Below are 108,617 nucleotides of genomic sequence, written 5' to 3'. Positions count from 1 at the left end.
TGGTGTTGATCTATGTTTAGTTTTTTTCAATTTACATTTGGTAAGTTGAAACCATCCATAATGCAAAAAACTTTTTTAGCAGTCCCCGAAAGGGGAAAAGACGCTATTATTACTGTACGAAATTTCAGTCCATCTGTCCGTTTAGATCTCATAAACTAGAAAAGATATTGAAAATCCGACATCACAATTTTTTAGACCATTCAAAGTTCTGATGCAACGGCTACTTTTTTTTTTCTTAAAGCCAAAATCTAATTTTTAAAATCAGTTATGCAAGCAGTTTTTTAAAGAGAAAAAGCTAATTAGTATGCATTATAAGTTAGACCTAATTTAAATCAAATAGTAATCTTATAAACTCCATTTTTTCTAAATATTTCATTTATAGCAAATATTTGTATTTTTTTTATTTTTTTTAGGATTCGAATAAAAGATTGAGCCTTTTCAAAACAATTAGATCTATTATAAGACATCAGTTAGGCCAGGGCGCCTCTGAGTCCACTCAGCTCTAATGGGTATCTGAGATTAGTTGGGGAAAAGTATAGGCGGTTGGTCGTTGTGCTGGCTACATGACACCCTCGCTAACCGTAGGCCACAAAAACAGATGAACTTTACATCATCTGCCCTATAGACCACAAGGTCTAAAAGGGGAACTAGTTAGGCCAGTTACATTAACTTACACCTATGCTTTGATCTGCGGGACCGTTGGGGCACTACACAAGATCTGTTAACCTTCTTTCTCAATTCTTATCTCTCATTTGTCTTTGATATAATTTTATTTGGATTTTCTTTCTGAAAATATTGAAGCCTGCCTAGGTGGACCACTTCGGGGGGGGGGGGGGGGGTGGAAGAGAACCGATCTTGAGCACAAACTGTCTTTTGTAACCTTGTTACTTTTTTCTTTAAGTGTAGTTAACTGATTGCATAGTTCTTGCATGTACTCAAAACTAGAATTTAGTGGTCTGTAAATACTGTCTATTATAAAGGATGTTGAGGTGGTGTTGATTTTACAAAATGTTGATTTTATTTTTGAATTTTTTGAGTAAGGTAAGGTAATTTCTGCTGCTATAAGATTGTTTTTTTTAATTGCTTAAAGAACTCCTTCATGATTATCTGCCCTATCTAACTCGATATAAATATTTTATATAGATATAGAATATCGTTTGTAATTTTAACAATATTGTTGTAACTCCAGTGTCGGACTGAATGGGTTAATGTGTATGTGTGACCTATGTGGCAAATCACACATGTCAACGGCTGTTGACCAAGGGACATTACTGCTTGTACACGCAAGTATAATTAGTGTAATAGTCATGTGATCGAAAGCCTTTACGAACGAGAGAAAATGTGTAAGAAAGGACAGTTGAGTCCAGGACAGCAAGGCCGTAAGAAGTAGTGTGCGAGCTTCAGTTTACAAAAGAAGTTGAACCTGTTGCTCATCATTTGTTTCACAAAACTGTTGAAAGATGAGCTTATTTCCGGCATGAGTTACATTTTTATTTACAATTTTTATAGTTAGATTAAAAAAAGGAATGTGATCGTGGTCTCAAATATTAACAAGATGTTGTTTTCCAAGTCCAGGGGCGGGCTGGATGTTTAAATTGGCCCAGGCATTCCTATACAGAACGGCTCATAAATCCTATATCATATGATGAACCTCCAATTATAGGCCTATCAGTTCTCAAAATCATTGTTATTTTTTTAATAATGTATTTATAACTGTAGGCATTCTCTATATTTTTATAAGATAAGAAATAAAGGCCTTATGTTACTTTTTAATTACTACTAGTCGACCGGCGGCGTAGCATATGCCGCTATTTTGCAGGGCCGGCCTTAGGCCACTATAGCCTATGCGACCGCTGGGGGCCCCGCACTTTCATAGGACCCGCGCTAATTCAAGGTGTACAAATTATTAAATAAAACCATTTAATAACTTAATAACTTATTTCCCCAGCCCTCCTGTCAATTCACCAGGAGCTCCTGGATATTTCCCGAAATCGCAAAAATATACGAAAAAGTCCTTAAAATATACGGAAATATATATATACCAATTTGTCATTTTGGGGTATCATTCAATATGGAAAACGCCAATCCTACGCGCGATAAATAAAAACAGCATTATGCATTATCTGTAATTGTGTAATCTGGTAAAACAAGCTTTTCGCGCCTCAAACTAATGAAGAATTATTTGAGGTCAACAATTCCTAAAGATAGATTGAAACATTTGGTAATTTTTGCTATTGAGTAAAGAATGAATAAAATGAATAGGAAGTCGTCACACCGGTAACACCCAAATTCTACGCACCTTGTGTGATTACAATACATTATGTAATCCTACGAATGCATCCATCCAGTTTTCAATGCGTCATCAAACTTTATATATTTTGTAGAAAATTAGGCCCATATAGCCAGTCCGCCCCTGCCTGAGACTATCGATAAATCCCAAGGACAGTCCAGCGCGCAATCCGCACGACCAGGCAGCCATCCGTGGTGAAGGGTGAATACTACTTGTTTCCTACCCCTCTTGTTTTTTCGTGAGGTAACTCTATTCGCAGAAATAAAAGAGTGATCTTCCCTTCATTTCTTCTTCTTCTCGACCAAACTCTTGAGCCATGAAGAGAATTATATATAGAGAGAGATAAAGGCCTTATGTTACTTTTTAATCGCTATGTTTGTAGACCCTAAAAAGATGAAGCTGTCTGCAGATGTAAACTTTTACATTATTTTTAAAAATGTGTTAGATTTATTTAGTATTACACTGTAGTCTGTAAAAGATGTTTTTAGAGAATTTAGAAAATTTAGGCACCGGATATTTAGGCACCGCATATTTACGGATATTTAGACACAGGATATTAAGGCACCCGGATATTTAGGCATTGGATAATTAGGCACTTTTTGACAAGGCGGAAAATTAGGCACCGGAAAATAAGGCACTCTTTAATTAGCGACCTTAATTTTGAAAATCATTTTAAAATGTTAACGTATATTTTATCCTTAGGCTATGGGCTATCGGTGACGTTATAATAAATAGCAACTATAACGATTCTAACTAAAGAAAAGCTAACAAAATGGAAAAAAATGACAATCATGACAATGTGTAGAAAAAAATGACTCCTTAGTCATTATATAATATAGACATCACAGGATTCAGGGGAGGGGAGGTAGAGATGATTCTCCGCTCAATGATTCCCTCCATCACCAACTCTTAAGGTTGACTGGCGAGTTTTTTTAAATTGATGATTATGCAATTTCTGTAAATATTTAGTTACTAATGTAAATACTTTAGATTAAAAAGTATTATAAACAATTTGTATTATGTCGGGGAATTTTTGGGATAAATATAATCGCAATCGCCCTCTGCTTGTGGGAAAGGGAGGGGTTGAACTTATAAAATGGGATGGGCGGGGGGCACACAAGCCCACTTAAAGGAGAGGATTTCTCGCAGGTAGCTGTAAACTTGGTCGTAAAAGTTAAGTAGTCAATCTTAAGCCTACACGCGGGCGTCAAGGGTTTAGAAATAAGATTAGCTTAGTACAAAGGTGTTTAAAAGGAAGTCTGGGGAGTATATTTTATAGGCCTTCCAAAAACTTTGGAAGACAAATTTCTGTTAAAACCATCATACTATTAATACAGTAATAAAAATTATAATACAAGGGAAATGCAGATAGTTTAATTTTATTGGGCAGTGTTGAAAGTTAGGGAAACCAGTTTTGGTTTTTGTTTGAATTATATGTGTTTGTGTTTAATAATTCATGTATGAGACACACACACAACATTTATATACTCACCCTACATCACCGCCATGGATCCGCAAGTGGTCTGTGTGTGTATTCAAGTATTCTAATAAATATTCTTTACCCCCCCCCCCCAAGTCGTCTGACATTCATGAATCTAGTCCTGGCCTCATCTTTCAAGAAAAAAAATACCAATACCATTCACACTAACATTGGTTGTTAAACTGACACCATTACCCACTCTTTACGACTTAAATATTCCTGGGCTTTGCTGTTACTTGCACTTCAAAGTGTAGCATATAAATCAACAAATGACAAAAGACAAATGTGTCAAGGAAGTCTTTTACTAGTCAATAGTTTACAATGAGTTTTTTTTTAGCGTCCGTTGATGATTCTGTTGATCCAGTTCCTAAATTGGAAGACATCAGTGAACATACCTAGTCTGTCAGCCGAAAGGCAGTCGGGAATCCATGTGGCAATACCTAAAATATTGACACAAGTAATACATAATTGATTAGAAACATACGATAAACAAAGATCGATGATATGAGAGACAAAGAGAAAGTGAGAAATAGAGAGAGATCTGCGAAGGTTATTTCATTGCATGGCTATGAAATGCTTTTAGAGCTGAAATTTCTCGATAGGGCATAACATGCGATAAAGGTTTACAATTAGGAAAAAAGGTTTTAAAAAGTATAAACTTAAGCCCTGGTGTAGGCTACATCTTTAAGAGAATGATGGAATCTAGGGTTACTTTGATTTTTAGGGAGAAGCAGATAGAGGTATGAAAGACGTAGAGAAATAGAGAGATATGAGAGACAAAGAGAAATTAAGAAATAAAGAGAGATCTGAGAGACAAAGTGAAAGTGAAAAAATAGAGAGAGAGAGATATGAGAGACAAAGAGAAAGTGAGAAATAGAGATATGAGAGACAAAGAGAAAGTGAGAAATAGAGATATGAGAGACAAAGAGAAAGTGAGAAAAAGAGAGGTGTGAGAGACAAAGAGAAAGTGAGAAAAAGAGAGGTGTGAGAGACAAAGAGAAAGTGAGAAAAAGAGAGGTGTGAGAGACAAAGAGAAAGTGAGAAAAAGAGAGGTGTGAGAGACAAAGAGAAAGTGAGAAAAAGAGAGGTGTGAGAGACAAAGAGAAAGTGAGAAATAGAGATATGAGAGACAAAGAGAAGGTGAGAAATAGAGAGAGGTGGGAAAAAAAGAGAAAGGTAGAAATAAGAGTATATGTGGCTTCACACGTGTGTTGAAGAAATACTTTTTAGGTGGACCAATACCTCTTAAAATCCATGTGTTTTCTTTATATGTGTAGAGAGGGGCACCCAACTCATACTGTAATAAGACGTAAGGCATGGCTATTATGTAATAAATACTTCTAAAAAATAAATATATAATGAACAATCTTTTATCCCTGGTACCCTGGCTATTTATTGTATATTTTGGCCAGAATATCCCCGCTCTTTTTTGCACTTTCAATAAAACGGGCCACATTTTAACGATTCCCATAACAAACATCTTCGTCCGTAAATCTGGCTATATTGGTACGGCCCAATCTACTTCTCTATTCTTCTCTCTCTTTCCCTTCTCTTGTCTTATTCTCTCTCCCTTCTCCTCTTTCTCATTATCTCTTATTCTCAGTGTTTGAGAATACGACTTAATCTTTGACACTCTTGGTAGCTACATTTTAAAATAGAACATTACTTTACCTATCCTCAAGTTTGCAAGAGCTCCCAGAATATTATTTTGTTTCAGATACTTATTTGCGAAAAAAACATTCAATATAAAATCTAAAATTCAAGAAATTAAAATAAAACAATATTACAAAGACAGTTTGTGTGGAAACACAAACTCAAAATCGGCCCCCGAAGTGGTCCACTCAGTCAGGTAAAAAGACAGATATCAATATTTTCAGAAAGAACATCAGAATTAAATTCTATCAAAGACAAATGACTGAGAAGAATGGAGAATGAAAGATGATAGATCCAGCAGACCAAAGAATAGGTGAAAGTGAATGTGATGTTAAGAGTGAACCTGGCCTAACTGATGTCTTATAATGAATATCTAATTAATCTAATTGTTTTGGAAAAGGTCAATCTCTTGTTCAAATCCTAAAACATTTCTGTAAAAAAAAATATACAAAATTCTTTCGTTAACTGTTCTATGGCTATTGTGCAGCACTGCGGATCACGCAATAATATAAAAAAAACTACTTATTAATTGTTGTTTTTAATTATGTCCAACTTATATGTATACTAAATAGATTTTTCTCTTTAAAAAAAAGAAAACATTATTTTTTGGGTAAACGTAGTATTTGTCGTGCGCACCTTGCTTGATGATTTACTTTGTGCTCCATAAGGTATGGCGAATTATAGTTTCTAAGGTCGCGCTATATTGGTGTCATTGCACTGCTTGTTTTGCCTTGAGATTGAGTTCTCTGTTGTGTTTTTTTCCCCAGTATTGGGTAGGTTGTTATCTTAATGTATGCTTCGTGGTGCAGCTCTAAAGTCGTTGGTCCTATGATCTTGCGAATGGCAATTTCAAGAAATGATTATTTTTCTTGTGTCGGGACGAAGGTTTGGGACTCTTCTGAAGTCGAGTCTGAATTGTAGACTTAGTATTTGACTATCACCCATGGCGTTAGGGTGTGGGCGTTGCGAGCCCTGATCGACTGGGGCATTGAGATAAAGGTGTGCTATAGTTTCTTTGAATTTAACTTGTACTTGCCTTGTAAATGCACTATTGATATTTTTTCATTATTTATTTCTCATTATATTATTAATTCATTAAACCTTTGTTTGTCATATGAAATCTTTTTATCCACTAGTATACGTTGCTAGTTGTTGTATTCGTTCTTGATAAATCAAATCCTAAATTGATTGCTAGACTACTGGGGGTGCTTAGGCAGACGATCCACGGCTAAATTACAACCCTAGCAAAATGTTAATAACCATCAGTCAGGTGGGGACACGGCATACCATAGACTCATAACAGAAACAAGCCCACCTGACAGTATTTAGTAAGACAGAACTTACATAACTTAGTTTTCTAGTTTACGACATCTAAACGGGACGGACGTATAGACGGACAGACGGACGGAGAGACATTTCACACAAAACTAATAGCGTCTTTTCTCATTTTGGGGGCCGCTGAAAATGTTGGGTAAAGAGTGGCCTAGCTTGCTAATAGTATGTCTCTCTCAAATCTATTAAAATGATTTAGCGAGCACCAAATATGTAAAAGGAACCTGGTCAAAAATATTATGTTATTTCGTTCCACAGATCTCATGACATTTAAATAAATGAATGAGTGTTATTTCGCAAAGAACCTCTTTCAGACCTTGCAGTCTATTGGAAAAGGGTATCTGTTTGTTTTAGAGACGGTTAATGAGGGTGTCTTTTAAATAGTACAACGAACAACCGCTACTACATTTCCCAACTAATGTTGGGTGGGGTCAAGTACTTCTTAATCCCTGTCTTCACTGCTCACCCATATTCGACCAAACCCTAACCCTAAAACCCCCTATATATATATATATATATATATATATATATATATATATATATATATATATACATATATATATTGTTATATACCTGGTGGTGACACAGATGGGGGTAGTGGTATGTGTGTAGTCAGCCTACGCAAATCGCCCCAGGCCAGCGCTAGACGAGCGGTCAATCGTGACGAGCTACGACGGTCAGCCGAGACGAGTGTCAACATGACGGTTCGGGAAGGATCGGCGTCGTGAACAGAGCTCATGAGCGTCACGAGGGTTGTAGTCATGTGACGAAACTAGAAACGTAGAGCGATGTTCCGTCCGGTTCGAGAAGGCCAGCGAGGACCATATATAAAGAGCGGAGATCTCACAGTCAAGACGGTTCAGAAAAGGGTTCACTACAGTCCGGTCGACTACAGCACAGTTCAGTGAGGTTAAGCAGTGTGGTTTTGTACGGAGCATTACGACAGTTCAGTGCGGAGTACTGTCAAGTACAGTCAAGAGAAACGGCTTCTTGATCTTGGTCTGTGATTGAGTCCGACAAAACGAGCCCCGTGTGTGAAGACAGTTCTGAACTGTTCTGCTTGACCACCACTTTGTCAATAAAGAACTCATTAGTTTGAATGTATTCTTGTGTATTATTGTATTTGCAGTACATCTACTCAAAAGAAAGTAAAGCAAAGATAAAATCACATGCAAGCAGATATACCGCTTGGGCTTCGTCAATAGTGGATATACTTACAGAGCGATAAAAAAATAATTAATGGTACCAAATCTTACGTTAAAGGCCTTTTCTGAAAAGGAATGTTGACCACATCAATTAAGTAAATAATTTACAATTAAAAAACTTTTCAAAAAGCCTGCACTTCTCATAAGACTCCAGAAAGGTTAGTTTCATTGTCATATCGTAGGGTTGACACATTAAATCTAATTCAGCACTTTCCAGACATTTTAAGATACCAGAGCTGATCTTAACATTTTTGCCTTTAAAAACCGTATTAATTAATAACTTTAGACATCATATCAGTATGTGCTATGTCTGATCTGCTGTCAAAAAAAGATACTTAAATCCCGTAAAACCATTATATCTTGATAAGTATATCGATTACACGGTTTGCTTAACACTTATATTGATAAACGCATTCGGAGTTTTGTGTGCATCGCTGCTCTTCAAACGTATAGTTGTTCTTTCAACATTGGATCCTTTTTGGATATTTTCCACCATCACTACGGAATTTCTTTTATTCAATAAACACTCAAAGTCAATATGGTCACGAGAGACAAAATTCTGCTTTGCTAGAAACAAAGTGATATCAATCAACCTGTTCTAGACGTTTCTCTATGTGTGTTCTTCTTTACGTCAATGATAGTAATAATTTCCCAGTATTTTTTTAAAATCCTAATTGCAACTGTCAATGTGCTTTATTTTTCAAATATTAATGAATATTCTTCCCATTTCTCGTGATATTTTGGTACTACCCAATGTCTGTAGACTGTTGTTATTTGATACACAATGACTATCGGTTAGTTTCCTGACAGTGTTTTTAATAGCTTTGACAAAACCGTTTTTTTTTAAATCAAAGCAGTGTTCGTTTTCATGTAGCTGGCACATAGCTGAAAGGATGTCACACCATTTAGTGTGTGACTCAGTGCGGGCCGTATCCCCCGAACCCCATAGTGACGCCCCTGTGTATGGTGGAGCTACTTATTAAGAAATCTAATTGTTGTCTTAGCTTAAGCATTAGGTGAGGAGCGAGTTTCACCTTAATTCTAGTTATAGAAAAGTCCTGCGTGTAAATATTAGTTAAGCTGTAAGTTTGTTTACAATGAGAAAGATTGCGACTAAATAAAATTATGTCTTTTATATAGCGCGACTTTCATACTTATAGCATGCTCAGAGCGCTATTGTCCAATCTCAAATGTGGACCAGGTGGTATCTGGAAGTAGGTATTTCATGCTGCCTTTAGGCGCTCAGTAACATAACTCTGCTCGAGTCGTGTGTCCAAGCTCGAGCCTCTTAGTAGGTAGCTAAGCCAAGCCAAGTTTTAGCGTGCATGTCCTCTCGACCACGCTTCACATGATTATACTCAAACATTAAGCAGGCTGTTCTCTGAGAAAAAGCTGTGCGACTTCAAGTTTAGTAGTTCTAACGTTGTGCTGTGTTACATTCATGAAATGTTAAGGACAGAGCTAGCTCAAGACAGCCTCGGAATCGTCCAAGACTCTAAAACAACTGTCAATTCTTGTCACAAAAAATAAAAGCCTTGTGTTCTTAAAGAAAAAATATAATATGAATATTACAAGACAATAGATTAAAATAAAATCCATCAAAGAAAAAGTGAGAGTTCTAACATAGAGAAAATACATTTTTTTTTAATTTTTATTTATTTTCTACATTTTTTACCGATGTTTTGAGGGCCGGTCGGTACCACTTCACAGGCCGAATCTGACCTGCAGGCAGAAGTTTGGGCATCACTGATTTACATTGTTGCAATGAGATTGTCGGCTATATCATCGACTATAGTAAATGTATTTAAATTAAATGGCATTGTACATTTATGAAGTGTGAATATCGTTATAGTGATTCCGAATTTTAGAAGAAATGTTTTGTATTTATTTTAAAAGCATTTTTCGTTTATACTTAAAAGCAGTATCTCCGGAATTACAGTATCTTTTGAGTAATCGAACATGTTAAATAGGGGATATTATTCCAATAATAAAATCAGAGACGCATTGTCTCATCAACACAATCTCATAGTATTTTCAAGCCTTATATCGTGTCATCTAGCTCAAAACATTGTTGAAGATAAAAGTAAAACTGGATAGTCAAGATTTCCTCTCATCAGACTTACACCACATGGATTGAATCCACTTTCAGGTAAACTTGTACACAGCATTTTAGAGCGGAATTGATAGACGTATTTTTCTTCACATGTGGCCTTAGACCTTATTTGCGTTTGGAATTGGTGAAGTTGGTCAAGGGTTGCACTTTCTGAAGAAAAGAAAAAAATTCTTATGTACGTTTGGAATTGGTGAGCTTTTTGTAAAGGGAATCACTTCCTGAAGAAATGAAAAACAAAAACAAAATAATAATTTTAATTTAATTCTAATTGAAATTGCTAAATATACATAACATAAACTGGGCGACATTTGTTGGTTACATTTGAAAGAAGTTTGAAATTTTTTAAATGTAAGAATGGCATAGCAAACAACAATTATATGTCGAAAGAGAAACAGGTGCCTAACAACTTTCTAGAACTGAATGTCACAAAAACTTAAGATTTCAGAAAGAAAAAACAAACTATACGTGAACTGCAAATAAACACTACATCTATAGAACAAGTAAAGGCATATAAATATCTAGCCGTTATCAATAAAAACAAGCTTTCATGGGAAGACCATCTTGAAACTCAATAAAAACAGCCCAGTAACTTTTTTCCCAATCAAACTCAATAGCTTTAACCTAAATATGAAGATCCTAAATACTTTTTACAGCGCGACTATACGAAATCTGCTAACATACGAAATAACTTGTTGGCAAGGCAACGCTTCATCTAAACTGTTGTGCCGTTTAACAACCATCATAAAAAGGACTTCAAAAATTACACTCACAACATTACCACATTTAAAGGAACTTTCTGAACAAAAGTGTCTAGAAAATATGAAAAATATGTTGGAAGACAACGCCACCCGCTTCATCAGAACTACGTTAGGTCGTCGCGAAGTGGGCGAATGCTGTCAATCAAAACAAAAACAGAGGGGTACAAAAACTCGTTCATACCTCACTCGGTCAGACTATATTAACGCCATTCGTTGATCAGGAAACATGAAAAGGACCAAGATGCCTGTGTGTAGTCGCTGAATGAGCTTTTTATGTTGTATTTGTTGTATTCATGTTCTGTTTCTGTTGTGTTGTCTTTATATGAGAAAAAAGTCCTTGTAAGCGAAACAAATTTCCATAAGGATAAAAAGTCTTAAAACTTTGCCAAAGTAGCCCAAAAAAATGACAATAAGTACACAAGCAAAGAACACAATCACAGTACACAATCACAGTACTCTACTCAAGAGACAAAAAATACTGAGGTAGTTGTAGTATGAATTGTGAAGATGGAAATAAAAGCACATTGTACTCACCATAAGTCCCATTAAACCAGCCAGCAAAAATGCCAATTTCGCCCTCAAGCCAATCCTCGTTTGGAATGCAGGCGGCTGTAATGTAGCTGTTAGTTGGCAGTACAGTGGAAAGTTTGATAATTGCAATGTCGTTCTCATAGCTAAAATGAAAAATAGAAGTCGTAATATATTTATTTAAATTTCATCTTATTAGAGTTCGAATATTTCAGTTCAGCTACTAGTTCAAACACGCTTAAGAAAAAAAACAATACTTCACATTTTTTAATGTATTAAACCAGTTCAATAAAAGTTTCGAACATTATTCTATTTATAATTCAACCCGTTTAATGGCGGTAGGGCTTACGAGGTGGGGAGGGGGATACAAACTTTTTATTTCTCTTTACTTTCCATTACTTCTTTAACTCGTAATACTATAGTTGGATAGATTTTGTTTATTTCTATTGTTCGATTTGCCCGGCTTATTCAGTCCAAAAGGGAAATAGATTTGTGTGGACTATCTGTCCGTCCGTCACGTTTAAATCACAGAAACTAAAAAAGATATTGAGAATCCGAAATCCTACTATTTTAGACCTTTTAAAACTTTGATTCAACAGCTACTGCTTTTCTTTTCTGAAAGCGAATCATTTAATTTTTAAAGGTAATATACAAGCAGTTTTTTCAATAAAAATACACCATTTTTGCCACTATTAAATATTATTAATAAATGTTAAATACGAAAAGTTAACATACAGTACAGAGAAGCCAGAGGCGAACCAGTTGTAAACCCTCATGGATTAGGACTATTCAAACCATATGTTGGTCTTTTTTAATGGTGTAAATCAGTGATTTCAAAAGTTGTCTATATAGACCAAAGATTTCTAAGGGTTCTACGAAAATGAAAAAGTGAATTGCAGTCGATTAGATGTGCACTTGGGTTTACGATAACGAATCTAACTTAAGAAGGTCGTAACTTTAATTTTGGTATCCCTTGAATAAAATTATTTCATACACACTCTTATAATCTGTACCTTAGGAAATCATTTACATTTTTATCCTGCTGCTTGAATGAAAAAAGCAGGGCCGCTGCTGGGGTTGTGGCCGCCTGCGTGCAAAATTTAAAAAGGGTCCCCCCTTTTTTTTCTAGAAAATTTTTTTTTTTATGTTTGACGAGTGAGCTGCACTATGTACCTAAAGCGCCCGTTGATTTCAATCTATTATTGTAGATCCTTCTTTCCCCTTTCATAATCACACCGTTGTCGTATCCCCCATGCCCTCTCAGATGTTTTATTTCCAATTTGAACTTGAGATACATAAGAAACACAAAGCCATAATAAAAGTGATTGGCTAGGTATGAGACATATCTGATGTACAATCCAATGTTTGCTTCAAGTATTTGTGTGCTAAACTTATATCTACAATTTTAATTATTTTATTTTCTATTTCACTTACATTTTTAAATTACCTGTATTAATTGATACAAATACCCTTTATTGTGTGTGTGTCAAATATAATATTTGTGGATCCTTTAAAAGCGAGACATTGCCGATAATAATTCATTCTGTCAAGGATTGCTGAGGTTGCTTTTCAAAACCATGCATTCTCTAATTCCTTTAATCTATTGTTTTCCTTTCAACAGCAATTTTTTTTTAAATTTCTTTCTGCATTATATTCGTGTCTTTTAAGAATTAATAGAATTCGTTATGTACCTGTAATGTCGTCTTTATTTATTTATTTATAAAACAACCGACATGGACTATTAAATGCAGCGTAAAGTGACTCGAAACACAAATCCATTGACTGTTTTGTAAACTTTAATAATGATTATCACGATTGTATTTTGGAGAGATGTACATTGTGTCCACAATCATCATATAGAAAAAAAATGATTTGTGAGAGTCTTATTTATAAGAAAATATGGAAAACCTTAAACTCTAGGAAAACATTGATTTTACTAGCCATTGAAGAAGTTATGCAAACTCTTACATCAGATATCACTAAAATTAAAAGAATTAGTCGAATGGTGGCGTAGCATACGCCGCTATTTTGCAGGGCCAGCCTTAAGGCACCACAACCTATGCGACCGCAGTGGGCCCCGCACTGCTTATCACGATTGTATTTGTATTGTATAACCCCACGTTAATCCTAGGTGTAAATTATTAAAATTAACCATTTTATAACTTATAACGGATTTCCAGTGGCCTTCTTATTTATCAGGAGCTCCTGAAAATCTGATGAAATTGCAAAATATAAAAATAAGTCCTGGAAATCTCCGGAAATTATTAAAAATTTTGAAAACTCATACAAATCTCCTGATATATAGACAAAAATTATCATTTTGGGGTGTCATTCAGATTGAAAAACGCCAATCCTAGGCGCGATAAAAAAACGGCCTTATCACGTAATTGTGGGATCTGGTGAAAGAAGCTTCTCTCGCCTCAAAGTAATGAAGAATTACTTAAGGTCAATTCTCCAAGATAGATTAAAACATTTGGTAATTCTTGCTATTGAGCGTGATCTATGTAGGAAACAGAAATCTTATGATATACTGTATGACTTCTTTACACGCTATGCTCGTGTCGTAATTCTGTGCGTAGTAAAAAATAAATAAAATGCAAAGACGAATATATTTTCTAATACAAACTCTTAATTTTAACTTATTATCAGTATCCCTAGCTGCGTCACACATGTTCAGTGGGGCATGACCTGTTTCCTAACAGACAGCGGCAGAGGAGAATATAGAGTTCAGGGAGCAGGAGTGATTCATTGACTTTAATTACTTCCACTGGGATACCATCAATCATTATTATTATTATTATAGCTTTTATATAGCGCTACTTTCATGCTTATAGCATGCTCAGAGCGCTTTTGGTCCAATCTCATTTGTGGACCAGTGGGGGGAGGGGGTATCTAGGAGTTGGTTTTCCGTGCTGCCTTTAGGCGCTCAGTAAACACATCTCTGACAGAGTCGGGTGTCGAACCTCGAGCCCCCTTCTAGGTAGCCAAGCCAAGCCAAGTTCAAGCGCACTTGGCCTCTCGAGCACGCTTCCCACAATCAATCCCCGGAGATTTTCTATTTTTCATGCAATTAATTGCTTTTTTGAGGTCACTAAGGCTCGGAAGCTCATCTAGGCATTCCAATACTGAAAGATCTGGTAGAGAAGCCAGGGCGACATCGTTTTTTGTATTCTGTGTGGCATAGACATCGAGGTAGTTTTCTGTCCATCGTTCTAGCTGCTTGGTTTGATCTGTAATTTGGATAGGAGGGGGGCAGGCTTAGACAATGTTGGACCCAGGGCCGCTTTAATGCCATTAAACAGAGCTTTGCTATTTCCTGAGTAGAGACTGTCTTGGATTCTGTTGCATGTATCCCTCCAAAAGTTGTGAGCACATTGTCAAGCCATTTGTTTCGCCTCTTTATTAGCACTTTTGAAGGCCTCCAAAGATTTTGGACTAGGCTTTGTCTTGTGAGCGAGGTGTGCAGATAGCTTTTTCTAGATGCAAGGTTCCATTTGTGCTAGATTTGCCTCAAACCAGTCTACATTTGTGTGTTTTTGAGGCCCAAAAATTACATACCTGTCAGCAAGAAGGCATTGCCTACTGTCCTTGGCCATAGAATATTGTCCATGCTTACTGATTAGAGCAACCTTCACTGCAGAAGATAAACTGGTGTGAGTTAGCGCGGCTCTCTACGAGCTAGAGACCACAGCTGAGAGATCGTTCTACTACTAATTTAGTCTGCAGCACCAACCCTCTCAACTGCTAAACAGGCAGTGGCCTAACCCTAGAGCCAGCTTGCCTATAGCACAGAAGACATCCCGAGCCGACGTCCTAAGACAGAGCCGGATGACTCATCCTTCTGAGTGCCAGTCCTTCGACCGCCAGAAGACGACCCACGGGCTAGCAGCTAAGAATATAAGTAGTCAGACATAGAAAAACTCTTCCAATCACTCACCAATCAGCAATCCATGATGAGCAATTATTTTAGATATTAATACACCCATATTTCATTCTTGATTATATTTTTTATCAATTATCTTATGTAAACTCTTAGTCATTAAATCATTTAAATTTATAAACTTAATATACTGGTATGATCTTACTGTTAGTTGCGGTGTGCCTGTTCAAAATCTTGTATATGTGAGCGGGATAATTTAATAAAATTTCCCCTAGACTTTAATAAAAGAGCCAAACAGAACTATTTCAACATCTCGTCACAGCTATGTGTTGGAATTGAGGGATTGTCGTTTGCATTATTTTTTGTTTGTTTTGTTTTATAGAAAAGGTGGATTTAACAGCTAAACCCCCTGGTATAGGGTTTGAAACTCAAAACCCATTTGGTTTTGCTGGGGCAAGTGATGGTTTAGTATTAAAATCTCACCTTAAATTAACAAAATCAAAGCAAAATATCAGTCATAAAATTTCGACCCGCCCCGCCCCCCCCCCCAACAGATGTTTTTGACTGGTTACGACATTTATTCAACTGTTATTGCAAATTTTATAAAAGTGATTCAAAGCCATTGGACAAAGCCATTGCCACTAGCAAAATCGAATTATTAAAAGTTTCCTAAGTAAATGTATGTGGTTTAGCGAGAAAATTACATTAACCAGAATTTTTAAGCATGATTGATACATTTTTCATGAGATTCTCTGAAACTAAACTGGGTATCGAAAAAAATGGAAGCCAATGTTAAAAATAGTTTTCAGCACTATACCTTATTATTATAGCTTTTATATAGCGCTATTTTCATGCTTATAGCATGCTCAGAGCGCTTTTTGGTCAAATCTCATTTGTGACCAGTTGGGGGGTGGGGAGGGGGTATCTAGGAGTTGGTTTTCCGTGCTGCCTTAGGCGCTAAATAAACACAACTCTGCCCGGGTGTCGGGTGTCGAACCTCTAGCCAAGTAGGTAGCCAAGCAAAGTTCAAGCGCACTTGGCCTCTCGACCACGCTTCCCACTTTCTACCTTATACCAGTGGTCTTCAACCTTTTTTAGCCTAGCGCCCCCTTTTCGTATTTTTTCTTTTAAAAAAATCGCCGGCACCCCCCCCCTATTCTTCCTCTAAGAAAAACACTTATAAAGATAAACGTGTGAAGGCAAATTTGAACACAATGTCATTTTTTTTATTTTTCTTCGTCTTCCACGTTCTCATCTTTATGTTGGAGTGTTCAGATGACTAGACCAATATATGAGATGAACTGTTGGAGTGTTCAGATGACTAGACCAATATATGAGATAAACTGTTGGAGTGTTCAGATGACTAGACCAATATACGAGATGAACTGTTGGAGTGTTCAGATGACTAGACCAATACATGAGATGAACTGTTGGAGTGTTCAGATGACTAGACCAATACATGAGATGAACTGTTGGAGTGTTCAGATGACTAGACCAATACATGAGATGAACTGTTGGAGTGTTCAGATGACTAGACCAATACATGAGATGAACTGTTGGAGTGTTCAGATGACTAGACCAATACATGAGATAAACTGTTGGAGTGTTCAGATGACTAGACCAATATATGAGATGAACTGTTGGAGTGTTCAGATGACTAGGCCAATATATGAAATGAACTGTTGGAGTGTTCAGATGACTAGACCAATACATGAGATGAACTGTTGGAGTGTTCAGATGACTAGACCAATATATGAGATGAACTGTTGGAGTGTTCAGATGACTAGACCAATATATGAGATAAACTGCGCAGTCGTTTCCAAATCAGGGAGTTTTCATTAGTTTTCTTTCACTTGGAGTGTTTTGGGGCTAGTGTCTTGTAAGGGCCTCATGGTAAATTTGTATGCTTTCAATAACACACATCCCGCATGAGATACGACCGCATGCCAATGGCGATCTTTTTTGTCTAACTTAGAGGAGGCCGGCGTTAAAGAGGTGCCACCGTAAGAGCTATAAAGATCCACTCAGGCTCCGTTTTGCCCTTACTGGCATAGAGGAAAGTACCGGGCAGCATTCTTTGACAGCAGAAGGATCCTGAGACACAATCTTTTTACTATAGACATAATTTTATAAATGTATTTTTTCCTGCTTTTCAATTTGAACATCAGTAACATATTTTTAATAATTGTCATTTAAATATATTTTTTTATTTACATCAAAGAAGCAAATCGTTATTTCTTCATATAGCTTTGTTATGTCGATGACTGCGCCCTGCTAGCTCACAATGAACATGATCTCCAGAACGCGGTAAACGAATTTGCATACGCTGCCGTCTCTTTCGGTCTAACTATAAACCTCGGGAAAACAGAAGTCATGTTCCAGAAGTCACCCAATAAAACATACTCAGCCCCAAGGATCACAAAATGGACAGCCCCTTAACGTGGTAGACCACTTTACATATCTAGATAGAATAGTGTCAAATGACGCCTCACTTTCAAGGGAAGCTGATAACCGTCTGGCCAGGGCCAGTAGCGCTTTTAGACGCCTTCAGGCGAGAGTTTGGAAGAACAAATCGCTCCGCCTGACTACAAAAATCAATGTCTACCAGGCGGTGGTTCTCTTAACCCTTCTGTATGGCGCTGAGACATGGACACTATATAAAAACAACTAAGACTTCTTGAGCGCTTTCATCAAAGATGCTTGCGCTCCATTATGGACATACGGCGGAAGGACCGCACTATAAACAGCGATGTCCTTGCGAACGCCGGTATGGACAGTATAGAGGGATTTCTTATGGTCCGACAGCTACGCTGGACGGGGCACGTATCCCGTATGGGAGACGAAAGTATGTCAAAGGCTGTCTTTTTTTTTTTTGGTGAGCTAAAAGGTGGTCGATGTAACAGAGGCGCCCCAAGGAAACGCTTCAAAGACCAGCTTAGGCGTCAACTTTCCTTGGCTGACATAGAAGAGAGCACCTGGCTGCATGCGGCGTCAGAACGAGACAGCTGGAGGTCACTCACGAAGGCCGCGGGATACACATTTGAGACCAAAAGAAAATCTGCTGCCGATGTCAAACTCAGACGACGAAAAGAAAATCTAAATCGACCACCTGCGGACAATGGTTAAGCTTGCCCTCGGTGTGGCAAAATATGTAGGTTACAGCTGGGGCTGCGCAGCCACGGGAAATACTGTATTCATCACTTATCTTCGGACTCGAAGACAAGTCTTATTTTTTTATTTGTTATGTGAATTGCATAGATATCTTTGTCCTTAGGCAAAAATTCAATGTCAACAAATAAGTTAGGCCTATGTGAGATTGTAAAACCCATTAAAATAGATTTAATATCTCGATAAAAGAGAAAATAACATAATCAATGAAAGTAATTTCTTTTCTTACAATCGGAGGTAGTCTCCTTCATTTGCGTTAGATGCCAACTAAGAAAAACAATTCTTTAGCCTGCTTTAAGTAATCGCCAACCGTTGAATCTACATCTTTCTAAAAAAAAACAATTAATTTTTTTGTATTTAAGAGCATAAAAAAAACGAGCAACATCTAACCCCTTTCAAAATCCAGCGAACTTCAGTTTACAACAAGAGTCTATTATCTTTTTCATCATTTGTTTCACAAAACAGTTGAAAATGTGTTAGTTTTCGGCACGGTTTTGGATTTTATTTACAATTTTATAAATAGATTCAAATACAAAGTAAATTATTTAACTCACAAGGTGAATAGTGGATAGATCTGTTCTTTATTCTTTATTACTGATAAAGTCATTGTAGCGTCCAACCACTGATGGTTTCCTATATGTTATCATAAGCTACATAACTAGACAAATTTGAAATAATATTTCATCTCTAACAGAAAAAAAAGTCTTTTTGTTTAAAATATGTTTTGAAAAATTTTAATTTTAGTTTTAATCAATTTTCAAACAATATCATAAAAGCCATGCATTTTCCTAAGAGGCCGCTAAAAGATCATGCTTTGCTTTTTTTTTGTTTTTAATACTGTTTGAATAGTAGATTTGTATTATTGTGTTCTTGAATATTCTGAAGTTATTTTTGGATATTCGTGAAGCCGACTTGGTTTCATAACCTCATCTGAAAATGCTGTCATTTAAAATGGAACATTGGAATACTTTTTATCTATTGGCATCTTTATAAAACTCTCAACAATATTTTATTACATACCAGCGAGTAACAACACTTTGTCATAGCTTTTTGTTTTAAAAAAAGGTTAAATTATTCTATACGAATGTTAGCTTTAACGTTGTTTTTTTTCAATTCACATTTACATATCAATATATTAACACATTTAAATTTTAAAAAAATTAATGTGAAAGACGTATTACCTAGTTTGTTTATCAAAACACAAACGTTTTTGCGCGCAAGATCTAAGTACCATAGTTACCCTCCGATTACAGCAAAAGAGTAAGAATTTTAAAATAGAAAATGGGATTCCCGAACTCAATTTCTAACGTTGTTTCTGTTCTTAAATTAGAAACAAGCTAACTTTAATTTATCTATATTTAGTTTACCTGCTTTAATTTTGAAGAATTTAAAAAATTATTTTTTTTCAATGTACCTTTAGTTTTTTTTCATTTCTCCTTTATGTGCCAATAGTTAGCAAAAAGCCGAATAGCTGAGAATGTGGATAGGTCAACAACGCCATGAAGTTTACAAAACCCTAAATATTAATGATAGTGAAGAGGGAGATCCGCAATTGCTATTAAGGAAAATAGAAGACTACATAAGGCCAAGACAAAATAAAAGAGTGTCTAGATTTAGAGCACATAGAGAAAGCAGGTAGAAGGAGAAAGTTTTGATAATTTTGTTAAAGACCTAAAGCTTCTCATTATGGACTGTGAGTATGGCAACCCAGATACTAATTGATTTGATCATTAGTGAACTCATACACGAAAAGGTACAATTAAGACTACTTGATCAGGGACAGAAGTTGACCCTTAGCAAGGCTATAGAAATTAGACAATAAAATGAAATGACGCAAAGCCAAACGAAAATATTTAGGGGGCAATAAGCTCTACAAGATACAGTCACACAATGTACTTAAACAGAAGTCTGAAGATAACTCAGATAAATTAAGTAGCAAATGCGGCAAAATCCACGAAAAGGGAAAATGTCCGGCAATAGAAACCACATGCAATATCTGCAAAAAGAAAAAACCACTGGTTTCAAATGTGCAGAAATAGACGCAACGTTTAATCTGGTAGAAGATGACAGTCACAGTGATGAAAATATTGTACCTGTTAAGTCTGCAAGTAGCCAATATAAAAAGGGTAAAATTAAGAACGTTAATGTCGTTGAAGACAAGTGGATTGTAAAACTAGTAGTACATGTCAAGACATTAATTTACCGAATTGACACTGGTGCAAGATGTAACATTCTTGTCAAGACAGAGTTCAAAAAGCTCAAAGACAAAGTAAAACTTGCTTACTCAGCGAAGTCACTCAAGTTATACAGTAATCACGTCACTTAGACTTTAGGAGCAGTGATGCTACCTTTGAAGTATAATACACAAGAAGTGGAAGCAAGGTTTGAGGTAGTGGACATTGGTCAAGAGAACATTTTGAGTGGTGACACAGCAGAATGTTTAGGGGTACTACAAGGAAGACATTTAAATTTACAGATGATTCAGTGCATATGATATCTGCAAGTGATTAAAAATACAGTGAAATTCAAGACTGTACAAGCAAGGAACTTTCAATAATTCGGGAAGTAATTATGACTGGTTGGCCAGACACAAGAAGCGAGACTTCAATTGTAGTCAGGCCATATTGGGATTCAAGAGACCAGTTATCAACTTTGGAGGGTATTATATACAGATGTCTGAGAATAGTCATTCCACCAAGGTTAGGTAAATACATGCTAAATTTGATACACAAGTCTCACTTACGAATAGTCAAGTGTAAGCAGAGAGCCAGAGAAGTCATGTTTTAGCCAGGCATGAATGCAGACATTTAAGTGTAAGTTATGGATTGTAGCAGATGTGCTGAACATCAATCAAAATGTGTCAGAACCGCTAATGCCTACCAAGACACCAGACCTTCCCTACAGCATGGTTGGGTGTGATCTGTTTAACTTTTAGGGGGAAAAGTATGTGCTTCTAGTTGACTACTTTTCAAAGTTTTTTGATGTCAAAGAACTGTCAAAGGAAACTATATCAGATATCATCAAAGCAATAAAGAGTATATCTGCATGCCATGGAATACCTAGAAGACGTAGATCAGATAGTGGGCCACAAATCGATTCGAAAGAATTCCTAAATTTCTGTAAATCATTCGGAGTAGAGCATGAAATGTCGAGTCCTCATTTTCAGAGTTTCAATGGCGAGGCTGAAAGTGAAGTGAAGAAACTGTGGAAGAAAAGCAAAGACAAATTTCTGTCGCTATTAGACTACAGAACTACTCCCTGACAAACTACAGAACTACTCCACTGACTAGACTACAGAACTACTCCACTGACTAGACTACAGAACTACTCCACTGACTAGACTACAGAACTACTCCACTGACTAGACTACAGAACTACTCCACTGACTAGACTACAGAACTACTCCACTGACTAGACTACAGAACTACTCCACTGACTAGACTACAGAACTACTCCACTGACTAGACTACAGAACTACTCCTCTGACTAGACTACAGAACTACTCCTCTGACTAGACTACAGAACTACTACACTGACTACATTACAGAACTACTCCTCTGACTAGACTACAGAACTACTCCACTGACTAGACTACAGAACTACTACACTGACTAGACTACAGAACTACTCCACTGACTAGACTACAGAACTACTCCTCTGACTAGACTACAGAAATACTACACTGACTAGACTACAGAACTACTCCTCTGACTAGACTACAGAACTACTCCTCTGACTAGACTACAGAACTACTCCTCTGACTAGACTACAGAACTACTCCTCTGACTAGACTACAGAAATACTACACTGACTAGACTACAGAACTACTCCACTGACTAGACTACAGAACTACTCCACTGACTAGACTACAGAACTACTCCACTGACTAGACTACAGAACTACTCCTCTGACTAGACTACAGAACTACTCCACTGACTAGACTACAGAACTACTCCACTAACTAGACTACAGAACTACTCCTTTGACTAGACTACAGAACTACTCCACTGACTAGACTACAGAACTACTCCTCTGACTACACTACAGAACTACTCCACTGACTAGACTACAGAACTACTCCACTGACTAGACTACAGAACTACTCCACTGACTAGACTACAGAAATACTCCTCTGATTAGACTACAGAACTACTCCACTGACTAGACTACAGAACTACTCCACTGACTAGACTACAGAACTACTCCACTGACTAGACTACAGAACTACTCCAGTGACTAGACTACAGAACTACTCCACTGACTAGACTACAGAACTACTCCACTGACTAGACTACAGAACTACTCCTCTGACTAGACTACAGAACTACTCCACTGACTAGACTACAGAACTACTCCACTGACTAGACTACAGAACTACTCCTCTGACTAGACTACAGAACTACTCCTCTGACTAGACTACAGAACTACTACACTGACTACATTACAGAACTACTCCTCTGACTAGACTACAGAACTACTCCACTGACTAGACTACAGAACTACTCCTCTGACTAGACTACAGAACTACTCCACTGACTAGACTACAGAACTACTCCACTGACTAGACTACAGAACTACTCCTTTGACTAGACTACAGAACTACTCCACTGACTAGACTACAGAACTACTCCTCTGACTACACTACAGAACTAATCCACTGACTAGACTACAGAACTACTCCACTGACTAGACTACAGAACTACTCCACTGACTAGACTACAGAACTACTCCTCTGATTAGACTACAGAACTACTCCACTGACTAGACTACAGAACTACTCCACTGACTAGACTACAGAACTACTCCACTGACTAGACTACAGAACTACTCCACTGACTAGACTACAGAACTACTCCACTGACTAGACTACAGAACTACTCCTCTGACTAGACTACAGAACTACTCCACTGACTAGACTACAGAACTACTCCTCTGACTAGACTACAGAACTACTCCACTGACTAGACTACAGAACTACTCCACTGACTAGACTACAGAACTACTCCACTGACTAGACTACAGAACTACTCCTCTGACTAGACTACAGAACTACTCCACTGACTAGACTACAGAACTACTCCACTGACTAGACTACAGAACTACTACACTGACTAGACTACAGAACTACTCCACTGTCTAATATTAATTTGTCGGCAGCACAATTACTCATGGGACGCCGGCCCAGAATTCTGTTACCTTCGACCGAGGAAATGCTCACACCAGATCTTAAGGTGGTGAAGAAACACTTTGACTCCGAGAAACAGTCTCAGAAACATTATTATGACGAGGAAAGGAGTTAAGAGTCATAATCTATTACAAGACGGAGAGGCAGTCAGAAAGCAGCTTAATTCTAAGTGGTAACCAGGAACATTGGTTTCGAAACATTCTAAGCCTAGATCATAAACTGTCAAAAGTGGAAATCAGGTCTACAGAAGAAACAGGAACACATCAGAAAGTCTTCTAAGAAAACAATTAGTTTTGACAATAATTATGACTTTCCAGATGACATGTCACAACAACTAGAACCGCAATATCTAGAGAGTCCAAGATTACAAACTACTCTAGATATAGAGCCGCCACTACACACAGCTTCTTTTAACATCTCTAGACCACTTGAACCTTACGTAACACGCTCAGGCAGAATAGTTATCAAACCCAAGAGACTTGATTTGTAAATTGACGTTTTAGTTGACTTGTTTAGTTTGTTAGTTATTCTGATTGTTAGATTGTCTGAATTAAGATGTTTTCCTTTAAAATAGGAACATAATATTAACGTTCATTAGATTTTACAACGTTGAGCTAGAACATCAACGAAACTGTAATGTACGACAGAAGAGAGATGGTACAGAAATAAAGTTAGATAGTTTTTTTTTTTTATAAAAATCCGGAACAACCGATATTTGTAAATGAGATGAAGATTATTTGTTTTATTTATTAGAAGAGGGATTTCAAACTCAAATCCGGAAAATTCTTTAAAGATGACAAAAATCTCTGTTTTGTTTCAGCTAGAAAAATCAATGTAAAATAAGTCTAAAGAGTGTTTTTCAATAATCGTTTCTAGTAAATTTCTTCCTTATTTTAAAATCCTGGACAACTTTTGTCGATATTTTTGAAAAAAAAATCATTTGACATACATTTGTTTTAAGTTGAACAATTGTATATTGATAGTTAAAGTATAGTGACTTATTGTCCAAGAATATAAGGGTAATTTTAAAGTAATTCAAGTCAATAATAATCGTTTGACATATTTGTTTTTCATAGTTCTTCATAGTTCATAGTACGGAAATTACGTGTAATATAAGTTAGAAGAGCAAACAAACATTCGTTGGCATTGATTTGTTTTCACGAAAACATCTGCAACAATAGATACTTAAAACTTGCAATGTTTGGAAGGAACATTAAAGGTTAATTCACATTTTCAATCACGTTTAGTGTTGCTATTGGTTTTTTTTATAAACGTGACGGACAGACCGACCAACAGACAAAAAAAAAATTAAGCATGTCGCGGCGTTACGCTACTGCACAAAAGTCGCTGCATAAAAAGTCCATTTAAAAAAAAATGTGCGTGATATTTACATACAAAGTTCATTCTTAGCCTTTATAAACAAACATACATGTTTTCTTTTAATTTTAGCAGCTAGTTGACCACAAAAAGACCTTTAACTATTATTTATATTTGTTGTGAACATTCCTTGTATATTTTATAATTATATGTCACTTAGTGATACTGAAAATACAGGATAATTTGTCTGTCTTTGTTAACAAATTGTAACATTGCCTCCCTTATATTTACGTAACTGTTTTAGAATTGGTGTATTTTTATGAAACAAACGCTTGCATAATTAATTTTATAAACTAAACGGTTTGCTTTTAGAAAATCAAAATTATCCATTGCATCTAATTTTTTCAAGCCGCATCACAAGGTAAAATAATATTTTTCATTTCTCTTCTAGTTTTCGAGATCTGAGTGTGACTAAAAAGGACATTTTGCACAAACCTAATAGCGGCTTTTCCCCTTTCGGGGTCAGCTAAAAAAGGTTATTATACTCGACTAGCTTTAGAGCATAAAACTGTTGACCTTATTTCTCGGAAGCATGTGTAAAGTGGAGTCTCTATAAATGAAGAAATCATTGATATTGTTGTCTCTTATGATGGATTGTGGCTAACTAGAGGCCACACTTCACACATTTAAATAGGATGTGTTGTTGATGTCCTAACAGGATATGTTCTGGATTTTCACGTTGTTTCAACAACTGGCAGAAAGATGAAAGAAACATCCCCATCACAGTATCCAAAATGGTTTGAAACACACAAGCCTTTTTTGTGAAATCAACTAGACAGGTGAGGGTCTATTTAATATAATCAGCACTTCTATCAAGTCTTTATGTCTAGTTTTTAATTCTGCTCTCTAAAGTTATATTAGTTTTACTTTTTGTAGAGTTACTAAATAATATTAATATTACGTTTTTAAACTATTTTCTTTATATTTGCAGGTTCATCGGCTTTGATGGAAACACATGCCGCAGAGGTTTTATGACTGAGGTCAGCTACACATCAATGTTATCTGATGGAGAATCTAAATCAATTAAACGAATCACTGAGCCTAGACCTTATGGTGACATTCCCATAGTAAAAGAAGAATGTGTCAACCATGTTGGTAAAAGAATGGGCTCTGCACTTCGAAATTTAGTTGCTGATTGTAGCACAAAAGGTACTTCTCTTGGAGGCAAAGGGCATGGTAAACTAACTCAAAACACTATACAAAAGTAAACACTTTATTACTCTACAGCCATTAGAAAGCACACAAATGTTTCTGATATGCAGTAAGCTATAATGGCATCTCTTTATCATTGCTTGTCAACTGACCGAAACATCAATTGTGTCCAACTGGATCTGGTTCGTGGGTTAGGGTTGAAGAGGGTTAGGGCAGCTATTGCTAAAAATGAGACTCCTGGTCCACATAGAAATCTCTTATGCACTCCTATAAATTATAAGCTATTAGCTAACCACTTGAAACCAATATACAAGCGCCTTTTTGAGCCAGCCCTCTTACAACGTTGTTTGCTAGGTGTTATCCAAAACGCCAACAAGTCATTGCATTCCAAGATTTGGAGTACTTGCGATAAAAAGAAATTTTCTTCTTTAAAGAAAGTAACATTTTCAGTTATATCTTCTATTTTTTTATTTAACTTTGGATTTGCTGCTTCAAAGAGAATGAAAAGCATTCCGTTCTGCAAAAACACGTTTCATGCCGATCGATATGGTTTGAGTCGACAGAACCAGCGATTAGGTGGGTCTGCGTATAAAAAAGTAAAGTGGACATAAGACGACTCCAGATGAGGAAAGATGCAAAAACTCTAAGGGAACTTTAAGAAATGCAGACTTACTTATAAAGTAAGACAGTTTTAGCTGTTTTTTTTTCTTTCTGCTTTTTCTTCTTTTTTCAGAAATCAACAAATCTAAATTTCACATATGTCATTTAGCTGTACATAGGATTTCTCCTAAACTAATTGTTAGATTTTAATGAAATTAAAAACATTTGTTCTAGACATGATATATCGTACTTGTATGATGAATTTTTGTGAAACTTTTAAATACTTTTTCTAAAGTTTTAAATCTAAACTTTAAACTAATTTTGCTCAAAATGTTTTTGCATATGTCATTATGCCTTTCTAAGAATTCCTCCTAAACTTCTTGTTAGATTTTGATGAAATTCGAAACCCTTCTTCAGGGCATAAAATACTTTATCCTTACTAAGAGTTTTGTTCAAAATTTTATTTACTTTAAAAAAAAGATTTTGATTAGTATTTATCCTGTTTTTTTATGTCAAAATTATACTAAAAATAAAAAAAAATTAGTAAAAAGTTAAACATACTTCTATCTTTAACTCTGGTCATGTAACAATTTAGAGTATCTTTTTTTATGTTTTAATTAAATTTTATGTAGTTGTGATTAGTTTTTACAAAATTATGAGTTATGAATGGCAAAAAAAAAGCATGGGACAAAAACGAGCGTAGCCGGTGGGTAATAATACTATTCTAATAGAAACAATTGCATTCAAATGTGTAATGTCTACTTACTTGTAAAGGCTAAACTCTCTGAAGGTAACTCTCACACGTTGGGGTTCCCCGAGGTTAGTTATCTTGTGGACACCACAGTAAGCTTCGTAACGTTGAATATTGTAATATGTACTACAATAAACAAAAATGGGCGGCATTTGCAAATTAAAAATTGAAAATTTTGTCTGCGTATTCAGTTATTTATCTAGTGATGGGAACTAAACTAATTTTTTTTAGTTAAACTAAAACTAAGTTTGAACTAAAAAAAAGTAATTAAACTTTTAGTTAATCACAAATTGAAAAAATTAGTTAAACTAAACTAAGAAACTTTAGTTAAACTTTTACTAACTATTTTGACCTTTTTTAAGGACGAAACAGCCAAACATGAAAAATATAAAGCACAACCAATCCCTTTAGCAAAATGTAATAAACATTTATTTGTGCACATGAAAAAAGATTTAAATGTCTTTATGGGATAGATGTAGATCTTAATAGAATCACTAGAATGATACTATTATAGAAAGAAATTAGAAGTAATTGTCCAAGTTCTAATATAAGTTACCTATAGAAGTAATGATAAAACTGCATGTTGACTCTCTAACTAACTCTAGATTCTAGAACATTCTGGATCTAATATCTTCTACAAACGAAATGATCAGAAATATAATCTGGATCTAGAATTAGATCTAGCTACTAGACTTAACTAGACCTAGATCAAATAATTAATATTTTCATCTAAAAATAATTTAAGAAATACTAATTACTACTACTACTTACTACTAGATCTAAAATCTAGATAGAGTCTAGTAGATATCTTAGAACTCTAGATCTATCTAGAGATTTTAGATTATTATAATTATGATTATAACTAGATATGGGTATTTAGATATATATACTCTAGAAGATAATACTAGATCTAGATCTAATAGATCTAGATAGTAGATATAAGTATAATTATAATAGAAGTAGATGTAGATCTAGTCTAGATTTAGTTAATTTAGTATTAGATCTAGTATAGTGACGACTATTACTATTATTAGTAGGCCTATTGTAGTCATTAATATTATAGATCTATCATCTATGCGTCTTAGTATAGGCCTAATAAGTAATCTAGATATATCTAGATCTAATCTAGACTCTAATTCTAGAATAGTTGAATCTCTAAACTAATAGATCTAGTCTAATAAAGTAAATATATAATATAGATTTCAATTAACAGATCTATATTATTGACTTACAATTTTAAATTTACATTTAGATCTAAGACTAAGACTACTAGACTAAGAGTTAGACTCTACTTAAGACTAAGAGACTAAAATAATTAAATATAGACTATTATGTCTATAGAGCTAATAGTAGTAATAGACTAATACTAATAGACTAGACGTCACTAGACTCTAACTCTAGTAAAAAGTTTTAAAATAAAAAGAGTCGACATTTCTTTTATATCTATAGTAAAGCAAAATTCTTTGCCTGCAGCTATACAGAAACACACTGGTGTTTAATAAAAAGCAACAAAATGTAGATCTATAGAAGCAAGGAATTATCAGGATTTATCAAACAGCGAAACTTGCTAGAAATATAATGAACACGTTTATTTTTCTCGCCTTTCAAATACCTTGAATTGGCGGGAATAGCGGCCATTATAGGGTAAAGGTCAAAAGGCTTTCTAGTGACCTGTGCACCCTCTAGTTTATTCTCCTCTCTATTATTCATCATATATATTCTCCAAATTACATAGATCTAAATATTTATTGGTATGTATGTTAAAAAAGTTTGTAAAATTTGTAATTAAACTTTTTAGTTTGTAACTAAAAAAAATTAATTAAACTAAGATTTTTACTAAACTTTTTTTTTTTTAATTTAACTTTGGCCTTAACTAATTTTTTTTAGTTAAACTAAAAGTTAGCAACTATTTAGTTAACTTTTGCCCAATATAATATTAATATTTTATTAATATATTATATATTTATTAATATTAATATTTATCTATGTATAAGAAAGAAGTTGAAGCTGAATAGATGTTCGCTCTGGTAATTAGCACCTTAATTGTACTTTTTTAAAAAATATTATATAGAGATGTATATGTATCTTTTTATTATAAAAGGACATAAAAATATAAATTAACTTATTAGCCACAATATTAATGGCTGGTCTTTTTAAAAACTTTTTTTTTAACAGCCTACCCGACCTATGTCTATTAGTTATTTGGCCGGCCAGAACGATAGTTACTAGTCTTTCTGTAACATTATGTAATGTCTAGTAGTCTAAGGATTAGGTTGTTCAGGGATTGCTCATTTGTTACATTTCTAAAGTATGTTTTCAAGCGAGCTGTTTTTGTGGACATTTCTCAATCTCTCAGTAAGGGGAAAAGCCGATATTAGGTTTGAGCAAAATGTCCTTTTGTCACACTTACATCTCAAAACTAGAAGAGAAGTAAAATTATTTTTTTTTTCATCGCCTACTTTTTCTTTTCTAAAAGCTAACCATTTAGTTAATAAAATTAATTATTTAAGCGATTTTTTTTTATAAAAATACACCAATTCTAAAACAATGCATAAATGTAAAGGAGATTATGTTTACATTGTTATCAGAGAAAGATCATTTTTGTGTATTTCCATTATAACTTAGTCAACATGGCGCGGAAGGACCTAAGCCTAAGTCTAAGTAAGTGTTTTTTTTTTCTGGTAAAGTAGCAAATAAAATTGAAAGTAAACCTTCATGTTTGTTTTAAAGGCTAAGAATGAATTTTGTATGTAAATGTCACGCTCATTTTTAGCTGTCCTCGAAAGTAAAATAGACGCTATTAGTTGTGTGTGGTTTGTCTGTCCGTCCGTCCGTCCCGTTTAGATATCAGAAACTAAAAAGAAAACAAAAATCGGACATCATAATATTTTAGATCATTCAAAGTTCTGATGCAACGGCTATTTGTTTCTTTTTAGAAAGTTAACGCAGTGAGCCTTTTAATTTTTAAAATTACATATGGAAGTAGATTTTCAAAATAAAAAGTAATAAAAAATACACCACTTTTAAATGAAATACTTCGGCGGAGGTGGGTTTTTTAAAAAGGTCACAGACTTCATAAATAACCCAAGCTTCATTCATAGATTTCGCATTAGTATAAAAATTTGCTTTTAAGGTCACAATGGACAAAGTGTGAACGGATCTTTCTAAAATATATTTTTCATTTATTAACTTATTCATTGAATGGAATACTTATTGAAATGTTGTTTTTAAAAAATAATTTTGATACCAACTTTGTTTTAGTTAAAAAAGCGAACTACTTTTATAGCGCGCAGTTTTGACATATCCTTATTATAGGCCTTCAAATGTCAGTCTAAATAAGACTAAATAGAGCACAGATCTAGATATATTTATAATACTGTTACGATTTTCTCTATTAGGCCTTCTGTAAACACTGCTCAACAAAACAGCACATCTAACACAAGAACTTGACAACAAGAGTTTCGATAAACACTGTGGCGGTTTAATGACAAATACATCGACAGCCAATAAAACACTATTGGCTACACTAACTTCAATTGCTTTAAATAGAATGGAACTGACAACTTAACACTACAAGTCTTTTTCAGTCTACTTCTAGACTCGTACAGCTACATTTTTCCAAGGACTCATTTTGTACCACACAGTCCTTACTGCCTTGCTTTCCTGGACTCAACTGTCCTTTCTAACACACTGTCTTTGGTCTGTGAAGGCTTTCAATCACATGACCACAACACGGGTCATACTTGTGTGTACTAGCAGTACTGTCCCTTGTCTATCGACAGCCCTTGACCTGTGTGATTGGCCTGAGTCGTGTGTGTGCTGCATAAACATTAACCCTTTCAGTCCGCCACTGGAGTCCAGCTTCCATTTCTTGCAGACTTACTTCAAACCAGTCTTCATTTTTCTTTGTTTTGTCCCCAAAGACCCACTTATGAACGTCCAGCTTTTTTCTACCTCAGTCACTGAGAAGTTTTTAAAAGCTTCCTCTAATTTCTTTGTGAATTCGATGCAAAGATCAGGATTGTTTGTGTTTGCGGTATTCAGGCGTGATATTCTTTTTTCCTGTGGATATTATTAGGCAGCAGTCTAGCAGATCTAGATCATTCCTTTTTTGCGGAATATGAAAATAAGGCAGCATGTTTTATTTGTTAAAAATCTGTGGCAGTTTTTAAAGAACATTACATTAGAAGGCATTACAAAACCATGATGAAATCAAACACATAAACACATATGGTAGCATTCTTGGTTGGAGCTGCAAAGACAAGATTGTCATGATACGACTAGAAATTATGGGATGGAAGAGAATATTTAACAAAAAGAGACAAGAAAATGAGTCGGCGATAAGGGCCAGCTAGAGAGGCTCACATCTTAAGTAGAGCAATGAAGCCTTTTTCCGATGGTGAATGTGTAAAAAAAAAGTGCTTGCTAGCAGTGATGGAAGAAATGTGTCCTGAAAAGAAGAAAGCAGCAAAAGCTGTCAGCCACAATGCGAGTGGAAGATATTGGTGAAAATCTCCATTCAAATTTATAAGGACGGAGCGGTGACATTACTGAAACCGCGCGAGTCTTGGTATTTATTTGCGGTACAAACTGCAATTTTGATATAACAGAGGGGTTAGCAGCTATGAGGAGCATGCATTTGACAACAACTGGAGAAGACCTGTTGGGAGAGGTGTCAACCATCTCAGAGTATCTATCTCTTCCTTGGAATAAATTAGTTGGAGTGACTACTGATGGCGCCAGAAATATGGTAGGATATTACGGCGGACTAACAGCAAGAGTTATTTTAAAACGTTGTTGAGTCAAATGGAACTGAACCCCTGCGGCTTCACTGCATCATTCATCAACAAAATCTCCGTGGAAAGGTTTTGAGTCTGGATCATGTGTTAATAATTGTGCTCAGCACTGTACATTTCATCAAGTCACAAGCGCTGAAATGACAGAACTTTCAAAGATTTTGTGATAGACAGTTTTAACATGAAGACGTTCTAGTTCCCAGTGAAGTGCGGGGACGAGGAAAGGTAGGAAATCGTTTTTTTATTTGAGACATGAACTTGAAATATTTATGACAGAATAATCAAAGCAAGTGCCACAACGGAACTACCCCTCATGGCTGTGGGATTTGGCTATTTTATATTATGCGACATCACATCTTATTGAACTCAACACCAAACTACAAAGGAAAGACGAATTGATTTCGAATGTGTATGTTGACATAAGCGCTATCCAAAAAAACAAAACAATTTGCAACTCTTCGTTCAACAGGCGGAAAGGGTGCACCTTGTCCACTTTCCAACCTTTACCACTCTACAAAATGATAAGCAGCTAAATATATTTTTCCCAAAAGAAAGAATGATCCAACTTCTGAGGCTCTTAAAAGATAATTTCAGTAAAAGTTTTGTGGATTTTTATCAGTTGAAGGATAAAATATGTCTTTTTGAAACTCAGTTTGCTGTCAAGGGCCCCACATATCTGCATCTGGAACTGATTGACTTACAAAGCCAGACATCCCTGCTTGTGTCAAGTGCTCCTACAGATCTGCAACTGAAACTGATGGACTTACAAAGCCAGACATCCCTGCTTGTGTCAAGTGCTCCTACAGATCTGCAACTGGAACTGATGGACTAACAAAGCCAGACATCCCTGCTTGTGTCAAGTGCTCCTACAAATCTGCAACTGGAACTGATTGACTTACAAAGCCAGACATCCCTGCTTGTGTCAAGTGCTCCTACAGATCTGCAACTGGAACTGATTGACTTACAAAGCCAGACATCCCTGATTGACAAATTTCAAGTGATGCAAACTATTGACTACTACTCCGTGTTACCTGCAGAAACTTTCTGAATCTTCAACAACAAGCGCTAAGGATGATCACAATATTTACAAGCACGTATTTGTGTTAACAAAGTTTCTCAATGATGAAACGGGCGAAAACCATGTTACGTAATAGCCTCATGGATGAACATCTAGATTCAGTGCTCCTACTTGGTGTTTCATCTATGCGGCCAGATATTAAGAAAATGCTTTGGGATCAACTTCAAGCATCACATTAATTTATGTAAGTAGGTCCACAAATAAAACTATTTAAAATAATTTATTGTATATTTTTTTTTCGGGAATATGGCCAGCGAAACGAATGCCGAAAATAAAAATGGCCCGCAGACCAAATACGGCTGGGCATTACTGATCTAGCTTAATCTAGAGTTAAAAATTGGCTTTTATAGAGTTCATTCTGTGCTGCGTAAAGGCTTTGCTCTGCGAATACGTGACCTTTTTTCATGAATGAATATAGGCCTATGTCAACACGGCTTTGCAGCTTTAGCGAACAGCGAACGAATGTATTAAAAATGCTTTAGAAAAAATAAATTTCAAAGTTAATTTGATTAAAATATGAAATGAATGGACTATAATTAGTATGTTCATGTGTTAAAGCATAAAACTATCTTTGCGAAGAGAAGTTTTATCATCTTAGAGTTGAATTGGGAGTTTTAGATATAGAAATAGAGAGATGTGTTAATGTGTAAACATTAAGGTAATGTCTAATGAAATAATGTGCGACGGAATATCTAATTTTGCAGATATAAATAACGAATTTATGTAAAAATGCTTTTGAGACACAAATTTGAAGCTTCATTTTATTAAATAATAAAATCAAAAGACTATATTTTGTATTTTCATGTGTCAAAGTAAAAAACTATAAGTGCGAAGTGTAGTTCTTAAAATTAGATCTAAATCTAAATCCTTTTGATCTTTTCATATGTCAACATTGTAAACATGGCCTAGGTCCATAAAATACTATAGCTATAATAGAGTTGGTCTTTTTTTTTAGGGTCTTAAGTTTGTTTTAGGGCTACAATACATACACTACGGTCTAAGTTAATACCCAAGGAACATTTCTGCCAAGTTTTATCAAGATTGGTCAAACTATTTTGATTTCTATGGGGACATACATACATACATACGCCTTACTTTCTATTTTATAGTATAAGATATATATATATATAGGTCTGTAAATCGATCAATCCTGGATAAGACATTATTTCCGGTTTCTAGTCTAGTATAATATATAAGTCTATGGTGCTAACCTATTACTGTCGATATTTTATCTTTTTATATTAATGTAAGTAAAATTAAAATTTCATTGACCAAAATAATAACCACACTAGTGATACTCTGGGGATTTTATAGAACTAATAAGAGATGATGCACAATCATAGACACACATAAATATAGACTGGCCGATAAAAGAGTTTTATGAAACGAAAATTTGTGACTTGCAATTTTGTGTACTTTATTATACAGCAGAGCATGGAACTATACTAATGGAACACCAGCTTCGAGTTTTTTACAAAGCCAAAGAGAGTCGAAGTGCCGTCGCGCATCATTTTTGCGCATGGTGCAATGTGGAGAAATCCATGATGATGCCAAAGAAGAGATTTACTCCGTCAGTCCCTTGCAATGGGTGTAAAACTTTCGTACGCTCTATTTGATTAGATGTGTAAAAACTTCATCCATTTTCTGACTATCTGATATAATAGATAAAATTTTCCCGAATAAGAGATCGTCACAAAAGTTATTTTTTTCGACCACCCTATAAAATGCCACATTTTTCAAAAAAATAGAATCTAAATTCCGAAAATACAATCTTTCAGTGTTTATGTGTTTGGTTTATTTACACTAAATCTGGATGAGGACCTGTCTACCGTTCCTCTAAATGCGTATTTGTTACGATATACTAAATTGCACGAAATAAAAATAAAAATAGGAGGCCTAATACAGTTTTGACACTCCAAGCTACGCATTTCTAATGGGTTTTTTAAAATTATTATTATCGAAAGGACTAGGCTATAGATATACACGTCTCGTGGGAAACAAAGAAAAAGTTCATCTCGGTAATATTGTAGCCTAAATAAAATGACCAAAAAAAAAAAAAACAAACTATAGCCTAATCTAAAATGAAATAGATCTAGAGCTAGATTTTCTTGGACGAATGATACAAAATAAGTATAAATAATAAGTCATAGTCATATGAATCTGATAGATCTAAAACAAATACTGATAGTCATTCATTAATTAATTATTAGAATTACTTGACTACCAACTGGGTATTTTTATTGCCAAAATACAATGTATTTTATGTGCATTTATTAAAAACAACAACCACAAATTAAGCGTTCGACGCAATTAGATCTAATATTAATAATATAGATTCTGGTTCTAGATCCAGAAAGCTACTTCTCTAATTCAGTTTTCTAGTTTAATTCTAGTTAGATCTAGATGTCTAGACCAGTAGATCTAAATCTAGCCAGGGTCTTTGTTATGGAATAGATCTATAAACCTGCAGCCGCCTACTGATCACGATATGGCAGATACTATTGATGAGATACTCTCTCTACTTCTATATAATATATATAGATCTACATCTAGATCTAGTAATCTAGTAGATCACAGTAAAACTCAATGTGTACTCCAAAGTATACTAGTAAAGTCACAAAGTGTAAAGGATCATTATATATTCAAATAAAAAATTTATAGGCCTAAATGAATCGAATAATCAGTAACTAATTTGACTAATCTAAATTGTTATTTTTTAAATGGCAAGTGTTATTGATGACTTCTGACTTGTACACGAGTTGCAGAGATTCTAGCTTTTATTTTGATGACATGTTACGATATATCAATGATATTTAGATAAACGCAAGTACCTACAGAAACAGAGAGAAGGACCATTTAATATAAGGCAAAGAAGTAAGGTGTTTATAATCCATCAAACTCACAGAGGACTTGTGTCGGCATTTCATGCATTTACAGAAGCTACAAACTATGCTACAAAAATGATAGGCTTGTCTTTGATTCCTAAGACTTATGAGGAATGCTATGTTTCCAGAGGCTACTCAGCCCCAGCTGTGACCTACATATTATGCCACACTGAGCACAGGCATAACCATTGTCCACCTGTGGTAGAATCAGTTTTTTTTTTTTTTTTTTTTGCCATCTACCCTCGGCAATTAATTTTCATTGGTGTATACCACACCTTTGTAAGTGACCTCCAGCTGTCTCGTTCTGAAGCTGTATGCAACCAGGTGCTCTCTTATTCTATTTCAGTTAAAGTAAGTTGGCGCCTAAGCATTTCTCTGGTACCTCTTTATGTGCATATGACATGTTAGGCAAATAGGTTTAGCCTATCGGAATGCCATTTCGGAAAGTATAGGTGCTTAAAATGAAACTCCAAATATCTGGACTTCCAGTTACCAAGAAAATGAGCTTAGGTTTCAAAGAGACGACACTGGCACTTCAGCTAAGACGATCAGTAAAATTAATAGCAACTTTAATTGCAGTCCACCAAACAAGATAAAAAAAAAAAAAACAAGTGTGGCTTCAATAGCATTGATGATATTTAGTTTACTTTTATCTCATTTACTAGTATTACTATTTCATTGACTATGGTTTTACTAGTTCCTGCAATTTGATGAAAAATAATAATTAAATTGTGTATAGTCTATATACAAATGTTTATAAGAGATCACAGCTTAGCTTAATTTACTTAATATTTTTAAACTATGATTTTGTGTTCTGACTCTACTTTAAATAAATTATATTTTATTTTAAGAATGCAAAGTTGGAAATTCTGTTCTGATGAAAAAAAATTATTAAACTAAAGTAGATGTTTATGGTTCTTTTGTATTTATTTTTAAATTATTTATTCATTAAAAATGAATTGCTCATTAACATTTACTTGAAGTAAAGATCAAAAACACAAATTCAATACATTATCAGCTCTCAATTCACGCAGATCACAGCCCATCACTTAAATGTATTTACTGTCAATTCTACAGACTATTCATTTCAAAATGTTGCTTTAAATTGTTATATGACACAATCAAAGTACTGGTACCTCACATTGATGTAGGACTAAAGCAGCTGAAATAATGACAAATTTTCATTCACTAACTTGTACTGTCATTTATTATCAGACGTGTTAAAACTAATGACCTGTATATATAATTGATTTAGCAGGAGCATCAACAAATCTTGAACAATAATTGTCTACAGAAAAACTTTATTCTTATCCAAACAATATACATTTACAATGTATTTAAACAAGTTAATTTATACAAATCTGTATGGCCTAAAGATTATGGTGTATTTTGAGCATTGTGTGAATACCAAGTTACATTATTACATGAAAATAGTGTACTCATTTTTTAAATATTCTGAAGTACAGGCATTATTCTGGGTAATAAAAATTAACAACTAATATGATACAATAAAATTGAAGCATTAGTCAAATAAAAAAAAAATTCACTCAAGATCTATGTGAACTCTATGCTTGAAAAATATCATTTTGAAATTAATTAAAAAAAAAAAAAATTATGGTTCTTTAGTCAATGGAATGATAGCAGCAATTATTTAACAATTTCATGATTATCCATTAATCTCAATATACTTATGACTGAAAAATAATTCATAAAAGGTTTAGATACAACCATTTGAAATAATGATTATAATTTTTTTCTTAATTCAAATCTAATATAAACAAGATTTCCTCTGTCAAGAAACTTATGAGGGAACAACATGCATATTCTTCTCAGTAAGTTTTGCAAAGGGAATTAAGAATATATGATGTTGCTTTTTTTTGCCAACATTTTAAACCTTCGCACCAGGTTTTAGTTTTAAGGAGAATGCACCATATTTTATGTTTACTTTTGATAGATTCTTATTTTAATTTTAAAAAAGTAAAATTTCCCTTACATATCTTGCAATCTATGGGGCAGATGATATAAAGTTTATCAGTTTCTGTGCCCCATGGTTAGCGAGGGTGTCATGTACCCAGCACAACAACCAACCACCTTTTGAAAAAAAAATCCCATTTCAGACGTCACAATCTATAGGGTCATTTGATTCTTTGGCCAGTGCATCATGTGGCCAGCACAACAACCAACCATCTTTACTTTCCAAAATGAAAGTCAGCTACCCATTAGAGTTAGGTGGACTCAGGGGCACCCAAAAATCTAAAAAAATTTTTAATCTGAGTCTTAACAGAGATTCAAACCCATGACTTAACCATTCAGCCATGGATCCCCAAACTGCCTTTACTTATTCCTTACTATTGCCATGTATCCCTAGCCTTTTGAATTCTGAAATTGAAAATCCCAGTCTTAATCGAACCCAGGAACCCTCAGTTCAGAAGCCAAGTGCTTTACCACTCATTCACTGCACTCCCTATTGTTTTAATGGGGCTCAGATTAATAGTTTTCAAGTACAATATCAAACAGATTTAAAGAAATACTAAATCCAAACCTGTTGGCTGAATGACAGGATACACATAAATATGTATAGAGCTTACAGTATAATATATATATCTTAAATTAAAATTGGTCCAAGACTTTTATTTTGCAACATGATGGGATTATCCTTTCTGGTGGTGCTATGCAGGAGTCCAAGAATCTCATCTTTTCTCATAACAGAAAGTTATCTAGTTATAAAAATAAATAAAAGGATTTAAAAAAAATAAAAATATGTGTGACATATGTGTTGACCATGCTAAACGTATACATATGTTATTAAGTATAATTATATAATTTTGCCATTCTAAAAATAGTCTGTACCTAAAAGGAGCTACTGCGTTAAAGTGTAGACATGGCCCTGACCTTAATAGTTATGAATTATTACTAAAGGTGAAGGCAGATATTCAGTTAATTTGATGGACATTGCACTCATCTAATAGCAACTGTAACATATATTATGATTTACATTTTCATGGAAAACTAGTTTTTCAAAAATACAAGTACTTCATCTTATGAGAAAAGTGCATAGGGAAAAATTGCAATGCCTTACCTTTAGAGGTGCAACCAATCATTGACTTGTCAGGAATGCATGCCTTTTTCTTCCATTTCCAAACATAACTGTAATTATACAATTAGGCATATTGGCTAATTTCTTTTGAAAACATTAAAATTAAAAAATAATATTAAATTGAATACATTGTAGTATCAAACATACAAATTATCAGACATAACTTTGCCTAATTTCATCTAACAGTTTATTGTAAAGGAATGGCCTGCACAACAGCCAAGTTATATTAGGCATTCTTGAAAGATGAATTTGCTTAAGAGTGTTATAAAAAAAAAACTAGAGAAAAATGTTAAATTCCATCCCAGATATTTGCATGTTGCTTGACCATGAAAATCACACTTCATAAAATATCTTTTAGATAACTAAAATAAAAATTGTATAGTAGTACTTACAATAAATATTGAATGGATGCCAATATTATTAATGTCTGCCCAGAGAGTAGAAATAGTATAAGTATGATCCTTGAGCCATTCTGGTACATCATCAGAACTGGTTGGCATGGTTCTACTTGTTAATAACTGAAACATTACAAACATTTTTTTAAATTTATAATTTATTACAGACTAGAAAAGAAATGTTGCGAGGAAAAATACCAATGGTTAGAATACACCTGATGATACTTTTGTAGCCTTAAAATGCACCAAAACTTCATTCATTAAATCTGATAAGAAACATATATGTATCACACAAGTCAAAGTTGATCAGAATGTCATAGCAAATAATGAACTAGATATGTGAGTTTTATATTAAAGTCCTAAATTTCAGGGGATAGATCCATAATTGACACCACATCATTTATTATTTCATGAACTCATGGGTCTGGGCATGGCATGGAAACTATTATTTAATGTATGGGGTGTAGGCGAGGCATGGATTATAAATTGTCTTGTATAGATTAGATTGGGTAAAACTTCCCGTCGAAGGTAACTTTTACTGATAGATCTGGATCAATTATAAATTTATGGGATCTAGGCCTGCATAAATTTTATCTTTTATTTATATATTTTATGTACATATATAACTAGTCTAGAATCTATAATTATATCTTAATAATATTTTGTTGTAGATGTCATATAATATCTAAAATATTAAGTATAGATCAGTAGATTTAGAATTTTAGCTAGTATATATTTTTATATTCCAAATCTAAACTGGATCTATATATTGTATATCTATCTAGAATTTAGATCTGTAGATTTAGTACTTTAGCTAGTAAAATACTTTTATATTCTAAATCTAAACTGGATCTAGATCTAATTATTCTAGAAGCTTAGATCTAGAAGACTAGTTGTCAAGATTTGACTACACTATGGCTAAGGCTAATGCACTAGCTAAGTAGGCCTACTAGATAGATCAAGAGACAGAGTACTAATAGACACTTGCCTCGTTGGGCCTCTCAAATCAGATACAGACTTTAGAGACAATTTAGGAAGGTGAATTTCAATCCAATTCCAACATCTACAAACTACAAGTTAGAGTCTAGCTAGAGATGCTAGATCTAGTCTAGAAGGCTGATCAATTAAAAATAAAATCAATCATTTCTAAAGTTTGTAAAATTATATTTTATAGATCTAATCTATCTATTTATAATATAGAAATCTATGTCTACTATAGGCCTAATATTTTAATATTTAAAAAGATATGGCTGATGATATTAATTATTTTAATTGAGACATTGACATACAAAGTAACAAAATAATTAGATCTTATACTAACTCATAGCTTATACTGTATTGTATTAAACCTTCGAGTTTACGTTCCACTATCTTGACTTGACTACATTGACTAAAAAGGGCACTATCACGGTGACTATGATTATTTATAGATCTAGAATACTAGTCTAGATTATTATCTATGATGATGATGATTATCAACTGGTAGATCTATAAGTATAATCAGTATAAACTATAATCACTGAGTATTCACTGCATTCGTTTCATTCACTGTCTGTATCAATAATAGTGTGATGTGAAAGTGAAGTCTAGATTTAGATCTAGATTAGATTAGATAGAATTGATACATTATAAATCTACTTTCTACTATAAAAAAGTATTATTATTATACTATAGATCTACAATCTACATCTACTAATATTAGTAATTAGTACAGGTACTAGCTAGATCTACAGGCCAGGCAATACAGCTATAGCCTATACTCCTATAGACTGTATAGATGATCGATAGATCTAGACGTAGACTAGATCTATAAACATTCATATTGATCTCATGTATGGTTTAGATCTAGAGAAAATAGAGTAAAAATCATGACTTTATTAGATCTATTGAGTTATTTTTTTTTAAATATCTTTAAATAGATCTGGAACCATAGTCTAAGACTGGGTGTTGTAGATCTAGATCTATATTATTCTAAATATAAGACTAATAAGAGATCTATAGATAAGTTCGGTTTTTAAAAAATGCGCATTCGAAATTTAAAATACCCAGATTTAAGTATTAATATACCCATATTGGTAGGTCCGCGTTAATCATTTATTAGATCTATTAAAGCATGTCTATATAAAAGATATTATTATTTAAAAATATATTATTATATAAAAGATATAGTTGTGAATATTTACTAAAAATAATTAAAATAATGAATTTTTTTACTTTTGCCAATTAACACTCTGGCTGGCAAAAAGGATGACTCCTCAATACTGTGAAAAGACAATAACTGCATGAGTTGGTTTGGAATTGTATTTTGTAAGACTAACTTTAAAAAAAATATCCTTCAAGAGAATAAACGAAAAAAGGTTTGTCAGAAGAAAAGCTGGCTTGACTACGCAAATAATGGACCAGCCTCTCTCTCTTGGTATCTTGTTAAGAACATTGGTGACCGGGAAAAGTGGAGGATTTGGTTACGCGGGACAGATGATAATGATTTCATGTACATAAAAAAAATCCAGATTTTGTGTAAAATACCCAAATGTGAAAGTACTGAAAACAGCTATTTTAATGGGGTGGCCTTAAAAAAATAACTTTTGTGACGATCCCTTATTCAGGAAAATTTTATAAATCACAAAACATTGTGAGAAAATGGATGAAGTTTTTAGAGATCTAATAAAATAAAGCGTAGGAAAGTTTTACTCTCATTGAAGGTCAGTCCAAGTGACTGGAGGAGTAAATTTCTTCTTTTGCATCCTCCTGAATTTCTCCATATTGCACCTTGCGCGAAAAAAGATGCGCGACGGCACTCCCCTAGTAAAAACTAGGAGCTGTTGTTCCATTAGTATAGTTCCATGAGCAGAGTAGTTTTGTTTAATCTCTAAGACTGAAGATCATGCAACTTTTCAGAATACGAAAATCCGACAACAATAGATATATATGTTTTCAAGTTACATGACTATTTTAACTGTGAATAGACCTTGTTTTTAATGATTTAACTGTATAAAATTTAGTCCTTGTTATATAAAGGGAGAGTGATCCTTAAAGGATTACGGGCACGACATGGCCTAAATTGTGCCGATGTGCCTAAACTCAAAACTCATCTCAAACTCAAGTTACATGAAGTTATTTCCTTTTTCCAGTCTATATTTATTTATGTCTATGTGCACAATCTATTCACAAGCAAAAGAAAAAAAATTAAAAAGGACGCATTTTTTAATTAAATATAAAAAAGAATTACCTGTACCAAATACACATGTAAGATGTCAAGATGTGGTATTCTCCAGCCATATTCTTAACCAATACACCGCTGCAGGCGTGATGATTTGGACTATGGCTCCTTCGAATACTGCACTGAAGAGGTTAAAATAAATAACTTCATCTCATTTGCAAAAGTTCCCCTTTCAGACCTTGCGTTCTAAAGGGAGGATGATCTGTTTATGACAACTTGTTAACGAGGATGTCATGTGACCATCACAACGACCAACCGCCTATACTTTACCCCAACTAATATAAGGTACCCATTAGAGCTGGTGGACTACGAGGCGCCCAAAGATCGCATAAATAAATCCAGGTCTTCACCAGGATTCGATCCCGGGACCTCGGTTCGGAAGCCAATCGCTACCACTGTTGAAGTGATGAGCTGGTTCTATGGTGTAACTGAAGCTTTGAAGAGATAATTTATTTCATTCTAAAGTCAAATGCATGTTTTGTACTCCAATGTGCTGATTTCGTTAAAACTAGAAATATATAAAAAAAAAAAACGTTACTGCATTCATTTGTTAGCGGCCCCCGAAAGGGGAAAAGACGCTATTAGTTTTGTGCGAAATGTCTGTCCGTCTGTCCGTCCGTCCCGTTTAGATCTCGTAAACTAGAAAAGATATTGAAAATTTGACATCACAATATTTTAGACCATTCAAAGTTCTGATGCAATGGCTACTTTTTTTTTCCTGAAAGCGAAAAATCTAATTTTTAAAAGCAGTTATGCAAGCAGTTGTTTAAAGAGAAAAAGCTAATTAGTATGCATTAAAAATTAAACCTAATTTAGAACGAATAGTAATCTTATAAACTCCATTTTCTCGAACCATTTTAGTTAACACTATAATTTAAAAATTCAAGTTAAAGATGTTGCATTTTCAAAACAATACATTTAAGTGAAGACCAGGAGAGGCTCGGTAAAGCGCTTAGCTTCCGAACCGAGGGTCCCGGATTCGAATCCTGGTGAAGACTGAGATTTTCAACTTCGGAATCCTTGAGCGACTCTGAGTCTACCCAGATGTAATGGGTAGTTGACATTAGTTGGGGAAAAGTAAAGGCGGTTGGTCGTTGTGCTGGCTACATGACACCCTCGTTAACCGTATTAGCGGCCCCCGAAAGGGGAAAAGACGCTCCGCCGTCCCGTTTAGATCTCGTAAACTAGAAAAGATATTGAAAATCCGACATCACAATATTTTAGACCATTCAAAGTTCTGATGCAACGGTTACTTTTTTTTTCCTGAAAGCGAAAAATCTAATTTTTATAATCAGTTATGCAAGCAGTTTTTTAAAGCGAAAAAGCTAATTAGTATGCATTATAAGTTAGACCTAATTTAAAACGAATAGTAATCTTATAAACTACATTTCCATAAACAGTTTACTTATGTACAGGCACCTACAATTCGAATAAAAGATTCAGCATTTTCAAAACAATTACATTCAGTGAAGACCAGGAGAGGCTCGGTAAAGCGCTTAGCTTCCGAACCGAGGGGCCCGGGTTCGAATCCTGGTGAAGACTGGGATTTAACTTCGGAATCCTTGGGCGCCCCTGAGTCTACCCAGCCCTAATGGGTACCTGACATTAGTTGGGGAAAAGTAAAGGCGGTTGGTCGTTGTGCTGGCTACATGACATCCTCGTTAACCGTAGGCCACAAAAACAGATGAACTTTACATCATCTGCCCTATAGACCACAAGCTCTGAAGGGGGAACTAATTCGGCCAGGTTCACATCTAACTTTGCATTCACTTGCACCTATCCCTTGATCTGCAGCACCATTGGGGCACTACACAAGGTCTGTCAACCTTCTTTCTCCATTCTTATCTCTCATTTGTTTTTGATATAATTTCATTTGGATGTTCTTTCTGAAAATATTGAAGCCTGCCTGGGTGGACCACTTCGGGGGCAGATTTTAAGTTTCTGTTTCCACACAAACTGTCTTTGTAACCTTGTTTTTTTTTTATCGAGAGAGAGAGAGATAGAGAGAGAGAGATGGTTCAAATTGATGAAATTGATATTTCTTTTAATTTAGAGAACAAAATACCAAAATAAATGTAGAAAGGTGAAAGTGAATGTAGCATTCAATTGGGGCCTTCGGAAAATGCATATATAAATGTATGCGGTGTCCTCTACCGTAAATCGCTTGCTTTAGGATTAAAGATTTCAAAAAATAAAAACAATTAAGTAACCATAGGAAAACCCGGGGGGGGGGGGCGGGTCACGGTCGAAATATGATATACACTGAATTAAGAAGCCGAAGAAAAGTCATAAAGTGCACTGAAGGACTAACTTTTTGTTGTTGGAGGAAAGTGATTTTAGATTTAACGGGACCAAAATATGAGTACAAGTATGTGTCGGGGGACACATTATGAAGCAAGCCTTCGCCCCGAAACCCACTGATAAACAATGAGCTGTAGATGTTAGGAGAATGCGTTTCTGCAGTGAAAAATGCAGGAAAACGCTTTTGGCGTCGGGGCTTCGACCCAAATCCCACTAATAAATAATGAGCTGTAGATGTCAGCAGAATGCGTTTCTGCAGTGAAAAATGCAAGAAAAAACTTTTGGGTGTCGGGGCTTAGCCCCGAACCCCACTGAAGAAGCTTACAGCGCTCTCCCAAACCCCCAAGCTTGCAAGAGAAAGGCCTCAACATGACTGTTTTTTTTTCTGTTTTTTTTCACCGAAGATTATTTTATTCTAATATATCGAATATATATATATATTTATGCATAGGGTTAGGGTTTACTGGGCGTTAGGGTTAGGGTTTGGAAAAAAATCGCCCCCCCCTGAAAAGTTCTTGATCCGCCAGTGCCTAGAACTCACAATAGATGGGTGAGAGTGAGGAATAGCTTCTTGTACATCGTCGGTTATATGAAATGTATATAGACTTAAGACACTGTAATGTGTATAGACTTAAGCCAATGAAATGTGTTTAGGAATTACACAATTAAATGTGTATAGGTATTAAACTATGGGTAGCTGCCTGGTCGGATGGTATGCGCTACGTAATGTCGATTTAATGGCCCAAGGTTCAAACTCTTCTCGTTTCCATCTTATAAGTCCTTCAGGAAGCTCTGTCAGGAACGAAATAATTATCTTTTCTGAACTAATGTATACAATTTGTCAAAGTGTCATGTCAAAGTGGAAGAAATAAAGAAATTTGATTGGTATTAGCTATAATACAATTTCTTTAGATATTACACATTATAGTTTGTGTTTAATTTCTTTCTTTTTAGCCTGGCACGTCGTATAGCTAAAAGAATGAGAAGGCGTATCTTGACTAGGGAACTGCTGTTCGCCGACGATGCGGCACTCAAAGCTCATTTACATGAAGGACTACAAAAGCTATTGAATGATTTGGCAGCTGCTTGTCATGAATTAAGCCTAGCAACAAGCCTCCCCAAGGCCTAAATCCTGGCACAAGATGTTCCAACCGCGATACATAGTGGAATATGTATAATTGCTACTTTACTTTTAAGTCTGCTAACCTAAAGGCTTTCTAAATTTACTGATTTTACTAAAGGTGTTACTCTAGTCAAATGTGAATATTCGTTTGTTATGAATCTCACTGCTCTTTTTTGTGTCTGTTCCAGTTTCTTAATATTTTCTTGAGTTGAGGGGTCCCAAACAGACGATGCATATTCTATTATTGGCCTAACCAAGGTTAAATAACATTTTAGTTTTATGTTCTTATTTGATTTATAGAAATTTCTTTTAATAAACCCTAATGCTTTGTTGGATTAATATTTTATTTGCAAAAACAATTTATATGCTACATTTTGAGAACTTTTTAAAAATGAAAACTTTTTCTTGATGACCTGACACACACACACACACGAGTTCCCCTTATGGCTTTTTGGTTGGGAAACTCCGCGACAAAAAAAAAAACAACCTTTGTCACATATCTAAATTTTTTCGTGACCCTAGCATGATACTCGCCCAGGGCCTCTCAAACTGCTAAGGCCGCCTTTGCATGACACATATTATGCAATATGCACCAAAATTAGATTGTTTAGTTACACTAAGTATTTTGTAGACAAATCAATGTGCATGTTTTCTGGACAAAAAGAATAATATAATAATTTAAAGAAGTACTTTCTGGTTAGACGAGCCAAATTCAACTTTCTTGCCGAAGGTTTGGCATAGGCTGCAAGCAAAATAATACAAGGTAATAAAAAATTTTTCAAGATATGTAAATAACACTGCATATACATAGATGCTTATTTACTAACATATTTACCAAAACAATGTCATCAATACGATATGTGTAACGTAAGATGTTATATTAAATAATATGCACCGAATATATGTATTTAATTGTGTAAATGACTAATTTCTTCCTCCAGAATTTTTTTTTGGTCTAATAATTATTATTGAACTCACAACACCGTGACGATCAGCACTCTCACACAACTTACAAAAGTTTCTTTTACTTGTAATAAATAATTACCATTTATCTTATCTTTTCTTATGAAATATATGTAATACAATACGGAGCTATTGTCTCAGATGAGGGAACAAAACTCAAACTATTGACCCGAATAGCACAGTCCACAGCAGCCCTTTCAAAACTTAAAATAATATGGAAAGACAAGGGCTTAGCCCTCGGCACCAAAATCAGACTGATGCACTCCCTGGTCAAGGCCACATTTTTATATGCTTGCGAGTCGTGGACGTTGAATGCAGAGCTAAAGAGGAGAATCCTAGCAATGGAACTGAGATGCTACAGAAGGATCCTAGGCATCACATTCAAAGACCGCATCACAAACCATGAGATCAGAGATAGGGTTACTGTAGCGATCGGAGCCCATGATGACCTGCTAACTATTGTAAAAAGACGAAAGCTTAAAACCTATGGCCCATTACAAGATCTACGGGGCTCGCAAAGACCTTCCTTCAGGGAACAGTACCAGGAAAAAGAAGAATAGGCAGACAGAAAAGCTACGGGAGGACAACATAAAAGATTGAACGGGTCTGAGATTGAGAGAGATTCTAAACAAGGCAAAAAAATAAAGAGGAATGAAGAAAGACGGTCGACAAGTCTTGCCTGGTGCCCAACGCGTCATGCATTCAGTCATGCATATAACCAATGACTTAAATTCTGCCAAGTCAGTGGTTTTCCTGTCTAGCTCATGCAACCCATTCAATGCTCTAATGGCACTAGGGAAGAAGGAGTATTTGTACAAATTTGTCCTAGCATATGGGACGAGGAATGTGCCTTTATCTTTGTGTCTTTCAGAGTATTTTATTAAATTCTGTTTTTGTATTTGAAGATTATGGTTCAGTGTTTTATGTATTATTGCTACTTTACTTTTGAGTCTCCTATCCTGTAGGCTTTCTAAATTTAGTGATTTTACTAAGAGTGTAACTCTAGTCTAATGTGAATATTCGTTTGTTATGAATCTCACTGCTCTATTTTGTGTCTGTTCCAGTTTCTTAATGTTTTCTTGAGTTGAGGGGTACCAAACGGAGGATGCATTTTCTATTATTGGCCTAACCAAGGTTAAATAACATTTTAGTTTTATGTTCTTATTTAATTAATAGAAATTTCTTTTAATAAATTCTTATGCTTTGTTTGATTTTTTTTTTTGTAGTTTCATCAATATTTGGATTCCATGACAGTTTTTCATTTATTATAACACCTAGGTATTTTGCGTTTTTAGTCTGTGTTACTGCTTTGCCATGAATAAGATAAGTGGAATTAATTTGTTTTAGTTTTTTTGTTACTCTTAACAACTGACATTTTTCTGGGTGGAAAGACATGCTCCAATTTGATTCCCATTTCTGTAATTCATCTAATTCTCTATGTATGGCTATGCACATGAAACTAGGTCTAGATGAAGAATTTAGAATTGGTCTAGACCTAGAATATAAACATTTTTTTTTATTAATCTCACTGCTCAATTTTAGTCTGTTCCAGTTTCTTGAATGTTTTCTTGAGTTGAAGGGTCCAAAACAGAGAATGCATATTCTATTATTTACCTCACCAAGGTTAAATAACATTTTAGTTTTATGTTCTTATTTGATTTATAGAAATTTCTTTTAATAAACCCTAATGCTTTGTTGGATTTTTTTATAGTTTCATCAAAGTGGAGATTCCATGAGAGTTTTTCATTTATTATAACACCTAGGTATTTTGAGTATTTTAGTCTGTGTTACTGGTTTACCATGAATAAGATAAAAGGAATTAATTTGTTTTAGTTTTTTGTTACTCTTAATAACTGACATTTTTCTGGGTGGAAAGACATGCTCCAATTTGATTCCCATTTCTGTAATTCATCTAATTCTCTTTGTAAAATTTCTGTAGCTTGTGTTGTTTTTATTGTTCTATTTCTTATGCAATTGTCTGCGAATAATCTGACTTTTGTTCCTAAAATAATACAAATTGGTAAATCTTTTATGTAAATTAAAAATAGTAATGAGCCTAAGACTGTTCCTTGAGGTACACCTGAGTTTACTGTTATTGGTGTTGATTTAGAGCCATTTATTATTACAGTTTGTACTCTCCCTAACAAAATCTTTAATCCAGTGATGCAACGGACCATTAATTCCAAAATATTTTAATTTTTTAAGAGAACTATGGTGGTGAACTTTGTCAAAAGCCTTGGAAAAATCTAGTAAGATAGCATCTATTTGTTCATTGTTATTTAATTTTTTGGAATAATCATCTATTTTTCTTATTAGTTGTGTTTCACATTATCTATATTTCCTAATGCTATGTTGATATGGGGTAAGGACATTATGTTTGTCTAAGTGGTATATGATGTTGCTACATATTATGTGTTTTAGGATTTTACATCTGATGCTGGTAAGTGATACTGTTCAGTAGTTTCCTGGGTCAGATTTTTCTCCTTTTTTTAATTTAGGGGTGTCATTATCTTCTGTCAACTCCCTTGGTTCTCTGCCCTGGTTTAGACATGCCTGAAATAGTACGTTGAACACTGGTGCTAGCTCATTGCTTAGTTCTTTAAGTAATCTAGCTGGAATACCATCAGGTCCAGATGCTTTGTTTGGTTTGATGCTGGCTAATATTTTTTGGACTCACTTTTCTTGTACTTCTATATCTCCTATGTTGTCTACTTGGTTCCGATTATGTAATATTTTTTGTCACCTGGGGCTGAGATTGCTTATGCAAAGTATATATATAGGATGTTAGCTTTAGTTTCATTATCATTATGTGTTAAGTTGTCTTCTGCTTTTAATGGCGCTTTGCCTGTTGTTTCCCTTTTTTAGACTTAATGTATGGCCATAGGTTTTTGTTGTTATCTTTAGATATTACATTGTTTATGTATTCACTATGCAGCTGTCTGCTTTTTTTTTTTGGTTTGGTGTTTAATTTTTATGTACTTTTTTATAAAAATCTTTCTGTATTAGTTTCTTTAAATTTTCTATATAGGCTTTCTTCTGTTTACAAAGCTTCTTTAATCTATTATTAATCAAGCAATTATTTATTTGTTTGTTATGTATTTAGTTGGTATATGATTTTTTATAATGCTTTTAAGATAGTTTTAAGTAATATTTCTTTGTCTCTTGGGGCTGAGAATGCTTATAGAAAGTATTTAATTAGGATGTTAGCTTTAGTCTTATTATCATTATGTGTTAAGTTGTCTTCTCCTTTTAATGGCGCTATGCCTGTTGTTTCCATTTTTTTTTAGACTTAATGTATGAACATAGGTTTTTGTTGTTATCTTTAGATATTACATTGTTTATGTATTCACTCTGCAGCTGTTTGCTTTCTTTTTGGGTTAGGTGTTTAATTTTTATTTTCTTTGTAAAAACTCTTTCTGCCTTAGCTTCTTTAAATTTTCTTTATAGTTTTACCTACGTGTTTAACAAAGCTTTTTTAATCTTTTATTAAGCCAGCATTTTTTTATGTGTATTTAGTTGGTACATGATTTTCTATAATGTTTTTAAGATTGTTTTTTTAATGAAATTCCAGAGGTCATCGACTAGTTGGTTAATGTCGTTTTCTAATAAGAATGTTTATTGAAAGTTTAATGTAGTTTGGTGTAGATGTGTTAGGTTACATTTGTTCCAGAGTAAGATTTTTCTGTTGGGTTTCATATTGGCTAGTGCTTTTATCTGACCGTATTTTAATGATCTTATGGTCTAATAGACCAGGGATAATATCACAATCTACTACTAATCCAGGTCTGTTGCTTAAGAAGAGAACTAATGTGTTGTTTAATCTAGTTAGTCTTTCAATGATTTAATGTAAACTTAGGTTGTGTAAAGTTTATCTGAAAAGTTCATTTATGTCCTTAGGTTTGTTGTTTATCTATGGTTAGTGTTTTCCAATTTATATCAGGTAGGTTGAAATCACCCATTATCCAAAAAAAAAAAACGTATTTTTATTTATCTATTTAAGTGTAGTAAACTCATTACATAGTTCTTGCATGTATTCTAAACTAGAATTTGGTGGTCTGTAAATGCTGCCTATTATTAGGGATGTTGAGGTGGTATTAATTTTACAAAATGTTGATTGTATATTTTTTGAGTTAGGTAACGTTATTTCTTGTGCTATAGGATTTGTGTTATAGCTAAAATAACTCCTTGATTATCAGCCCTATCTTTTCTAAAAATTTAATTACTTAATTATTTATGTTGGTTTGTTTAATGAGGGTGTTGTATTAGTTTGAGCAGATTTAACAGGAGTGATTTTGGCTAGTGGTTGGTGAGTTTGGTTTGGGATGGTGTTTAAGATGTTGTATGGGTTAGAAGTGTCTGCATCAAATGGCATTTCACTTAAGTCTGTTGTTTGTATTGGAGCTTGCATATATGTTCCCTTTGCTCCATGTATTTGGCAAATATGGCAATATTTTATATAGGCCTTGACTTCTTGGGTAATTCTAGGCCAAAATATTTATTTAATTCTATTTATTGTTCTGTTTACTCCCATATGTCCGTCAAAGGGGTGTCATGTGCACGCTTTAAAATTGTTGCTCTATATTTCTTTGGAATTTGCAATTGTTCTGTCTCAATTGCTTTCTCTCACATAGACCCCATCTTCGCCTATCTTGATTAACCCTCGTCTTGGTAGAGCTTCTTTTTCTATGAGTTTTATTAGATCTGGATCATTTTTCTGTTCACTGACAAATTTTTCTGTTTTAATCTTTGACTTTCTGTGGAGATTTCATTCGGGTTGTTTACTTGATTATGGCTTCTCATATCGCTATTGTCTATTTCCGTATTTTCATTTTCATTGTTATAAGGAACTTGTATCTTATCGTTTGTATTTAGCTTTTCTTCTGCTTTCTTCTGAACTCTTGTAGTAACCATGGAACATTTCTGTGTGTATTTTTCTTTCCACTCAATTCTTCTAATGTGCAAGGTTTAGAGCCTTTGATACAACCAATGATAAGGCCAATGTTGTCAGGCTTATTATTTAGTACTAAAGCCTCATCCCAACCACTGATGAACGATGTGTGTATGTTGATACGTGCTAGCAGATGTGTAGTTACTTCTCCTGTGTAAACAACACAGTCTGGTCTGTTGTTCCAATCTCTATTGCGTCGGTTGTAGAAGCAAGTGTCTGTAGTGTGGTTTCTTGTATCACAAATTTGACATTGGAAACGAACTTTTTGCTGGTTACGTCGGTATTCTCGTTCCTTGTAGGTATATGTTGGGCCATGGAACTATACTAATGGAACACCAGCTTCGAGTTTTTTACAAAGACAAAGAGAGTCGAAGTGCCGTCGCGCATCTTTTTCGCGCACCATACCATTTTGAAAAATCGATGAGGATGCCAAAGAAGAAATTTACTCCGAGAGCCACTTGGATTGACCTTCATTGAGAGTAAAACTTCCCCACACTATATTTTATTAGATCTGTAAAAACTTTATCCATTTTCTGACTATCTGATAAAATAGATACAATTTCCCTGAATAAGAGATCGTCACAAAAGTTTTTTTTTTCGATCACCCTATAAAATGCCACTTATTTTCCAAAAAATAGAATCTAAATTCCGAAAATACAATCTTTCAGTGTTTCTGTGTTTGGTTTATTTACACTAAATCTGGATGAAGACCTGTCTACCGTTCCGCCAAATGCGTATTTGTTACGATATACTAAATTGCACGAAATAAAAATAGGAGGCATAATACAGTTTTGACACTCCAAGCTACGCATTTCTAATCGTTTTTTTTTATTATCGAAAGGACTAGGCTATAGGCATACACGTCTCGTGGGAAACAAAGAAAAAGTTAATCTTGATAATATTGTAGCCTAAATAAAATGACAAAAAAAACAACAACAAAACAACTATAGCCTAATCTAAAATGAAATAGATCTAGAGCTAGATTTTCTTGGACGAATGATATAAAATAAGTATAAATAATAAGTCATATGAATCTGATAGATCTAAAACAAATACTGATAGAGTCATTCATTAATTGATTATTAGAATTACTTGACTACCAACTGGGTATTTTTATTGCCAAAATACAATGTATTTTATGTGCATTTATTAAAAACAACAACCAAAAATTAAGCGTTTGACGCAACTAGATCTAATATTAGTAATTATATAGATTCTAGTTCTAGATCCAGAAAGCTACTTCTCTAATTCAGTTTTCTAGTTTAATTCTAGTTAGATCTAGATGTCTAGACCACAAGATCTAAATCTAGCCAGGGTTTTTGTCATGGAATAGATTTTTAAAACTTCAGCCACCTACTGATCACGATATGACTGATAGGAGTTAGATCTAGTACTAGTAGATCACTACATTTGACTAGATGATTACTAGATCACAGTAAAATTCAATGTGTACTTCCGACTTTAGCTCAACAAACAAGTCTACTCCAAAGTATAGATCTACTAGTAAAGTCACAAAGTGTAAAGGATCATTATATATTCACATAAAAAAAAATTATAGGCCTAAAATGAATCGAATAATCAGTCACTAATTTGACTAATCAGTAATCTAAATTGTTTTGTTTTTTTAAAATGGCAAGTGTTATTGATGACTTCTGACTTGTAAACCAGTTGCAGAGATTCTAGTTTTTATTTTGATGACATGTTACGATATATCAATGATATTTAGATAAACCTATAATAGTGGAACAGACAGAAGGACCATTTAATATAAGGCAAAGAAGTAAGATGTTTATAATCCATCAAACTATGATCAAACTCACAGAGGACTTGTGTCATTTGTGACGGCATTTCATGCATTTACAGAAGCTACAAACTATTCTACAAAAATGATAGGCTTGTCTTTGATTCCGAAGACTTATGAGGAATGCTATGTTTCCAGTGGCTACTCAGCCCCAGCTGTGACCTAAATATTATGCCACACTGAGCACAGGCATAACCATTGTCCACCTGTGGTAGAATCAGTTTTTTTTTTCTTTTTGCCGTCTACCCTCGGCAATTAATTTTCATTGGTGTATACCACACCTTTGTAAGTGACCTCCAGCTGTCTCGCTTTGAAGCTGTATGCAACCAGGTGCTCTCTTATTCTATGTCAGTTAAAGCAAGTTGGCGCCTAAGCTTGTCTTTAAAGCATTTCTGTGGTACCTCTTTATGTGCATATGACATGTTAGGCAAATAGGTTTTACCTATCGGAAGGCCATTTCGGAATATATAGGTGTTTAAAATGAAACTCCAAACATCTGGACTTCCAGTAACACAGAAAATAAGCTTAGGATTCAAAGAGACGACACTGGCATTTCAGCTAAGACAATCAGTAAAATTAATAGCAACTTTAATTGCAGTCCACCAAACAAGATAAAAAGAAACAAGTGTGGCTTCAATAGCATTGATGATATTTAGTTTACTTTTATCTCATTTACTAGTATTACTATTTCATTGACTAAGGTTTTTTATTGTCAAATATGCATAAGTACATGTACTAGTTCCTGCAATTTGATGAAAAATAATAATTAAATTGTGTGTAGTCTATATACAAATGTTTATAAGAGATCACAGCTTAGCTTAATTTACTTAATTTCAAAACTATGATTTTGTGTTCTGACTCTACTCTAAATAAATTATATTTTATTTTAAGAATGCAAAGTTGGAAATTCTGTTCTGATGAAAAAAAAATATTAAAATAAAGTAGATGTTTATGGTTTCTTTGTATTTATTTTTAAATTATTTATTCATTAAAAATTAATGGTTCATTAACATTTACTTGAAGTAAAGATCAAAAACACAAATTCAATTCATGCAGATCACAGCCCATCACTTAAATGTATTTACTGTCAATTCTACACACTATTCATTTCAAAATGTTGCTTTAAATTGTTATATGACACAATCAAAGTACTGGTACCTCACATTGATGTAGGCCTAAAGCACCTGAAATAATGACAAATTTTCATTCAATAACTTGTACTGTCATTTATTATCAGACGTGTTAAAACTAATGACCTGTATCATCATCATTGGCCTTCTTCAGTCGTAGAAATAGAAAGACTAAGGTTTCATCTCAGAGCACACTTCCTCATGTGGCTGTGGAGCCCTATTTCGGAGAGACACTCCCATCCACAGATAGCACAGGTTAAGGTGGTTTTTGCTTCGGTGGTAGAGGAGCTGGCCGATTTTCGGATTGTACGTTTTTCTTCCTGAGCTGAGACCTATGTATTTTCACTGTCCATAGCTTTCTTGCTCACTGTCTCTCCATCTGTTGCAGTCTAAAGCTATGTCTTCCCAATTGTCAGTATTGATGTTCACTGATTTGAGGTCACGTTTTATTACATCTATGTAATGGAAGTTGGGGCGACCAGTTTTTCTTGTGTCAGTAGTGTGTTAAAACTAATGACCTGTGTATATAATGTATTAAGCAGGAGCATCAACAAATCTTGAACAATAATTGTCTACAGAAAAACTTTATTCTTATCCAAACAATATACATTTACAATGTATTTATGCAAGTTAATTTATATTTATACAAATCTATATGGCCTAAAGATTATAGCGTATTTTGATGTGTGAATACCAAGTTACATTATTACATGAAAATAGTGTACTCATTTTTAAAATATTCTGGGTAATAAAAATAAAAAACTAATGATACAATAAAATTGAAGCATTAGTCAAAAAAAGAAAAATTTCACTCAAGATCTATGTGAACTCTGCTTGAAAATTAATTAATTAATTAATTTTGAAATTAATTTAAAAAAAATTATGGTTCTTTAGTCAATGGAATGATAGCAGCAATTATTTAACAATTTCATGATTATCCATTCATTTCAATATACTTATAACTGAAAAATAATTCATAAGGTTTAGATACAACCATTTGAAATAATGATTATAATTTTTTTCTTAATTTGCTTACTTCAAATCTAATATAAACAAGATTTCCTCTGTCAAGAAACTTATGAGGGAACAACATGCATGTTCTTCTCAGTAAGTTTTGCAAAGGGAATTAAGAATATTTAATTGATGTTGCTTTTTTTTTTGCCAACATTTTAAACCTTTGCACCAGGTTTTAGTTTTAAGGAGAATGCACCATATTTTATATGTTTACTTTTGTTAGATTCTTATTTTAATTTTAAAAAGTAAAATTTCCCTTACCACTCATCCACTGCACTCCCTCTTGTTTTAATGGGGCTCAGATTAATAGTTTTCAAGTACAATATCAAACAGATTTAAAGAAATACTAAATCCAAACCTGTTGGCTGAATGACAGGATATACATAAATATGTATACAGCTTACAGTATAATATATATATCTTAAATTAAAATTGGTCCAAGACTTTTATTTTGCAACATGATGGGATTTTCCTTTCTGGTGGTGCTATGCAGGAGTCCAAGAATCTCATCTTTTCTCATAACAGAAAGTTATCTAGTTATAAAAATAAATAAAAGGATTTTTTAAAAAATTAAAAAATATGTGTGAAATATGTGTTGACCATGCTAAAAGTATATATGTTATTAATTATAGTTATATAATTTTGCCATTCTAAAAATAGTCTGTACCTAAAAGGAGCTACTGCGTTAATGTGTAGACATGGCCCTGACCTTAATAGTTATGAATTATTACTATAGGTGAAGGCAGATGTTCAGTTAATTTGATGCACATTGAACTAATCTAAAAGCAACTATAACATATATTATGATTTACATTTTCATGGAAAACTAGTTTTTCAAAAATACAAGTACTTCAGCTTATGAGAAAAGTACATGGGAAAAATTGCAGTACCTTACCTTTAAGAGGTGCAACCAATCATTGACTTTTCAGGAATGCATGCCTTTTTCTTGCATTTCCAAACATAACTGTAATTATACAATTAGGCATATTGGTTAATTTCTTTTGAAAACATTACAATAAAAAAATAATATTATTAAATTGAAAACGTTGTATCAAACATACAAATTATCAGACAATTTTGCCTAATTTCATCTAACAGTTTATTGTAAAGGAATGGCCTGCACAACAGCCAAGGTATATTAGGCATTCATGAAAGATGAATGTGCTAAAGAGTGTTATAAATAAAAAATAAAAAAACTTAGAGAAAAATGTTAAATTCCATCCCAGATATTTGGATGTTGCTTGACCATGAAAATCACACAATTCATAAAACATCTATTAGATAACTAAAATAAAAATTGTATAGTAGTACTTACATTAAATATTGAATGGATGCCCAGAGAGTAGAAATAGTATAAGTATGATCCTTGAGCCATTCTGGTACATCATCAGAACTGGTTGCCATGGTTCTACTTGTTAATAACTGAAACATTACAAACATTTTTTTTTATTTATAATTTATCACAGACTAGAATAGAAATGTTGCCAGGAAAAATACCAATGGTTAGAATACACCTGATGCTACTTTTGTAGCCTTATTACTGGTTAAAATGCACCAAAACTTCATTAATTAAATCTGATAAGAAACATATATGTATCACACAAGTCCAAGTTTATCAGAGTGTCAGCAAATAATTAACTAGATATGTGAGTTTTATATTAAAGTACTGAATTTCAGGGGATAGATCCAACTTGACACCACATCATTTATTATTTCATGAACTCATGGGTATGGCATGGAATTGAATGGAAACTAATATATATGGGGTGTAGGCAAGGCATGGATTATAAATTGTCTTGTATAGATTAGATTGGGTAAAACTGCCAATCGAAGGTAACTTTTACTGATAGATCTGGATCAATTATAAATTTATGGGACCTAGGCCTGCATAAATTTTATCTTTTTTATTTATAGATTTTATGTACATATATAATTAGTCTAGAATCTATAATTATATCTTAATAATAATTTTTGTAGATAGATGTCATATAATATCTAACATATTAAGTATAGATCAGTAGATTTAGAATTTTAGCTAGTGGAATATTTTTATATCCTAATCTGAACTGGATCTATATATCTAGAATTTAGATCAGTAGATTTAGTATTTTAGGTAGTAAAAACTTTTATACTCTAAATCTAAACTGGATCTAGATCTAATTATTCTAGAAGCTCAGATCTAGAAGACTAGTTGTCAAGATTTGACTACACTATGGCTAATGCACTAGCTTAGTAGGCCTACTAGATAGATCAAGAGACAGAGTACTAATAGACTCGTCTTGCCTTGTTGGGCCTCTCAAATCAGCTATAGACTTTAGAGACAATTTAGGAAGGTGAATATCGATCCAATTCAAAGATCTACAATCTACATGTTAGAGTCTAGCTAGAGATGCTAGATCTAGTCTAGCAGGCTTATCAATAAAAAATAAAATCAATCATTTCTAAAGTTTGTAAAATTATATTTAGATCTAATCTATCTATTTATAATATAATAAAAATCTATGTCTACTTTTTAAATATTTAAAATGATATGGCTGGTGATATTAATTATTTTAATTGAGACATTGACATACTGTCACAATCACATACAAAGTAACAAAATAATTAGATCTTATACTAACTCATAGACTCATACCATATTGTATTAAACCTTCGAGTTTACGTTCCACTACCTTGACTTGACTATATTGACTAAATAAATGGCACTATGATTATAGATGTAGATTATTATCTATGATGATGATGTTTATCAACTGGTAGATCTATAAGTAGTATCGTCACTTTAAGTATAATCAGTATAACCACTGCATTCGTTTCATTCACTGTCTGTATCAATAATCGTGTGAATGACTGAATGTGATGTGAAAGTGAAGTCTAGATTTAGAATAATTTATTTTAGATAGAATTGATAGATTATAGATCTACTATTAAAAAGTATTAACTATACTAACTATAGTGTCTATACTATAGTATAGCCAGTATGACTCGTATGAGTATTACTCATATACTGTAAAAGTGTAGGCCTATAATAGTAAGTATAGCTATAGACAGACTAGATCATAGATGATCGATAGATCTAGAATCTTCAATCTAGATTCTAGACTCTGGACCTGGACTAGAGTCACTAGATTTGACTAGGACTTAGTAGGACTAGATCTATAAATTTTAAATATTCATATTGTCATTTATTGATCTCATGTATGGTCTAGATCTAGATAAAATAGAGTGGATCTCATGACTGTCTAGATCTATTGATTTTTTTTTAAAACGTTAAATAAATCTAGACCTTAGTCTTTAACTTTAGTCTAGGCCTAGGTGTTGTAGATCTATATTATTCTAGATATTATACAAGAGATCTAGATCAATATAAGTCCGGTTTTTTAAAAATTCGCATTCGAAATTTTAAATACCCAGATTTAAGTATTTATATACCCATATTGGTAGATCCGAGTTAATCATTTATTAGATCTATTAAAGCATGTCTATATAAAAGATTATTATTTTAAAAATATATTATTATATAAAAGATATAGTTATGAATATTTACTTTAAAAAATTAAAGAAAATGAATTTTTCACTTTTGCCAATTAACACTCTGGCTAGCAAAAAGGATGACTCCTCAATACTGTGAAAAGACGATAACTGCATGAGTTGGTTTGGAATAGTATTTTGTAAGACTAATTTTCAAAACATATCCTTCATGAGAGAGAACGAAAAAAGGTTGTCAAAAAAAAAAAAAGCTGGCTGGACTACGCAAATAATGGACCAGCCTTTCTCTCTTGATATCTTGTTAAGAACATTGGTGACCGGGAATAGTGGATGGTTTGGTTGCGCGGGACAGATGATAAAAATGACATGTACATAAAAAAAAATCCAGATTTCGTGTAAAATACCCAAATGAGGAAGTACTGGAAACACCTATTTTAATGAAGTGGCCTTAAAAAAAATCTTTTGTGACGATCCATTATTCAGGGAAATTGCATCTATTTTATCAGATAGTCAGAAAATGGATAAAGTTTTTACAGATCTAATAAAATATAGTGTGGGGAAGTTTTACTCTCAATGAAGGTCAATCCAAGTGGCTCTCGGAGTAAATTTCTTCTTTGGCATCCTCATCGATTTTTCAAATTGGTATGGTGCGCGAAAAAAGATGCGCGACGGCACTCTGATCATAAAATCTCGAAGCTGGTGTTCCATTAGTATAGTTCCATGGTTGGGCTCTTTTCTTCATCTTTTCCTCTTCTAAATGTATATGTTTGGCTCGTAGCTGTGTCTTTCTGATATGTATATGTTTAGCTCTTATCTGCGTTCTCTCTTCGATAGCTATATGTTGGGCTTATTTCTTCATCTTTCTCTCTTCGATATCTATATCTTGGACTTATTTCTTCATGTTTCTCTTTTCGAGATCTATATGTCGGATACATTTCTTCATCTTTCTCTCTTCAATATCTATATGTTGGACTCATTTCTTCGTCTTTCTTTCTTCGAGGTCTATATGTTTGTCTCATTTCTTCATCTTTCTCTCTTCGAGATCTATATGTTGGGCTCATTTCTTTATCTTTCTCTCTTCTTCCTATATATGTTGGGCTCTTGTTAGCGTTCTCTCTTCTATATAGAGGGCTTGGAGTCCGCATTCTTGCAGCGTTGTTTTCCATATAAGCTGATGCCGCAGTTGGGTTCTCTCTAGCTAACACTTCCCTTGGGTGTGCGGCCTTATACTGCCTTAGTTGTGCTATCAGGCTGCTGATGGTCTTTGGCTCTCGCTCCTTGACGTATGTTTTCACATTATTATTGTAAGCTTCCATCTCAGCGTCCATTATGATGTGTTCTCTGAGGGTCTCATATTTCTGATCCACTTTTCACAGATCTACCCATCGATCGAAGTACATCGACATGTTGGTGACGAATATTTGTGGATCGTTGTTCGCCAGAGGTGTCGACTCTTTTAAAAATCTGTATTCGTAACTTATGGAGCCAAATTGTCTTAGCAAAGCCTCCTTCATGGCCACGTAATCTTTTCTTTCCTCTTATCTCATTTGAATGCAGATATTTATTGCTCTCCCTTTCAAGCGCCCCATGAGGCTTCTTGCCCAATCTGACTGTGGGAGGTTGCATGCTGTTGCTTTAACCTCAAATCTCAGAAGATATGAGTCAATGCACTCATTCTGGCTCTCGTGAAATGAAGACATTCTGTCTTACTGTTTGTATTTGTTAAAGTTTTCCTCCTTTTCATTTTGCTGTTCTTTGTCTTTCTTTTCTTTAAGTTTTAATTCTAGTTGTAATATTTCTTCCTTCTACTATCTTCTTTTTTCTTTTTGGATTCTTCTAGTTGTAAGATTTCTTTTTCTACTATCTTCTTCTTCTTTTTGGCTTCTTCCCTATAAAATCTCCTTTCTTCTCTTTCTTCCTCCTGTGTTATTTTTAGTGTAATGAATTTTTCTAGCTATTTGCCTTGCAGGCCATTTTCCTTGCCCGCTTCTCTAAATATTTTGTACATCGACATTTTCACTTACTTGTGCCTCGTCGTATCTCGTCGGGGTAGGCCAGTTGTGAAGAAACAAGTCCCATTAAGTATAAAGTGCCTTTTAATTGTGAAACATTCCAACATAACATATATACAAGGCTATCATTATATACAGAACAACTCCACTAGATGACCTCCTTCTTCTGGTTTTTAACACACTCGTCACTTCCCGCAAGTCCCCTAACTCCCAGGTCTCCAACACTTGACGGTCAGTGTCATGGTTGACCATACATAGTAGCCGTGTCATAACACATAGTTTAATTTTGATTACGTTTTCAAAAGCTTTACGAACCCACCGATGGAGCCAATAGGCGCTCTTTTAGATCATATCATGGTTGGGGGGTGGGGAGGACTACAAAATGTGTCGTATTTTCTATTTCATATTTTTATTTTAATCAAGTAATAAGACATGTTTAAGAAATTAATCTATTAATTTAAGTGACGTCGTTTCATCTTTACAAGTTAGCAGCACAATTGGTTCCAAGGTTGTTGTTTTTTTTTAAGTAGACATTTCAACACTATCATTGATTCTACAGCCTTCTATTGGTCAAGTGGACAAATTTTGTCCCGAGTAAATAGAAAAAGGCGCTCTAGAAGACGCCTTGCTAAACACCAGGTTGACATTAACGAGGATCAAGCCCATTACAAACTTATCTGCTCTACAGACGCGAATGTTTCCCACACTTCAGTTTTGACCGGTCCCAACCCTTCCTAATTTAATATACTAAATAGGAGAAATAGTATAGACGCAAGTAGAATGTATTTTCTAAACGCTCTCCAAGGACGCCAAGCTATGGGGGCAGTGAATGTAATTTGTTTTGGTCTTGTTGAGTTCGTAATAAAATAGCATTGTGTGAAACCCTTGACTTTGAAGATTAATAAATAAAACATGCTCAATTGATGTTAAGTCTGTTTCAAGTTTTAATAATCTTTCAATATATATTATGGCTAGTTAGAATATCTCATAAACAACAAAATTTAAACTTAAGAACCAGCACTCAAAACATTTTTTGTAACAATCAAAGAATGAAAAGTTAAGCAGCTCAAGCGTCAATTCAAAATAAAAAACTAGTAATAAATATAAATATTTGGAGGAAAAATGATAGTGAGCGTGGGGGAAGGGGGGGGGGGGAGGCGGGACACTCTGAGCTAATTTCACCAGGTGACACCGACTGACTATTCAATTGCCACTGACTATTCAGATCATTCAGTGATCGCAGACCTCATTTTTTTTTTGTGCCGATTAGCGTTGTTTTTCTGCAGAGTACTTTCACATAGCCTAAATGATGATTAATGTTTTTCAGTTAGATTTACAAAAAAAAAAAAAATAAGTGTTCAATATTAACACGTAACAACTTCTTAACGGCGCAAAGATTAAGCGTTCTAAAGATGAGGTCGATGTCACAACGGATTCTCTTCTATCAACAAGCAGTCTCATCGAAAGGATTCCTAATATGTAGGGCGATACACACTATGACGCTATGGAAAACTTGCCTACAAAAGTTTATTGGAGTTCACCTAGCGGTCCAGAGCAAAACAAAAATTTGTTTCGATCTATTCCCTTCCCCTTCCAGCCTCAAATTCTGCCGGCTCTCATGGGTAAAACTTAGCATATCACAATAACTGACATTCCCTAATGTCAAGTTTTAATTGCCAATAGGACTTTTGGGGAACACACTAGAAACTGTACTACGTCTAAACAGGCCGTTGAATCTCACACGCACGCACGTATCTATCTATACATATATATCTATACTATAAAGTAGAATGTAAGGCGTATGTATGTATGTTAGGAATATACAATAAAAACCGCTTGACCAATCTTGATAAAAACTTGCAGAAATGTTCCTTGGGTACTAACTTAGATCGTAGTGTATGTATTGTTGCCCTAAAACAAACTTAAAACCTTCAAAAAGATCAACTCTATTACAGCTATAGTATTTTATGGATCTAGGCTTTGTTTACAATGTTGACATGAGACAAGATCTAAAGGATTTAGATCTAGATCTAATTTTAAGAACTACACTTTGCACATATAGTTTTTTACTTTGACACATGAAAATACAAAATATAGTCTATTGAGTTAATTATTTAATAAATTGAAGCTTCGAATTTGTGTTTCAAAAGAATTTTTTTTCATAAATTCCTTCCATATATCTGTGAATTCAAAACGTCCTGACTTACTTATAATACCATTCATTTAACCAATCGGGTAAACCCGTTTTAATTGTACTTTATATCCTATTCATCTATCGCTACTTTCGTTTTTAATAGATATGATATGGGCAGATATGGGTAAACACATTTTCGCAAAACTAATTTTATTTTTCGTAGCGAAAGAGAAAAACTTGAAAGGATCATTAGATAAGTTTAACATACATCTAAATCCAATCCACTACATTAGTAAACACAAACTAAGATCCCGCAGGCCGCGAATAACGTCAGGCTAGTATATATATATATATTTAATCACACACACACATCAAGATAGGAAACACTAGCCCGTAACAATAGAGTAGGAGACAGCTGAACATGACAGAGCATCATGGCGTTGCGCTGTAAAAACGCGCACAAATGGACCTTTTTCCCCAATCGTAAACAACCTTTATTAGCCACATGATTCTCTATCTCTTCTATACAAATTACGTAATACACATAGACTATCGCGTGACAGTTTTTTTTCGTTGTTTTATCAATATCATCATGTGGGTCAATGTTGTTTGTTTACGATTGGGGAATGAGGTCCATTGCTGAGAAAAAGAGAACAGTGCTGGCAGAAGAAAAGCGCCAGAGAAAAAAGCAAGGCCAATGGCACTAGCTCCAGCTCCTGCCCAGTGTGCAGCCGATCTTTCCAGGCTCAAATAGATCTCAGCAGCCACATGAGGAGGCACATAATCTCATTGCAAATCCCTCATCTACCTGGATGACAAAAGTGGTCATCATCGAACTACGATGGACAAACTATTTGTATATAAATATAGTTAGATTTCTAGTTCTGTGCGTGTTCAATATAATTGCATATGCGAGCAGGAATAAAAATTAAACTTCGAGCCAAATAATAAAACCTCCTGTCACACACGCCTTCAGAATGTATATCTTCCCTCGTTGATCTTATAAAATCATGACATTTTATTCATCACATTGTTTTGTTATCTTGTTTGTTATGTTTTAATCTTTCACTAATACAAAATTATAATTACTAAATATGGATTTGAAAAAAAAAACAATTAGCAAAGTGTAAATTATCTTATACATGGGTTGTTTCTTTTGTAATTAAAAGATTAATACTTTAACATTATGATAGTTTTTTAATGAATAGTACGTCATTTGAGAAATTATTTATCTTCCTACAATGAATGTAAATGTATATCTACAATGACATGATAGAAAAATAAAATGCTTACCTATTGCCCAGACCAAGACAAAACTTAACACAAGACGCATGGTAGATCTTTTGACACAGAGAAACAGTCAGCTCTGGACAGTTGTTCGGTTTTATATCTAAGTCACCAGGGATTACTTTATACATTTGTGCGGACCCTGATGTTGCATTTTTTTTAAAGCATATATCAACTCATTCACTCTGTATGTTTAGTAAAACGTGTCGACACATTATTTCTTTCACATTCATTCTCGGAGCTAGTTGAAACCTTGCGCAATTATTCATTAGCATAGACAAGAACCAATAAAAGTACAGGTAGTTAATTACTTTGTTTGATACCAACAAAGGAAACTAATCCTTCAGTATGCAAATATATGGCTACATTTGTTTGGTTAATTCCCCCTTAAATAATTGTTAACGCTGTTTCTCCCTCTCAAATTTTCCAATCAAGTTGTTTCTTAAAATAAAATATTTATTGTATCTAACAAAACATGAATCAATAAACAAAACTACTCAATTAGTCAATTAATTATTGATAATTTTTTTTGTTTCATATCGAATAAGGTAATTAGCTTGTATATTATTGGTAGATATAGTCTTAATGAAAGCGCTCTTCCCCTTTAGAAAAGCTTTGTTCTGTTTTAGAAGTAATTATTCTTTAAATAAATGTGGAATTTAAAAAAAATAAATGTTATCAAATTGATACTTTCATATGATTCGGTGTCTCATTTGTTTGATTCAATGTTTAACTGACTATGGTGTTTTATTATGGTTCAACAATCTATGATGCTTTCTTGTGGTTTTGAGGATTATGATGTTTTCTTATCTTATCCTATATAATACAGACGTTACTTCAAAAAAGAAGATGATTACGTCCTACGCGTCATGCATTCAGTCATGCATATTAACCAATGACTTAAAGTCTGCCAAGTCACTGGTTTTCCTGGCTAGCTCAAGCAATCCATTCCATGCTCTAATAGCACTAGGGAAGAAGGAGCATTTGTACAAATTTGTCCTAGCATATTGGACGAGGGATGTACCTTTATCTTTGTGTCTTTCTGAGTATTTTATTAAATTTTGTTTTTGTATTTGAAGATTATGGTTCAGTGTTTTATGTATAATTGCTACTTTACTTTTGAGCCTTCTGTCCTGAAGGCTTTCTAAATTTAGTGATTTTACTAAAGGTGTTACTCTAGTGAGTCTAGTCAAATGTGAATATTCGTTTGTTATGAATCTCACTGCTGACAGATTGAAGAAAACTACAAATTTACAATACCTTCAAACAATGCAACATTTTTTTTGGGTTGCAGTGTCTAAATATTATTTAAATCCAATAGTACCCATCAAATAGATTTAGTCGAACTTGGAATTTAAAAAAAAATGTCAGTCTAAATGGAAGGAGCTGTGGCTGAGGCATTCCACGACATGTAGATAGCCAAATGTGTGGAAGAGGAGAGAACGATTCAAGGAGAGAGGCAGAGAGAAAGAAAGGGAGTAAGAGAAAAAGATTGAAAGATAAAGTGAGAGAGAGACAGAAAGAGACACAAACAGCAAAAGACAAAAGAAGATTGAGAGAAGTAAGTAAGTTACATTGACTTGGAAAATAAAACTTCAACCCTGGTGTCAGTAACTTCACTTCTAATCAAAACATTTATAAAAAAAATATTTTATAATCCATATAATTTTATGATTTATTTGCCCCTTTCTCTAACTGTCAGTGTCTCTCTTTAAATATATATATATATATATATATAAATAAATAAATAAATAAATAAATATATATATATATATATATATATATATATATATAATAATAATAATAATAATCTTTATTATCCGTAAGGAAATTTGTCTTACAATTTGTGCATTACATCAAACAAAAACATTATAACTATAAGAAACCAAAGTGTACATTCACACCAGACTCACTCATATTTATTTATTTATACATGTACACATATATATATGTGTTTTAGATTTTCTTTTCATTGTTTATAAACATTATATTAAAATTGGTTTCAGAAATTAAAATGTGAGAATCATAATAAAGTCTATTCCTATTGACATCATGTCTTATTTTTAAAACATGTACGTAAGGAAAAGTCCAATCCTCGCTTTAAAAATCTGGCCGCATACGTGGCATGTGTAAGCTTGGTTTGTTGCAGCTAGGCCTGCGTCTTCCGTCAGCTTTCTATTGGTTCTGTGCTCCTTCACCCTGTCCACTCTTCTTGCTTCAAATCTCAAGACTCCGAGACTCACGGCTTCACGCAACGAGGAGCGATCGAGAGCTAGTGCTTCCCAAACGTCAATGTTGATATCGCCACTCCATGAAGGAGCTCTTGAGAGTTTCTTTGTAACGCTTGTATTGACCTCCGTGGGAGCACACAACTCCCCGTACAGAAGTCGTTTGGGAAGGTCATTATCTGGTATGCGGACTACATGTCCCGCCCATCGAAGGTGGGACCTTTTTACTATCGCATTGATACTGTTCATGTTGGACAGATTTAAGATTTCCGTGTTTGGTATTTGGTCGGACCAACGCACCTTATGGATACACCTTAACAGCCTATGTGGAAGGAGTTTAACTTTTTGATGTGGCGGGAATATAAGGTCCAGGACTCTGATGCATATAAGAGTAACAGGAGAGCTACAGCACTGTAGACTTTCAGTTTTGTGGATATGCTGAGTCCTCTCCGTTGCCACACTTGTCCCTAAAATCTGCCAAAAGCAGCACTGGCACCAAAGTCTACCTCGTAATTATGTTATAATGTTTATACTAGTGGCGTACTAGTTATTAAATCATTTCGAAACATTTTGTTTCTCATATCTATCCACTTGAATTATATAGGCTTGCCTTCGAGTCTAAAGTTAATAAGGAGCGCAGTATTTGCTTAACTCGCTCGCCTACCACATGGACATAAGGTCGAAAGACAGCGATACAAACAGCGATGTCCTTGCAAATGCCTGGATGGACAGTATAGAGGGACTTCGTTGGGGTTTGACAGTTACGCTGGGCAGGGTAAGTAATCAACGTATGAAGGACAAACGCATTCCTAAAGCAGTGACGTAGCTAGGAATTAGTGATTATTTGGGGCCCGGGAGAATTGACCTCATTGGGGGCCCCAGCAATTTGTGTAATATTTAATATTTATTGTAAAAAAAAAACACACTCATTTGGGAGCCTCCTCAAGTGGGGACCAGTTTTTTTTGTCTGATTCCTCTCCCCCTTTCCCGCACCCTAGCTACGCGTCTGGCCTAAAGCAACAATTTCTGATGAGCTGAAAGATGGTCGACGTAATAGAGGTGCCCCACGGAGACGATATGAAGACCAGCTTAGGTGCAGACTTCATATAACTGACTTGCAAAAAAGAGCCCCTAGTTTCCTGAGAGATGAACTCATATTGGTGACAAGGCAGTGAGACCTAGGTCTCCCGTAGTGCCCTGGTAAGGAACTCTGCTGTTTGGCGTAGTGCCTCATAGCTTCCGTACAAACATAATGAACCACTGGATACGTCTTCCCGCAGCTCGCGGAGCTGCGGACACTCTTGCAAGACGTGCGCCAACGTCTCTTCTGATTCCCCACAGTGTCGGCAACGGGCATCAAAATTTGGCCGGAACCGGGCGAAGTACGCACCTATGGGGCAGTGTCCCGTACGCCACTGCGCTATTGTTGTTTGTTCCGACCTTTTTAGCCTCCACCACGGGTCCTCTCGATTTGGGCGGCGCATGTGCTGCCAGACTCCCCTGGCAGTGTTGGAGTCATCCCAGGATTTCAACCACTTTTCATGTACCCACTCTCGTATTGCTGTCGTAGCCTGTTGGAGCGTACTTGGTGACTCGAAAGTGGGCACGGCCAGCGCTCCTTCTCGTGCTAGAGCATCAGCCACGGCATTGCCCCTCACGTCGCAGTGCGAGGGCACCAACTGCATAACGATGACAGCTCCAATAAGTAGGCGGATGTTATTTGCGGCGCCTAATGCCTCTTCCACCAATTTGGACTTTCCCCCTAAGCCAGCCATGGCTTGGAGGCAGAACTGGGAATCGGTAACCATTACAAAGGTTGTCGCAACGGTTATCAGTTTTTGGAGCACGTAATGAGGGTATTGGTTATCGCCGTTAATTCTGCATCAAAGCTACATGCGGCGAGGCCGCATGTGTCTGACAGCTTGTCTGGTTCATGGTCTGGGTAACAGATATAGGCCCCATACCCAGCTCTTACGGGGTCCTTCATGACCAACCCGTCTGTGTAACAGTAAATGGCATCGGCCGGGTAGGTCTTTAGTGTGTCCAATGCCATCTTCCTCAGTAAATCCGGGTGTGTGTTCCGCTTTGTGGCCCCCTCCAACCCGTGTATAGTGAAATTTATGGGAGGGATGGGCTGTCTCCTCCAGGGCGGGCACGTGCTTATCCGTCGGATTGGGACCCGATCAGTGGAGAGGCCAGCTTGAGCACTCAAATTTGACACGCAGTGCATAAATGATGTCCGTTTTATCCTGTTTTTTACTCTCCACCGAGTGACTAATGTATGGGTCGGTAGCCCTGTTTCGCCCCTTTTGTAGCGTTCCAGGGCCGTTAGCATGGCGCGCTCTCTCCTCAGGCTGAGAGGAGCCACGTTGGACATGATTTCTGCAGCGGAAGTTGGGCTCGTTCTATAGGTGCCGCAAATGAATATGAGAGCCTGGGCCTGTACACGGTCGAGTGATTCGAGGGCCGTCTTGCTTGCGTACACCTGCACGGGCAGGCTGTTCTCGATTTGGAATCTGACAGCCCCTGTGTACAGTGTGCGGAGCGTGTCAGCTCGGGCGCCCCACTTGGTACTGGCTAGCTTTCTGAGTAACCCAAGCTTCTCCGAGGCCTTTCGTTCAACATCCTGGATGTGCAAGTGCATTGAGAGCTTCCTATCTAGGGTGACTCCTAGATATTTTGGCGTGTTTTCACGTTGGAGTCGCAGCCCACCGAGTTGGAGCTCGAATGGGGCCCCAAGAATGTCGATTCCCAGGCTGAACACGCTCCAGGTCGTTTAGGCAACGTTTATCTGAATCTGCCATTTTGAACAATACGAGGAGATGGTATGGAGGTCGGCTTGTAATGTTGCCTGAAGTTGGTCAGTTTTCTTCACGGTTGACCAGAGGACAATGTCATCAGCAAATAGCAGTTTGAAAACAAGGGGGTGAGCTGGGCAAATCATTAAGATAGGCCATGAAAAGGATACATGAGAGGGCGGATCCCTGGGGTAACCCTCTTATAGGGGTATTTTCCCCACTTAGAGAGTACTGGAACTGTGTTCGTGTTTTCCTCTCAGTTAGGAACTGTTTTATCTAGTTGTAGGTCCGCCCGCGTACGCCCATGGCTCTAAGCTTAAGATAGAGGCATTGCTTCCACACCCGGTCATAAGCCTGTTTTAGGTCAATAAAAACTGCATATGTGCTCTCGGACCTCTGGAACCCATCGGCCACCTCCTGCATGAAAACTGTGACCTGGTCGATCGAACTCAAGCCTGCCCTAAAGCCAGCCTGCGCTGGCGCTAGGATACTGGCACTCTCAAAGCTCCACACGAGTCGCTCGCTGACCATCCGTTCTACTATCTTGCCGATAGTGGATGTCAGGGATATGGGTCTGTAGGACTCCACTCGCGTCTTTGCCCTTTTTTAGTATTGGAACAATGGTAGCACAGCGCCAGGCCCTGGGTAGTCTGGACTCTACCCAGGTCCGATTCGCAAACTCAAGGAGCTTGTCTTTCGCAATACCCCCGAGATGTTTTACCATCTCAGGAGTAACCTTATCTGGCCCCGGAGCCTTTCTGTTTTTGCACTTAGCTATCGCTCTGTCCAGCTCAGCACGACAGAAGGGCGCGTTGCACGTGTCCAGGTCTTCCGACCCATTCGACTCCCTCTCGAGTCTTTTACGCTCCTTGCTGAGGGCTATAGGCTGACTTTTTTTCGGACTTGCTTATTGAAGCGAAATATTTGTTAAGCAAGTCGGCCATTTTTTGATCTTTTGCCACTCAATCCCCACTGGATGATAATAATGGAGTGGCTGTACGCGCCGAATCTTTGGCCTCAAGATTACGAAGAAGACGCCAGGCTTTGGAAGTATCAAGAAGATCCAGCCCGGCACAGGCCTCCCTCCAGTGATCCGCCCGTACACGTTGGGCCACCTCGCTGGCCTTCCGGCATAATGCGTTGAACTCCCTGCGGCATTCGGGGGTCCCCTTTCTTTGTGCTCTTCGCCTCGCCCGTTACCTGGCCCTGACTATTCGATCTAATTCTCGGGACCAGGCGGGTCTATGCCGTATGCCGGGATAGGTCCGCGGGATATACTTCCTAGCCGCACCCAAAATCGCTGCAGTGATTTCGACGTATTTTTCGTCGACTGTCCCTTCCTCCACCGCGATACACGACAGGGTGGAGTCGACAGCCGCCCCGTATGCTGGCCAGTCAGCCTTAGTGTAGCTCCATTTTTTGGGCCGTTTAGTGGCTACACCCCTGGCCTCTGATAGAGGGCAATAGTGATTTCTCTGGGCCTATGATCGCTTCCAACATCCTCAAGCTCATTGATTGTGGTGTTCCCCTTTAGGTCTGAGTAGATAAGAGTTAAGTCGGGTCTCGATAGAGACCCCTTTGCCAGTGTGTTGGAGGGTTGGCGGACTATGTTTATTCTGCAATTATGTTTATTTTTAACACAGCTTAGATGCAAGGGCTCTTAGAAGTTAATCCTACTAAAGTCCAATCCCTCACTACAAAAGTGTTGAGCTTTTTAGTGATGAGTGAACAACAGGCTAAATTAACCACTTTATCTGTTTCTCTGATAGCCTAGCGCTATTCAGCATTGTTACAGTACGGAGCTGATGGCCAGCATGTTGCTTTACTTAGGTTATTATGGTTATCGTGACCCAAGTAACACAACTTAATGGAGTGCGTTATCGTCTTGTTGCGTTTTCGTGACTCTTCATATCTTTCATTTTTAATATTCATCTATTCAGCTTGCAAACTCTTCAAGGGTTAAAAAACATTAAGCAATAAAAACATTAACTTTGTGTTTTACTTTTACAACTTAATAAATGAATGTATAGATCTAATAGACTTTAAAATATTCCAATCACAGGCTAGTTGATGAACTGTCAAATTTCTAGGAAAAAAGGTTAGAACCTGGACACATATGAGTTCAAACAAAAGGTTGGAACCTAGACACATATCAGTTCAAACAAAAAGTTGAAACTTGGACACGGATCAGTTCAAACAAAAGGTTGGAACCTAGACACGGATCAGTTCAAACAAAAAGTTGAAACCTGGACACGGATCAGTATAAACAAAAGATTGGAACCTGGACACGGATCAGTATAAACAAAAGATTGGAACCTGGACACGGATCAGTTCAAACAAAAAGTTGAAACCTGGACACGGATCAGTATAAACAAAAGATTGGAACCTGGACACGGATTGGCTCAAAAAATGGTTGGAACCTTGAAAAATATCAGTCCAAACCAAAGGTTGGAAACTGGACACGGATCAGTTAAAAAAACTATAATAGAAAAAAGGAAATTTCTAGCTTTTTTTTCGTTTTTTTAACTTAGAGGCAAGCTAATTATAATTTGTTGATCTTTATGTCGCCATAGCTAACTTAGAGGCAAGCTAATTATAATTTGTTGATCTTTATGTCGCCATAGCTAACTTAGAAGATATATTCTATTCGTTTTTATTTAGAAAATTGCCTTTTTTTGTTCCCTGCGTCTATATGGTGCCTTTTTTTTAAAGTGCGAAATACTTTCCCATAAAAAAGCTGTTTTCTTTTTTTTTTTATATAAATTAGATCTTAGCTTGTTTCAACGGTCTTTTTTTTTTATACATCCACAGTATGTATTTACACCTCTACCATTAGTAAATTACTTATGTCTATATAACCTTTGAAATTCCATTTTAAAATAGATTTATATCACAGTTAAACTAATTTACATGTATTGTTGTTTCTCAATATTTTTATTTGTGTACAATATTTGTGTAGAAATGACAGTAGTAAGACCCTTATCCAATTATATCGTCCGGCAAATAATTTATGATGCGATTGATCCAGTCTCGGACAACCATGACGTCAGTGTAGACACTGGTGTAACCAGGGTCGGCACATCCATAGCCCCAGCTTACGATACCTGAAATATAAAAAAAATAAGAATAAACATAAACATGCTTCAAAAATTAAAATATTTCGGCATTGATGGTTCATTGCATTAGTGGATTAAAGATTTTCTGGTAGGGAGAAAACAAACTGTAATTATAAATAGCTTTAAATCAACACCAAATAACCGAATAGTTGATATATGATTTTCTATAATGTTTATAAGATACTTATTAATAAAATTGCATAGGTCATCGACTGGTTGGGTAATGTCTTTTTCTAAAAAGTATGTTTGTTGAAAGTTTAATGCAGCTTGGTGTAGTTGTGCTAGGTTACCTTTATTTCTGAGTAAAATTTTTCTTTTGGGTTTTGCATTGGCTACTGCTTTTATCTGACTGTGTTTTAAATGATATCATGGTCTGATAGACCAGGGATAACATCATAATCTACTACTAATCTAGGTCTGTTGGTTAAGAAGAGATCTAATGTGTTGTTGAATCTAGATCTAATGATTATGTTGTGTAAAATTTCTATATAAAGCACATATATGTCCTTAAGGCTTTGGTGTTGATCTATGGTTAGTTTTTTCCAATTTATATTTTGTAAGTTACTATCATCCATAATCCAAAACACTACATTTTTACTTTTTTCTTTAAGTGTAGTTAACTGATTGCATAGTTCTTGCATGTACTTGTCACAAACCGCTGTGAGCCCACAACCGTTTGTGTGTGTGTAGCAGAACAACCGCAGTCCACTACCATGGCCTTAGTTATTGTGGAAAGTTTTATGTTTGTTGACTGTTATTTATATTTGAGATCTAATGCAACTATTTACGTTTTTAATCTATTTTAATTAGTTGAATTAGATTTATTTTATTATTGGAAGGGGAAATAAGTATTTTTTGTGTGCTTTAATGTTTATTTTGTTGTCACGTGACCAGGCGACCTAGGCCATAACGAGGGCGGGGTGACCTGGGAAATTTGGTGAAAGGGGCAGTTGGCGCGGCCTACGTCATCACTGGTCAGATACCGATGATGCATGTAGACGTAACCACTGAGGTTATGCGTCACTGATGATGCAAGGGGACGTAACCACGGTGTTGCGGTGTAGTCCATGTGGGAGGGATTTTTTTGCTCTGGAAACGAAGGAACAGTAATCGTGGGTTTTTGTAGAGCGGACGGTCGTATTTCCCGCTTCTGCTAGTTCCTATTATTGTACGAGAAAACTTATAGTGAAATCTATCGTTCATAGTCATTAGAGATCTGAGTTTAGTCACCAGTTGCTGATGTACCTGCATGTAAATGTTTTATTTGGAAGAGTCTATATTGGATGTAAATAAAGTTATACGCCTACGTTTTTCTAACTGTATTCCGGTGTTCAGTTTTATATCTTATTTATATAGACAAACACCAAATTCGCGACAAGGCTAAAGTCACCAAAGTTCCAGCGTCAACAGTCGGGCCTCCAGAATCACCCTAGACCACGACCAGTTAAAGCAGGCGCCAGCACACTGCTAGCGTCTTGTGACAGTACTCTAAACTGGAATTAGGTGGTCTGTAAATACTGCCTATTATAAAGGATGTTGAGGTGGTGTTGATTTTAAAAAATGTTGATTCTATTTTTATTTTTTTTGAGTTAGGTAAGGTAATTTCTGCTGCTATAAGATTGTTTTTTTTTAATTGCTTAAAGAACTCCTTCATGATTATCTGCCCTATCTAACTCGATATAAATATTTTATATAGATATAAAATATCTTTAGGGAATATATAGTAATTTTAACAATATTGTTGTAACTCCAGTGTCTAACTGAATGGGTTAATGTGTGTGTGACCTATGTGGCGAATCACACAGGTCAACGGCTGTTGACCAAGGGACATTACTGCTTGTACACGCAAGTATAACCAGTGTTATAATCATGTGATCAAAAGCCTTTACTGACGAGAAACATTGTGTAAGAAAGGACAGTTGAGTCCAGGACAGCAAGGCCGTAAGAAGTAGTGTGCGGTAGACTGTGAGTCCTCAAAAATGTAGCTCCACGAGTCCAAGAGAAGAACGAGAGACTTGCAGTGTTTAGTAGGCAGTTCTGTTGTGTAGCAAAGCATTTGCCAATGGACCTCATTCACCAATCGTAAACAAACAACATTTAGCCACGTAATAATATGGATCAACAATGAAAAAACAGATCACTTGACATTTTGGATTACGTAACTTGTAAGAGATAGAGAACCACGTGGCTAAATGTTGTTTGTTTACGATTAGTGAATGAGGTCCATTGTGTTGTATTGACTGTTGATGTAATTGTGATTAGACCGCCACATTGTTACTTAAAACTCTTGTTGTCAAATTATTTTGTTAGATGTGCTGTGTTTTTTAGCAGCGTTTACAGAAGGTCTGGTTTAGAAGATCGTAACAATATATATATATTATGTTTGAGGAAATTGGTCTTTCGATTTGTGCATTACACATAACAATAGCAAACATAATAAACGTGCATACCAGTTTAACTCAAATGATCTACCAACAAACAAACATTCTTATTAGAAAAAGACATTAACCAACCAGTCGATGACCTCTGGAATTTTATTAAAAACCATCTTAAAAGCATTATAGAAAATCATATACCAACTAAATACACATCGAACAAAATAAATAAATGCTGGTTTAATAATAGACTAAAGATACTTTGAAAACAGAAAGAAAACCTATATGGAACATTTAAAGAAACTAAGGCAGAAAGAGTTTACAAAAAGTATATAAAAATTAAACACCTAACCCAAAAAGTAAGCAGATAGCTGCAGAGTGAATACATAAACAATGTAATATCCAAAGATAACAACAAAAACCTAAGGTCATACATTAAGTCTAAGAAAATGGAAACAACAGGCATAGCACCATTAAAAGATGAACATAACATAATACATAATGATAATGAAACTAAAGCTAACATCCTAAACAAATACTTTGCATCAGCATTCTCAGCCCCAGGAGACAAAGACATATTACTTAAATTAAACTAAATAGACAACATAGAAGATATAGTAGTACAAGAAAATGGAATCCAAAAACTATTAGCCAACACCAAACCAAATAAAGCTTCTGAACCTGATGGTATTCCAGCTAGATTACTCAAAGAACTAAGCAATGAGCTAGCCCCAGTGTTCAAAATACTCTTTCAGGCATCGCTTAACCAGAGCAGAGTACCAAAGGACTGGAAAGAAGCTAATGTCACCCCCCCCCCCCTATTTAAAAAAGGAGAAAATTTGACACAGGAAACTATAGACCAGTATCACTTACCAGCATCACATGTAAAATCCTAGAACACATAATATGTAGCAACATCATAAACCACTTAGACAAACATAATGTCCTCACCCCATACCAGTTCTGCTCTAGAAAATATAGATCTTGTGAAACACAACTAATAGGACTAATTGATGATTTTTCAAAAGGTTTAGACAATAGTGAATAAATAGATGCTATCTTACTAAATTTTTCCAAGACTTTTGACAAAGTTCACCACCATAGTTTGCTTAAAAAATTAAAATATTTCGGCATTAATGGTCCATTGCATCAGTGGATTAAAGATTTTCTGATAGGGAGAGAACAAACTGTAGTAATAAATGGCTCTAAATCAACACCGATAACAGTAAACTCAGGAGTACATCAAGGAACAGTCTTAGGTCCACTACTATTTTTAATTTACATAAATGATTTACCAAATTGTATTACTTTGTGAACAAAAGTCAGATTATTTGCAGACGATTGCATAATATATAGAACAATAAAAACAACACAAGATACAGATATTTTACAAAGAGAATTAGATGAATTACAAAAATGGGAATCACATTGGAGCATGTCTTTCCACCCAGAAAAATGTCAATTGTTAAAAGTAACAAAAAAACTAAAACAAATTAATTCCACTTATCTTATTCATGGCAAACCAGTAACACAGAGGAAAAACGCAAAATACCTAGGTGTTATAATAAATGAAAAACTGTCATGGAATCCAGATATTGATGAAACTATAAAAAAATCAAACAAAGCATTAGAGTTTATTAAAAGAAATTTCCATAAATCAAATATGAACATAAAACTAAAATGTTATTTAACCTTGGTTATGCCAGTAATAGAATATGCATCCTCCGTTTGGGACCCCTCAACTCAAGAAAACATTAAGAAACTGGAACAGACACAAAATATTCACATTTGACTAGAGTAACACCTTTAGTAAAATCACTAAATTTAGAAAGCCTTCAGGACAGAAGGCTCAAAAGTAAAGTAGCAATCATAAATAAAACACTGAACCATAATCTTCAAATACAAAAACAAAATTTAATAAAATACTATGAAAGACACAAAGATAAAGGCACATTCCTCGTCCCATATGCTAGGACAAATTTGTACAAATACTCCTTCTTACCTAGTGCTATTAGAGCATAGAATGGGTTGCCTTAGATAGCCAGGAAAACCAGTGACTTGGCAGAATTTAAGTCATTGGTTAAAATGCATGACTAAATGCATAACGCGTAGGACGTAATCTTCTTCCTTTTTGAAGTAACGTCTGTATTATATAAGATAAGATACCTAAATAGCAACTTAGATTTCTTTAGGACTACCTGATTTATTACCAGGCTATAAATTGTTTACTTTGCCAAGGAACCCTATCTTTTTTTTTAAATAATCATTATACAAAGGCCCACGAGTAAACGCTGACCTATGCATTACATAGGCTCGTGAGTTTTAGTATCTATTACGTTGAACTGGAACAGCTCATGAATTCAAGTATCACTCTTTCCCACAGTGGGGTAGCTAGGGATTTGGGGCTCCTGCATTTCGACATTCAACATCATGGCATTAGATAATAGCTTAAAATTAAATTTAAAAAAAATTGGATACTCATTTGAGGGTGGCTCAAGTGGAGACCCGGGAGGATTTTATAAATTGGAACCACCTCCCCCACCCTAGCCACGTCACTGCTCCACTACTCGTCCAGCTCTAAGTAAAGTAATGTTTCCCTATGAGACCATGTTGCCTATAGTGGGGATGATGTTAAGATAATCTGTTTCTTTGGCTAACGGTTAACGAGCAGGGTGTCATGTGGCCAGCATAACCATCAACCGCCTTTACTTTCCCCAACCAAAGTCAGACACCCATTAGAATAGAAAGTACTTAGGGGCGCCCTGAAAATCCCGAACCCAGAAGCACGGGTTCCGAAGCCAAACGCTTAACCACTGGACAACCGCAGCCTCCGTCCAACTCTCCGTCCTCTTATTTCGACTTCTCAAATTATTTTTCTACTTTTCACGTCCTTATCCACAAATTTGATAGGCGCTGTAATACTTTTGTCCGGCCTCTTTTTTCTTATTGAATCCTGCAAAGCGTAACAATCACATAATATTTCGGGTGGAAACCCCACCCCTTATTATTATTTTGTTAGCACATTCAATAGAACTGCCTTTATTACAGCAACCCCACTATTAACCCACGAATTCTAGTATAGGAGACCTCTAATTGAAAAATTAAAAAGCATTCACTAAAATACTTACTTTTGACCTGTGAATTCTGGTATGACTTCTCCTTCAGCCTCCCTCACCCCCAGACATACAACCACTTCCGCCTTTCAGCTCATCATCGGAATATTTGAATGGCTTCATGACTTTTTTGTTTCTCCCTTAGCCTTTTACATTATAGCATCCTGAGCATCGAGGTCTCACGTAATTTCTTTTTTGGCCAAACATCCTCCCCCCCCCCCCGCACCTTTTTTTTTGTTTTTGCCTTTTTTTTTCTGTGAGGCTCAGAATGGGTGATGAGTCAGTCATTCAGGGGCAGTTAGAAATATAGTGTAGATTTGATCTATTTTGATCTCTCTTTTCGCATCATTTTACTTTCCAAACATGAGAAGATCTCACCTATTAGGTTCCATTCGTTCAATCTGTAACTATAAAGTGGACCACCGCTATCGCCCTGTATAAAGTAGAAGACATATAAACAGCGTTATATATTAAATAGTATGAAGCGTGATCGTGTTGATTACTTAGATAGAATCCATTTTAGACCATGCGGTCTATAGGCAGATGATGTAAAGGTCATCCATTTTAGACCATGCGGTCTATAGGCAGATGATGTAAAGGTCATGTGTTTTTTGGCCAACAGTTAACGAGCAAGGTGTTATGTGGCCAGCACAACGAACAGGCGTGGTGATGGCTGAATAGTGCTTGTCTGTCGTACCGATGGGTTTGATTTTGAATTTTGGGAGTCCACCAGCTCCAGTGGATACCCTGACATTAGTTGGGGAGAGAAATGGCGTTTGGGCTGGCCACTAACCAACGGTCATAGATGCAGATGAACTTTTACACCATCTTCCAAAATAGATCGCAAGGTTTGAAAGGGGAACCTTACTTATATGTTAGGCTGTATAGTTAGCAATGTCAATATATTGTTGTAACTCCGATAGGACATTCTGGGACTTGATGGCTGAAGTCCATGCCTATTTGTACTGTAAATAAATACCTAGTTTATTGTTACCTCCTGCCTTTTGTTGAGTGCCTACCTTAGAGTTACAACAATATAATAATAGCATGACTTTCCATTATGTCATTTGATTTCTCTTAAATACTTAGAATAAGTAAACATATGTGGGAATTACCAGTAAGGATTTAGGCAGAATTACTGCTAGGAAGGTGTAGTTATAAAAGGGTTGTAGTTATAAAGGGAGGAAGTATTTGTCCATCATAACAATGATGACAGTTTCTGTCATCCAGGAACCTGAGAGATTGCATTTCTGAGGCTACACATGCGGCTTTCTACATTAAGTTATAGGAACCAATTAAATAGAGAATTTTGTAGTCATAGGTTTGGTCTCTAGATACTTATGTAAAATTGTGAAGATTATTGGTGCTATAAATTTATTGGTTTTTATTTATCATAAAAAAAATAACTTTAAAGGTATCAGAGTAGCTCTTAATTATACGCAGGCCATAGATTGATGCATTCTGGGATACATGAGTACAAATCTTCTTACGTCGCAAGCATCGATTCCACCAGATCTCAAGCCAGCACAGAACATCCTGTCAGTGATCACCGCATCAGCAGCGTACATGCTCTGGCAGGTTTCCCGAGGCATGATTGGGACAGTAACCTGGTGCAGGACGCGAGCGTGTGGGGTCTCTGAGGAAGACAGAATCTTTAGCTGGATTTAGTGAGCAGGTGGCATGTAATTGAAGAGCTCACCCAGCGACCTATTTATCAATTAACTTTAAATTACCTGGGCGTAGACTACCCCAGCCAACGACAATGGCCTTTTCCCCGACCAACATGTCTTCATAAGGCAAGCACACGGGAGAGATGAATTCATTTGTTGGTACAGAAGTCGATATGCTGAATATCGCCACGTCGTAATCCAATGTCGTGTGATTAAAAAATCTGAAAAAAAAATCAACAACAAAGAACTGCAAAATTGTTTAAAGTGGAACATAAATCAAGATGTAGACTAGGAATTCTGAATGATTTAATGATTCGTTATTACTATTCTTAACATTATGCTTTGTAAAATGTTCGGTTAAAGTTGCAATTTTTAGTCAGATTCTTTCCTTATGTCGATAGAGGTACTTATAACTTGTACAGAAAACATGCAAAGAAACTGAACCACTTCCACGTGACATGTCTAAGAAAAAAAATGGATGTCAAATGTATGATAGTCTTATATTGAAGAGGGGGGTTCTATCGTAAATTTCAGAGGGGTTTTAAAATCAAAATCTTCCTTTGCTATTCTCTTGGAATTTGGGTATTGTCTTTATTTTTTAATTTTTTTTTATAGAAGAGGGGTATCGAATGCAAAACCCTCTGGTAGGGGGTTTTAAACTCAAAACCCCTTGACTGCGCTGGGTGTTCAAACCGTTGAACCATGAAACGATTTATATATATAGATAGCATAATTTAAGCTATCTTGACATGACCATCCCATAATTTTTCAATCGGACACAACACAATGAGACAACATATGTTCCGGAAGCTAAAAGTCGGGCCTATCGAGACCTGCCCTTGTGAGCATCACCAGAGAATGCTGACCATGTCCTTTAAATTTGCTCACTTTATCTATAGGCTGAACAAGACTCTGGCCCCAAAATCCTCCTATAGAAGAAAAATTATAATGAGAACTGCCTAATCTGGAAACCACTGCACGGTTTATCTTAGATATAGGATTACTGATCTGAACCATCCTACATGTACTAATGAGAACGAAGAAGAAGAAGAAGAGGACTATTGGTCATACTTACGGGTGTATACGGAGATTAGAAAACTCCACTTTGATTCTGTGAGGCTCAGTTCTGCTCGAGACATTGTGTACGCCACAGAAGGCCAAGTACTGGCTAGATTGATTGTTATTTCTAAGATGAAAAGTTCAAGCATTAATTGAGAAATAATTGAATGCAGGGAATGTTTCAATTTTAATGCTCTGATTTATATCTTGACTGACACGAGGCATACGTTATTTTCCTCATTTTCATGTTTACTGCAACCAAAATTCAATTCGGACTTTAAAAAAAAGAAATACTTTGAGTTTTCTGTATTAAAATATTTATTAAAAATTTCAAACAGATTTAAGTACCTATCTTTTACCTACCTACCTTTACCTATCCCTTAGTCTGTAGGACCGTTTGGGCACCAGGCAAGATTTGTCGACCGTCTTTCTCCATTCCTCCCTTTTTTTTGCCTTGTTTAGAACCTCTCTCAATGGTAGGCCTGTCCATTCTTTAATGTTGTCCTCCCATCGCTTTTTCTGTCTGCCTCTTCTCCTTTTCCTGGCACTGTTCCGTGAATGAAAGTCTTTGCGAGCCCTGTAGATCTTGTAATGTGGCCAAAGGTTTTAAGCTTTCGTCTTTTCACGATAGTTAGCAGGTCGTCATGGGCTCCGATCGCTACAGTAACCCTGTCTTTGATTTCTTGGTTTGTGATGCGGTCTTTGAATGTGATGCCTAGGATCCTTCTGTAGCATCTCAATTCCATTGCTAGGATCCTCCTCTCAAGCTCTGCATTCAACGTCCACGACTCGCAAGCATATAAAAATGTGGCCATGACCAGAGAGCGCATCAGTCTGATTGTAGTGCCGAGGGCTAAGCCCTTATCTTTCCATATTATTTTAAGTTTTGAAAGGGCTGCTGTGGACTGTGCTATTCGGGCCAATAATTCGGGTTTTGTTCCCTCATCTGAGACAATAGCTCCGAGGTATTTGAAGCTGTTAACACTAGTTAGCTTTTCACCTCCAATACTGATGCTTCTTTTAAAGCCCTGATGGCTATTGGTCATAATTTGAGTTTTTTCGGCATTTATTTGCATGCCATATGCTGCGGAAGTCTTGTCAATGCGCATCACCAAGTCAGCTAGTTCTTCTGTCCCTGCTAGGCCGTCAATGTCATCTGCGAAGCGCAAGTTAGTAATTCTTCTTCCTCCAATGCTAACAGTACCTTCATAGCCCTCGAGGGTATCTTCCATTATCCTTTCAAGGAAGATATTGAAGAGTGTTGGTGACAGTAGGCAGCCTTGTCTTACTCCAACTGTGGTTGTGAACCAGTCCCCAATATTATTGTTGAAGTACACCGCACTGGTGGTCTCCTTGTAGAGGTTCTGGATAACTTTGATTATGTTTTTATTAATGTTGTACTTTTCCATTGTCGCCCAGAGTGCTCCGTGCCATACTCGATCGAAAGCTTTTTTGAAATCAATAAAGACATGGAAAAGATTCTCTTGGTGTTGGAGATATTTCTCACAGAGTATTCTGAGGTTTAGGATTTGTTCTGTTGTGCTGCGACCTTGTCTAAAACCTGCTTGTTCTTCTGATATGATGTTGTCTGCTATCGGCTTTAGCCGGTTTAATATGATTTTTTATTTAAGTACAAATTTTAATAAAACAAACAATCAAAACTGGCAATCAAATCATTAAATAAGAACAATCTGATATAAACTTTGTCACATGTAAATTATGAGTGAGTCTGGTGTGAATGTACACTTTGGTTTCTTATAGTTATAATGTTTTTTTTTTTGGTGTAATGCACAAATTGTAAGACAAATTTCCGTACGGACAATAAAGATTATTATTATTATGTTAGAAATGAACGAGTAGTCATTCTCTGGCGCTGCCAGGGTCGAGTTTCGCTAAAGAGAAACAAAATTCATCGTAGTCCCTTTAACAGTTTCCACTGAGGAATTTTCTGGTGATGTGGTAGGTCTGCAGCAGTACCGCCCTCTGACAGGCAACGAAGATGTTCCTAGGAATGTTAAGGGCCTTGAAGGTGTCTGTGAGGTCAGTTGTTATTATCCCCTCGGTTGATATAACAATGGGGTATATTGTTATTTTGGACAATTTCCATAGACGCTTAATCTCCAAGCCTAGGTTCCCATATTTTCTTTGTTTTTCTGTCTCAGTTTTTCTTAAATTATGAGACAGTGGTACGGCGATATCGATAATGGTAGCGGTTTTTTCTTTTTTATCTATGAACAGCAGATCCGGGCGATTGAAATCTACCGTTTTGTCGGTCAGAATAGGCCTATCCCAGTACAGCAGATGTTCAGTAGACTCGAGAACCTCTTGCGGAGAGTATTTATAATAAGGGGGAGTGTCCTTACCGATCAATTTGTACGTCAAAGCCAGGTGTTGGTGTATTCACTTTGCAACTTGATTATGGCGACCTAGGTAGGCTGATTCTGATAGGGCTGGACATCCTGCCATAATGTGTTCAAACGACTCGCCCACATTTCCACATTTTCGGCATTTGTCGACAACGTTGAGTTTCAGGATATGCTTCTCGTAATTTTTTGTCCTGATTACTCTGTCCTGTATTGCTGTAACAAAGCCTTCTGTTTCAGGATAGAGATGACCTGCTTTGAGCCATGTTAAGGAAGCAGCCTTGTCGATGTTGTCCCCATGTAATGAAGCCGGAAATTTTCCGTGGAGTGTTTTTTCTTGCCATTGGCGAATCTCATGCCCTACGTCGTCCAAACCGACATTGACATCAGCATTGTGTAGGTTCAGAGGAGTTGCTTCGGAGTCGTATTTCCGTAGGAAGGAAACTAATTTGTTGCTGGAGGCGAGCAGTTTTGATCGTATTTTTAAAACTTGCATCTTACACAATTTGAAGATGTTCTGCAATCCACGACCCCCATCCTTCCTGGGCAGGTATAACCTTATGGTGGAGGACTTGAGGTGTAGGCATCTAAACTTCCCTCATAAAAATTGATTTTTCTTACCAAATAATCAAAAATACTTTGTGCTATGTGCATATAAAAATAAAAATTTAATTTTACATTTTTAAAATTGTCATCAAAATTTATAATTAAGTTTCTTACAATTCTTCACTCATCAATACTTCCGGATGGACATACAATTTATGGAGTCGCCTCTATGTAAAAAACTCGTCAATCTATCCTAGAGTTCAGAAGTTGTGTACAAACGTTTGTTAATCGTTCTATCCTATCCTAGGGTTCAGAAGTTGTGTACACACGTTTGTGAATCGTTCTATCCTATCCTAGGGTTCAGAAGTTGTGTACACACGTTTGTGAATCGTTCTATCCTATCCTAGGGTTCAGAAGTTGTGTACACACGTTTGTGAATCGTTCTATCCTATCCTAGGGTTCAGAAGTTGTGTACACACGTTTGTGAATCGTTCTATCCTATCCTAGGGTTCAGAAGTTGTGTACACATGTTTGTGAATCTAATTCTGATGCACGTAATCGAACAGTGAAATGAAAGTAAAAAATTTTTTTGGGCAAATACTACATCTTATCATTATGTACTTGCGATGATGTGACCATATACGTAGGCTTAAAACAGTTAATTTCTTTAAAGTAAGAACCTTACTTACTGTACACAATGAGCTGCAGTAATCATGAAGTAATCCCCATACAAATTCTTGATCAGATCAGCTCCACAGAAATGTGAATCTGGGTATTGGCTGTGTCGTAAACTACACTTTGTATTAGAAAAAGTTAACAATTGGCGTTTTTTTTAAATGACATATATCTCCTTGGACAAAAAAAATTAAATGTATAAAACTGGTCTGAGATAAGGTTTGTGGAAGATTAAAGTTGCACATGCTATTTGATCCTATGTTAGCATCAATAATGAACGACAAACCAAGATATTGGTCAAAATCTCAAACTACTGCCTGCAAGAAACAACTCACCAGCAATAGTGCCAGAAGCTGGATTGGGCATACAGTATGAAGAGCAACAGAAACTATTCCAAAGGATGCTCTGGACTGGAACCCACGGGGGAAGAGAAAGGCTGACAGACCAAAGCAAACAGGGAGGAGATTGGTAAACGAAGAAGCTTCGATAGACTCGAATAGCCTCGGATCCAATTGAGGAGAATCGCCCAAAACAGAGTCTGAGGGCGTAGTTTATGTTGTGGCCATATGCTCCACTGGGAGTCCAAAGGATTAAGGAGGAAGGGGAGACAGAATGAGAATATTGGTAACAAAAAAAAATTCCAAAATAAATACGATAGAATTTTAATCTTTTAAATTGTCTGGCACTACACTTTACTACATGCCCTTGTTCCCTATTATATCGACTTACTATAGAAGGCCACGAGTTCCTAACAGATTCGAAACCGCCCACAACTCTGGTATTAAGTTCTTGGGTTCCATTGTCTGGCAGCGTCGGTCTCAGCCCACATGTACCCGAATCGATAGTGTTGTGCAAACTGAGGTATAAAAATAGAGGGAAAGATACTTATAATATTGTAACGTATCTCTCTGACATTTTTTAAATTTTATTTACTATAAGTTATGGTGTGATTCATCACTGAATGCAAGTAGTGTAAAAATTAAAGTTCCCCTTTCAGACTTTGTGATGTATAGGACAGAAGGTGTTAAGGTCATCTGTTTCTTTGACCAACGTTTAACTAGCACGGTTCATGTGGCCAGCACAACGACCAACAGCCTTTACTTTAAAAAACTAAAGTCAGGTGCCCATTACAGTTGGGTTAGGGGTGCCCTCAAGATCTGTAAATTCCAAATCCCAGATTTCACCGAGATTCGAACCCAGGACTCCAGGTTCGGCAGCCTGTCACCGTAGAAGACTGTGTAATATCTGCACTTCACTGTACTTCTCTACACTTCAATGTGCTGACCAAGCTGTACTAAACATTTCCAAGTCGAACTCAACTCTACCGATATGTACACACCTCTCTCTTTTTTTCACTGTATCGCCTGAGCTTGCACACTCACTCGCTGGCTTAGATAAGATCCCCCTAAAACTTCTGGAATATCTGAGAGGCTCAGCAAGTCCATTTCGAAAGAGCACGTGACATCCTTCCTAATGGTCAATGGGGATACCAAGTCCCTAGTGGACTTTTTCGAAGGTTTCCTATTCGTAAAAATTATTTGATACATTTTGGTCTCGTCTCAAGCACTAGTGCATTATGGCTTACGATTTCATTTCGTTAACGATTTATATTCTTTTGATTGTGTGTCTACGTAGTTTCTAGAAGAACAACCTGAAAGTCGTTTTATTTTTTAAAATCGTATCATTCTCAAATAAATTTCAAAGCCAGTTTCAACTATGGAGAACTGGGCCTAGGGATTCAATCAATGCTCTTTAGTTATCCAGTACTTGTGAAGACGAGGGCGTAGTTCAAATCTTATTATAAATCATACACATAAGCCCAGTGTTTCTCAAATCGTTTTTCTCCTAAGTACCTGCTGAATATGTGTTTTCTAAGTACCCTGCTTTTTTCTCTCGATCCACTAATACAAATATGCAAAGCAAAAATACCATTTTCCTAATTAACGAAATTCTTTCAAATACGAGATCTACAATATATAGGCCATTTCATCCTATCGGTCATCGTCTCAGGCTGAGAACTCTGTTAGAACTACTCACGTGACCTGAGTGCTTGGTTACCAACCTTATCTTAGCAGTCACGACATTTCTGGCTAGCAGCGACGCTACTCTAGGAGCTGAGAATACAAATGTGGAATCATGTGAGCTCTACAAGATATCAAAAAGTGTACGAAACAAATCTACATATAATATTCATAAAATATGAAACTGAATTCACAGACCTTGGGCTGAAAAGATTAACACGAGAACTAGAATATCCTTCATGTTAAGCAGCCAGTCTACTTGAAAGATATGAAGCAATTTGCATAATTGTCTTAAAGATAAGGATCTTGATTCTGGCCAGCTTGGTTTCTGCTAGCTATAGCTCGTCTGCCTACATTGTAATGGTAGGACAACACGTGCGTGTATGGACCAGGAAATCATTTTATCTTTTTTAGAAATATGTAAACATGTATTTCTTGTATTATTAGAAGCAACCTGTATGTGTTTGTGTTTGTGCTTGGTATATGTTCGTGTGTTTAGGAAATTATGTAAGAGTTGGAGACGGGGACGTCTAATACAAAACAGTTTTAATTCTCCATTACTTTTACTTTTATATTACATGTGTCTGAGCCTTTCTTGATATAAAAGGAGGTGGGGAATTTACCTTTTCAAGCCCCCCACCTTTTTATACGAGCTTCATCCACAAATTGTGATGTTTGTGGTCTTTTATTATAGCTCTATACAGCTATCTAATGCAAAAGCCATGCTGGCGTATAGATTAACTGATACACATTTACACAATTCAATAAAAGCTTGAAATTATTTTTATGAACAAACTAAACTTGATTGTAAATATTAATAAAACAGGCTTTCTGTCACGAGGTGAAGGTGTGTATGCATGTATAATCTATTTTTACAAATGAGCGAATCACGGAAGTGAGTTGGTTGTCAAAAGTAGAGAGTGCAGTTTGTGATATGCCGAAAAGTAGATTAAAAGTTTATGTGTATTGATCTAGTTGTTTAGTTGTTTTATTCAATAATTACGGCGGAACCTCGGGACACCTAGACGCACCGAGAATGTATTTGTCAGAGAGTTATAAGTAGATATATAATAGGAAAGCTGTGACACGTTCAATGTTGGCGCAGACATGTACAAAATAGAAATGAACTCAAAAGATGACCTACTAGTTTTAATGTTCAGCTCATTCATATCTAGTTGTTATCTCTCCAAGTGTATCTCTGCAGCCGAGGTCCCTTATATACCGAACATGCAGCCCATCAGCCGAAGTCCTCTATATACCGAACATGAAATCCCTTCCTTTAAAAAATAGCTTCTTACTTTTTCTTAGTCTTAAGACATGTATTACATAGGTCAGTACACTCGCACCCTTCAAAGTGATGCTGTCTTTAACCATAAAACTGAAAGTGAGATTAGGTTCAATTGTTGTCACGAATCCAATAAACTCTAGTGGTTACCTTGCATCATTTGGCCACATTGTAAATAAGCTCAGATAACTTCATGATACAGATAAAGAAAAACGAGTATTCTGCTCTAACTGGTTTATAAGCAGTGATGCAGAAACTACTTCCTGCGGGCCATATCCGACCTCTTCTGACTATGTTGCACCAAATGCTCTGTTTCATTAGACACATTGATTGTTTGCAGCGCTGCGGCCAATCACCTGCCTTTCTGAGATGTACATTGTGTTCAGGCAGTAGAGTAGCAAAGTATCCGAGCGTTTGGGTTCAATACTATGATGATTGGCCATCTTTGGCGTAGGTTGAGTTGAAAAAAAACCAATCAAGGATGGATACATAAAAAGGTATTCCAATGTAGGTTCTACCTTTTACAGGTATCGTTGTCATTAGACTTAATTCAGTAACGACTTCTTACAAGTAGTGCACAATGTACATTTATTCCTTTTTAATTGCTTATAGTTTTTTTCTCTTTTCTTTTTTCTTTCAATGGCCCCATTGTTTATAGCTTCCCACCATGTTTCCATTTTTTTGAGGGTGGGGGGAGCAGACCATAAGAATTATTATGAGCAGGTATTGATAAACCCCTGGGAAAGAGGAAACTGCCCATCAATACATGATATCGAGATTTGGCTGCAGATGCTAAACAGACGACCAAAACCTGGGAACAGACGAAGAGACTCGCCCAGTCTGGAAGAAACTGATTAATGACATATTCCCCAAACATGACCTCAGGCAGAGAGGTTATAACCACTTTTTCGAGCTGTCTTGCCCTATTTCCGGAAGAATAACGTTTTAACCTGAAGATTGAATTACGGTAATGATAGCAGTCCTGCAAGAGTTTAAGGCAATACTTAAAACTCTTTAGGTCTGAAGGAAAGCCCGTAAGGTCTACAACAAAATCAACTCGTGTTCAGAGTGAAGAATTCCAAGTAGAGATATAAAAGTGTGTACTCCCTGTAGAATCCCTTCTTCAGAATGCTTAAAAGTGAAGTGTACAGTTTTTAAAAATATTTATTTTTTTTACATAAACTTGCAGAAAAAACAGTTTAGTAAGAAGATAAGCAAAACACCGCGAATATTATAAAAGTATCACTCAATATCAAGTGATATTCAGTTACGTCCCTTCGTCTGGTTTAAGGCGTCCACGTTGGGCGTTTGGGGAAGTTCAGAAAGCGAGAAAGCAGGAAGGCCTGAAAAAAATATAGCTTAATATAAATTTAATTGATTTGATAAGGAACAATACGGGTTTGTTACGTTCAATCGATATCAGTAGCGAATTGTTTCATATAATACACTTTATACAGTACATTTAGAAATCATCCTACTCTGCTGTCTTATTATTTCCAAAGATGTTGACCTCAAGAGGAACACTATTCTATTGTTTATAGTTTTGCTCTTATTTAAGCTGCCCCCGGGTTAATGCATCTAATAAATTTGTCCTTTGTTTTGCTATTTTCCCCATTTAGTGTTGATGGCACAGGTGGCAGGTATCCATGTGTTCTATGGAAATGAGATGCATCACCAAAGAAGAGATTACCAACAAGACCACAATGTACACACTGGACAAAATGGCCACTGGGACCCTCGATGAACTGCCACCGACTGTTCAAAAAAACACAAACTAAAACTTCATGGCCATATTACAAGGTTCTTCAGGGCTAATAAAGACCTTCCTTCAGGGAACAGTTTCAGGAAAAAAAAATAAGAGGCAGACAAAGAAATTGATGGGGAGATAATTCAAACAAACGGACGGGTCTATCATTACAAGACATTATGTGCAAGACAAAAGACCAAGAGAAAGACGGTCAACAGATCTTGTGTGGTGCCCCATCGGTTTAACAGACTAAGGGATAAGTAATGCTGAAGAGAACTGTACTTGTACATACAAAAGTTGCATAAACTTTAATAAATGACAAAAAAAAAAATCTAGTCAGTGACGCCTTTTACTAATCGCATGTTACAGCACATATTTTTATGTTGATGATTGGTTAACACTGACAGCGTCTTGTCCAATAGAATGTTGTTGTTTTAATGACTTGTTATACAATGTGTTCTATTTTTTTAGAGTCTGTTGATGACGGTGTTAATCCAGTCTTTAAGTTCAATGACATCAGCGTAGACACCTGGTCTGCCAGCTTCAGCGCAGCCGTATCCCCAACTGACAATACCTGAAATATGGACAAGAATAAGATATAATTTTGAAACCTTACCCCGAACATTAAAAAACTTTATGAGTGTTATTTCCATCAATGTTATTTCCATCGATGTTATTTCCATGCTGGCCTTTGAAAGGTTTTAAGTTCACATGCATTTTAACAATTATAAACTTAGCTCTTGCTTACATCTTTAGAAAAGCCATGAACTGTAGGGCTGTTTTTTTATTGTCTATATTAAATATCAGGGAGAGACACAGGGAACTTTAGATATAGAGAGAGGTGAGAAAGAGAGAGTGAGAGAAGTCGAGAGACAGGGGAATTAATTAAAAACTAGAGGGAGATGAGAAAGACGTAAAGAATGGGAATAAAGGGAGGCAAGAGAGAATGTGAGAAATAGAAAGAGGAGAGAAAGAGAAAAGAAGAAATGGGTGTATATGTAACTGTGGGCCCTTGTGGAGCATATACTTCAGAAGGCGACAATTACCTGTCAAAGTCCATCTGTTTTCTCTCAATGTGTAGAGTGGGCCACCGCTATCACCCTGCAATAAGACACAATATATGAACATTCAGATATATATACATCTCAATAATCCATGCATAATAAGCAAGCCATTCTCTCCAGCTGCACCTTTGGATTGGTTCTACGGATATATTTTTGTTTTATTTTGGCCGGAAACTTCCCAACTTTTGTTTTGATATTTTAAGACAACATCCCTCATTTTAACGATCCCCTTAACGTACATTCTAGTCTCTCTTATGCTTAATTGGAGCGGCCCTCTTTTTTTTTCTCTCTCTCTCTCTTCTCTCTCTCTCTCTCCTCTCTCTTTCTCTCCTTTCTCTTCTCTCTCATTATCTTTCTTACGCTCCTTCTCTCTCTCTGTTTGACCATGCGACTCAATCTTTGACATTCTTGGTGGTTACTTTTCAAAATAGAATTTAACTTTTATATCTCCTCCAGTTCGCAAGAGCTCCAAGGTGTTTTTTTTTTATTTTATATTGTATATTTGCGAAATAAGGCTTGTCTTTGAGTCCGGAGAAGATTAGTGTGTAGTGCATTATTTCCCGTGGCTGCGCAGCCCCAGCTGTGACTTACATATTTTGCCACACCCAGAGCAAGCATAACCATTGTTCGCAGGTGGTTGATTTAGATTTTCTTTTAACCGTCTGCGTTTGTCCTCGGCAGCGGATTTTTTTTTTGGACTCAAATGTGTATCCCGCGGCCTTTGTGAGTGACCTCAAGCTGTCTCGTTCTGAGGCTGCATGCAACTAGGTGCTCTCTTCTATGTCAGCCAAGAAAAGTTGACGCCTAAGCTGGTCTTTGAAGCGTTTTCGAGGGGCGCCTCTGTTACGTTGACCACCTTTTAGCTCACCAAGAAAAGACTGCCTTAGGCATACGTTTGTCTCCCATACGGGATACGTGCCCTACCCAGCGTAACTGCCGGACCATAAGAAGTCCCTCTATACTGTCCATACCGGCGTTCGCAAGGACATCGCTGTTTGTAGTGCGGTCTGGCCACCGTAAGTTCATGATGGAGCGCAAGCATCTTTGGTGGAAGTGCTCAAGAAGTTTTAGTTGTTTTCTGTAGTGTCCATGTCTCGGAACCATATAGAAGGGTTGAGAGAACAACCACCTAGTAGACATTGATTTTTGTAGCCAGACTCTCGCCTGAAGGTGTCCAAAAGCGCTACTGGCCCTGGCCAGACGGTTATCAACTTCCCTTGAAAGTGAGGCGTCATTTGACACTATACTACCAAGATATGTGAAATGGTCTACCATGTTAAGAGCTGTCCGTTAACGGTGATCCTTGGGGCTGACTATGTTTTATCGGGTGACTTCTGGAACATGACTTCTGTTTTCCCGAGGTTTATTGATAGACCGAAAGAGCCGGCAGCGTATGTAAATTCGTTTACTGCGTTCTGGAGATAATGTTCATTGTGAGCTAGCAGGGCGAATTAACAATTATTCTTCTATCAACGGGATCCATAATTTAATTATTTTTTTTTTAAGTCTTTAGTAAAGAGTGACTAAATTGCAAATAGTGGTGTGCAATTCGAATTTATTAAAATCTTTTCTTGGAGAGCACCAAAGGTAAAAGAAACACGTGTGCACTATTTCAATGAAAGCCCACTGGGCGGTTCCAGAGATCTCTTGATAGATGATTAAATGAATCTTAGTTTGCAAACATATAATGGATAAAACAACAGGAAAATACCCCTTTCAGGCCTTGGGATCTATAGGGTGGATTGCATAAAGATATTCTGTTTTTAGGGCTGACGGTTAATGAGAATGTCATTTGGCCAGCACAATAAACATCCGCCTTTACTTTTCCAGGTACCTATCAGTTTTGGATGGACTCAGAGGTGTCCTAAAAATCCCGAAGTTTAAAATCCCTGTCTTTACTGAGATTCGAACTCGTTATTCCTCGGTTCTGAAGTCAGCGCTTTACTCTTCAGCCACCACGCCCCATGTATAATGGATGAATAATAATAATAATAATTAGGCCCTTCACTTCACTACTTGTTGAAGATTTAATTTGAGTGGACAGTTAAGATTTCTGCTCATCTAAGTCAGACTTACCTGGCATGAATCAACTCCACCTTGCGGTAAACCAGCGCACAACATTCTCAAACTGATCGAGCCAGCACCGTATCTTTGTTCACATGTGGCCCTGGACTTAATGGGCTTCTGTACTTGGTGAAGTTTGTAAGGGGAATCCCCTCCTGAAGACAAAGACAAACCAAATGAATGCTACTGATTTAATTCTAATCGCAATGGTTCAATATACATAAGATAATCTGGGCGGCATTCGTTGGTTAAACGTATTGAAAGAATTTCAGAGTTTCTATAGCGATAGCATGGCATACCCAAAATAACTAACACCGGTTACATGCAAAATGAGAAAGATATCTAGGTCAGTCTATTGATGTCTATAACTACTTCTCAACACAAAAATTAAAGTAGACAAAAGGACAAAGGTAGTTATATTATAAGTCGTGAGAATGGAGATAATAGTACAGTGAACTCACCAGACGTCAAGGTACCCCAGCCAGCAACTATGCCCTTTTCGCCCTCAAACCAACCCTCGTTGGGAATGCAGACGGCTGAAATGTAGTTGTTAGTTGGCAGTGCCGTGGAGACTTTGAAAATTGCAATGTCGTAATCAATGGTCCAGTCATCGTACAATCTGAGAAGAAGTTGGAAGATATTTAGTTAAATGTCATCTTCTTAGTTAAATGTCATCTTCTTAGTTAAATGTCATCTTCTTAGTTAAATGTCATCTTCTTAGTTAAATGTCAACTTCTTAGTTAAATGTCATCTTCTTAGTTAAATGTCATCTTCTTAGTTAAATGTCATCTTCTTAGTTAAATGTCATCTTCTTAGTTAAATGTCAACTTCTTAGTTAAATGTCATCTTCTTAGTTAAATGTCATCTTCTTAGTTAAATGTCATCTTCTTAGTTAAATGTCATCTTCTTAGTTAAATGTCATCTTCTTAGTTAAATGTCATCTTCTTAGTTAAATGTCATCTTCTTAGTTAAATGTCATCTTCTTAGTTAAATGTCATCTTCTTAGGGCTCGTACCATAACCGTGACCAATCGTCACAGAAGGCCTGAGCACTGATCTGCGATGTCGCAACATGTTGAAAGTGGAGACCAATAGCTTGTTGCGGCGTCGTGACGTGGCAACAAGTTATTTGTCTAAACTGCCCACAGGTTGCGACGGTGCATGTCAGTGTTCTGCGACGAGTGGTCTAGGTTTAACTCAACAAATGATTGGTATCAAAGATTATTTGGGAGGGTTTCTAACCTTTTAATAATTAAACTGTACATCTTTTACATTTCTATTAACATTTTTAGTTCAGCGAAACAAACAACAACATTTCATTCTCTATAATAATAACAATTTTATAGAATGATGCAGCTACAATCCTCACATTTCCTTGTTCACACCTTAAGACAAAAAGCTTTTTGTTTATAACGGAAGTTACAATCTAATCCCATTCTACGATGTAGAGGAACACTAATATACTACATACTTGATATTCCGACAGTTACGGGACCTGAGAGGCAGCGATGACCGAAAACGTGAGATTAATTATAAGGTAGATGTACTTCAAAGAATTAAACCGTAAATATCGGGATACATGTATTAATCCCGTAATGTGATATTCTCTGAGACTTTCAAGGGTATACAAGAAACAACAGACGAAATAGAACAAAAAATGTAAGCACAAGATTTCAACTATCACCTGCCTACTCAATTATAATTGAAGCCTACCTACTTTCGAAATATATACGTAGTATAGTATACATGAATTACATAAATTTACGTTGGTACTGCATCGGATTACCGAGTGTGTCGGATTGTGAAGTGTCAGACTATCAAGAGTCTACTGTATTTCACATTTTTTTTTTTATCTAAAAAATTAAAGATATGTGTTGCAGCGATAGGATTCTATTTAAACAATTTTTATATCCAAGAGTGTCAAAAGTGTGATGTCTACTTACGGGTGGCTGGTCAGTGCGCTGAAGTGGACGATCACACGATGGGGTTCTCTGAGGTCAGATCTGTCGTGGATACCGCAGTGAGCTTCGTAACGGCTGGCTCTGGGTTCTCTGTAGAGTGGACAACAAATGTGCAGCACTTTCAAAGAATGCTATACGTAATTAGCCGTGTATAATAATAATTATAATAATAATTTTATTTATAAAGCGTTGTTAACAAACAAAATGTAGGCTCAAGGCGCTGCAATAACATTACAATCACAAACACGACAATAGAAATCTAAAATATAAAAACGTTTTAAGCAAGTAGGTCTTAATGTTCTTCTTAAAAGTGGTATAGCATGTTGTCTGTCTGAGATCAATGGGGAGTGAGTTCCAAACCTCTGGTCCGTGCACTGAAAAACCCGCAGACCGTAGGTTTTGAGGGAGAAACGTGGCACCACTAAAAGCGCAGGGCTCTCTGGGGGACAGATGGAGTAATCAGTTCGCTAAGGTACAAGAGCATCTCATTGTTATATATACACTGATGACAAAGTGTGACGACCTTGTAATCGATTCTCGCTTTCACGGGAAGCCAATGGAGCGTGCGCAAGAGCGTAGTAGCAGAATCTTGTCTTGTTTTTCTAAGTACTATTCGTGCGGCGTTGTTCTGTATACGTTGCAGTTTGGCTATTTTGTCATCAGGTATACCTGCTAGCACGGCGTTACAGTAGTCAAGGCGGGAGAGTATGAATGCCACAGCTAACGTTTTTGTTGACTCCGTCGTTGAATATGGTCGGATCTGTGCGTGCGTGTTTATAACTTAATTCCTTGTTGCATAACGGGGTAGTTGAAGCTGACTAGATGGTCACTCTGGTGATTAACACCTACATTGTACTTTTTTTTTTTTCTTAAAGTAGACATTTAAAAAGTTCTTATTTAAAAATAAGTTTCAATAATGATGATCATTTTTTTTTTTGGGATTAACTCTATTAAGCAGCCTATTAGGCCTATTAAGACATATATCTATTGGTTATTTGGCTAGAATGGAAATGACTAAGCTTTGCTACAATATGGAACCACAGGTAGTTAAAGGGCCATTGAGTCCTGTCCTACTCAGTTGTTAGGTTTTCTTAGATCACGCTGTCTCAAGATGATTTTTACCAAGCTTCTATCATCTCACTCTGGTACAAATACTGCACACGTTATTTCTCCAATTTCCGATTCTCGGATCAAGTTGAAACTTTGCACAATTATAAATTGTCGATGACAGCACATGAGTCGATGAAAAAATTTTAATTTAATTTAATTGTGCTTTATATAAGAAAAAAGAGATAACTCTTTCAATATTGAGAAATATGACAGTAGATGTCCAGTTCTTTCCCTTACAAAAAGTATTTGTTATATTTTTCTTGTTTTTTCTTGGTGTTACTGAATCCGCTTTTTTTTTTAATAATTTTTTTTTATTTCGAAATTGCCCTTGTAAATATAATAGTTGTCACAATGGAATGTTCGTTGAATAGTCCTGTCTTTCATTCTTTTCAATTCATTGAGTCCTTACATTTAACGTTGGTTAGGCATCTCGCTATCGCACTTTTATACTCATTTTATACAAGTATTACAAGAATAATCTTTAGTGTTATTCGAATTTCATTGACCAAAATTACTAGTTTATCGCATTCCGTAGTATAACAAATGGAATACATTGACCTTAATATATATGGCGTAATAAATAATTTCAGTGGTAGGTGTCCAAACAAAATAGCATGAGGACGGAATAACCAGAAAGAGGCAAAAGTTCCCCCCCCCCCCCCAAAAAAAAAATAAAAAAAAGGAATATTGATAATAGTGAAAGTTACATTTAAAAAAAATAATAAAAAGAATTACCCGTATACACAGTGGGCAGCTGTGACAAAGTAGTATTCTCCCGCCAAATTCTTCACTAAAGTACCACCGCAGAAGTGATGGGTTGGTGCTGTGGTGTAACGAAGACTGCACTGCAGAGATTAAATCAAATCACTTCTTTTAACATAAGATGCTTACTTTGTGCTCCGTTGTGTGGATTTCGTTTATATTAAAAGAAATTACTAAATTTTGACTGTCACAATTATTTCAGTGTAAAAAGAAAAAATACAAGGAAGATCCATATGCTGACGATAACTAGATCTGTAACAATAAGTTCCTGACGAACAAAGACAAAATAGACGCCTGCTCTCATATTGACATATCTCTTACGTCAGCGCAGAGTTAATTTAAAAGCTGGATTCTTAAAAAGTTTCACTCAACATTTGACAGTACAAAAAAAAAACAACAAATAAATAACGCTTTCTCTCAATATCGATATAAAATAGCTCCCTCTTTCTTAATGTCCCCTCTTCTGTACATTAATCATTCTCATCGCTCCTCTCACTCCCAACCTTAAACAATGCCAGTTCGTTTCCCGCTTTAAAATCCCCCGCACACATACCCACAATTCATAGCATGGCAGCTCTAGAACTTACAATGGATGGGTGAGAGTAAGGAACAGCTTCTTGTCCTCCGACGATTCTCAGCGCTACTTCTGAGGCTCCGTTTCCTGGAGCTAGAGGTCTCTGGCCACAACCAGCAGCATCAATCTTGTCGTATCGGCTGATGAAACAATGATACGTAGTTATATAAATCAATGCGTTCAATGCCACACTTAATGGAATGTAAATAGACTTCAGGTAATGAAATGTATATACAGTATTGGTACTAGACTATGGATAGCTGCTTGGTATGCGCTCCGATCTGTCGACTCGTGGGCCCAAGACTCAAACCTCTGCTCACCGTCATCTATTTCCGACCTTTATGAATCTAGGTCAAGGACGTAATAATTTTCATTTCTGAAGTAATGTCCGAAATTTACATGTCGAAGTGGAAGACATAACAAAATGTGTTTAGGTATTAGGTATAATAAAATGTGTTTTATGTATTAGGTATAATAAAATGTGTTTTATGTATTAGGTATAATAAAATGTGTTTTATGTATTAGGTATAATAAAATGTGTTTTATGTATTAGGTATAGTAAAATGTGTTTATGTAATAAGTATAATACAAGTGTTAAGGTATAATACATATAAAATGTATATTGATATTTCACATTCAAAATTGTGTATAGCTATTTGTGTATAATTTATGAATTGTTTCATTTTAACATTAATAGTTTATTGTGAAAAACTCTTTTAACAATTAAAACTTTGTTCTTGATGACCTGATAGACACATACAGGTACACACATACACGTACACACATACACACACATACACACACATACACACACATACACACACGCTTTACAAAAAACTGCATCGCCTAGTTACTCTAAGTTTGTTTTTGTTTTGGTGTACAAATCACTATACATGTAATCTGGGTAAAAACAATCATTTTAAGAAGTACCTTCTGGTTAGACGAGCCAAATCCAACCCTCTTGCAGAAGGTTTGGCGTAGGCTGAAAACAAACGTTAAAAAACATTTTTGAAGATCGGTAAATAATACTGCATAAGCATAATTACTTATTTACTAACATATTTACCAGAGTAATAACAGCAATATGAAATTTATAAACAGGGCGGCCTTACGTATTGCATGGACCAGACAGCAGGGTACTTGCAAGGTCCCTCTTCTAAATATTTTGTACAATAATAACTCTTACTATTAATTAGATTATTAAATCATCATTTATTATACAACATGCATAGTGAGCAAGTAAAAAAAGCAATAGGTGCCAGTGGGTTAATCGTAAGATACACTAAATATGTTAATTTAAGTCCTAGACAAGAGCCAAGAGACGTGACTGACTGTGATATGATAAATGTAAAATTACAGGCCCCATGCCAGGCGCGGTGTCCAGCTTTCGATGACTGGTCAGATCAGCCAAAGGCCGGCCATGTTTATTAAATATTTATTTTGCAGTTTAAGATTCGGTGACTACATCCTTAAAGAAATTTACGTTATTATTAAGAAAATTTTCAATACATGATGTAAGTGTCGCGAAAAATATATATCATTGAAAAATTGTTATACAAAATAATATGCTTCGAAAACAAATTTGTTATAGAATAATTTCCTAATTTCTTCAATGCAATCTCCCATTTACATATTTTTATTTTTGTCCAACGATTATACCCCCTTGAACATTTCCACAACGTGACGACCAGCAGTCTCAGACAACTTTTAGGAGTTTATTTTCTTTTTTTGAAGAACATTCACATTTATGATTAAAGTTTTTCAATTACATTCTAAAGAAGTCTGCATAAGTGTCCAATATTAACACTGGAATCTCCTTAACAGTATAAAACATTAGCTTTAACCACACTTTGTTTATGACAGAACGAGATTCTAAGGAACATTGATTTACACTTTTTCGATTTTTCCAATTTTTTTGGGGGATTTGCCCTTGAAAGTCTGAGCTCGGACTCACAACTGGTTTTCTTCTATCAACAAGCTGTCCCAACAAAAGGATTCCTATTATTTAGAGTGATACACGCCTTCAGATACCTTTGACTTTTCTGAAGTTGATCTTATGAAACATTCAGTCATGGCTCTAGTGATTTTGTAATCATCCCATTGTTTTATTGTCTTCTTCATTATGTCTTAATCTTTCAAAAGTAGAGAATTTTAAGGGATGAGGATTTTTAAACATTTAGCAAACTGCTAATCATATCTGGTGTTTTAGTTATTGAAAAAATGTTCGCCTTTAAAAAATACTATGTATTATGTATTTAATAAATAGTAATTACATTTGGGATATATTACGCAAAATGATATATATTCTTATAACGAATAGAAATGTACATCTACAATGACATGATACAAAAAATGCTTACCTATTGCCAAGACTAAGACAAAACTTAACACAAGACGCATGGTAGATCTTTTTACGCAGAGAAACATTCTGCACTGGGCTGTGGTTGGTTTTTATATCTCAGTCACCAGGGATTACCAGAAACATTTAAATGGACCCTGGGCCTAATTACACAATTTTGTGTTGCGTTTCTTTTTTAAAAGTTAACAAAGTTAGCTATATTGATGTTTACCTCTGGTTTAGTGGTCCATCATGTTTACCTCTGGTTTAGTGGTCCATGATGTTTTCCTATGGTTTAGTGGTCTATGATGTTTGTAAGGTTTAGGAATTATATGTGTTGTTAAATAGCTGTACAAAATTAAGGTCCCGAGGTTCAGCCTGCTAAGAATATCATTCACACACAGTCGTACATAGAGTAACGAACTAGGTGGATGGATTAAATAACAAAAAAAAAATGAATTCATTTGTATGAAACTGATATATGTATATGTACAATGAGGATGATAAATAGACAATATATATATTAGATATATATATATAGATATATATATATATATATATATATATATATATATATATATATATATATATATATATATATATATATATATATATATATATATATATATATATATATATAAGATATTATTCAATATTTAATTTACTCACCTTTGCTACTGCTATCAACTTGTAACCTGGTTTCATAGTCCACCAGACTCTGACCAACCTCGGTACTAGTAAAGTTGCACCTCAGCTGATCCCAATTGATACCGATGTGTAACTGCTCTGACACTCAACGCCGTCGATGATCGTCAATCTGACAATGACACTGAAGACTGTAATATAATATATTTCTGAGACAAGTGACGCCCACACTGGCATAGATTCAAGCTCAGTATATACAACTCCAACACTGGCACCCTATAAACGAAATAACACAAAATTCAACCTCTCTTCCGAAACTAGAAACAGCGACAATCTCATATAACATACACTAAGAGATATCACCACAAAGTAACTCACACTAAACAGGGGTCCAAAAATCCTATTGAATAATATAAGTCCAAGAAACTATACGTCCAAGAAACTAGTACAACTTATAATCCTTTACGGACTAACACACCGTCCGTTTTAACCAAATTCAGAGGGTGAACTGTCCAGGACAACCAATGACCAATAAATGTCACCGGACCTCGTGACGTAGCAAAAACAATTTAAAACAAAAATACAAGGCACTCTCGCCCCGTACAAGTAATACGAGTAGATGAAAAAAAAAACAACAGAGTTGGAGCAACTAAGCGACAATGTTTACTTCTAGTTTAGTGGTCTATTATGTTTACCTCTGGTTTAGTGGTCAATTATGTTTACCTCTAGTTTAGTGGTCTATTATGTTTACCTCTCGTTTAGTGGTCAATTATGTTTACCTCTGGTTTAGTGGTCAATTATGTTTACCTCTGGTTTAGTGGTCAATTATGTTTACCTCTGGTTTAGTGGTCAATTATGTTTACCTCTGGTTTAGTGGTATATTATGTTTACCTCTGGTTTAGTGGTCTATTATGTTTACCTCTCGTTTAGTGGTCAATTATGTTTACCTCTGGTTTAGTGGTCAATTATGTTTACCTCTGGTTTAGTGGTCAATTATGTTTACCTCTGGTTTAGTGGTCAATTATGTTTACCTCTGGTTTAGTGGTATATTATGTTTACCTCTGGTTTAGTGGTCTATTATGTTTACCTCTAGTTTAGTGGTCTATTATGTTTACCTCTAGTTTAGTGGTCTATTATGTTTACCTCTGGTTTAGTGGTCTATTATGTTTACCTCTAGTTTAGTGGTCTATCATGTTTACCTCTAGTTAAGTGGTCTATTATGTTTACCTCTGGTTTAGTGGTCTATTATGTTTACCTCTAGTTTAGTGGTCTATCATGTTTACCTCTAGTTAAGTGGTCTATTATGTTTTCCTATGGCATAGTCCGGTCTATTATAATTTATTTGGCGACGGTCAAACGAAAGTGACATTTTTTTATGTTGCTGTATTTAAATCTTATTTTAAACCAATAGAAGTCATCTAATGGATTGCCCTAACCACTATAACATTACTTAGACATTTACTTATTCATTTTTTTCTGAACTTAAAAACCGAAACCAATCACAGCCACTAGTGTGCCGCGTGCACTACATGACGCCCTGCAACAATCTACTACATGACCACACTTTGTCATCAGCGCAATGAAATGCCATCGTCCCTTGGTGAACAGGTACACTCTATATGTCCTTCATGGTAGGCTGCACTCAATGCTTCTAGCGGTGCCGTATTTTGCGCTCAAATGTTACCTTTTCAAGGTATGTATGGATGTAGTACATGGACCAAAGGTTTGGAACTCGATTCCCATTGATCTCAGACTTACCATGTTCTTTATTACATTGAAGAAAAACAAAATTTATTTTAATTACTTTGCTATTAATTAATTATATATTTTTTAATCTCTGTCTCCCTCCCCATCTCTCTCTCTCTCTCTCTCTCTTTGTCTTTCTCTTTGTTTGTCTGTCTGTCTCTCTCTCTCTGTATATATAAATATATAATGTTTATAAATAATTTTAAATATAATCTAATCATATATAATCGGTGTTCAGAAAATGAAATTTGAGAATCCCTCTGGAGACTGTACTAAGGCTTCCTGTCTTACTTTTAAAACTAATCTGTAGGGACAAAAAATTGGTTGAAGATTTTTTTTTTACATTTGTATTTTTATGAAAGAAAGTCAAGAATGAATAGCAGCGTTCTATGATATATGAATCTCTATTCACTTAGCCATGATATTCTTACTAGTGGTCTACATTAGAATGGTGTTAGTAAATCATTTCGAAAGATTTTGTTTTTAGTATTTTCACTGTTAGATAAGCTTTTCTATGAATTAGATTTAAGTCTGAATACGTAATGGAGAAGTCTAAGACTTCATACTTCCAAAAGCTTATACAACTCTACAATGTTCATAATAATAGTGCTGTCTCCTATTTGGGGCAAGGACGTTGTGTCGTGGATCGCATGTAAATGCAAAAAAAAAAATATTAAAAAAATACACTGATTTTATAATACCGTGATTCAGTCTTATGAATTCTTGTTAATTATCCTGAATTGTCAAAAAAAAAAAAAACTTATTGTTTCCATAAAGCCTTAACGACTAGGATTCAAAAGACAAATATCTGTTGCTTTAAGTCTTAATCTGGGGGGGGGGGAGGGGAGGGGGGAGCGTCGTGTGTGAGTCGTACATGGCTTGGGTTTCAAACTGAAGGATATAGGGTCGAAGCATTAACAAAATATTATTTTACAGGTCACATAGACTCTCTCTGCTTTATAGATGCCAAGGTCTCAAAAGAGAACTTGAAGTTCCAATCTGAACGTGAGAGATTGTGATGTCTACAGGTGAGACATAGCGCTGGGGCGTATTAGTTTCTGGCATGATCTTATGACAATCAGATTCCCATTGTTACCAGGTCAATCTCGAACTTTCCCATAAAATGTTACATAAAAACTCAAACGTCGAAACATATAACTGTAATCTTTGAGCAATGAGAACTGTCATCTGGGGCGCATGACCAACAGGAATCAAGACACGCAGTCAAGATAAAGAAAGCACACTGCTTTGTAAGGTGCGCTGACCAGCAGGAGTCAAGACTCGCAGTAAAGATAAAGAAAGCACACTGCTTTGTAAGGTGCGCTGACCAAGAGTTAAACAATGACGATACATGATAAGCCGTCTTACATTAATGGTTTTCAATCTTAAAACTACTTGCTAATGACCTACAAGTTTAGGTTTAGATATAGAACTTTACACTAGTTATTTTGTTTCACAAGACTGGAGGTCACGCTTACTGTGAACGACTGTCTCTCTTTATGGGGAGGGGGAGGCTATATTGTTGTCTCAAAACTATAAAGCTAAATGTTATATTGAAAAACTAGGAACTGTATGAATTGTTAGCATTCTTAGGGAACATAGAGCTGTCTTCCTTTTCAGCAACTTCTCATGTGACTAAAGAGGCCAATCCTTGATACACATCCGGGGTCATAGGTCAGGTATTTTTTATCCCTAGAAGCTACAGCGTTTATAGCCTTTTCCCTACTTCTGATGAGTAGACCATCTGCCATCCAGGATCCCTCCTTAGTGCTTGCCCTCCATTGATTGGGCTAATGAAGAAAAGCTTATTTATGTCAGTGGTCACCGATTTTTTAGCGTGTCATGGCGCTAGAGAAACAAGAGAAAGTATCAACTTTCTCTAAGAAATATCAGTCTTCATGAGAGTGTCAACACTGATCATTCCAGAAAATGTCCCCCAAGTATCAGATCTGACCTCAACGTTTTTAGTTGAGGGCTGTACAACTAGGACACAAACTATTTTTAAATGACAATGAAACAATATTGTGGTTATAGAATACAGAAGTGGATATTACATAGGGACATTCTCTTCACGTTGTAGGTCCAAGTTGCTGCCAAGTTGATGACAAACAATGCAGTCGGCCTTTGGGTAGAGCTCCTTGAAGAACTTTATTACCGTTACCCAGTGGCGTCACTATTTGTGTGGGCACCGGGAGACACTGACCCTAGTGACGCCAATGCCGTTATATACTCTTTTTCCTCTACGACTCTTATGTTTTAAAAGATTTAGCGATAGATTAAAATGTTTACGCAAGTCCAGGTATTAGTGATCCCTTTTAATTACCTCATCAATGGGATGTTTCAAAATAATACGCTGCAGGCCTATGTGTGAGTGGGCAAGTGACAGTGGAGAGGGTAAGGAGAAAAATGTTCAATTTGCATAGCCCTGAACAATCTTTTTTTTTTAACTCTTTCTCTCCTAATTGACGATGCCAACGTTGATTTGACCTCATCAAACCAAATTAATTTTTGAATTTATAAACTTTATTTAGTGTTGTGTAAATCGGAGCATGCCTATAATTCGATACCAAATATAACATTTTTCTGATATACAAACACAGAATTTATGGGAAGTTTAATTAGAACAGGGTAGTGAAATACAAATGAGCGAAATGAATAGCTCTATAGAAAAGAGGAAAATAATTACGGAGAGAAAGAGTTAACTTAACACTAAATTATTTACAAACTATTTTTTAGTTTGGCGCCTACCTTCAAGGTATTAGTAAGAGTTTTACTTTTGTTAAAAAGGAAAAAAAATCGCAAGACTGTACTACTATATTTCGAGATCTTTAGGTTTCGCAGAGACCTTTCTGTTGGGAACAGTACCAGGGAGATAAGGGTGAGGAGACAAAAGATACGACGGGAATGGACAGGTATGACAGTGAAAGAAAGACTAGCTTATTTCAATGTCCATCAGTCAATAAGTTTCAAGCTTTATGCTAAGTCTACTTTTGTGAATGTATTCTTGAAATTTAGGTGTAATGAGAGTTTATTTAGAGTGTGCTTTTTTTTTTCAATAATTTATACTCAATGGATTAAATCACATAGGTCTAATTATTCTTGCATGCCTCAAATTCATCTAAATGTTTACAATTCTTTTCATCACTGTTATCAAGAGTTTCACTGTTTCATTATATTTTAAACATTCACTGATCAAGTAAAAATTCACATCTGGATTTTAGATAAATAAATCGTATAATTATTTATTTATTATTATTGTTATTATTATTGCACACGGCTTCATCGGGGATTCCCTCACTCGACCCAAATGTTTCTTTGTAAAGAGTTAAAAAAGAAATAGACGGACATGCACGTTCTGCTAACTGTCTCATGTGCTAGTTCCAATCCACACGCTGTACTCAAATCAGTAGCTGGACTGTTAATATAAAAATCTGTAAGTGCAAAGCCCCCGTCGCCTCAGCGTGGCACCTCCGTGGAAACGTCTAGTAGTGGAACTAGATAGGCTAAAAACGGGGCGCGAACAAGCTCCCTGTCCGATACCTTTGGTGAGTTTTTTTTCATTTTTATTTCACTCGGGGTGTGGTTGGAACAAATAGCCAGCACCCCAGTCCAAAAAAAAAAAAAAATCCGCCACGCCTTTCCACAAAGGGTGCCGACATCAGTATCCCGTTGGCTGGAGTGGCGGTCTCTGCAGCGGTGGTTACAATTTAGGAATATGAGACAAACTCCCCATGGTTAGCGCTACCCTTGGCCACGTATAGCGCTGTGCGCCGTGTACGCGGTACGGCCCCCTAACTCGGTCTGTGGCCGTCACTACTGGGAGTCCTCAGACAGGACAGGGGTGAAGAGCCTTTCTAACTATCCATGGGATAATGAAGCCTCCGGCGCCGATTCCCTACGGGACTTTATCTACAGCAGTGGTTCCCAAACTTTTTTGTTTGGTAGACCACTTGCCATGTTTTCTGGTTTTCGGTAGACCCCCTACTTAACTTGTATTGGATTTTTGCAAATTCATCAAAACAATTCTAAAGCAAATTTCTAACTGTAGTGAGTTAAAGAATGACAAAGTAATTTAAAATTACACATTAAGTTATAGAGATCTATTTTTTAGTGATAAAATTCAAATTTAAACTAATTAAAATAACAATTTTTATTTTTACTGGAATCACCAAACACACTGGAAATGGGTTTTTTTTTGCTCATCTATTATCCGTTGCTACGTATAAATGTTTCCTATATGATTTTGTTGTTCTATGAAGTAGTTCTTCAAACATTTAGTATTATTCAATCAATTAATTAATTTGCCTTATGTACAGTGGCGTAGCATCCATGGCGCGAAGGGGTTCAATGAACCAGGGCCCATAAGCAATAGGGGCCCACAGCTGTGGCGTAGCAACCATGGCTCGAAGGAGCTCATTACGCTTGGGCCCATGCCTCAAGGCCAGTTGGAGCCCACATTAGAACTTAGGAAGAACATTTGTTTGTTCATTTGAAACACTTTTATTTACTTTAACTCTGTTAAGAAGTTGTACAAACATAGACGTTTAAGACACTATTACTTATATGCAGTCCTAACTGAATCAAACGTTATGACATAATAACTTTTTTTAAGAAAAAGGTACGATCTTTACACTGGAATATCTTTACATTTAGTTTACTCATTTTTTGTCACACACTAAATTTGTCTTATTGGCTGGAGAAAAAAACATCAAGATGTTCTTGAACCCGGAGTACTAGTGTGATATTTACTTGTGTAGCAGGCAGTGGTTACGTCCTATAGTCCTCGCAGTACTAGTGTGATATTTACTTGTGTAGCAGGCAGTGGTTACGTCCTATAGTCCTCGCAGTACTGGTGTGATATTTACTTGTGTAGCAGGCAGTGGTTACGTCCTATAGTCCTCGCAGTACTGGTGTGATATTTACTTGTGTAGCAGGCAGTGGTTACGTCCTATAGTCCTCGCAGTACTGGTGTGATATTTACTTGTGTAGCAGACAGTGGTTACGTCCTATAGTCCTCGCAGTACTAGTGTGATATTTACTTGTGTAGCAGGCAGTGGTTACGTCCTATAGTCCTCGCAGTACTGGTGTGATATTTACTTGTGTAGCAGGCAGTGGTTACGTCCTATAGTCCTCGCAGTACTGGTGTGATATTTACTTGTGTAGCAGGCAGTGGTTACGTCCTATAGTCCTCGCAGTACTGGTGTGATATTTACTTGTGTAGCAGGCAGTGGTTACGTCCTATAGTCCTCGCAGTACTAGTGTGATATTTACTTGTGTAGCAGGCAGTGGTTACGTCCTATAGTCCTCGCAGTACTGGTGTGATATTTACTTGTGTAGCAGGCAGTGGTTACGTCCTATAGTCCTCGCAGTACTGGTGTGATATTTACTTGTGTAGCAGGCAGTGGTTACGTCCTATAGTCCTCGCAGTACTGGTGTGATATTTACTTGTGTAGCAGACAGTGGTTACGTCCTATAGTCCTCGCAGTACTAGTGTGATATTTACTTGTGTAGCAGGCAGTGGTTACGTCCTATAGTCCTCGCAGTACTGGTGTGATATTTACTTGTGTAGCAGGCAGTGGTTACGTCCTATAGTCCTCGCAGTACTGGTGTGATATTTACTTGTGTAGCAGGCAGTGGTTACGTCCTATAGTAATCGCAGTACTGGTGTGATATTTACTTGTGTAGCAGGCAGTGGTCACGTCGTATACATCTAGTCTCTGGCCATCACCTAAATTAAAATTTAACTTAACAAAACTACATGCTTACATATTACTTCCTAATGTGTCTTAAAACGAATAGATATTGATTAATAATATCGTTTTATCCCGTGCTTTTAAGAATGTGCGCTTATAATACTGTCTCTAATTCAGTCACAAGAAGCACTGGCACTTGATTTTCAACATCAATTCGGCCCAACACCAAGCCGTGTTTATGCCATCTCCCATTTAGCTCGAGCCTGTCACACAAGTCCTGGGTTGGATCCCCATACTAAATGAACTATAGATGTTAAATGTTTTCTTGGAGGTTCAGCGAGTGCCTATTTAAATTATTCCGATAGCGGATTCCAGCGGTGGTTGATTTTGAAACCAATACGATGCCAATGCCCATACATTCTCATCGTATGACCTCAAAACCATCCATTCGAAGTTTGTTTCTTTTCTTGCCGTGGTTGATTTTGAAACCAATACGATGCCAATGCCCACTCATTCTCAT

The 108,617-nt window shown here is 35.8% G+C and overlaps 3 protein-coding genes and 2 long non-coding RNA genes across 8 annotated transcripts; all 5 read right to left on the bottom strand.

Moving 5' to 3' along the window:
* Positions 1–4,056: 4,056 nt before the first annotated feature.
* On the bottom strand, positions 4,057–45,829 carry LOC106068162 (serine protease hepsin-like). The gene is made up of 7 exons (XM_056024568.1): positions 45,786–45,829; positions 42,953–43,065; positions 27,488–27,598; positions 11,366–11,505; positions 10,084–10,223; positions 5,013–5,067; positions 4,057–4,210 (listed from the first exon to the last, which is right to left on the bottom strand). Exons 2-7 carry the CDS (start codon positions 43,000–43,002, stop codon positions 4,104–4,106), a joined length of 603 nt encoding a protein of 200 aa, XP_055880543.1. The 5' UTR covers positions 43,003–43,065; positions 45,786–45,829; the 3' UTR covers positions 4,057–4,103.
* On the bottom strand, positions 37,239–41,262 carry LOC129925242 (uncharacterized). 2 transcript variants are annotated; one of them, XR_008777061.1, is made up of 4 exons: positions 41,045–41,262; positions 39,721–39,846; positions 39,311–39,378; positions 37,239–38,948 (listed from the first exon to the last, which is right to left on the bottom strand). It is a non-coding gene; the product is annotated as an uncharacterized LOC129925242 (long non-coding RNA). The 2 variants fall into 2 exon arrangements; XR_008777062.1 differs by having other exon boundaries at positions 41,073–41,262.
* A 10,004-nt stretch (positions 45,830–55,833) lies between the features above and the next one.
* On the bottom strand, positions 55,834–59,108 carry LOC129925249 (uncharacterized). Its single transcript, XR_008777076.1, has 4 exons — positions 58,859–59,108; positions 57,539–57,645; positions 57,119–57,187; positions 55,834–56,756 (listed from the first exon to the last, which is right to left on the bottom strand). It is a non-coding gene; the product is annotated as an uncharacterized LOC129925249 (long non-coding RNA).
* A 13,978-nt stretch (positions 59,109–73,086) lies between these two features.
* LOC106067812 (trypsin-1-like) lies at positions 73,087–87,452 on the bottom strand. Of its 3 annotated transcripts, XM_056025008.1 has the most exons (9): positions 87,308–87,451; positions 87,151–87,202; positions 85,818–85,944; positions 85,103–85,209; positions 81,521–81,631; positions 80,509–80,666; positions 80,266–80,411; positions 79,154–79,208; positions 73,087–73,275 (listed from the first exon to the last, which is right to left on the bottom strand). In XM_056025008.1, the coding sequence occupies exons 1-9, from the start codon at positions 87,348–87,350 to the stop codon at positions 73,151–73,153; spliced, it is 924 nt and encodes a 307-aa protein (XP_055880983.1). In that variant the 5' UTR covers positions 87,351–87,451; the 3' UTR covers positions 73,087–73,150. The 3 variants fall into 3 exon arrangements, with proteins under 3 accessions (XP_055880983.1, XP_055880985.1, XP_055880984.1); XM_056025010.1 differs by lacking the exon at positions 79,154–79,208 and having other exon boundaries at positions 87,308–87,452; XM_056025009.1 differs by lacking the exon at positions 85,818–85,944 and having other exon boundaries at positions 85,103–85,204; positions 87,308–87,452.
* A 3,025-nt stretch (positions 87,453–90,477) lies between these two features.
* LOC106076845 (trypsin alpha-3-like) lies at positions 90,478–100,170 on the bottom strand. Its single transcript, XM_056023875.1, has 9 exons — positions 100,036–100,170; positions 98,606–98,657; positions 97,689–97,815; positions 97,075–97,184; positions 95,212–95,319; positions 93,731–93,888; positions 93,282–93,424; positions 91,188–91,242; positions 90,478–90,715 (listed from the first exon to the last, which is right to left on the bottom strand). Exons 1-9 carry the CDS (start codon positions 100,100–100,102, stop codon positions 90,609–90,611), a joined length of 927 nt encoding a protein of 308 aa, XP_055879850.1. The 5' UTR covers positions 100,103–100,170; the 3' UTR covers positions 90,478–90,608.
* Positions 100,171–108,617: the final 8,447 nt, after the last annotated feature.

Source organism: Biomphalaria glabrata, chromosome 3, assembly GCF_947242115.1.
Source record: "Biomphalaria glabrata chromosome 3, xgBioGlab47.1, whole genome shotgun sequence".
Taxonomy (NCBI): domain Eukaryota; kingdom Metazoa; phylum Mollusca; class Gastropoda; family Planorbidae; genus Biomphalaria; species Biomphalaria glabrata.
Note: the sequence above shows the minus strand (reverse complement) of the source record. Positions and strands in the feature narration are given on the sequence as shown.

What these genes read in the sequence shown, in the direction of transcription:
- LOC106068162 (XM_056024568.1), bottom strand. Translation starts at nt 43,002, where the DNA reads ATGGCTGGAGAATACCACATCTTGACATCTTACATGTGTATTTGGTAC. An exon ending in AGAGAGTTTAGCCTTTACAA is followed by an intron (nt 11,506 to 27,487) that starts GTAAGTAGACAT and finishes TTTTCATTTTAG; the next exon opens with CTATGAGAACGACATTGCAA. An exon ending in CTGGTTTAATGGGACTTATG is followed by an intron (nt 10,224 to 11,365) that starts GTGAGTACAATG and finishes TCTTTTCTTCAG; the next exon opens with AAAGTGCAACCCTTGACCAA.
- LOC106067812 (XM_056025008.1), bottom strand. Translation starts at nt 87,350, where the DNA reads ATGAAGGATATTCTAGTTCTCGTGTTAATCTTTTCAGCCCAAG. An exon ending in ACTGCAGCTCATTGTGTACA is followed by an intron (nt 81,632 to 85,102) that starts GTAAGTAAGGTT and finishes TTTTCATCTTAG; the next exon opens with AAATAACAATCAATCTAGCC. An exon ending in CTGGGGTAGTCTACGCCCAG is followed by an intron (nt 80,412 to 80,508) that starts GTAATTTAAAGT and finishes TGTCTTCCTCAG; the next exon opens with AGACCCCACACGCTCGCGTC.
- LOC106076845 (XM_056023875.1), bottom strand. Translation starts at nt 100,102, where the DNA reads ATGTTTCTCTGCGTAAAAAGATCTACCATGCGTCTTGTGTTAAGTTTT. An exon ending in TTGGCTCGTCTAACCAGAAG is followed by an intron (nt 97,816 to 98,605) that starts GTACTTCTTAAA and finishes TTGTTTCATCAG; the next exon opens with CCGATACGACAAGATTGATG. An exon ending in AAACAGATGGACTTTGACAG is followed by an intron (nt 90,716 to 91,187) that starts GTAATTGTCGCC and finishes TCCATATTTCAG; the next exon opens with GTATTGTCAGTTGGGGATAC.